A 144,179-nucleotide genomic window follows, 5' to 3' on the forward strand; every position below is an offset into this window, starting at 1 on the left:
ATTGCCGAACAAAACTAATACAATCCTCCTCCATGGTGGACCAGTAGTAACCCTGTCTGAGGATCTTCCGTGCCAGCATTACTCCGTTCATATGCGCACCGCATTCTCCTCCATGGATGGCCTCCATCAGGCGTTTCGATTCTTCGGCTTCTACACACAGCTTGTGCATTCCCAGATGGCCTCTCTTATACAGCTTACCTCCACAGATGATGAACTGAACAACCATTCTTCTGATTGCCCTTTTATCCTTGGCATTTACCCCTGGCGGGTATACTTCCTTTTCTAAGAAATTCCAAATGTCATAATACCAGGGGTTTTCGTCCTGAACCTCATCTATAATGGTGATCGACTCATAGGCTGGCGCAAACTTCTGGTCAATGACGACTGGACGCATCCGGATTCCAAACGGGATGTCTATCATAGAAGATAGAGTTGCCAAAGAATCTGCGAACCTGTTGTTCTCTCTTGGAAGATGAGCGAAGTTTAGCTTCTCAAACCGAGGGATTAGCAAATCCAAGGTCTAGTGGTACATCATCATCTTTTCTTCTTTGACTTTCCAGTCTCCATTTGCTTGAGATACAACCAGGTTTGAATCCCCAATGACATCCAACCGTCTTACCCCTAGTTCCAGGGCTGCCTCTAGACCGGCAATGCACGCCTCATATTCAGCTTCGTTGTTCGAGACTTTGAACTGGAGTTTGAAGGCTAGAGGGATACGGGAATTGTCGGGTGCTATCAGCAACACCCCTATCCCATATCCGTATTGATTTGACGCTCCGTCAAAGTACATCGTCCAATATTCGTCGTCGATGTGCAAAATGGCTTCATCTGGGAATGAATACTCGACTGCTTCACCTCCTTCTACTGGATGGTCGGCCAAGAACTCTGCCACTGCTCTTCCTTTAACTGACTTGCGTGTCACATACTTCAAATCGAATTCAGAGAACAACAGCAGCCAACGAGCTAGCCTACCCGTAAGTGCTGGTTTCTCGAAAAGGTATTTGATGGGATCTAGTCGCGAAACCAACATTACGGAGTGAGCTAACAGGTAGTGCCGCAGCTTCCTGGTAGCCCATACCAAAGCTAAGCAAGCCTTCTCAAGTGGAGTGTAGCGGGTCTCATAATCCAGCATTTTCTTGCTCAGATAGTAGATTGCCCTCTCCACCTTATCTTCTGATTCTTGTGCGAGCATGCAGCCCATTGTGGTCTCAGTCACTGAGAGGTACAATATCAACGGTTTCCCCGGCTCTGGCGGCGACAACACGGGTGGGTTCTGCAAATATTCTTTGATCTGTTCGAAAGCTGCTTGACATCGGCCGTCCCATTGGAACTTCTTGCCTTTCTTAAAGAGACCAAAAAGTGGTTCACAAGTCAAGGTTAATTTTGAGATAAACCGTCTTATGAATTGCACTTTACCCAGAAAGCCTCGCACCTCCTTTTCAGTCCTTGGTGGTGGCATTTCTAAGATGGCCTTAATCTTTGAAGGGTCGACCTCGATGCCCCTTTGTGTAATCAGAAACCCCAGCATTTTTCCCGCTGTGACACCGAAAGTACATTTCTGAGGATTCAGCCGCAACCGGAATTCTCTGATCCTTTGGAAAAACTTTTGCAAGGCGGTGTAGTGGCCCTCTCTTTCCTTGGACTTGACAATCATGTCGTCCACGTACACCTCAACCTCTTTGTGGATCATGTCGTGCAATATTGTGGTCGCGGCCCGTTGATAAGTAGCTCCGGCGTTCTTTAACCCAAATGGCATTACCCTATAGCAGTATGTCCCCCACGGGGTGGTGAATGCAGTCTTTTCTCTGTCTTCTGGTGCCATCACTATCTGATTGTATCCTGAGAAGCCATCCATGAATGAGAGCAAAGCATGCCCTGCCGTAAAATCCACCAACTCATCAATATGCGGTAAGGGAAAGTCGTCCTTTGGACTAGCTCTGTTCAAATCCCTGAAATCCACGCATACCCGGATCCTGCCATCCTTCTTTGGTACTGGAACGATGTTGGCCAACCAAGTCCGATATTCGGATACCTGCAGGAAGCCTGCATCGATCTGCTTGGTGACCTCTTCCTTAATTTTGAGAGCCCAGTCGGGGCGGATCCTTCTGAGTTTTTGCTTAACAGGTCGGGCTTCAGGGTCAAGGGGGATCCGATGCTGTACAATCTCAGGATCGATCCCAGGCATGTCTTCGTAGGACCACGCGAAAACATCTTTGAAATCTTTTAGTAAAGCGACTAAGCGCTCGCGTTCCTCCGAAGACAGCATGGACCCGATCTGGACCAGCCGTGGGTCCTCCTCAGTACCAATGTTCACGGTAATGATTTCATCAATTAGGGGTTTAACAAACCTCTCCTGCTCCTGCTCAATCAAACGTTGTAAAACCGGAGGAACTTCGTCCTCGTCGTTTTTATCAAAATTTTGAAAGTCTGAATTTATGCAATAAATTAAGGGCACAGAGAAGTACTCAGAAACCACAGTCACCTGATTCTCATTAAGCTCATCCAAATCGTCCGAAATCTCGGTTACATTAGACTCAAATGAAAAAGAGAAAGACGACCTGGACATAACTGTGGCATCCGGGTTATCACCCCCAGGATTACCTGACTCAGACTCAGTCGAGCTGGAACCTGATTCCTACTCACAAGACTCGGTGGAATCAGATTCCGGCTCCCTACCTGACCCGGCGCTGCTGGACAAGAATCCCTCTTTGTACTGCCAAGTGAGAGAGGGTGCGATAGATGCATCCAAGATAGTCGCTGGAAGGCCCGCAGCCGTTTCGTCCCCAATCATGGAAACCGAGGAGTTATCCCCCAAGCACATTTGGTCGATCGAAGGATCTGAGAGCAGACTTGCCAGCGCTACCCCCATTTCAGGTTCAACATCCTCAGACTGCACTTTCTTGCTCTGTTCAACCTCAGCTGATGGGTCTGTCTGCTCTTCGGCAACATCATCCCCGGGTAATTGCAGATCAAAGAAAATCTCGAAACCAGGCACGCACTTCCTCTCCGCGTTCAGCCATGGTTCTGGGAAGCCGCAAAATGGAAAATCTTCCCCCTCCCGGACGAAGCGTCTGTTCAGGGTACCCCAGATGGGCCTATGCATCAGTTCGAAAGGCTTTCCAGCCTGCTTTGCTCTGGCTCTTCCGGCCATTTCCTTTCCTTTCCTCACCTAGTCTTCTTTGGTGGGCGAATAACCCAGCCCAAAGGTGTGAGGGTTGTGTGGCACTTCGGCCAACGCTGAGACGCCCTTCCGGCCGCTCCTTCCCAATCCCATTCCGGGGATGTGTTGTAGCTTGTTCATGAGGTAGACGGATTGAGCACTGACGTATATTCCCTCATTCACAGCCATAATATTTTGTACCACTCGAGCCTCAGCCAAAGTGAACCCGGATAAGAACACATCCTCAGTGCCGTGCTCGATTTCCAAAACAGGCATTGACACTTCCGGCGGCAGATGGATTGACGAATTTCCAAAAACAATTGCTACCCCCTTCCCATAAGGGTACTTCAGCATCTGATGCAAAGTGGAAGAGACTGCCTTGACCTGGTGCAACCACGGCCGCCCCAAGAGTAGGTTAAAGGTTGCGGGAACGTCCAAGACATGAAATTCAATGTTGTGTTGCTCTGGACCAACCTGGGTCTGGATCTTGACAGTCCCCATCACTTCTCTGCTAGTGTTGTCGTAGGCTCTGATTACCTGCGTAGTTGGCACAAAGTCCGCGGGTTTCAACCCGATTGCATATGATGTTCTGGCTGGACAGACATTAATAGCGGACCCGGTATCAACAAGTACCACCGGTATCCACTTGTCTCTACATTCCACGGAAATGTAGAGAGGTTTGTTGTGATTTATGCCCTCAGGCGGTAGTTCTTTGTCTGAAAAGGTCAATGCCGGGGAACCTCCTCCCGGGAAGACTAGCCCAACCAGCTGCTCTGGTGTAGTATCGATGGAGAGTTTGGACTTGTCCATAGCAGTTAAAACAGCTTGCCTATGTACCCGCGAAGCCATAAGCAGTCCCCAGATGGAGATGTCTGCTTGTATCTTCTTTAACTGTCTCAGCATAGCTTCTTCCTCAATTTGCTTCTCTTTTTGCCTCTCGGCTTCTCTATCCTTCCCGGATGCCTCGGGTTGGTCTAGGTGCGGGGGCTTGAAGTACCGCCCGCTTCTCGTCATGTGATCCACCTCATCGAGGTACCAAGTGTCATCCGGTTGATTATTTCCCCAATCTTCATCGGTGTGGGCAAGACATAAGTCATCGTCTTCCCACCACATTCCGTCGGCAGCCAACAGACACCTGTCTGGCTCCGGTTCAGTTGCACTCGCAGTACTCTCTGTCCACATGCTCGCAGCATTCTCTATCTTCGTGCACACAGCACTTTCAGTCCCCTCAGGGCCCTTAGCTTTCCGAATTCTCTCGGCATCCTCAAACCTTTCTTGTTCCAGCTGCATCAGTACAGTTGGTTGTTCAACAATTCCCGTATTCGAAATGCCCAAGTCTCGAGCGAAATTCTTAGCACCGGCGCTCTCCGGCGATATAACTTGACTTTCGGCCCTTCCGGCCACAGATGATACTCTTGCCCCTGCCGGGCCCTGTTCTGGTTGGGATTCCCCCACTACATCTGGTTGATCATCGAGCCATCCAGTGGCCCCTGCCGATTCCTCATAGTCGAACTAGTTGATTGCCGCATCCCCTGGTTCCTGGTCATCGAAAAATTGCAGGTTGGCAAAGTCCTCCTCTATAGCTGTCAGATCATCTGCCCCTTGCTCAAATCCATCCCCCTGGATGACACACAGCTCTTCCTTTTCCTCTGGCAATTCAATACCCAGCCCAATCTGGCTTGTTGATAAAATGTACTCGCTCGAATTGTAGGCTTCCCCAGCAAAACTCTGTTCAATCCCAGATTCAACAACCCCATTCTCTCCTGAAGTCTGCCCTGCCCCATCTTCGATGGTCACCACCGTTGGCTTTGGTTGGGTTGTGGAGATGTCCAACATGCACAAAGAGTCGGTGCAGTCGGGGAGGAACACCTCCGGCTTGGGTAGGTGGGATGGGGTGATATAGATACTAGGATCGTAAGATGCGACCCCAGTTTGGATAAAGTTGATTCTGTTGGGAGGAGGAGCTTGGTTATGCGGTGGGAGAGGATTGGTTGTGACATTGGGTTTGTCGGGAGGTGCGATCACCTGCTTGTTAATAAGATCTTGGATCTCGTGACACAATCTGAAACAACGGTCGGTGTCGTGACCGTGTTGTTGGTGATACGCGCAGTATCTTGCTGGGTCATGAGAGGGAGGGAGTGGATTCGGTAGTGGCTTTGGCTCTAGGGGTTTCAAATGCTTTTTCCTGATCAATACCCCCAGAGCTTTGGACAGGGGCATGTATAAGGGTGTGAAGGTTCTTTGGCCTCGAGGTTGGAATCTGGTGGTTTGGTTATTACTTCCGGACGCACCGGAGAAGGGTGTGGCCACCATGGGCCTTGGAAGAGGAGGGGGAATGGTGGTGACCATGCTCACCTCTGAAGCTCTTGCAGTTGCAGCGCCACTCGGGCCTGCATTGTTGTTACGGTTGAATGTTCTCCGGGGTTGCTCCCGGTCTTGGTCAATCAGACCTTGTTTCATGGCATCCTCAATTTGCACCCCCATCTCGTGTAAATCTGAGAAGGTGGGAAAGGGGAGTACAATCATTCTCTGCATCAGCTTTGGTTGGAGATTGCGCACAATCATCTGGATTTGATCTTTATCAGTGGGCCTCAAGGTCATCATCGACACCTTTGCCCTCCATCGGGTTACAAAGTCTGAGAAAGTTTCCTTGGGCTCCTGCCTTGTCGTTTCGAGATCACGAGTAGTAATCTCGATCTGGGTGTTATATGAGTATTGTGCGACAAAGGCCTCAGCCATTTCATCCCAATTTCTTTTGACCTCATCCTCTAGCTTTGCGTACCAAATGGCGGCTACACCCGACAGAATCCGGCCAAACAGTGAGAGCTTCTGTGGTTGGGTCAGGCCCATTGGTCGCAGGATGTCTGAGAATAGCCGAAGATGAACTATAGGGTCCCCGGACCCGTCAAAGCGGTCAATTTGCGGCATTTTGAACCTATCGGGAAATGTCACGGCCACATCGGTATATCCATCCTCGATATCCGGAATAGCCTTCACCCCTTGCGATTTCTTGAAGAGCTTCTCAAGCTTGCTCAATTTCAGAGCTGTGTGGTCTACCTCGAACTCAAAGGGAGAGTCCGGGTGATTGGGTGTATGAGCCTTGGACAGTTGTGGCGGAAGCGGGGGCGGAGCTGGCCCCGTTGGGAGGTTCGTGTCCTCTTGTAGGTTCTGAATATTTGGCACGGCATTCTGGGTGTTTGGCGGAGCATTTTGGACAGTAGTTGTCTGCTCAGGTAATGGAGCCCCTGGTGGAGGAGGGACCTGATGTGAAGCAGATGCCGCATTCTGCTGCTGCAGTCTGGTAATTAGCTCAGCCTGCTGGGCCATGATCTCGGCCTGTTGCTTGGCGAACTCATCTCGGCGAACGACATCCTGCTGCATGGCCCGCATGGTGTCTTGCATTTGGCGCATCATCTCCTCAACTCCTGTTGGTGCCGCCATACTGTTTTGATCTATCTGAACTACTGGCAGATCTATCTCTACAGCAACAATGGGGATCTCAATCCGACTGTCCACTAATGGGGGAAACCACTGTTCTGGTGATCTCTGTTCAGATACACTGCGCTTTCTCTGCCTTCTTCTGATAACAGGGGGTAGAGAATGGAACATTGGTTGTCCGTTAATTAGATCCTCAGATCGATTGAGTCGGCGACCTTGTGTCCAAAGTGCTTGGGGGGTATCTGCTGGGTTTGAAGCAATTGTGCTAGAACTACCCTAGACAAAAGATAAATAAAGCAATAAGGAAATAAATAAACGGATAAACGGACAGCATAACAGCGTAAAGTAAATGCATGACACACAACCGGGCATAACAACACACAGTCGATAAGCTGAATACAAACTGTCCTCAAACACTGATTATTATCCCTGTATCACTGTCTCCAAAACTGAATCTCTGATACCTGCAGATAACTGATTCTCAAATACTGACTGATGCCCGCAGGCCTGATACCCATAATACTGAACTGATGCCCTCAGGCCTGATGCCCAAACTCATATACTGATACATGCATTCCTGTAGAGACGCACTCTAAAGCACATAACAGATAAGTGAGAGCCAAAACACCCCTATGTTGGGGTAGGGTTTCCCTGTCCTATTTTGTCAGGAGCTAGGGTTTCACTACGCACGCAGCGGTTTCAAACAACCTATAAACAGGTAAGCAACCTGTCCTAGTTTGGAATGGTCACTATGGATCCGAATATGCACTAGGTCAAATGGTCAAAGAGGGTGCCCCGGTAAAATCGGGGTTTGTGTTCCCATACTGGCAGAGCCCACAACCGGTCAGCCTTATGGTCATGCCTTGACAAGACAAGCCTCCGGCAAACTGTTCAGGAATAGCAGATGGCAAACACGGTGTCCTAGGCGGACCAATGCAAATGCAATGCAAAGAAACACACAAGTGTAGTCAAAAACAGATATCAAGAGTTCGAGTCAAGTTCTCTAAATCCCCAGCAGAGTCGCCAGAAACTGTAGACGTCCCCGAACGCTCCCGGGAGGGTGAGTCCCGTTCTGTTCATTTGGGGTCACTACAGCTCAGGACTCTCAAATTGTCACGGTTCTAAATCTGAACCAAAGAGTCCAAATCTGGCAAATTGTTTTGAGAAAACAGATTTTGAAAGAAGTGCCAAACATGGACTGCTTTGCCAGATACAGAGTCGCCACCTAAATATTTTATTTTGGGAAATTTAGGAAACCCTGACTCGTTGCCTAAGGCCACGTGTCCGTCATCACCAAAGTTGCCTCGGCTCGGGAACTTGGGTACGATTGGGGAAGGTCACTTCGTGAGCACCCCCGCTCGCCCGGTCAGAGACCGGCCTCTACTAACCATGATATCTATTTTTGAAAACATTGTATGTTCTTATTCCGGTTATTAGCCTAGGTTACTATGTGATGCGCACAGCATACAAGTATAGACTGAGTCGCCTGAATTGGAGCAAAACATTTTATGTTTGTTTGTTTGAAAATGGTTTGGTGGTGCTACCCGCAGGTAGGCTTAAAATGCAGATTTTGCCACCCTCGGGTGGGCTTAGAAAAGATGGTTTTGCCACTATCTAGTGGGCTTAAAACTCACAGTTGATGATTTGTCCCAATCCAAATAACCCAACCTTCACCCACAGGCATTCAGGCAGTTATATCACATAAGCATATAGCCTCATGGTAAGCATGCTATTCATGGCAGTCACTCACACGCATGCAAGGATGCTAAAGCATAAAACTTACCAAGTACTCCAAGCAAAAACAGAAGCTATATTAGAAATCATGCATGATCCTAAGTATACAGAAATGCCTAATGCAACACATGCAAAAATGCAAACTATAGCAGGCTCGGCTATTCTAAACATGGCATATGGAATGCTACAGCTAACATGTATTCAATTTGGAATTGAAAATACAATGCAGTTAGTATGATGCGCCGAGCCCGGTGCATGCAAAACAGATGAATGAATGCAAACATGCTATCATACTGTATGCTAATTGAAACACGCCCTAATCTAACCATCGTAAGCGGATAAATAAAAGGGAGAAAGACGTGGGGTTGGAAGACATACAACACACACACGCACACTTATTACAGTTATGCCCTCGCGCAGAGGGTCCGATTAAATATACAGTCCCAAATGAAAGAATAGTACAGTCCAAATATTACAGTCCAAATAATGTACAAATTCCTATTTAATTAACAAATTAACTAGGAAAGCTGTAAAACTGGCGTGCAAGCCAGGGACTGCCTTGCTTCTGATGAATGATGTATGTTTAGGCTGCCTTGCGCGGAAATCCACTGGGATGCCCCGATTAGCCTCTGTTTGCACCTGTTCTTGAAATGTGTGCCAAGCCCCGAAAAGTTGCTGATTCTTCATTTTGCTGCAACAGAGAGCGGGAAAGGGGCATAGCAATGTATTTTCACAAATATATGCATGCCTCAATCCTCATGCCATCAATCACACATACCGAGGCATGATGGCCGAGGAGTCGAATTGCACAACTCAATATGAAATGAATGCACATGAAAACACAACAAAACCTAACTCCATCATGGATAATCCGGAGTGTCGGCAACTGGGGAATTGAGATACATTCCGTCACTCGGAGTACGAAATGTACCTCGTTTCCCGTGCCCGGGCTAACTCCTATCCCGAACGCGATGCAATATGCATGACATGCATGAAATGCAACTAAGATACAATCCTAACATACACAATGTTATGGAATGGCATACACGCTACACGAGGTAATACACAACCGAGCATACACAATGCTATGGATGAAATGGCATGCGCAATGCAATAATGGGCTTACACCGACATGAGAGAGCCTCAGCCACACTCACATAGGAAGCCATCAGATGAAAACAAGACAACTCAAAATACGTGCACGCGTGCACGCAAACCGAGAACCGACCCTCAGGCATCGAAATGCCACTCTAATGAGACATGGCAAAGACATGGAATATAACATGCAAATATGCAAAAATCAGTAGCAAAATGAGGGGGAAAACAGCCTCGAAACAAGGCGAAATGACACCCGATGCATGGAATTTCTCCCGAAATGCAGAATTAGGTACATGAAATGGCTTACAGCTATACAAAGCATGCATAATTTGCACATGGAATGAAAAGACAGAAGCAAGGCAGCCCCAAAATAAGCATTTTTACAGTTCAAAGCATGGCCAAACAGCTAACAGAAACAGGGAAAAACTTGTTAGATAATGTCTCAATAGGACCACATAATTAAATGTGGTGTTATCATTTATAAGAAGCCTACAATTTAAGTGATTCAATTTAGTTAATAGGCTTAAGGGTATATGTGTTATGGACCTAATGTGTAGATACTAGTTGTATAATTTCTATTTCTATGAGGGGTAGAAATAGAAATTAAAACATATTGGTTAAAGTTGGTTTTCATACCTTTTGAACTTCTACAACCTTTCAGTTTTGAAAACCAATAAATAGAAATTAAAACCAATAATGGTTAAAGTTGGTTTTCATACCTTTTGAACTTCCGCAACCTTTCAGTTTTGAAAACCAATTACAACCTTTAAAAGGTTATGGTCCCTATTCCTTCCCAAAGGTGAAAATAAGAACACTGTCATTTTTCTTTCTAAATCCTCTCAAGGAGAAACATAAGGCACCAAAAGGGAAAGGATTAGAAGGCAATAACATAATCAATAACAAAGAGTTCATTGATAATCACGCTTCCATTTAACCGTTCATCAATGGATTCAGGTATGTCATTTTGTCTTCATTTCTTGATAATACACATGGTAAATGATCCAAAGTGTAAGGTTTATGTTCTGAAATTTATGTTAACAAAACTAGCATGCAAGAATGGTCCTAAATGCAAGATAAAGAAGCAACTCACAGCTGCTGCCCTCAAACAGATTAAGGCCCTTCAACAAAGTTGAAGAGGGGCCCAAAAAATGATCTTTTGCAGTTCTGAAAATCGTCCAAAAACAAAAGCAGGTATGGCTAAGCTCTCATGCAAGAAATGGGCCAAAAGGTGGCCAAAGAAGCAAGTGGAGGTTGCTGGTCTTAAACACAAAGAGGCCCTTCAACAACATTGAAGAGGGGCCAAAAATAATACACTTTATAGTTGATGGCCGGACCCAAAACAGTATGCACACAAGCCAAAAATATCATGCAAGATATGGCCAAAAAAGAGAGATATAACACAAAGTATATAAATGATGCCTCAAATAGTGAAATACCGTCAATGAAACATGAAGAGGAAGCCAAAATAAGACTGTTTCTAGTTCTGAAAATCGCCCAAAAACAGAAGCATAGTAGGCTAATAAATCATGCAAAAATGGGGACCAAAAGAGAGATATAGCACAAAGTGTATAAAATATGCCTCAAACCATGAAAGACCCTCAATGAAACATGAAGAGAAGGCCAAAGTAAGACTTTTTTTAGTTCTGAAAATCATCCAAAAATGGAAGCACAATAAGCTAATAAACTATGCAAAAATGGGGACCAAAGATGGATATAAAGACTAGTGGCACATGGAGGTCCCAAACTGTGATGAGTCCTTCTTTAATGTTGAAGAAGGGCTCAAAATAAGCCTATCTACAGTTTACATCATGCTCCAAAACAGATCACATATAGGCTAAAAATATCATGCAAGAAAATGGTATTCAAGGAGGATAATGAAGAAAGTGCATCAAGAGGGCCTCAAAAAGTGAGAGGCCCTTAAGAAAAAGTGAAAAAGAGCTCAAAATAAGGCCACTTTCAGTTAGGGCCGGAGCTCAAAACAGCAAGCATATATGGCTAAGAAAAGTTGCAAAAATAAGCCAAAAAAGAGGGAAATGGTACTCACCCTTGGAGACAAGTCTTTGGTTGCTTCTTGGCTTGAGAAGTGGTGCCTCTTAGCTACTGGAAAGCTCCCCAAACTGCTGGAAATGGGGTAGTGGTGGTGGTGCTTGGTGGTGATGAAGAAATGAGGTGTAGGACTTAGGAATTTTTGAGAAAATGAGAGAGATGGAGGGAGATATGAATGCAATGCTTGAAGCAATTTTTTCTAACCCCTAATACAAATGCTGGCAGCTGGTTATATGGACCAAGGAGAGGGGGAGCATAGAGGGAAAGAGTGGGGGAAAAGGAGCCAATTTTTTCCCCAAAAGTTGTCCCCCCGGATACAGATCCTTTTGGGGGACAACAGCTATACAGCTGTAAAGTACACATTGCAAGGATCATGACCGGCCACTTTTTGGAGTTGCAGATGGCCGGCCGGCCACCTCCCATGGCCGGCCGGCCAAGGGTCAAAAAGGTCAACAAGACTTTCTGGCCGGCCACCACAAATTGGTGTCCTCCCATGTGTTCTCAACACAACCCTATGGTTCAAATTTGGAAACAGTGAAACAGGAGAGAAAACAAGCCATTTTTAGGGGGGGTCAAAAGGGTAAGGTGGAATTACTGGCTGGCCACCAACTTTTGTTGTCCTCCCATGTGTGTACAACACAAATATGTGGTTAAAAGTTCAAGAAAATGGCTCAAGATTGTTCAACATTGGCTCGGAAGTGAGAAAAAACGGGCGTCGGAGGGTGCCGGAGGAATATAACTGGTTGCTGCAACAATTGCTGGCCTCCCACCCTTCTACAGCCTTCCTGGTGATGAAACAGAGGTACCTGCCAAAAATGAATGAAAATCGATGCAAAACGAATGCTCGGGGGCCAAAACGCGCAGTTCGGGGTCCCGAAAATTACCTGTTAAACACCGAAAGTGGCATTCGACCAAGAAGTGGGTCTCTCAGACCTCAGTGTCCCTCAAAAGGGAGTAAATAAGGAGTATGCACGAAATCAGAGCAAACGGAGATGGTTAGGCGGTCCCGAACCGAGGCACACGGCCAATAGTCCCGAAAAACTGAAAATCGGGCTCCGAAATGGGCAAAACGGCCTATAGCCACAAAATGTAGCCCACGGCCACTGAGAGATGGTCTACGGGACCTCTCTCTCCCCTCAGGAAAAGAAACAGAGAAAACCGAGTCTGGTTCGCAAACCGAGGCAAGGCACAGAAAAGGGTTCGAAAGTCCGGAGGCAGGGCTCACAGCCGTGACTCTGAAACTTCTGAACGAGCACGATACGCAACATCACCAAGCGCTCAATCGGTGACGTCTGAGTCTTAAGGTCGGTCAAAAATGGGGTGTCTACACTACCTGGCTGCTGAAAAGATTAGTATCAATAAGGATAGTTTGACCTAACTCATTGTGTTTTCTGATATAAGAATTTAAAGTACTTAAAACCTTAAGATGAATTCTGAAAATGGCTAATAAAGGTGGTGATCATGGTAAATACTGGTAACTATTAGTTAAAATTCTAAGTTCAAGAAATTTAGACAGGTTAGGGTCTATGAGTGCTATACTCAAACTTGGATAAAATATTGAAATATACTGGTCCATGAGATAAACTGGTTTTAATGGCTCACATCAAAGAAGCTTTCCAATCAAGACATCGACCATCTCTAAGTGTACAAGTAAGACTGGTATTTTGTCCTAACAGAGTCAAGGGTTTAAAAGCTATCTGGACAAGTCTTACATGGACGTATTTGTAGTTTTTCAAAAAAAGTACTAAATCTTGTATTTGTAATAATTGGATTACTTTATCTTCATTCTATAAAGGAACTTCATGTTCAAAAGTTTTAATGATCTTTCTACTGGTAAAATACGGATAAACCAAGAATGGTTTTTAATGGGATTCTGATAGTAAAAAGTCTGAGTAAACGCATCGATATAGTCCCAATAACTACACCGGGTTTCTTTGTTGTGGTCGAGTTGACAAGTTGTATGCGGATGGATTCCCCATGTGGTAATGGGCATAATGTTTCGGGTAGTTATTTTGCTATATTGAATAGGGCTAGCTATTTTGAAAGGATCATGCAAAGTGTGCTTGATCTCAGTAGCAGCAGTCTCAATGAGTATCTGTTCATAAACATATCGATACTGGTCAAAATGAGGAGGAAATTGTTGAGTAGTAAGATACCGTACGTTTAATTTCCCACGGATCGGACATCCACTGTTCATCTGCTGATTTAATATAGAGGACTGTTTCCTCAGTAATACTGTTTGCGGTATACCGTTCTTCAAGTTTAAAGAGAATATCCTTAACTGTTTGGCTGGATTCACCTTTACTATTAGAGGCTTGGAGCCTTGAAAATTCGGTTTGGTAAGGATTGGATCCCCGACCATGGCCACGGCGGCCCCGGCCTCTGCTGGTCATGAGTTTGCTGGGCCTTGCAAGTATTCACGGGTCAGAAAGTCAAGTAAAGAATTCTAGGCACCTTTGATATATTCAAAGTCAAATACTAATAAAATACTTTGCCAAGTGACGAATATCTGTTTAGATGCAAGATTTAAAACATTTTTTTTTAAAATCTGTTTGGTTGCAGAACAATCGACTCGAACAAGAAAATGTTAGTTGAGTAAATCATCTTGAAATTTTAAAACACATTTAACAATGGCAAGACATTACTGTTTAATAGTTGGATAATATAAAGTAGGTCATTTCCAACTACTAGATGTAAAATGTAAAAGGTCTTCTGTTGAGGTAGTAGGATTAAATTGTTTCAAAATCCCACTATAGCCTTGATTAGAGGCATTAGTTTCAACAATATTCTTCCACATCGAATTAGGAAGATGAAGGCAAGGAAGTTTCTTAACTTTAGCCTTAATTTTCTGTACTGCTTGGGTATGTTCCACAATCCACGGAGAATGATTTTTCTATAATCTGGTATAAAGGATAGATGCATCATGGGATAACTGATTATAATAGTCTCGAATATAATTTAGACTACCAAGAAATCTCTGTAATTGAGTTTTATCTTTGATTTCATCAGGAAATTTAGATGCAAACTCGATACTGCAGTTAATGGATATAATACTCCCGTTATGAATGTTATGGCCCAAAATTTGTACTGTTGTTTGAAAAAGTTTCATTTTTGGGGCATAAATAACTAAACCATTTCTGATAATAACATGCTTAAAGATATTAAGATGTTTAATACGCTAATCAATAGAAGATGAAAAAATAAGAACATCATCTATATAACAGATAACAAATTTTGTATAAGGAGTAAAAATGTTGTTCATGATATGCTGAAATTCTGAAGCAGCATTTTTCAAACCAAAAGGCATAACATTCCATTCAAAATGCCCAAAAAGTACTGTAAAAGCAGTTTTATAACGATCCTGGTCTGCAATTTGTACTTGCTAATATCCGAATTTAAGATCAAATTTAGAAAAAATCACAGCATCCTGTAAACGATCTAAAAGATCTTTTTTTTATTTAGAATTGGATATCTGATCCACTTCAAAACTTCATGAAGAGGTTTATAATTAATTACCAATCTTGACACACCTCTTTCTATTTTCGCATTTTTATTAACATAAAATACTGTGCAACTCCAAGGTGAGTGACTAGTTCTGATTAATTTTTTTTGAATAAGAGCATGAATTTCTGTTTTACAAAGTTCAAGATAGTCTTTTTTCATTTGACTAGGTCTAGCTTTGATAGGGATGAATTTTTCATCAAAATCGGTTTCAAAGGGAAGAGAAATAATGTGTTTTTTTCTTTCCCAAAAAGCATTTGGAAGATCATTACAAATTTCTGTTTGAAATTCTTTTTCAATAAGCTTGAATTTATTCTGTAACGAGAGTTGTTGTAACCATTGTTCAGTAGTAGGAAAATGAATTTTTGTTTGAAGAAAATTAATTTGTTTTTCTTTAAAAGTGACTAGATCATGAATTTGATCTAGCTCTTTTGTATAGGGTTCTGTTATATATTCAAAAATAAGTGATTGATTACTAATAGTCGTATGAATGCCTATAGGATCAATCTTAGTAATAGGCATTAAGAGACATAAGAATGGTGTTCCCAAAATAATGGTTAGAGACATATTTCTGATAAGGACAAAAGATGTAGATAAACAAATGCCCTAATTACAGAGAAGAGCTTCAAGTATTTTATACTTGATATGCATAGAGTTGCCACTAGCACTAGTAAGTGACTGGGTAGTTTTCTGAAAATATCTGGTTGGAATTAATCCTTCATGTATATAATTCATGTCAGCACCACTATCAACAAGGGCGACTGCATCTTTGATAATAAAATTAGGTTGAATAACAAAAGTAATACGAATATACCATTTCTAAAATATAACCTGATTAACAAGGATTAGATACTGGTTATCTTTCTGCTCAGAGGTTTCTGGAGCAATATCTTTATTTTTTTGTTTTTTTTGTTTTAAGCTAATGTGTATCAACTTGTATAGCTTGGTTGGCAGTTTAAAGATGCCTTATTTCTATTTTAAGACATTAATTCCCATTTTTAAGTCTTAAATGGTGACTGGTTTTTTAATTATAGGTGAAGACTGCATTCTACTCAAAACATCTTTCATGCTATAAGATTGAATGGAAATCAAAGGAGGTTCAGTACTAGCTTTCTGTTGTTGATAACAAATGTCTAAAAATTTTAGCTTCATTCCTGGATCCCTAATTTGCTCAACAAGATATAGCATGGATTTCTAATCATCAATTAAAACATGAATACTAGGACCTCCAAGGTCCAAACCATTCAGTTCAACAATAGATTTCCAATAATTTATTTTAGAAATCTGATTCAGATTTGTAGAACAAGAACAATTGGGTTCTGGTGTTTCTAACTCATCACCAGAGGTAGATGGAGAATAGAGCTCAACAAGTCCATCTGACTCAGAGCTAGTGTTGGATTCTTTTTCTGATAATGTTTGTAATAACTATTAAGTTATAAGAGGATCAAAGTCAGTGCATTAATTTTCTACTTCAATTTAGATCTACAACGATTAGCATAATGACCGATGGTGCCGCATTTATAACACTTAACATCTTTCTTAGATGTTGTCCTTTTGGTGGGATGTTTCCTGGTTGGAGGGGAAAACCTTTTCTGGTGAGAAGGAACATTGTGGGATTTTTTAGAATGTTTACGATACTATTTGGAAAACTTTTTATGATAAGATTTTCTAGTTTTTGAGAGATACTGGATCTTGGTGTCATAGGCAAACTGATCCCAAAATTCACCTAATTCTTTTTTCCAGTAAGATTCTGTTTTTTCATCTAGTATTGAAGTTTAAGGTCATTACACAAAGAAAGACCTTCTTCTACGATGAGGCCTATGAGTTGGCCATAGGTGTACTGGTTATAAGGAATGTTCATGCGATCATGGCGATCTCAAAATTTTTTTCGAACTTTTTTTGCAAAAAGATTAGGAAGGCCATCAATAAATTTGGCTTTCCAATGGCTACTGTTTGCATCAGGCCGCTGCATAACTTTTAATAAAAACACATCTTTGTACCAACGAAAAATGGGTTTAAAATGGGTTAAAGATGGGCATCAAAATTAATCCTCAAACCCCAACCTTCGTTTAGTTTCGGAATGAATTGGAAATTTGAAACCTATATAACAATTGTATATAACCGAGATAAACAAACACAAACATAGATATGGACATAACTACATATAAGAAGGAAGATTAAGATGAACCTGAAAGTCGAAAGTCTTGGAAGCTATCGCGCAAATAAGAAGCAATAAGAAAATCATCTTCTAAAGAAATATCAATCAGTTGAAGCTTTTCCATTTCAAGATTGAAACAATTCCAATAGCGTATCGAAATTCCACTGAATACCTGTATGTTGTTGTTGTTATATTTGAATAGATAGATTTTCAACAATAGTTGTTGATTTTTTTTGTTTTGTTTTGTTTTGTTTTGGTTTATTTTTATTTTTTTCTTTATTTTGAAACAAATTGCAACAGAGAGAGAGAGAGAGAGAGAGAGAGAGAGAGAGAGAGAACAGATAGGGAAAATATTTATTGTTTACATATTCAATCTGGGTTCATTTTCAACAGATAGCAAAGAAGATTATAGAATTTTAATAGATAGTTTGAACAGATAGGATTTTTGAATAGGTAAATTTCAACAGATAATCAAATTTGGTCAGATATTTAAACACATAAGGGGAAAATTAAATATATAGTCAAAAAATTTGGACAGATAGAATTTTATTTGCACAAATATTTAAATAGATAAGGAAAATTTGAATTGAAAACATTAAAATATTAAATACACAAGATAAAAAAATTAAACAAATAGGAAAGAAATTAAACGGATAGGGAAAAAATTTGAACAAATAGGAAAAATTTTGAACAAATACGGAAAAATTTGAACAGATAAATTAAGGAGTAAAATTAAAAATAAAATGTCTTTCAAAATAAATAAAAGGGCTTCTCACCAAACTATTTCACAAAGAGTAAACCTCTCGTCAATAAAAAAAAAAATCACTAGGCCTAATACTCTCAGATTTTATCACCAATTTACTCTTCTTATTTTCTCAGTTTATTATGTCCACAGGTACTTTTGATTGTGTATACCTCATTTATCCAAAACTTTCCTTGCACTGCTATATTGTGTGAGATCTTTCAAAGTCAATTTATAACATATTTAGCAACAGTGGATTTACTCACAGATTCTATTAAAGTCAATCCATAACATGTGTTCAAATTTTTGAATAATGATTAGTATGTCGTATTGAATAAATTTATTTGCTTATATATTCTGAGTGAATATTTTTTAACATATTTACCTCTCGTTTTGATAATTAACAAAATTTTGTGACTTTTTAGATGTATTTTGTGTTTGTGGACTAATCATTTGGTGCTAGTAATAATACTAGAAATTTTATCAAAGTAATAATGATTGAGACATTTTGAATTTTGTTTGTGAGTTTTTAACTTATTTTTAGTCTATTTGTGTTAGTTTGTATTGCAATTTGACGCAAGAATTGTAGTAGTTGAATTGTATTTTCTTAAAAATATTTTTACAGTAATAAATTTATCAGTGAAAATTGAAGTAGGACCTCTTAGTAAATAAGTTTAATTCACATGATCAACTCGTAACTACTCAAAATTATGGACGTTTCAAGAATTTTCGTAGGAGAAATTTCACTTACACAGCACTTTTAGCTCATTACATCCCTCATTTTAATTTTTTATTACATTTTTATCCATTTATAAAATTATTATTAAGGACTAAAAGCCCAAAACCTTCCTCTCCACATTTCAGTTTACACCCTTTCATTTTTCTTTTCGTCACCAACCACCACCACCTAGCGACCATCCATTCTCTCCACCAACCACCTCCACCCGTTCTCCTATCTCTTACTCTCTCCATCCATCGACAGATTAAAGAATATATATAAACAACAAAAAACAAACATAAATAAATAATAAGCAAGTTTTTTATGTTTAAAAAATATTGGGGTAAGATTTTCAATTATCTTAGTATAGTTTGGTATTATTTGAAAAATTCAAAATTCCTTTCGATTCTCACTCACTGAAAAAAATTGAAATTGTTTGACATTTGGTAGTTGGACAATATAAGTTTGTTCGGACTTTAATAGCCAAACATATAGCTGCCCGGGTTAAGATCCAACACTTTTATACACTTAGTTTTGTATTTGATTAGTATTGTTGACATCTATTCTGATCCTATGTTGTTTTTTGAAGTTGAGAATTTGATTTTTGAGTTATGTTGAAATAGGTGGGATTTGGGATTTCTGGTGAGATTTTGGATGTGTGGACTTGAGTTCACTCGAGCAGTGTTTTGGTTGCTCGAGTGGTATTTTTTTTCTCTTAGATTTTGGGTTATAGTCTAAATTTCTGGGAGTAGGGGTTTCTCACTTGAGCGATGTTTTGGTCACTCAAGTGGTCTATTTGCAGTTTGTACTTCTAGGAGTTTGGGTTTTTCGCTAGAGCCTAGGGTTGCTCACTCGAGCTATATGTTGTGTCTGACGCTCGAGCAGCCTATTTGTATAAAGTTACGAGGAAAGTCAATTTTTACTCACCTTTTGACATCTCTCTCTCTCTCTCTATCTCTCTGCAAAGATCTTTTTTCCTTTTTTGCTCACATCTCTCTCTAGAATCCTTGTTTAAATCTTAAGTTCTCGCTTGATCCGTAGATTTTTTGATATTCATGCTTTGGGATTTAAGGTTGGGCTTGAGGAGAGGATTGTTTTAATCTGAAAATTTTGGGTTTTCGTCTTCGTCGATTTTGGGAAATGTTCATCCTTCTTCTTGCTTTGAGGTAGAGATTTCTTTAATAATTTGTGTCACGCCCCACTTTTTATTACTCGGAGTCATTACCAAATTCTTTAACTTAATTCAATTTCAGAGATAACATGCGGAAATAAACTCATACTTTCAATCCGTAGAAGTGATTAACAATACTCTCATTCGTATGCAAAGTAAATATTACATGAACTAACTTAATAAATTGCCCTTGGGCTTACATCATTAAAAGTACAAGAAGAAGGGTGTAACCCTTTACAACAATGGCATTCCGCCAACATAACAGAGGCCCCGTGGCCAACAAATAAGAAGATCCAAATCTTGTAGCACACCCTGCTAAACACCTGAAAAAGATTCAACAGCGTGGGATGAACATATAGTCCAGTAGGGAACTCAACATGCTCCTTAACAATAACAACATTACAGATAGCTATGATCATGAACACCCAATCTCATACTAGAATAATAATGTGACAGTTTATACAAAATATATATATATGAGTATATATATGAACTTTTCTTGAAAACAATCATTTAATTCACCGCTATAAGCGATTTATCCTTCATTTTTCCTTTCATTAACCCCCGTTCCCAATCTTTTATAACATTAACAACTACTTAAAAAAAAATAGATTCACTAAGCCCATTACTCTTCCATTTGCCACACATACAACAGATGTGCCTTTTCAAAACATATTTGGCATTTCAACGCAATTCCAATTATATCATAATTATCCATACACACCTCTATAAAAAAAAAAAAAAACAACTCAACTACACACCTAAAATCAATCAATGAGTCAACTCGTCCCTCCAACACTGTAACAAATACAATCCACAATGTTTCCAGATACACAGAAACAATAACAAAACAACACTGCACTACTAGCTATATGCGTAGTAAGCCAAAGATACACTTCTCACCACAATCTACCAGTTTACCAGGCGCTAGCTGGAAGGGTATGGTACCTTAGATTATCAGCGCGTCAGTTCTCCAGGCGCTAGCTGGAAGGGTATGATACCTCTGATTATAAGCGCTGAACACATAAGTGTATGGAGTCCATCCCCTATCTTCTCACACACACTAGAGTACAACCCCTCTCTTCTCCCCAACCGGTATACAAATATAATGTAATTCAGCATTTCATTACATATGATGTTCAATCAACAATGGTGTAATACATACACAACAATTCAACACAACCTTATCATCCTCCACCGATGACCAAAATCTCTAGATGCATGCATATTGTACATCTATCAACAGACCCAACTAACATGAGATTACAAAACTCAGCAATAACATGAACATGGTAGTTAAAGCTATACCCCACACAAGTGTGTTCAACACTCAAGATACAACATTCCAATTTCCTTATACTTGTTTCAAATTACTTTTCCCATTTCACAAAATGAATTCCATTTCCTTTGTTTTTACAAAATCATTCCCATGGACAAAAACCATACCTCATTTAAATTCACTACATTCTTTTCAAAGCCATTTCGAACTAATTATGCAAATTAAGTCATAAACAATAAATTTGGGTTTTTCCTTCCTCTTTCTCAATATTGACCAAAAAGGCCCAATTAACATCAATAAACAACAATAACCACAATTTAGACTCAAAATACCCTAGTATTAGCCCAAAGATCAAAACCCCTCAATTAATTTATTAAATCAAATACAAAAAATTAGGGTTTCCTCTCCTTTCAACAACCACGTGCTAATTAACACTCCAATTAGCCCAAACCACAACTAATGATAATAAATCCAAATTTAACAACCAACCCAAGGTTCAATCCCATGATTTTCACAAATCCAACATGATACAATTTTTTTATGCAATACAAAAACTACCACATGTCTATCTATAGACGAAGTATTGAAAAGAAACAAGGAGAATCCCTACCTCGAACGAAGAACACAAATGAAGAAGATGACCCAAAATCCAAGTGCTCCAAATCCACAATTTTTCAGATTAGAATGAAGCCCAAGCCGCCCTCTATCATACTTACAAAGAACTTAAGATGGATTCACACTAGAAGTAGATGACAACCTAGAAAGAAGATGAGTTTATAGAGAGAGAAGTCGGACCTAGGGTTTGGAAACTAGAAGAGGATGAAAAGACTGATCAAAACCCGCTGCTGCCTATTTAAACTGGACAGGCTCGCTCGAGCGAAGACTTGGTCGCTCGAGTGACCAGACACGGGAAAAGCTCGCTCGATCGAAGAAACGCTCGCTCGAGCGAAGAAACACAGCTCTCAGGTCTATACTAGACGCAAACACTCGCTCGAGCGAAGAAACCCTGGCTCGAGCCACTAGACACAAAACACAACCCTCGCTCGAGCGAACAAACTCTCGCTCGAGCGACCAACCCAATTTCTGGACAGTAACACCTGGTTTCTAAACCCAACCAAAACAAAACAAACCTGCCCAACACATCTGATAACTCAAAAGAGAAAATAAAGGATGACAACCACAATTATACAATGAGAGAATCCAGGGAACCTAAGTCCGGATACAACAACCAAAAGGAAAAGACCGGGGTCGCTATAACCTCCCCCCCCTTAAAGAATTTCGTCCCCGAAATTAAGGGTACGCCCAAAACACAAAGCCAACTGATCACACAACACCAACACCCGAATCCCAAAGGAAGAAAAATAATCTCACAACAAACCTTTAATCCACTCTTGCCAAAGAAAAGACTAACCAAGGGAAACATTCCAAATGACAACACTTAGGTACGAAAACCTCAACAACCCAAACCTTTCCCGAAACAATGACCAACAACTGACTAGCACAACAAGCTAAGTCACTATTCAACAACATAATTCTCAACCATACGACCAAAGCAAATCTTTTGAGCAAATTATAGGAAAACACTTTCTTGCTCAAGAGACATTTCTCAATGTAGACATTCCAAAATAAATCTTTCATTTTCCATGCGAAACTCAATAGTTTTGTAAATATATATATATATATATATATATATATATATATTTTCACAACCACGGTGTTATCCAAAACACATAATCATCCACAGTTTATTTGCCAAAAGATTCATTTGGAATTCCTCAAAACCCTTGAATTAAATCAATTTCTCAACAACGCCCTTAGATGGCCCATACACTAGAAAAAGTTTTGTTTTCCAATTCTTTCCAAAATAACCCTATCAACAACCATCACGCACACAGTGATGCCACAAGCAACACAGAACATAACATTTCTATAATAATAGTTAATAGAAATAATAACAATACTATTAACACATAAGGCATAAGAAATTCATGGTTTTGCAATTCTATTCCGCCTCTTTTTACTTACCCAATTAAATAACATACACCCGGCTCAGAATCTGGCCAAACAATTAAATGAAATAATAACTCATTTAAAACATTTTTTTTCACTTCACAATAGATAAGCATATGAGCTATATCAATCTTTCAATAGATACACATTTTGGTGTTGTATCATCGGAGTCCATCCCCTATCTCCTCCCAAACAATATACATACACATAAAGTATATATATATATATAAAAAATCCAATCATTCACAATGTTAATTCAATACACATAATTGCTATATTATAATAACCGCCATATTCAATGACTCAACCGGATAATTAATTTCAGTTTTCCCCTAATCAACACACAAAGTCTACAACAAACGAGGCTAACCTCATGGTGACCAATGTCAACCCAAAACCCGATACCAACGAGCTGACTAATCAACTCAATAAACTCCACACTCAGTAGTCCACACACTGATGTGCCACTCAAGCCATACCCAATAATTGCTAACCAATCACAATACAAACACTACCCCTACACAACCGATGGGGTCACCACGGACTCACTGAATAGCAAGGCCCAAAACACGAACCAACATACAAGTACCATTCCTTCTAACTTGAGACACAAATCCCACATAACCTTGCCAATACCACGCAATTCTCTAAACCATCTCATCAATCACATCCACTCACAGATTCCCATTCACAACAAATAAACTCTAAAAGTGAACAAGGCCCACAGGCCATCACAAGGCTAACTCAATATACAGTATCAAGCAAGCAACAATACTAGGATCATTGATCCCATCAACAACTTCTCAATATATATACTAGAGAGTTCGAAATTCCATACATACTCCCCAATACATGAGGATTAAACAAACAATACTATGCATACATATGCGATACATAAACATAGTGCCTCAGCATCCAACAGTACACCGGTCCACAACGAAATGATTCATATAATACATCACCGGCCAATAACACAAAAATCCCTTCCAGGGTAATACCAAAGGACTAACTAATAAGTCACCCCTCGCGAGGCTCTCGAAGCCTGGCCTGCATGTTTCTGGTACCGATAACGTCCCCGACTGGACGGGCACGACTGAGTCTGACTAGGTTTTGAAACACTCGTAGAATTTACGCGCAAAGGACAAAAACGTCTACCATGGCTCAGCTGACCGCAAACAAAACAACCACCAGACCCTCTACTCTGAGGCTGGTCTGGAACCTGCACCTCCCCAGAAACCCCAACAGAAGGATCCAAAACCCCTGGCGAAGAAAAGGAACTAGCTCCCGACTGAGCATGTTTCCGCATCCACCCCTTACTGAGCCTAGAGTGCTTAGAAACCGTAGAACTTACCGAGATGATCTCCTCCTCAACCCTATCATCACTTGCAACCATGGCCTCCACATGGGCCGCTGCCTCGACTAGATTATAGTAATCCTTCCACAAGGATCTAGCTACCTTTTCCCGAATATCGAAACACAACCGCCTTTCAAACTCAAAACAACGACGCTCCTCTGTTGCCACCAACTCTGGAGCAAACCTCGACAAGCTAGCAAACCGCATCTCAAACTGCGCCACAGGAGTATCATCCTGACGCAACTCCAAAAACTGATCCCTCAACCTTTCCCGAGCAGAAGGAGGGAAATACTTGGCCCAAAAGGCCTCGGTAAAAGCAACCCACGTGCTACCCACATTATTCTTAGCATTCTTCCACCAATAACTCGCATCACCCTTCAACTGAAAAGTTACCAAAGAGACCCTTAACTCCTCATCTTCGACTCTGAGCATATCAAGAGTCTTGGTAATCTGTTCTAACCAACTCTCTGCCTCCAACGGTTTAGCCTCCCCCACAAACTCAGGTGGACCGGAGCGAAAGAACTCCTTAGTAAGCTTGAGAGCATGCCCGTTGCCGCCCTCAGTACGAGCTAGGGCGTCTTGCACTGCTCTCGCAATCTCACGTGCGACATCCACGCCGACAGCCGATGCTGCAATGACGGGTGCTAAAGGAACTGATGTGCCCCTACCGACACTCCTACTATTCAACCATCCTCTACTCCCTCATGTAGACATCCTATAAAGCACAAAGGTAAATTACACTTAGCGCAAAACACTATAGCCTTCTCCGAGACACACTCCACTATTGTTAAGTCGCAAGACACACTTAGTCTCAAAATTTACATTTCTAATACATATAAACATTTAAACATGTAGACACATAATCGAATCAAGTCCACAAAGATAGCCACTCATCCCGGAACTCTCAAGGAATTCCTATCAGAAACCACGTTGATCAGGCGCGTTTCCAAGAGAACCTCAAAGCAAGTTCACCGGCTATGAATACTATCCAAGAGACTGAATCCCATGCTCACATAAATGCAACACATAAGTCCTAACTTTCATGATATCTATATGCAACGTCCTTACTACACGCAGTAAACCCACAGTGATAAAAACCACTTCCCACGAGCCCAAAGTATTCAAACCCGGCTCGCTCTGATACCAAGTTGTCAACGCCCCACTTTTTATTACTCGGAGTCATTACCAAATTCTTTAACTTAATTCAATTTCAGAGATAACATGCGGAAATAAACTCATACTTTCAATCCGTAGAAGTGATTAACAATACTCTCATTCGTATGCAAAGTAAATATTACATGAACTAACTTAATAAATTGCCCTTGGGCTTACATCATTAAAAGTACAAGAAGAAGGGTGTAACCCTTTACAACAATGGCATTCCGCCAACATAACAGAGGCCCCGTGGCCAACAAATAAGAAGATCCAAATCTTGTAGCACACCCTGCTAAACACCTGAAAAAGATTCAACAACGTGGGATGAACATATAGTCCAGTAGGGAACTCAACATGCTCCTTAACAATAACAACATTACAGATAGCTATGATCATGAACACCCAATCTCATACTAGAATAATAATGTGACAGTTTATACAAAAAATATATATATGAGTATATATATGAACTTTTCTTGAAAACAATCATTTAATTCACCGCTATAAGCGATTTATCCTTCATTTTTCCTTTCATTAACCCCCGTTCCCAATCTTTTATAACATTAACAACTACTTAAAAAAAAATAGATTCACTAAGCCCATTACTCTTCCATTTGCCACACATACAACAGATGTGCCTTTTCAAAACATATTTGGCATTTCAACGCAATTCCAATTATATCATAATTATCCATACACACCTCTATAAAAAAAAAAAACAACTCAACTACACACCTAAAATCAATCAATGAGTCAACTCGTCCCTCCAACACTGTAACAAATACAATCCACAATGTTTCCAGATACACAGAAACAATAACAAAACAACACTGCACTACTAGCTATATGCGTAGTAAGCCAAAGATACACTTCTCACCACAATCTACCAGTTTACCAGGCGCTAGCTGGAAGGGTATGGTACCTTAGATTATCAGCGCGTCAGTTCTCCAGGCGCTAGCTGGAAGGGTATGATACCTCTGATTATAAGTGCTGAACACATAAGTGTGTAGAGTCCATCCCCTATCTTCTCACACACACTAGAGTACAACCCCTCTCTTCTCCCCAACCGGTATACAAATATAATGTAATTCAGCATTTCATTACATATGATGTTCAATCAACAATGGTGTAATACATACACAACAATTCAACACAACCTTATCATCCTCCACCGATGACCAAAATCTCTAGATGCATGCATATTGTACATCTATCAACAGACCCAACTAACATGAGATTACAAAACTCAGCAATAACATGAACATGGTAGTTAAAGCTATACCCCACACAAGTGTGTTCAACACTCAAGATACAACATTCCAATTTCCTTATACTTGTTTCAAATTACTTTTCCCATTTCACAAAATGAATTCCATTTCCTTTGTTTTTACAAAATCATTCCCATGGACAAAAACCATACCTCATTTAAATTCACTACATTCTTTTCAAAGCCATTTCGAACTAATTATGCAAACTAAGTCATAAACAATAAATTAGGGTTTTTCCTTCCTCTTTCTCAATATTGACCAAAAAGGCCCAATTAACATCAATAAACAACAATAACCACAATTTAGACTCAAAATACCCTAGTATTAGCCCAAAGATCAAAACCCCTCAATTAATTTATTAAATCAAATACAAAAAATTAGGGTTTCCTCTCCTTTCAACAACCACGTGCTAATTAACACTCCAATTAGCCCAAACCACAACTAATGATAATAAATCCAAATTTAACAACCAACCCAAGGTTCAATCCCATGATTTTCACAAATCCAACATGATACAATTTTTTTATGCAATACAAAAACTACCACATGTCTATCTATAGACGAAGTATTGAAAAGAAACAAGGAGAATCCCTACCTCGAACGAAGAACACAAATGAAGAAGATGACCCAAAATCCAAGTGCTCCAAATCCACAATTTTTCAGATTAGAATAAAGCCCAAGCCGCCCTCTATCATACTTACAAAGAACTTAAGATGGATTCACACTAGAAGTAGATGACAACCTAGAAAGAAGATGAGTTTAGAGAGAGAGAAGTCGGACCTAGGGTTTGGAAACTAGAAGAGGATAAAAAGACTGATCAAAACCCGCTGCTGCCTATTTAAACTGGACGGGCTCGCTCGAGCGAAGACTTGGTCGCTCGAGCGACCAGACACGGGAAAAGCTCGCTCGATCGAAGAAACGCTCACTCGAGCGAAGAAACACAGCTCTCAGGTCTATACTAGACGCAAACGCTCGCTCGAGCGAAGAAACCCTGGCTCGAGCCACTAGACACAAAACACAACCCTCGCTCGAGCGAACAAACTCTCGCTCGAGCGACCAACCCAATTTCTGGACAGTAACACCTGGTTTCTAAACCCAACCAAAACAAAAAAAACCTGCCCAACACATCTGATAACTCAAAAGAGAAAATAAAGGATGACAACCACAATTATACAATGAGAGAATCCAGGGAACCTAAGTCCGGATACAACAACCAAAAGGAAAAGACCGGGGTCACTATAATTTGCATGTTATTTAACTTTGCTGTGTGATATTTGATTAGAGTAACATTTTGAGGGATTTGGGTTTGATTATCGTATGTTTTGATGTTTAGAAAAGGGCTTTCATAAGGTTTTCTTAAAACTCAATTTGGAAATTCAAAATAATGAACTGTATTAGTAATGGATGAGTTGGTTTTAAAAAGAATGAAAACCCCAAGTCTTTTACCCAAACCCGTGATTGGTGTTCAAGGTTGAGAAGTGAATTATGATGTTGGTTTTGTTGTGGAATCATGGTTTTGAACCATATATGGAAATAAATGAGATTTCTTTGAGAAATGTTAAGATAAGACTATATTCATTGTGAAAATGTTGTGGGAGTGATTGGTTATTTTTATTTATATATTGTCCAGTTTGGAATATACTGAATACAAATAATTGTTTTGGCTATTGGTGGAAGATAGCATTGCTTGTTGTAGAAATTGCATGAGAACTAGGTTAGCTGAAATCCATCCACTCATGCATTCAATTGGAGCATTGTTTCTTACTTATGCATTGAAAAGTATCATTTTGAGAAAAATTGGTGAATACCATGGTGAATCTAGTTAGGAGATGTCGTTATAGTTAATTAAGTTGGCCTTTGTGTCTTTGGTGAAAATCCAAAAATTTGCGCTCGTTAGGATGCCTTCCTTCCGGTTAGTTGCCAGTAAACTGGCTTTGGTAATGCTTTCATAGCCTACTTGCAAACACGTACTTAGAGATTACCAGTGTATGTATTTACTGTCATTTTTTTTTCCTATTTTGAAGCAAAGGTATATAAAACTGTGATTTGAACTCTGGCATAATATTGTTTAAAAAGAGAAAATACATGTCTTTGTAATGGCATTTCATATGCATTCACCATACGGCTTTGCTAAACATCATACATGTCATTAAACTTATCTCTATTGGCCTTTAGCTCATCTTATGTGGAAACCAACTTTCAGGTGCTGATGGTATATCTCCACTAAGGAGAGAGCTTGGGAGGACATTGGAGCTGAACGCTCATTTTTTTTGTAAATTTGTTTTGTGCAAGCCTAGGGCTTTCCTTATATTGGGTTTTGATCCACTTTTGTTGTAACCAAGAGAAGTCTTGGAAATTTGTAGCCTTTAGGGTATGAACTTGTATTTATTTACTTTTGTTCCTATATTTAGGTCACATGCTATCAATTCATAATCCAGGATTGGTAAATGTATTAACACATGTGTTGTCTTTTGTAATACTTTAAGGAGGTAAATGAATAAATTATAGTTTTGGAAATGTTCATAATATTATTGAGATTGTTAAGCTTCCGCATGCATGTTCAAGGATTATGAGGTGTATCGGTTATCATTGTTTCTAGGGTGTTACAAAACATGACTAATTAATCAATTTTTGCCCGTTTGGTAGGACATGAACAAACTTGATTTGATCATCCATTTCCTACCAAGCAAAAAGTTTGTTCAGCCATGTCCTGCAGTCCTAGTTTATCGAACAAAACACGAACTCAGAAAAGGGACACCGTGAGGTCCTTTCACTACATTTTCTACATATTCCAAATATGAGTATGCTTTATTTTGTGCACTATTGTCTTATTAAACCTTCATCAAATGTGTCATTCTTAAATTGTGAATGGGACATCATTCTAATATGTGCACTATTATCTTATATCTTTTGCCAAATCTGTCATTTTTCTTACAATATGACAATGGGACATTTATGTACTATTGTCTTATTAAATTTTTGTCAAATGTGTTATTTTTAAAATGTAACAATGGGATATCATTCTAATGTGTGTACTATTGTATTAAACTTTTTGCCAAATGCATCATTCTTCTTAAAATGTAACAATGGGACATTTGTGTACTATTATCTTATTAAACTTTTGTTAAATGTGTCATTTTTAAATGTGACAATGAGACATTCTAATGTATGCACTATTGTCTTATTATGTTTTCAGATGTGGGTACACTTCATTTGAGAGATTTTAACGTGAGATAGGACTAATGAGTACATACGAATATGTGCGGGACTAAATGGTTCATAAGTCATGAATATAGGATTTATTAGTAACTGTTCCTAAATTTAAATTTCAGAAATATAATGCTTTTAGTGTTTGATTGAAAGTAGTATTTGATTCGTTACAATACATATAAGATTATCTTATTGGGAAGCTAATAAAAGTACTATATTACATTTCACTTTTTATTTCAATAAACTAAACATTACTCAATATTAAAAATAATATTACTCTTTGGTGAAATTCAATGGAATGAATGATTAAATATATGATACAATTATAAATGGTAGTATGATGGGATATAAGTTATACAACATGGGATAAGTAGATGAGATAAATATATATATATATATAAGAAAATTATTTACAAACAAAAAGTTTATATAGGAAAACATATTCATAATGAACTTTCAATAACATTTTTAAAATTATAAAGACAATACCGATTGTATTTTTAAATACAAAGAATGTATTTAATGAAACCACAAGCATACATAATCAAATTCAGTATTAATCAAACTAGTAAAATACAAAATTAATTTTGCATTAAACAGAACCAAAAATATACAAAATATAATCAATATTAAAATCATAACAAGAAGAAAGATGCAATACATCTGAAATGCCTATTGCAAAATAATTGTGTGCGCCATGATTCCACGGTGTTGGTGATCAAAATAATCACAATAATGTTCTGTTTGTAACAAATTAGACATTACACAAGACATACACACAAATTCTAATCTATATCACATATTTGAAAAGGAAAAATGTAGTAAAACAATTCTTTATAGAAATGAATGTCGAATTTGTCTTAAGATTGTTGGATTAAATGCTTATGTGTACTAAGTGAAACACGTAATAGTTATACCGAATATATATATAGAATATATAAGTTGAAAACAAGGTAACCTGTTTGGATAAAACCAAACCATACCATATACAGAGAGCAATAAATACTTACAGACAGATTGTATGAATTTGGAAATGAAATCAAAGTTGATCGAGACTTGGGTTGAACACAATTTCTTTAAGACAAATTCGTCCCCTACTACGGTGCTCACGAGATTTTAATGGATGTTCGTCTCATGGAATACAACAATCGAACCTTGCAGAAGCAACACAACCACTGCAAGTCTAGTGAACCATACTGTGCAGAATTCTCTTTTACAAAATAAGTACAGAGCGCCAAAGAAGAGGAAAAACTCAAGATAAATTCGATGTTTAATGAATGCAGTGGGGACCTGATTAGTCATAATGACTTTTCAATGAAGAGAAACAATTCTTTCAATGAATAAGTGCAATAGAACAGACATGATTATTCTTTCAAATAGGTTTGAATTCCGTATTGAATGTGGTTCAATTTTGACCCAAATAAATAATGAATTTATTTAAATAAAATTAATTTTAAATCAAATAAACTTTGTTTTAAAACCAAACTCAAATGGTGCACTTTGGAATCAATTTCTCATTCACCTATTAACGGTTACCCCTGAAATGAGCATCTGAGGCCGTTTAAAACAAATAGGGTCACGAAGATCGCTTAAGCACAGGAAAGACCGCTAAAGCGGTGTGTCTAGGGGCAGTTGTAAAAAACTCACACTTATCACTTCGCTCGAGCAGAAGACTTACCACTCAAGCAGTAAACAATACCTCTTAGTATCTCAGACTGTAGACTAAAACACTGGATGATCCAATTTTGCGCTTGAGTGCAAACATGACTGCTTGAGTGGTCTATGTAGTTTGACAAGCCAAAGAGAAGAAACAAAACACTCAGAATCACAACAATACAACTCAAATGTGTTTGTTCGCGGGATTGACAATATAAGAGTCTTAACAAGATCTATTTTAGATTACTCATAAGTTGTATTAGGGTTAGGGTTTCAGAATAGGAGCTATGGGGTAAAGATCTCACTCTTCTAACTTAACTAATCAACTCAAAATTGCACAAACTCTTGATCCCTTTCAAAGATGAGGTAGAGGGATGCTTTTATAGGCCATGGGAGCCTTAGAGGCTAAGAAAGGTGTAGCTACGGTTCCTACATGGCTAACTCATAGCGCCTTCCGTCTAAAACGCAACACAGTCTCAAATGAAAAAGGAATCTGGGATGGCCAACTGCACATGTGGCCGCCCTTCCTCTTGTGCGGCCACATGTACCCAATTAGGGCACACATACGACCATAAACTCAATCTGCAAAATTTCATGTAGACGTGCGGATTTTTCATGCAACGTACAAACTGACTCTCCAAGAGTGTAGCCATGTGTTGGTCAACCTACTGGCCTATGAGGTTCCAAGTCAATTCCTTGATCCTTGGGCCTGCTTGTTGATCAAGAAAGCCAAATTAACTCCCAATTGACGTTTTTAATGAAAATTGGTCAATGTTTTTGAAAATGTCGTCAATTTAGATTCAACCGGACATTTCATTCTTCTAAGTGGGACCAAAAAAGTAGATTTGAATACAAATTAGTCTAGAGGTAAAATGGTTATTTTTTGGAAAAAGATAGTTTTGGCTTAAAACAAGGTGATGTAGCATCTCCTAGTAACTTCAAGTATCTCTGAAGACAAAGTTTTACCATTTCATTATCAAGAAGCGTGGGAGCACCTAACTCTTAACAATCAGTCAAAAAAGGGTATCTATAGTTATTATTTTTTTGAAACAAATCAAGATCAAAGTTTCATTTTGTATGATTATTATTTTTTGAACCATTTTATCCTCAATTGTGGAAACTCGAGATAAAGCTCAAGCCCACTATCATGACCTTAGTTTCAAATATAGTGTGGAAACCCAAGATGAAGCTCAAGCCCACTATCATTACCTTAGTTTTTTTCAAGCCAACTGGTCTTAGTTTTTTTTTTCAAGCCAACCGTGCACCCTTAGATGCTTATCAATTGCTTGCTTTGCACCTAAGCTAGCCTACTTAAAAGAGAGTTGGGAAAGTTTTGCACACACAAGAAATTTTAAAGAGAGAAACACTCTAGGGAGAGAAACACTTGGAGAATGTTGATAAATGATTTCATTTGGTGGTTTGGCCAAATGAGGCCTCTCTTTATATAGGGGACCTAGCCTTCTAGGATTATTCTAGAATGTACAATTAATGTGGTTTGTGGAATCCTCTTAGAACCTTCCACAACCTTTCCAAAACTATCTAGAATCTATTTTAGAATGTTCTATACAAGTTCTAAAATGATAGACAATATTATTGCATTCTCTCAATCCTGTCGGAAGGCTTCGGATCCTTCCATTGGCCACCAATGCGTCAGACCTCCTCTGGTAGGGATTTTGTGTAAGGAACTTGACAGGTCATGACAACATGCTAATGTAGCACCTATATTTGTTTTTTAATGTTTTAAATTTTAAAATATCATCATTTTTATTTTACTTATTTTATTTTCAATAAAACTTAAGTGTCTGTATCGTTTGATTTTTCAAAAACTATTTTAGATGAGTTTTATTTACTTTTAGTGGATTTTTTTTTTATTTTTACTCAATGTTCTTTGTACTTTTAAGATGCATATAATCAAGATGCATCTAAAAAGTAAACCAAAATGACTAAAATATTAAAAGAATTACTAAAATCAAACAAAAATTTGTCTGTATTTTTGTTTAGGTTTTCATTTTTTTTAGTGATTTTTTTCTTCATACTTTGGTTTAATTTTTTTTTTATACTTTTCAGATGCATCTAATCTTGATGTATAAACAATTTAAAAAAAAATAGCAAAAACAAACGAAAATTCATCTAAAAATAATTTCTGAAATCTCAAAGCAAATAAAGTCTTAAAACTTATTCATCGAGATTTATCAAATATAAATTTATAATGAATTATTGTATAAATTCACTATTATTAAAAAGGGGAATTAAAGATAGATCCCTCTACAAATTTTTATAAGAGTTATGGAACATTGAAAGATTGCATACTAGTTAGCGTCCCTGAATTTCAAATTTTAGTAGGACAAGGAAAAGTTTTGAGATAAATGGTGAAAGATATTCTAAAAACACTACAACAAATTCCAGTTTATGTCTCTCTCTCTTTCTCTCTACCCTGTCTCAACCATCTTCCCATCGACACCACTACCGCTACTATTGTTCACAACCACTATTCAGATCTAAAACGAATCATCATAATTCGCAATCACAGTCCATATTTGAACAGAGTGTCATTTATATCTACAAACTTGTCACTGCCTCTTCCAAATCTACTACAACTGTTTCTAGATCCACTACCGCCACTTTCAGATCCATCACCACTACTATCCAAATCTGAAACGAGTCGTACCATTCGTAATCACACTCCAGATCTTTTATTTCTATTCTCTCTGTAACACTTCGTATTCCTTTGACTAGTGGGATTACTCTTGACACCCTTATTATTGTACTTGGAGCCGCTTTGATTCATTTTAGAATATTGATTGAGGTGGTATCATAATGGTAAAGTAGGATTGAACCAAAAATATTGATTTGGATAATTGTCTTATGAGTAGTCTTCACTCTTTTTCATTTTTCTCTTTCCACACTTTGAATCTAGCTAGAACCATTGGAAAGTTTGCTTCCGGGGCTTCGATTTAGACACAAGAATGACCCAAAATGGAGTCTAGACAAAGGAATTATGCATGTTTGAAATTTGAGTACCTGTGTTGGAGGCAAGTCCACTCGAGCGAACTTTTGACCTCTCGAGTGGTCTGTGCAAGTTACATAGATTCTGGGATCTTTCTTTCACCGCTCGAGCCAAGTTTTGACCGCTCAAGCGATCTATTCGAAGTTACCACTTTAAAATCCCTCTTTTTGGCCAAATCTTATCACTTTTTCTCTCTATTTTCTCTCCTCCTCTTCCATATTGAAACCCTAGCCTTCCAACCTTGATTTCTTCTACCTTTATCAAAGATTCATCCTTGATTTTGCAAGATAAGCAAAGAGGAAGTGAAGACCAACATATCTACCAATTGAATCGCTTTACCTTCAAAATTCTCTTTGGATATTCATTTTCTTGTCTTCATTTTTGAGGTAAGGGTACTTTTAACTTGATATATTTATGATTTGATATATATATATATATGTCTGTGTGTGTGTGGTATTGTCTTAGTTATAATAATGTATGAGATGATTTTGTGATATAAAGAGAGTTTGATAAATAAATAAAAAGGCATATATCCAAATTTTTTTGAGAAAGACTATGAATGTTTTATTAATTATTGTTGTTGATGATAAAAATTGACCCTTTAAGGGAAAAGCCCCAATTTTTTCAAAAATCCTAGTTTTCAAACTTGATTAAATAATGTGGTTTGGCTCAATTGACTATTAAATCTTGAAATTGGGTGAATGATTGTGGTAATGGTGTTGAGACATGAGCTTTTGTGAACCTTCTTGAATACTTGTATTGAAATAGATGAATGAGGGAATTGTGGAATTGAAAAGTTGGAGTAATCTCTTGTTGTTGGTGTTGTTAAATCTTATTTATGAATTGAATAAACTTTAAGTAAATTGAATTTGAAAATTCATGCATCACGTGTATTATAATTTTTCTCATGTGATTTTACAATATCTTGTGGATGTTTGGAAAATGTCAAAGGGGGTAAATAGCGTATGAGTCCAAGTAGTTGAGTTAGGTTTTGGAAATTGAGTTGTGTGTTGTATTTGGTACCCGATCGGGGAGTCAAGGTGCCCAATTGCCTTGTCTTGAACTTATCGCAGGACGAATGTAGAAAAAGGTTTTTGAGTGTTCATGAGCCCGCCGTTTTTAGAATCGGCAAATGTGAAAAAACATAGATTTGGGTATCCACGAGCCCATCGTTTCAGGAGTCGACAAATATAAAAGGGCAAAGTTTTGGGTGCCCATCGTCCCGTAGTTTTTAGAGTTGACAAATGTTGGAATATTTTCTGTAAATAATTCTATATATGTATGTATGGTTTGCGGCTCTTGCTTAGGACGACATAGCGTATTTACCACTTTGTGGTTGTAAATGAGACTTTGAATGGAAATCATGCATTGAACATTTTTTTTCTTTTAAAAGAGAAAATATGAATTTTATCCTGACAAGTGCATAGCATGATCATATGCATCTTGATTATATATATATTTTATTAATAGTATTTCCTACTAGGCATTAGCTCACCCCAAACTAACAACATTTCAAGAATTGATGGTGTGACTCCGCCTAAGTGACAAGCTAGTAAAGATTTTGAATGGAGCACATAGGCTCATTGGATGTTATTGTTGAAGCTCCAAAGCTAATGTATGTTGGGGCTAAATGTCCACTCTTTTGTGTAACCAAGGGATTACCCTTGAAACTTGTACGTCATTAGGGCATCTTTATTTTTAATTTCTTTAATTTTGTGAACTATAACTTGTATTGTGCGCATAAGATGTAATAGTTTAATATAGTTCAATGAAAACGAGATTTACTTAATGAAATATAATATTTTTCTTAAAGCATATCTTAGAAGAAATGGTTTTATTTGATGGAAACTGGTGAATATTTAATAAAAATTGACTATATAAAGGTTTATAATTTTTGGGCCGTTACACTCTCTATTTATCTCTCTTTTTTTTTTCTCTCTCTCCCCTTTTCTATTTCTTTTTTTTTGTTAAAAACAATTCGATTTCACTATCACACAATGAAATTTCATCATGAAAGTAAAATTAAGTAAAATTTTACTGTCACGTTGAAATTTGTCTTTGTTGGAGAGTCATCGAAGAATTTTATTGTGCTAAGTTAGTGAAATTTTACTTTGTCAGAGAGTTTTCGAAAATGGACTGGCAGTGATCACCGAAAAGTTGGCGTTGGTGATCGGAGATAGTCCCCAACAACTAGAGGTGGCGGCTAAAAGTGGCAGTGACAGTTTTGGTTGGAGATTGTGGAATAATAAAACTTGATTAAGGATAGTTTTGTCCAAAAAAGAGTTAGTGTCCTTAAACTGATAAACATATTTTACTTATCCTTAAACCAATACAAAATATTTTGTAGGGAGCTAAACAAAAAAAAAAACAAGGACACTCACTTTTGAATTTTCTTTGTCAAAAGGTCCACATTCAAAAAATATTTTGTCCATAGGAACATAGTTAAGCAAAATGACCAGAATAACCTCATACATATATATATGGCATACGCCATCAAATCCACTAACTCCCTCTCTCTCTCTTCTATCGGCAATAGTGGAACTCTGTTAACCAACTCCGATACTCCAACGTCCAATCCCTCTGCCACGACAACGCTAGCTCGCCACCCTCTCTGCATTTCTCATCTTTCTCATTTTCTCTTTACCTCCCTCACTGCCGACTAACCACTGTTGGAACAATCTTCTGTGTAAATAAAATAACTTGAAACAAAATCAAACAAAATAAAATAAAACTTACAGAATTTATTTTCTCAAACCAAATAAATAATTAAAGACCAAGTCGAGTGTGTGACACTCTGTCCTTAAGACAGATTCGCCCCGCTACGGTGCTTACGGTCGAGTGGCGTCTATCTCCCAGGATACAATGATCTTCACAATTTGTAGTAGCACTCCAAAACAAATTGTTCGGCAAACCAAACCTGTGTTCTTACTCTCTGATTCTTTAATCTAAAACTAATATATGAAGAATAAATGCACTAGAACAAAATCTGGACATCAAAAGCAAGAATTGCAGACTGAAATTCGGGTGTACAAACACTGCTGGAATGAATTGTATTTATAGGCAAACAAATGACCTGAACAGGTACAAAACATGTAGTGAACAAGTGCAAAACTGTTTCAAATAGTTTCTGCCCGTCTCACATGGAACAGTTTTCTGTTTCCCTTCCAAACAATTTTGAAAACATAGCCGTTGGTGAACAAAGTTTAAAACTGTTTGGAATATTTCTTATTAAACTATTAGAATAATTTAATCAAATAAAGCCAATTCACTTGAAAAGATTTATTAAAAACTGTTTGGAATATAAATATTAATCTATTTGACAAACTTTAGGAAACCACTCAGGAACCCAAAAATTTAAATTTAGATTTAAATTAAATTCCCACAATAATTTTTTTTATTGAAAAAATTCAAATGAATTTTGTCTAAAATAAAATTAATGTTAGACTCGAAAACGACGTCAACTTCTCATTCACTCATAAATGGTTTTGACGTTCCGTCTTCACCGTGTGACTTGCCACGCGGCAAGGAACACTTCACCTTTTTGGACCCGCCCCAAAATACGTTCAGGGCCCACTCAATTTTTAGCTCAAAGTTGGCCCAAAATATGCCTATATAAACCATTTTTCCAACAATCCCCCACATGAATGGAATTTGACGGAGAGAAAATGCAACAACATAATCTAATATCAGAGAGTACAGAAATTGGAAATATTCTGCAAAGGATAGGTAGCTTTTGGCTTTGAACCTTCCCTTGTGAGACATTATCGGATTTACTATATAACCAGTGAACATGATGTTTTGAACTGTTCAGCCGTTTGTGTAAACCAAGACAATAGAACTCACACAGTATATCCCCAGACACAGTTTAGTTCTCACTATTGTGTTCATTTTGGCCCTAAACAACCTGGTCTTTTATGAGTGCTCTAAAGGCTTGTAGCCCTTCACAAATCTTATAGAACCGGCCCAGTTCACACTCACATAGGTGATTCTTATGAAGAGTATCCTGCCATACTCCACTAGGTTTACCTAGATATAAAAATCATTAAAATTTTACTTAACCTAAAACGCTGTAGACATCACTTATTTCATCATAGAAATGGGCAGGAGTTGGACTCCCCAGTGATCATTCTGAGTCATACACAACTCGGTTGTCCCTTTGAACCTAGATCTTGGGATCTCCAGTCAACTAGGTTGGGTTGCCGTTGTGGTAACTCTTATTTAATAGGCTTTAGTCCCATTTCTCTCGATGAATTCTCAACTAGCTCTCTTGCTAACCCTTTGGTTAGTGGATCCGCTATGTTGTCTTTAGACTTCACATAATCAATGGAAATAATTCTATTAGAGAGTAGTTGTCTCACGGTATTATGTTGACGATGAATGTGTTGTGACTTACCGTTATACATATGACTCTGTGTTCTACCTATAGCTGATTGACTATCGCAATGTATGCATATAGCAGGCACCGATTTTGGCCAAATTAGAATATCTTCAAGGAAGTGGCGAAGCCATTCTGCTTCTTCCCCAGCTTTGTCTAAAGCTATGAATTCTGATTCCATAATAGACCTAGCAATGCAAGTCTGTTTGGAAGATTTCCAAGATACAGCTGCCCCACCAAGAGTAAAGACATACCCACTGGTGGACTTCGAGTCTCTAGTATCCGATATCCAATTTGCATCACAGTATCCTTCAAGTACTGCTGGATATCTAGTATAATTATGTCACGACCCGCTCCCCGTACCCAAGGGTTAAGCATCGTGATGGCCAGTAACTGAAGTTACCTACGGCCAATTCATAAACAAATTAATAAATGCAAGCGGAAGAAATATTTGAGTAAGGGTACCAAAATAATCATTAGAGCTTCTATTTTTATTACAAAATTATTGACCAAAAAGGTCGATATTTACATAGAAAAATATCAATAAAAATACTGTGTGTGTCTATTCCGCAGTCCCGCATCTAAGACTTTCCATAAGCTATTTTTGAATTGCATTGTTTCCTGAAAATTGGTAAACAACTATAAACACATGGCAGGGTGAGAAATATTATACCAAGAGTATAACGGACACGAAATAACCATGGATAGTTAGTTAGGCCAAAACATTTAGGATAACTTAGTCGGAATAAATAATCCTTTAAGTAGCAAAACTGATATTATGTAAATAAATCATTTATGTAGCAGAACTGAAATACAGAAATTATGTAAGTAAATGACCATAACCACGATACTAAACAGAACAGAACAGAATAGAGGTCACAGAAGTGACAGTCAGAACAGAGGTACGGATTCAAGAGGTGGCTCGTACGGATTCTAGAGGTGGCTCCCACAATAGTGTAGCACTTAGTTCCGCACAGCACTTTGGTCCGCACAGAACAGAGGTACGGATTCAAGAGGTGGCTCGTACGGATTCTAGAGGTGGCTCCCACAATAGTGTAGCACTTAGTTCCGCACATCACTTTGGTCCGCACAAAACAGAGGTCAGTGGATCCATGACAAACAGAGGACCACAAAGTGGTCAAACAGAGGCCAATGGTTATTTAAGTCCCCCAAGGCGTGGGACTCCCGTGGTGGTACTTACAAAGCATAATTGTTTATAAGGTCATAGTCAAATATTCTTTAAAATATAAACAGACATATCCATGGGTTTCCTTTTGAGCAAATAGGGTTCAGAAGATAAACCACGTAACTGAAACCTTTATAAAACATAACTTTTATTAAAAACATAACTTGTATAAAACAGATTTTGGTAAGTTAAAATATATGTAAAATACATTTTGGTGACTCAAGATATAATATAACTCACCTTAACTTTAATACCTTACTCTTTCTTTCCACTATCAAAGACCCTTTTAACTTCCACTATTTTTTCTTTCCTTTCCTCTCTTTCTTCTTTCTTTTTCTTTCTTTTCCTCCTTTTCCTTTTCTTTCTTCTTTCAGCCGAATCACCCCCCTATATATAGGGAGGTGAACCCACTCTTCAGTCAACACGCGTCCCTCCCCAATTCAATCCGCAGATTCGACTATAATTATATAGATTCGTTCCTATCCTTAATAGATATTTAAGATAATTACCTTTTGACCCAATATTTTAATATAATTATATAAATAAAATAATTTTTAATTAAATTATACTTTATCATATATACTAATGGAAAATTAATTATTTATTTTAGTACCACACCCATTATTATTATTATTTATATTATCTATATTATTATTATTTATATTTTGACCCCTAAACTTTTAATAATTATATTATTTTACAAAATTATGCATAATAATATATAATAAATTATATGTTTTCCGAACTGAGATTAAATAATATTAGTATAAATTCTACAGAATAATAAAAAATCTAGGTTGTTACAAATTAAGCTCAATGTTATGAGTAAATCAGAGATATCTTAGAACCCTTATAATTGTTTTCCAATGTTCTACTCCCGGATTACTCGTATATCTACTTAATTTACTTACTACATAAGCTATATCTGGGCGAGTGCAGTTCATCAAGTACATTAAGCTTCCAATAATTTGGGCATACTCTAATTGAGAAATACTTTCATGTACATTCTTAGAAAGATACAAATTAAACATCTACAGGTGTTCTAGCAAGATGATCTTCATCTTTCCTAAATTTGTCAAGTATTTTTTCAATGTAGTCAGATTGTGACAAAGCATATCCTTCTGATGTTTTGGTAATTTTCATACCAAGAATTACATCAGCAATGCCCATGTCTTTCATGTCAAAATGTTTATTCAACATTTTCTTGGTAGTTTTAATCATATCATTATTACTACCTATGATGAGCATATCATCTACATAAAGACATATAATGACATAACCTTTGTCTGTGTTTTTAATATAAACATATTTGTTACACTCATTAATTTTAAATCCATTTGACATCATTGCCTTGTCAAATTTTTCATGCCATTGCTTTGGCGCTTGTTTTAAACCATATAATAATTTAACCAATTTACACACTTTCTTTTCTTTCCCTGAAACAGAAAACCCTTCTGGTTGTTCCATGTAAATTTCTTTCTCTAACTCACCATTTAAGAAAGCAGTTTTAACATCCATTTGATGAATTTCTAGATTGTATAGAGATGCAATGGCAATTAGCATTCTAATGGACGTTATTCTAGTAACCAGTGAGTATGTGTCAAAGTAATCAAGACCTTCTTTTTGCCTAAAACCTTTGACCACAAGTCTTGTCTTGTATTTGTCAATTGATCCATCCGCTTTCATTTTCCTTTTGAAAATCCACTTGTACCCAAGAGGTTTATAACCTGGTGGCAAGTCCACTAATTCCCAAGTGTGATTTTGTAAGATGGATTCAACTTCACTGTTGACAGCTTCTTTTCATAAAGGAGCCTCAGGACTGGACATAACCTCTTTAAAAGTTAAAGGCTCATTTTCTAACAAATATGTTAGAAAATCTGGACCAAAAGATTTTGAGGTTCTAGCACGTTTACTACGCCTAGGTTCCTCTTCCTCATTTTGATCTAACACTTGTTCTTGATCATGTTCTTGATCCTGACTAGTAATAGCATCATGAAATCTTTTATGGTTACTAATCTCTTGTCCAGTCTTATTTGGAAATACATGTTTAAAGAAAGATGCATTCCGAGATTCAATAATAGTATTTACATGCATTTCAGAATGTTCTGATTTATGAATCAAAAACCGATATGCACTACTATTCTTGGCATAACCAATGAAAACGCAATCAATGGTCTTAGGACCTATCTTAGTCTTTTTAGCACTATGAATAGCTACTTTAGCGAAACACCCCCACACTTTTAAGTATTTGTAGGATGGTACTCTTCCATGCCACAATTCATAAGGTGTTTGATTCACTTTCTTTCGGGATACTTTATTAAGTATATAATTAGCAGAAAGTATTGCTTCCCCCCCCAAGTTCTGAGGTAATCCAGAACTGATTAACATGGCATTCATCATTTCTTTTAAAGTCCTATTTTTCCTTTCAGCAATTCCATTTTGCCGAGGTGAGTAAGGAGCAGTGGTTTGATGAATTATTCCATGTTCTTTACAAAATTCACCAAAAGGTGATTCATATTCACCATCTCTATCACTTCTAAGTTTCTTGATTTTCTTACCAAGTTGATTTTTAACTTCATTCTTATATTGAATGAAAGTTTCCAAAGCTTCATCCTTGGTTCGAATTAAATAAACATAACTATATCTAGTATAGTCATCTATAAAAGTGATAAAATACTTTTTCTCACCTCTAGTTTGAATTGATTTAAAATCACAAATGTCACTATGAATTAGTTCAAGTGGTTCCGTACTTCTTTCAATTAAATGAAAAGGAGTTTTAGATATTTTTGCCTCAACGCAAATTTCACATTTATGATTTGAATCAATGTCAAATTTAGGTAAACATTCCATATTAATTAATCTATGCAAAGATCCATAATTAACATGTCCTAGTCTACCATGCCATAAATTTGAAGACTCAAGCAAGTAAGAAGAAGATGTATTATTATTAATAACTGAGGGTACAACGGTCATTACATTTAACTTGAAAAGGCCATCAGACATGTAACATTTTCCAACATACATCCCATTTTTTGTAAGTATAAATTTATCACTCTCAAATACTAGCCTAAACCCATTCTTACTCAACAGAGATCCGAAAACAAGATTCTTGCGAATATCCGATACATGCAGCACATTGTTGAGAGTGAGTTTCTTTCCAGATGTCATCTTGAGTACAATCTTTCGTTGTCCTTCAACTTTGGAAGTTGAGGAGTTGCCCATAAAACGTTGTTCACCATTGTCCACTATAGAATAAGATGTGAACATCTTCTTGTCGGCACAAATATGGTGAGTAGCACCAGTGTCCACCCACCATTCTTTAGGATTTCTGACAAGATTTGCCTCAGAAACAACTACAAAAAAATTGATGTCATCTATACCATTGGAAATCTTGTCCACTTTGGTCATATGGGCTTGAGCAGGCTTCTTACGTGTTCTTCTTTTGCTTTTGCCTTTGCTACGACAATCTTTGGCCCGATGTCCCTCTTTGTCACAGATGCAACATTTGCCATTAAACTTGTACTTTTTATTTTCCCTCTCTTTAGAGCCTTGTGATGAACTTTCTCTAGAAGACTTTCGTTTCTTGGTTTTTGAAGCATGTTCCACCACATTTGCCTTAGACTCCATAGGATGCTTACCAGCCCGTTTGTCAGAATTGCGGTTGTCCTCGTCAATCCTCAAACGCACAATTAATTCTTCCATAGAAATTTCTTTGCGCTTGCGTTTGAGGTAGTTCTTGAATTCCTTCCAGCCTTTTGGTAATTTTTCAATTAAGGCTGCAACTTGGAAGGATTCACTGAGAGACACACCTTCTGCGTGAATGTCATGCATAATGAGTTGGAAATCTTGAACTTGGCTGATCACAGTTTTTGAATCAACCATTACAAAATCCAGGAATCTGCCTACCACAAATTTCTTTGAGCCGGCATCTTTCGTTTTGTATTTTTTCTCTAAAGACTCCCAAAGTTCCTTTGCTGTCTTCATAGGACTGTAGACGTTGTATAATGTGTTGTCAAGTTCGTTCAAGATGTAGTTCTGGCAAAGGAAATCGGCATGTTTCCAAGCATCTACCGCAGCAACCACTTGCCGGTCGATTTCATCCTCTTTCAGGATAGGAGTATCTTCACGGAGTAAACGAGCCAGGTTCAGAGTTGTAAGATAGAACAACATTTTCTGTTGCCATCTTTTAAAGTCAGTTCCTGAGAACTTCTCTGGCTTCTCTCCATGATTTATTGGTACTGTCACCACAGGAGAGAGGGTTGGTGCAATTGCAGCCACCACAATAATACTTGTTTGGGCATTAGTTTCAGTAGCCATCAATTCTAATTTATAAAACAAAATTTATAATTAGAATTTACACTACACAAAAAATTAAACCAAATTCACAGAATTAAATTCTGTAAAAGTAAAAGAAACAAGAATGTAACTTTTATTTTTCAATTAATTTGGAAATAAAATAAAATTTTATTCAACCAAATTAATTCTACACAGGAAATTAAATTCTGTAAAATAAAAGAAATAAGAAACTAACTTTTATTTTTCAATTAATTTGGAAATAAAATAAAATTTTATTTAACCAAATTAATTCCACACAGAAAAATTAAATTTTGTAAAATAAAAGAAATAAGAAAATAACTTTTATTTTTCAATTAATTTGGAAATAAAATAAAATTTTATTCAACCAAATTAATTCCACACCGAAAATTAATTTCAGTAACACTTCAATAATTAAAATACTGAAACAGAATTTTAATTAATGAAAACTCAGAAAATAATTTCTAAAAACCAAAATTAATTTTTTGACAAAATTTCACAAAAATATATTCTGAATTGTTAATGACACCAGTATTGTACTACTAGTTGTCAAAGAAAATAGACAGTATATTACTACTATCTGTCAAATAGTATATAATCACTATTTATTTTTTCAACCAGAATATTATTTTGTAAATCCACAGAAAATAATTTTCTTAAAAGAAGAAAGAGAAAAGGAAACAAACGAAAAATTCTGTAAACAGAATAATTCGAATCTGTCTTAAGATTGTTGGAACAATCTTCTGTGTAAATAAAATAACTTGAAACAAAATCAAACAAAATAAAATAAAACTTACAGAATTTATTTTGTCAAACCAAATAAATAGTTAAAGACCAAGTTGAGTGTGTGACACTCTGTCCTTAAGACAGATTCGCCCCACTACGGTGCTTACGGTTGAGTGGCGTCTATCTCCCAGGATACAATGATCTTCACAATTTGTAGTAGCACTCCAAAACAAATTGTTCGGCGAACCAAACATGTGTTCTTACTCTCTGATTATTTAATCTAAAACTAATATATGAAGAATAAATGCACTAGAGCAAAATCTGGACAGCAAAAGCAAGAATTGCAAACTGAAATTCGGGTGTACAAACACTGCTAGAATGAATTGTATTTATAGGTACAAAACATGTAGTGAACAGGTGCAAAACTGTTTCAAACAGTTTCTGCCTGTATCACATAGAACAGTTTTCTTTTTCCCTTCCAAACAATTTTGAAAACATAGCCGTTGGTGAACAAAGTTTAAAACTGTTTGGAATATTTCTTATTAAACTATTAGAATAGTTTAATCAAATAAAGCCAATTCACTTGAAAAGATTTATTAAAAACTGTTTGGAATATAAATATTAATCTATTTGACAAACTTTAGGAAACCACTCAGGAACCCAAAAATTTGAATTTAGATTTAAATTAAATTCCCACAATAATTTTTTTTGTTGAAAAAATTCAAATGAATTTTGTCTAAAATAAAATTAATGTTAGACCCGAAAATGACATCAATTTCTCATTCACTCATAAATGGTTTTGACGTTCCTTCTTCACCGTGTGACTTGCCACGCGGCAAGGAACACTTCACCTCTTCGGACCCGCCCCAAAATACGTTTGGGGCCCACTCAATTTTTAACTCAAAGTTGGCCCAAAATATGCCTATATAAACCATTTTTCCAACAACTACCCCTTCCATCGCCGCTACCTTTCTCTCACCTCAACACCCACCGCACCTCCTTACTTTCTCAAATCTGGACTCTGCCGCTCCACTCTCTCTCTCTCTCTCTCTCTCTCTCTCTCTCTCTCACATCAACAACAACCCCTACTGTTGTGTTGTCGCTACCAAATCTAACCCATCAGATCCACCACCACAAATCTCATATCTACAGCAGATCATCGTCAACCACTGCCACCGCTACATCTCTCTACTCCATCGTTGCTATCTCCACTCCACCTTCAGCTAATCATAAAAATCTCCCTAGTGTTGATTGGCATTCATTTCTTTAATCTTTTATATATGTATATATTTATATGTATAACTGGAAAGGGCATGTATGCTATTATGGGGTAACAAACAACACCTTCCACTACTCTCTATCTCTCTCTCTCCTCCTCCCTCATACATCGTCATTTTCTTATCAATTACCTTTCTTAATCTGACGAAACCCTATGTGATTTTGATTGGTTATTCGTATTTGATTTTGATTGCTGATTCATGCTCATTTTGACCTCAGATCTGTATGTTTTACTTTCTTAAGGCTTGTAAACACAGTTGATGATACAAATTACTAGTAAATTAGTATGTTAGGGTTTTATGTATTAAAGAAGGTTTGAATCATTCCTTGTAGACCGATTCGATGATTTTCTGGGTAGGGTTTTTGTTTTGATTGTTTACTAACGAATTAAAGCTCCAAGTCTACCGTCAGTTCATAATCATTTTCAATTTGGCCGAATGAAAATTTGTAAATGAGCTTGCATATAGGTTTGCATGGAAGCATATATACGTCAAATTAAAGTTATTTCTACTCAGTTTGGATGTTTTGATGACCATTTCATTTTTCATTATTCTGATTTCAGATGCTATATTTTGAAGATTTCTAAGTTTAACTGCTAATTGCTACACTAGAAAGCTAAAATGCACGGGCATAGAAACAAAATTGAACAGATAGGTGTTGGTTTGGCTATCAGAAATGTCTTTGTAATGGAATGGACTTTTTTTTTTTTTTGATCTGTTTAAAATTTGAACAGATAAAAAATCAAAAATGGAATTTAGCAAAAAAATTGAATAGATATGAGATCTCGATCTGTTGGTTTGGCTTTGTATTTTAATAGATAGGATTTGGTTTGGTTTGGTATTTTCAATAGATAGTAAAAATAAAAATAAAAATAAATTAAATAGATAAAATATTGACAGATAGAATTTACGAAAAAAATTGAACAGATAATAAAATTTGGACAGATAAGGGAAAAAATTGAACAAATAGTCAAAAAAAATTGAACAAATAGATAAAAATTTGAATAGATAGTAAAAAAATATGAACAGATAAATATAAATTTGAACAAATAGTATTAAAAAAAAAAAGTCAACAGATAAATTAAAGAGTAAAATTAAAAAAAAAAAGTCTTCCAAGACTTTTCACCAAACTATTTCACAAAGGGTGAATCTCTCACCAATATATATATATATATATATATATCTACTGAACTTAATGCTTTATACTCTCCTTACCTTGGACTTTTCAACAATTTTCTCAAAAAACAATGCTACCAAATTTTTTATCAAAAAATCTACCAAACACTAGCATGGGTGTGAGTTCATGCCCATGTGAGTGATTTGGTAAAAAAAAAAATTATTTTTTTGTATCCCTAACATTTTTCTAAAAAAAAAAATCCCATAAAATTATGTAAAAATAATTCGTCTTACTGTTTTCTCTCGTGTACAACATGTGATTGGGGTTGCTGCTACGCATGGTGTGCAACAACAATTGTTGCCCACTTTATTGGGCCCATTTCAGGGCTTAATTTGATAATCTAAACCGTTTACATTTTAAAAGGTATCGAGTAGAATATACCTATAAAAAATCACGTCGATCAGATATCGTTATCTCTTTCATCAAATCACATTTGCATTGAGTTTTATATTTCAAATTACATTTATCTTCTTTTTTTTTATTAAAAATATAAATATGATTTGATGAAAGGGCCAATGATATCCGATTAACGTAATTTTATGCTGGTATATTCTATTTAATATCTTCTCAAATGTGAACAGTTTAAATTATCAAATTAATCCTTAAAATGAGTCCAATAAGATGCGCAACAGTTAGCGCATCCCCAAACTCGTACAGCATAGCACTTTTTAAAGTACACTAGAATAGTAATTGTCACGCCCTCAAAATAATAACATTAAATCCATCAATATAAACATACATTTATATACAAATGATCCACATTTCCTCAATTCATCAGAGTACTTCATTACAAAAGTATTACACGTTAACAACAAAAGTATACGGGCTTACAGCTTTCCAAGTTAACACTTGGTTACAAAGAGAGTATTGACTCGGTTACACATTAAGCCCTTGGCATTGGATTTACATGTAACACATCAAAAGGAAAATAAGGCAACAAAAGTATGTCTTGTCCCTAGCCTCCCAAGCTATGTTCGTAGAGGCGGCATGCTACCTGTACCTGAAAATGATGTTCCCATATCGGGTGAGCCACAGCCCAGCAGAGATATACTAAACCAACTATGAACAATGATTAAAAGATTAGCAACTGATAGGTGGTCGATACTTACACTTCCATTTACATCTTATTTCAATTCCATGACAACCAAACCTATGTCACAATTCACCTTTCATTTCTTATTCAACTTTGAGTTTGAAAACGGGGTTCAGTACTCTGGCCAAAACATTTTGATGAGATTATAGTTCATCATTAGAACATTTTCAAAATTCACGGTGGATACACATTTTGGTGTTGTATCAATAACACATAAACTACTTCCATACTTCACAAACGATGATGATATACATTTTAATGCTATATCAAATCAAACAGACTTTTCAATAGATAAGCATATCACACATCAACAGACAAGCATATTAGCTGTATCCACACTTCACTAGACAAGCATATGAGCTGTATCTACACTTCACTAGACAAGCATATGAGCTGTATCTACACTTCACTAGACAAGCGTATGAGCTGTATCTACACTTCACTAGACAAGCATATGAGCTGTATCTACGGAGTTCATCCCCCATCTCCTCCCAATCCTATCCGGTTTAGAGGTACATCCCCCATCTTCCCCTAAACCGCGGAGTACATCCCCCATCTTCTCCTCTACACAATGCATATAAACACAAAGGTTCTATACACAATATAACGCATGCAAACACAGAATCACATACGCAATCAATCAATACATAAAGTTAATGCATTCTACCAACCGTCTACACATAATGCATATAAACACATTGGTCATATACACAATCACTCAATACATAAAGTTAATGTATTCTATCAACCGTCATACTCTATGACACATCCGATTGATTAGTTTTAGTTTGCCTAATCATCATGCATTGTCTACAACAATCAACACTACCCTCCACCGGTAGCCCAAAGCAATTATTTCTAAGCAGGAAATAAATGCACAAATGGATATTCAATCAACATTTCAATTCGGTGAGTGATAAATAATTTAACTACACCCTTTTTCCCATACATTCCCAATCTCAACAATTCCATTTCATTCCCTCATTTCTCACAATTAATTATCTCAATTAATCAAACAATGTAATTAAGTCATTTTCCATAATTACCATCCCAACCCTTAGGTCCCATTTTCATCAATGATTCAACATTTATTCCATTTCTCTACACCAAACATGCTTCCAGGTTTATTATAAATAAAATCCCAACTTCTGTAAAATTACACAAAGGCCCAAACTTTCTCAAAATTACCCAACAACCCCCGACATATCAAAATGCTAAAATTCAAAGACAAAACTCATAAAGAGGAGTAGGATATCCCTACCTCGAATGATGGGGCTCAACGAAGGAGATGAAGAAACGGAAATGCTCCAAATCCCGAAATTTTCAGATTAAAAAATAGCCCTCTACGATCAACACAACTTTTGTAAAGGCCCAAGGTGAGAAAACAACTCCTACTAGATCAAACCTAAGAGAGAAGTTAGGGTTTTAGAGTGAGGTGCTCTTCAATGGAGGTTTTGAAAAAGTAAGAGAGAGAAAGGAAATCAAAAAGTGATCAAAAAAGTGATTTCACGGACTGATATAAAAACAGGTCCGCTCGAGCGTCAGACACAGGTTCACGCTCGAGCGTCCCAAGATCCGCTCGAGCGCCGGATGCACTCTCCCAGAATTTTCTGCAGATGTCCAAAATGCTGAGAGAAGGAAATTCACGCTCGAGCGTCCAAACTGCCGCTCGAGCGGAAAGGCAGCAACAAAATCCCGCTCGAGCGTCAAATCTCCGCTCGAGCGGAGAGACCAAAACCTGGGCAAAAATTCTAAGTTTTAAAACACGACCAACTTATTCCCAACTTGCCCAACACAACCCAAAACTCTAATTAAAAGAGTAGGGGATAGAAATGAGGATAAGACAACAACGAATTTACGGAACCGAGTCCAGATTACAGTTAAACAACAACAGGAAATACCGGGATCGCTATAGTAATCATCATTCACTTTTTGTTTTGTATGAAGATATCGAAAAAACCATATCGCTTGCTTTCCAAGTTCTCACTACAAACAATATTTTCAAAGTTGTCACTACAAAATGTTTTTTTTTTGGTTTGTTTTTTAGGAAGATTAGGCCGTCCAAGATGTACTGTATGTTATCCCAAAAAAATGTACTGTAAACATGATAACTGGATTCAGAACTTAATTTATATATCTAACCTACTCTTAAGGGTTTAAATAAGGGAAGTTATTAAGCAGCAACAACAGGTAAACCAGCAATGAGGGATCAATTTTGCAGCTTTAAGTGAAGGAGCAGTATTACCCTCTCTTCTCTCTAGCAAGAGTCAAACTCCCAACTGTTATCCCAGATAGGCAACCCAAGAGGGGGTGAATTGGGTTACTAAAAATTTCACAATATTAAAATTAACACAATATTCAGAATTCTAATAAATAAATAAAAAAAACAGAATAATAATTATCAATATAAAAGTAAGAGAGATAGGGAGAGAAAATCAAAAACTGCGATTTATAGTGGTTCGGCACGCCATGCCTACGTCCACTCCCCAAGGAACCTCCTTGAGAATTTCTTTACTATTAATTGAATAAATACACCACCAAGCTTGTGAATTTGGCACAGGACTTACTCTTATCTATTGAGCCTCACTCAACAATAAATGCCTACCCTTACAAAATCTCTCACAAAAATAAGGAATAAGAATAAGTGGTACATAAACCCTCTTTTACAATAATTCTCTCACAAAGAATAGATATGAAAGTGTAAGAACAAATGTTAGACTTAGATCTGAAAGTGAAAGAGCAGAATACAATATACTCAGAATTTTGGAGCTCACAGAAAATTTTCTCTTCAAGTTCTTGATTTTTCTCCACACACAAAACTTCTATTTATACACAAAAATATACCCGTTAGACGCTCCTTGCTGACGTCATGATTTACATAAGCACGCTCCTTGCTGACGTCATGGATGACATTAGTTTGGAAGAGAATCACGTGTAAGAAAATTTGCACTTTTGCAAATTTGAACATCTTTAGGTATTAGTCAAAAGTGTACAAAAAAGAAAAAGAAAAATTAATTTGAATTATATCTTGTATGACTTCCCACATGCTAATAATTAATATTTTCATATGTTAATATTCAATGTTTCTACACACTAATATATATGATACAATTAATGTTATGTAAAAAAAAATATAATTGCTCCGTGATGTATACTATTTGTATTATATGCATTATATATATAAAGTTATATATATATATATATATATATATAATGTTCTAATCAAATATTTGCATACATAGAAAAATTTCTTTAAATCATATTTATGATGAATCTAAAAATATATGTCCTCTTTAAAATATTATATATGTTGTAAAGATTTTAAATTAACTATATCCTACTATTCCATATTAATTTTGTCAAAACAAGACAACCTATCAATATCAAATTTGTCAAAATAATACAACCAATCAATCATTTTTGTCAAAATAATATAATTAATTAATTTTTAATTTGGTCAAAAAGTGAATGATCAGCCTAAATTTTCAAAAAGTGAATAGTAAAATTTTCAAAAATATTTTTATTTAACTAATATTTAACAAATATATATATTTTAAAAAGATAATATTTTGTGTCAAATAAATATGAACATTAAAAAAATCTAAATTATTACAAATAATATTTTAGACATCATCAAAATTAAATAATATGATTAACACTCTCATATATCAGTGGTGACAAAATGCCGAGCTAGAAGCCTTTAGATTTGCTATGCGTAGAGAGACCTTTGATTTGGTTTTAGATTAGGCAAAAGAAGCCGTGCAAATTGAGAGTGATAAGAACAATTACAATGTTCAAAAGCAAACAAGAAATCAGGTCCATCTGACCTTGAACAAGTCTTTCATAGTTTTACGTCTCGTTTAGAAACAGGCTACTTCAAGAGTATTTTGAGAAGATGATTAAAAATTATTTTTTGACTTTTTTGTGAGAAAGAAAAGTAGGTTAAAAACTAGAAAGTGGCTTTTTACCCATTTTCCAAAATAGGCCTTAATAACTTTTAAATTTTTTATGAAAAGATGTACAAAAAAATAGAGATAGTGATATGATAACTTATAGTGACCTTTTGATTTTTTAACTAAAATTGAAAGTTGCCAATTACACTTTTCACTCCTATAATTTGATTCAAATTTCACTTTAGTCCTCATAATTTCAAATTGAACACTTTAGTCCTTATAGTTTCAAATTGTTCAAATTGAAACAATAAGAGCTAAAGTGAAATTTCAAACAAACTATAGGCCATAAAAAGTGTAATTAACCCTTCTAGTAAACATACCAGTGTATTCATCAAATCATGAACCTATCAATCAAATACTCCAAAATTCTAGTGTCAACTACAAAACTATACAGACTTGTCAAATGAATACTACTACATCACAATTACCAGTTGCAACACATCAAATAGTACATAGTTTGAACCAACATTTAGACAAAATAGTGAATGCTCACTAGGAGGGCAAAAATGCATTATTTCCAAAATCCAAATACAGCCTAAAATGTATTTGTCTGACCTCTTCCACTCCGTGAGATGCAACTGCTCTGCACTGAAGCACAAGTACAGCAAATGAGTTAATAACTGTTGCAAAAGGAAAAATTAAATGAATATATGTATTTAAATTATACACAATGTCCTACGGGGAACTTAGAATTAGATACGATTTGAAGTAGTTTACACACATCTGCTAATGTGACTAAAGTTTTATTATTGAAAAATCATTTATAACAAGTGGATAAAAAATCAGAATGATCAAACTAGTAGCCATGTTTGACATGACATCCTAGATGGGTTATGTGTGCGACATGTGTAACTATATTAATAAATAAAAATAAATTGTCGATACAAGAAGAAAAATGAAATTTGATTTATAATTTAATGAGGATAAATTACAGTTATCCCATTGAGGTTTTTGATAAATACATCTGACACCCTCAGATTCGGGAAAATAATCCCACTGCCAAAGATTTCAAATCGCACAACAGATATCCTTCTATTAGTCAGTTGTTGGGTCAACTAACTAAATATGATATTGTCAGCAAATTCATTCATTTATCCAAATACTCATTTTACCCCCATTAATAATCTAATGAATTTATAATTAATTTACATTATAATCTACTTGAGAAAATTTGATTTATCAGTTGGCATGAGAATAATATAATTATTACTATGCAATTAAACTTTCTCCAAGTATGTACAAGCCTTAAAAGCATCAAGCAGTTGTACATTATTTGAAAACAGTTATAAAAAAAAAAGCCTAACATTAGAGAAACCAAATTACATCTCCCCTCTCTCCCTCCTTTGACCCCCAATCCCCACATTACCACTGCCCCAGCTACCCAATCACGCCTCAAGCCACCATCACGCCCCACCAATTGCCACCACCACCCATCAATAGTTTCCATAGCCACTTGACTAATCATTCTCCCTTCCTTGTTTCTCTTCTCTCCTGATCTCCCTATCCTTCTCTCTTTACTTTCCTTTCTATCTCTACAACAGTTTACCCTCAATCATAGCCATTGGAGAACCAACATAGGGATAGAAAGGAGCTGATGAAGATACCCCTATACTTGTCTTTACTAGCGAGACTCATCAATCTCATGGTGATGCCATTGCTGATGCAATTTGTGCAAGGATGCTTGAGGTACAAGTGTAGATTGAAGGAACCAAATACTAAGAATTTGGGGGTTTTGCTTTGCCAATCAAACGACTTTATGTAGTTTTTGAAAGTTGAAAGGTTGTGTACTTTTCTGTCCCTCATTTGTTGATCTTGTGGGTTGTGAGATAAGGGAAGTGGTAATTGATCTGTGTCGCAACCCTAAAACTATCTGCATTGCAATCCTCAATGAAAATAGTGGCATCACCTATGAACAATTGCCACAATCTGCCTCAACCCATCCCAATCACCACCATCTCTCTCTCTACACCAAGTCTACAGGTCATGATCGTGGATGGCTGTGATTACATGGGGGTTTTGGTTGTTTGGTTCCGTAAGGTAACAGCAGTGATAAGGAGAGGGGTGGGAAAGTTGCTGTATGCTAAAGTGAGAGAGAATGATAGAGATAGTTTGGGTAGGGTAGTTGCGTAAATATTTTTTGGTAGTGGAGGGTAATTTGGTTATTTTAGTTTTTTTTTATTAACTCAATTAAAAGACTCTGACAGATGTAAAAATTAAAAAGAAACAAGAATTCCATAATTACCTTAAAATGAAATTGTTATTAATGATATATTTAACATATAAGTCCTGCTCAATGGGTAAGGTCAAGAATGGAACCCCTTGCCAGCCTGCCTACATTTTGGTTGGCAATTCCTTCCCATCTCCCCAAAACACAATGGAATGAAGCATACTAGAAATAGACAAATCTGGTGTTCACGGACTACAGTTGTGAAATTAAATAAAACACGTAACAAATAATTTATAGTTAGCATATCAAAACATATTAATTATCACAGGAAGGGGATCAATATTTAGTTTTCTACACACAAAAACATAAACATAAAACCCTGAAGTAGTCAAATATAAATTGCAATGCTTCAACATTATCTTCTGATTAGGGAAACATAAGCTAAGATTGTAGAGTGTGTACATAAATTGATAAACAATCTTTTACCAGGCGGGGTACAGGGGTACAACACAACCATATGATAATAGATAATAAGGTTCTCTTCCAACTGCAACATTGGGAATAACTCTCTTCTCTAATCTTGCCACTTCAAAAACAGTAATAGCTAAAAAAGAAATTTTATTTTTTTTTATTTTTTAAACAAAATTAAGAATGCTCAAAATGGTGGGAGATACCAAAACTTCCCAAAATGCTTCAAATCAAATACACTATCAACTGCAAGGTTTTTGACCAAAACAAGAAACATAACAAGTATAATGAGAGGGAAGTGAGTTTTTGCTCAACTCATAGGCAAACAGGAAATAGGTTTACTAAAGAGCAATGCCAATAAGAAAAAGTCTCCACCAATTCTGATGAAGAAATAGGGCTATTGTGTTCATATAACACTCAACAATATCACTTCAATGATTGAAAAAAACCTATGGCATCTGGTTGCTTCAAACAAGATAAAATTCTTATCATTTTAATAATTCATATGGTGTTGATGTAAGCAGGATACATAGAAAATTAAAAGCTTAAATCCCCAAAAATAAAAAATAATGAAAAAAAAATCAAATCCTTCTCCAGTTTGCCTTTCGTGTATCAAACCATATGCATTTCATTAGTTCATATAAGAGTAATTTGTTTCAGTCAAATTTCATGACACAATGAGTCCACCAATGGTTCTGCACTGTTCCAATCTAAATTCACAACAGATTTGGGGTTAAGTTACATTTTTCAAATTGAAGTCATAGCAAAACCAAACTTTTCGCATCCTTACAACAGTGGAATAGGAATGAGAATGAGCCTCATTGATTTAGCATAAAGGAAATTTTCCAACAAAAGAAAGGGCATGGAACTTACGAACAATCAAGACTGATAAACTTCAGGAAGTTGAAGACCCACACTTGCAGCAGATTTTCCTAAAACTTTTTTCATTTCATCAGATCTATCCACAGCAATGTTGTAAGAAAACAACAAGTCCTACACAACCGCAAGGAATTCACATTCAAATTTATGATGGAAACAATTAAAATTTTGTTAGGTAGTTTCTTCCACTACAAAAGCCATATTATTGAATGAATAAACAGAAATTATTTGGTAATAAAGGGCACGGAGATGACAAAACCAAACAATATCAATCTACCATTGAGAAGATTCCCTAAACCACAGTAACAGAACCAAGTTATGGCATTAGAAAGTCTCCATTTGCTTTGAATTCCCTTCCAATGGTTTGAAGAATATAAACCAGAAACCCACCATATAGTTCTCAACTTTCTGATTGGATCAGTGATTTTAATAGGGAAAAAAATAAAAAAAAAGTTTTATGTTATCTATACATCTCACTGAAAATTCTCTATGTGCTAACGACACACAATTGTAAATTATGCAGATTAGACAAAAGCGAGCTGCTGTTTTTTTTTTTTTTTTTTTTTTAAGTGAGCTGAGAAATTTTGATTTTCATATAATAAATAACAAATGTCAATTCATTTCAATGTTTGCGGACTTGAAGCTTCTAGACAAAATCAATACTTCATATATAAATACATAATATGAATGCATATACATATGTGTGTGTATTATGCATATACATAGGCATGAAAGATAAAAGGTAGGTGTTACCTTGTGATGGTGGACACTATTTAGAAGGAACGTGTAATCACGGGCAAGCTTTATTTTTTGATGGATGGATGAGAGGTCCAATTGTTCATGGCTCGTTCGGAACTCCTGCGATATGAACTCGATGAAATGACTCTTTTTCTCTTCTTTATCAACATGTTTCTTGACAGCTTTCAGAAGCTGGCGATAAACCTTAGCAGCTTGTATAGCTTCAACAGAAGATCCCATTTTCAGACCCTGTTTCAAATTATTGAATCCATGGTTACAAGTATACATAATAGAACCACATATGTATCTATACTATTACATTACATAAAGTATACAAGTCAGTTGATGTGAACACTTTGTTATGCTTTTTTCATTTTCCAAAAATACCAACAATTGATGAGTTTCAAAATTGTCATGTGAAAAAATCTAATAAATTTAGATATTTAAAACTCCACAAACATACACAGTTTCTATTCATCTTCTTCATTCCTAAATTACATATATCTTCACGCAAATTGCATGTGTACCCACCTCTAGTATACATTTTCTTTAAGAAGTATATAACATTCTTGTTACATTCCAGAAGTTGGCCCCAAGTAGCAACAACAAAGGCTACAATAGCATGAGATGATGGAGAGAGAAAGGAAGGGCTTGGTTGAGGCCTTGAGGACAGTCACGCCCCAGATTTCTAACCCCAAGAAGATGAACGGAAGGAAGTTAAATGGGTAACTAAAAGTCAAACCAATTAAAGAAGTCCATGATTAGGTAAGTGTCCAACGACCCAAAATGTGGTCGAGGAATACATTCCGGTTTTTAAGCTTGACAACTCGTTAATTTTAATCTGGATTCAAAGTCCAATTTATTTGAAAATTATCTAAACTTGTTAAAGTATATCGAACTTCAAAATTTCATAAGATTAAGTTTGTTTAGATACGAGCAGACAAGCAGTGATAAAATTAATTGTGGCAATTTTAAATACGAGCAAACCATTTTATGGTGAGGTTAAGTCTCCCGAACATACATCCCAACTCTCAAATGAAAAATACAATTTAACATATTATCATCATCCAAAAATAACTACAACTATTACATGCCGAAAAAGAGACTTTACAAGCACCAAACAAATAAGGAGAGGGTCATTCACAAGAGGAAGTGTGATGTAGAACTAGAAGACGGAATCGGCACAAGACCACAACAAGGGTTTTCAAAAAAGAAGAATAAAAGAAAGAATAATGAAGAAGAAAAATAAATAAAAATCACAATTTCAAATCACTTTCAATATTCAATAATTAATAATCATTCAAGTCTAAGTATCCAAAACATGACATAAGCCATATATATAACCATAAGTGCCATCTAATTAGGAAAAAATGGAATTGGAAACTACTAATAAAAATATAAAATCCTAAAAACATAAATTCTTATTAAATCATAATTCTTAATGATACTAAAATTCAAAGATTCTCCAATTTATTTGTCATCCGATATCTTTACAATCCCCATCATTTCTCCCCAGCTGATAGAAATTCTCCACCAGAGATAAAGGTACTCCCTGAGATGAAGTTCGTGCTGGCAAAACAATTCTTCAACCTATGGGGCATGTGATCAATGAACTGCCTCCACCACATAATAAGAGTGAAAATCTCCATGGAAGAGAACAAGGTCACATCTACAAGCTAGTGGTAGGAAAGAATCGACTCCTATAGAAAAGTCAACAAGCATGATCGGAGGCTCCGAGATGCCTCGATCAAGTATCATATCCTCCACATGAAAAATTGGACCAATATTTAAATTCAATCGTAAACCAGTAAAACTTGCATTAGGTCCCTATTCAAGAATTGCATAAATGTTTATATTAAATGCCAATGTGATATACTCACAGGAAGAAGAGTTGTGATGCAAAGGAGTACAGTTTAAAATAATCACAGACATCTTCAAGAGAGTTGTAAAGATCAAGTAATGGTTCAGGATTAACACAACTCATAAAATGTATGATCTATAAAAGGTGAACTCGCAACAACTGATACAAAATGAGAGAATACTAGACTCAAGAGAGGTTGAGGATAAGACAAACTCACAAGCATTCTCTTCATCTGTAGTAGCGATGGATGAATAGGCTCCAATACTTTGATTAACAGTTGGCACAGGTAATGATTCAACATGTTGGTTCTCACTGGTCAAGTCATGTGGTGCGAAAAAGGAATTATTTTTCAAGGGTGAAGCTCATCATCTAACTTCGGTGTCATATTACGAGAAGGGAAACAGATCAACAGAACATGACTATCAATAAAGCAATCATAATACTCGTGACATTAAGAAGTGGAGTCTTATGAGAAGCACACGTTTCGCTCAAGATTCACTTGTTTACCATGATTGTGTCTCTTAACAATAGAAGAGGGATCCCTCTACAAGTTGTTTTCCCACAATTAGGTTAAATAATTGAATGACTAAGTTTATTCCCATCAAATTGTGGTATACCTAAAACAACTTGTGTAATTCACTAAAATACTTTCAAATATCCATATGAAAATCCATTTCTACGCTCCTTATAGTCTCCCTTATTTCATTCACAGCCTTGCGTATAGTTTGAAACTCTTTGCTTAAGTATGTTTGGCGATCCATGAATGCAATTAAAAACCTTTTTTTTTTTTTTCAAAGCAAGAAAATACACTACTATGGACCTCTTGCAGATTTTACAAATTCTCAATGAATAAATTACTAGCCTCAATTTTCAAAGGAAGAATATGTACCTGCAAGTAGGAATCACGAGATGGCTAGAGGCGGGTGCAAGGTGGGTTGGTTGGCATTGTGGGCTTAACAGGAGCAGAGGCTGACACTGTAGGTTGAGCAGAGGAGGCATCAGCGTAGATTTCATACAACAAAAAGGGAAAGGAGAGAGCTTTGGATTTGGCCTTTAATAAGGCATAGATTTCATGTGGCAAGTAGGCAAACTTAATACAACTTGGCTCCATGAAAAATAGTTTAAAGCATACTGACTCTTTTCATAGTTACGTCCAACAGAAGTAGCCTCATCACCTACTGACAGCTTCATTACACAGCTTCTGACTTACACCAAAGTCGACGATCTCAACACCACCCAACGTGATCGTCGTCCAACACACCACCCATAACCCAAAAAACCCTCATCAACAGTATTAGCTCAGTTGCTACCTGCATCGCATCGTTGACAGCCACCTCCCACCTTCATTGTCATTCATCACTACCTCTCATCTTTCCCCAACCCACTGCCACTGCTTCAACCCTTTTTCAAGTCCACCACTACTCCTACCTTTCCACAGCTCATTGTCACCCTGCTCATTCCTTCCCTGGTCTGTAGTCATCGGCGCTGTCCAGCACTACTGACAAAAAGTGGTTAAATTGTCTAAATGGCCCATTTCGTTATGGTTAGAATTGACATGATTTAATAAATAAAGAGTTTAAATTAAAATAATTAAAAGTTAAGGTTTGATTTGATTTGTTACCAAAGTTTGGAAGTTTTTTTTTTTTTTTGCAATTTTTCTAAAAAAATATAATACTATGACTACACTTTATTTTTTAATAAAACTATAAAAAACAAAGAATAGTGTAAATTATACTGTACCCCCTTAAGTATAACCCTTTTCTCATATTAGGAATTCTCTCATTGTCGTCCCCAAAAAAGATTTTCTCATTTTGGTCCTTAAACTATTAAATTCTTCTCAATTGGATTCAAATTGTAATGGATATCATATGTTTGTGATCAAACATGCTATGTGGATCGGGTTCACCGCCTAAAGTATAGGCATTTTTTCACTTTGGCCCTTGAAGAACAAGATTTTTTCAATTTGCTCCCTAACCCCCAAAAAAAACCGTAATCTTAACTAAAAATATATATAATTTCTTACAATCACAATTTATCACAACATCCATAAAAAAATGTGATCACAACACTTAAACCTTCACTATATTTCATTTTCCCCTCACTTCACCTCCTATGTACCTTCCTACCATCTCACCTTCACAACCAACCACTTTACCTCCCTCACCCACCCCCCAAAATACTCGACACACAACCCTTCATCATAGACCACCTCCATTTGCAGCCCATGAAGACCCACCTACCACTGCTCTAATGCCATCTACTGTAAACCATCGCCACTTGCCACTTTTTATGGCCTGATCCATTCCCCTCTAGTTCTCTTTCTTCCTTTCACTCCACCGTAGCTACCACTCGACCAATCCTCTTCCTTACACTTTCCCTTTTCCTTTCCCTATGCCTTTCATTATAAGTCACCACCACTCTCGTTCCTCTCAACTTGGCCCTCTTTTCCCTTCAACTTCCCTTTGCTTCCATTATATCTTTTGTGGGGCCAACCCATCAGCCCCATATTTCAATTCACAATCTGTTTGCTCCTCAATCGGTGCATTACCATTATTTTTTTCAAGTTTTACCAATATGAAATTGGTTTTTGAGATTGGATGGGTGTGAGATGAGTTATGGGGCGAGGATGCTTTTGCGATTGGATTAGGTTTGAATTTGGATTTAGGGTCCAAAGTGGGAAAACTTGGTTGTTTTTAGGGACCAAAGTGAGAAAATTTAATTTTTCAATTACCAAAGTGGAAAGCTAATTTTAAAATTCCAACGTTGCCCTTTAAACATGATAAAAGTTAGCAATTGGACCAAAGTAGGAAAAAAAATGATAAATTACACTAGCGTCCCTTGAAGTTTAATGAAATTACAATACCTCCTGAGGTTTCTATATGACATTGACCTCCTTTGTCCAATTGACATTGTCAACGGAAGGTTGTCTACTACAATTTTACCCTACGATGTGGACTTGATGCAGAGTGTTTAGCCATGGAGTTTCTAGAACTCTTGGACAAACAAGGCAAAGGCAAAAATGGCACGTGCTCAGAATGGTGTGGAATTCAACCGGAACATGGAAAATGACATCACAACCAATACCCATTGCTTCGCCATGGCCTACGATGGATTTTGGTCAAATTCCAATGTTTAGGCCCCTTCAATTCGCGATTTTGCCATTTTTGAAAATAATTGATTCATCAATTACTCGATCTAGACAAATAGATTTTTTCCGAACTATGTATTTTTCATTATAGTTTCCAGACTTAAGCTTAATTCAAATCTTTTATTTTTAGTAATTTTCGTAATTTTTTTATTTAGGCTTGATTAGCAAGCGTTGCCTTTTCCAATTTATTTCCTAAGTTGAATTAGGGTTCGTCCTAGTATAAACCTTAGGGAAAAACAAATTTTGATATTATAAACAATTTATTGAGAGAATTCTCTTCTTTTTCCAATATTTCTAATAATCTTCCGATTCAATATATTGTAGAAGAGTTATAGCTTTCTTTGCTACGTGATTCAACTATTGTTTAGGGTCTATGTTGCGTCAGGACTGATGATATAGACATGTCGTGCCATGCCATGATGCCAACTATTTATTTCTACAATGGTGAGCCCATAACACTAGATCATTGCGTTCGGATCCTCTAGGGTACTTCTTGTACATTTGTTATGTTGCATGGTGTTCGTATAGTAGATCGGTACATTTGTTATGTTGCATGGTGTTCGTATAGTAGATCAGTAGATATGAGGATTCCTTATGGGAGTTTTTTTTTTTAATGTGAATATGAGATTTTCTTTGTTTTAAATACTTGCATTTGATACTGAGGTTACTCTTCTAACTTCATTTATGCTTGTGACGTCATGCTTTGTTTGGTTCTAGGATTTATGGAGGGAAACAAAAAGGAAAGACAAAAGAAACGAAAAATGAAGGAGAGAAGTTTTGTCTTTTGTTGGACTAACAAAAATGAGAAGAAAATGAATAGGAATTTCTAAAAAAATTCAATTTTTTTGTTTAGTTAACAAATGAAAAATATTTAAGTAATTTTATTTCCCTTTCCTTTTTTCTTACCCTCAGCAAAGAAACATAGCTTGAGGAAAAATGACAAGAATCATCAAATCTACATTTTCTATTATGTGAAACCTTTCTTAATTATTATTGGATTTTTGTGTTTGCTTAGTCCATATGACATTTGTTCTAGTGGCCAATTCTTTGGCATTGCAGAATGACTGGCTCTGTTGACTTCCATAAAGATACGAATTTCTGGTACCAAGATAAATGGAGTGGAAGCTTCCCTATGAAATTGTACATTATAAAAGTGTACCAAACACCAACTTTGAGCACATCATTTTAGAGAATAACAAGAATAAGGCAGTTACTAGAGGCAAAGATGCACAAGAGGTTTGTATAGCTTTTTTATACTTGATTAATTGTACACTTTTTGTGACGACCCTGACTTGCATATCATTATTGCATCTTAAATTATTGTATGAATTTGCATGCATTTTGCTCATATCTATTTGTTTATGAAATATCTGTTTGAATGCCTATTTCAAATCGAAAATTGAAAGCCTTAACGGATTCAGAAACAGAAATTGACTAATTCAATAAGCTAACTAGAATATTTAGAACCATATGGGAAATCTGATAAAAATTTGATTCATATTAAAATAATTAGAATAAATCAATTAGAATTAAACTAGATTAATTAATCTTAATCCCACTTAATTAGCCTAATCTAATCTAACTATATATTTATGTGTCTTAAGCATGAATTTGAGCTCATTTTAACTCTTGAGCTGAAAAATGGTAGAGAGGGAGAGAGAGATCAACTTCTAGAGAGAGGAAGTGTTCAATTTGTGTAGGAAGAAGAAGAATTAAGGGAATTAAGCTAACAAACCGTCAAGCTCTAGGTAAGAACTACAACATTAATCTTTGTAGATAATTCATCTAGATGTTAGAATCAACTTGAATATAGTGAAAATAAGTTAATTATGGACATGCATGCATATTTCTTCATTTTTGAGTTTGATTTTCCAAAAACTCCTACATGCATGGAGCTCAAGCTTGATATTCTTAAAGGTTCATCATAATTCTACACTCACCGCCTCATATATCCATATTTTGAAGGAAAAAGTTGGTTCCTCTACATGCATAGCAAAATTATGGAGTTATGGGTTCTCGTTTTGAAAATTGAAGGAGATTTTGGATCTATGGTTTGAAAATGATCATGTATTCAAGAGTTATAAAGTGTTTGTACATGTCTCCACCAACCATGCAAGCTTTGAACTTAGAAACCCATGTTTTGAGACTTGAATTCTATCCTGAAAATTCCATAATCCAACTGCATTGCTCAAGCAATGAAGTCGTCGCTCGAGCGCACTTTGCATGCAACCAATATTTTTGCAGACAGATTGCCCATAGCTCGAGCGACCGTATGTCTACTCAAGCAAACTTACCTTTTATTGCACTTGGCTCAAACGACCATCGAGCCTAGATTTCGGACATCCAAAACTTTTACAGACCATGCAGACTGCTCAAGCGATTAAATGTGCGTTCGAGCAAACTGCCCTGTTTCAGTAACTTTTGAAAAATACTTTTAATTGCATACTTTCATTCTCATGATCTTTTAGGCATTCTTAAGTATTGTTTGGATATCATTCAAGATGAAGTAAGCTAGAAACACACTTCAGGAAATTAGATTAAGATATAATGTTTATTTAGTCAATGTGTTTCAATGTGTATTGCTATGTGTTTTATGTAGGTTGGTCGCCCGTAGCATAACGTCAGTACAAGCCCACTGTGAGTAATTTCTTTATAAAGATATGTTCGAAAAGCATTTTGAATTGTTCAAGAATGTTATTCTGAAATCTTATTTTGTTATCTATGAAAGAAGATCCTTTTTGAACTTGTAATCGTGGCATCCTTTAGTGAGGTCCTCGCCTGGGGGAAACAATACCATGGCCCATTGGATTAATTGAAACACAGAGGTCTCTGATGTTAGATCCTAGTGGTCCACATTGAATTACCCATGTGGTTTTATTGATTGACCCATTGCGATCCCATTAAATAGACCTTAATGGTCCCATTGGCTTCAGCACATTGATATATTGTTACTTTATTGGATGTTACCACATATAATGATTTTCTTATTTTTTATTTTTTGATAAATGATACCACGTATAATGATTTGCATTGGTTATTGTTGAAACAGAAGATTGATATGAATTTGATATATGACTGTTATATGAATTGTTATGGTTATTGAAAAGATATGTTCTATGAAATGTTGGACTTTATTCATTAAATCCTTTATATTGATGTTACTCACTGGGCTCCAGCTCACCTCTCTCCCTTTTATATATATGTAGGTGAGCATGTGGATCGTCAAGTTTAAGAGTTGCTTTGAGAATCCACCCCTTTGGAGAAGCCGAATGGGGAAGTGCCTCCGTGATGGGGCGATACTTGGTCTTTAGAGAGCCAAGTCTTTGTCAACCTTTTGTGTAGTCTTTTTGTGTTTGCTTTTGGAATTGTGAAACAAGTTATATGTATGAAGCTGAAGTTGAATTTTGTTGTAAATATTATTATTATGGTATGATAGTGACTTATTCTATTTATGAGGTTAGCATGTAAGCACCACTCAATGGATTCATTTATATTTTGTTATTACTTCTGCTAAGCCCCGTTATTATATTATGATTTGAATTTGTTATTGAGGCCGAAGGTAATCTGGGATTACTTCATGACCTAAACCTCTAGGAGCGGGTTCAGGTCGTGACACTTTTTGATCAAGCACCTATAACTTAGTCATTAATGCATAAATTTTGCCTTGAATACAAATTGAAATCCTTGGGGTGGCTTGTGTGGTTTGATTGATTTATTTGCTTGATTTTGGTGGAAGGTGTTTGATTGAATGCATGGTGGCTAGTTTGGTTTGATTGATTTGTTTGCTTGATTTTGGTGGAAGGTATTTGATTGAAAGCACTTGTAGTTGGGATGATCATAAAAGATTACAAGGGTAGGGGTGGGCGTGGATCGGTTGCGGCCACAGAACCTCCAATCCGCCATCCGTCCGCCAGATTAGCAGATTGAAGAAAATCAATCCGCATCCGTCCGCTAATCTAGCGGGTGTGGATTGAACAGATTGGCGGATTAGCAGATGGATACGAATCGGTTTGGCGGTTTAAAATTTTATAATTTTTCAACAGAATTCAACTTGTACACTTTCTAAAAATAAAAATAAAAAAAAGTATTATAGTCAATGACTTAAAAAAGTATTACAATCATTGGATGCCTCATCCAAAGAAAAAAAGTTTGAAACTTTAGAATATTACAATCACTACATGCCTTATCCACATATTACAATCACAGCATGTCTCATCCACATAAAGTATTACAATTTGTGGTTCCTAAAATATAAAAATAATTCAAACCACCAAAACCATGAATAGAGCAGTAGTAGAGATTGTATGTCTCTGTATTGTTACATCTATATTTGTTTTTCAAAACAAAAACTATTATTTTTAGAGTTAGATTTAAAAACAAAAAAATATAGATAAATTATACATTTATTTTTTTTCAATTCAAAAAATATATTCAAGTTGACAGCTCTTTTTCAACAGAATATATTCAACATAATAGTTAAACTCTTTTTCGATTAAAAACACAAATAGAATATCTAAACAAATTGAAAATTTAAAGTCTTATAAATTACTAGGGATGCTCGCGGTTTGATAGTTCAGTTGCGGCCAAAGGAACCTCAAATCTGCCATCCGTCCAAAACTAGGCAGATTGGAAAAAATCAATCAGCAACCGTTCGCTCGTCATCACGCATCCGGTAAAAATGCGGCGGATCGGTTCGGTTTGGTCGGTTTGGGCGGATCGGTATATCCGCTGCTCATCCCTACTTGGTGGACATCTGGGAGGATGTCCGGCCCAACAATAAATTTAAATTTGATAAAAGATGAAAGACTCCATTCATTTGATGAAAGTTTTAGTTTTGACCTCTCGAGCGATTTGTGCGAGTTAGAGAGATTCTGGGATCTTTCTTTCACCGCTCGAAGGGCGGGTTCAGGTTGTGACACTTTTTGATCAAGCACCTATAACTTGGTCATTAATGCATAAATTTTTGCCTTGAATACAAATTGAAATCCTTGGGGTGGCTTGTGTGGTTTGATTGATTTATTTGCTTGATTCTGGTGAAAGGTATTGATTGAATGCATGGTGGCTTGTTTGGTTTGATTGATTTGTTTGCTTGATTTTGGTGGAAGGTATTTGATTGAAAGCACAACTTGTAGTTGGGATGATCTTAAAAGATTACCAGGGTTGGAAAACTAAAAAAGATTTAACCATGTAATAACCAAGAATAGCTTAAATAGTCTTCATCTTTTAGAATAATTTTGAAATTTGTTGTTTGAAAAAAACTTTTGTACTCTAATGATGTGGTGCATCACTGTGTTACATGGACTCGGCACTTTGGGGCGAAGTACCAGTGTCGACACGACACGACACGGGTGCGGGTGTGGGATCTGTGTCGGATTCGCCTGTTCTCTCTCAGACACGGCTCTTCACAAACAGCAAAAGAAATGAAAGAGGAGAGAGCAAGAGAGAACCTGGTTGAAGCTCCATTCAGTCGAAGATCGAAGACCTCCAGTCGAAGCTCTATCCGGTCAATCCAGTCGAAGATCGAAGCTCCATCAGTCGATCAAAGCTCCATCCGGTCTCTCTCTCTCGCCTTCTCTCTCTCCCTCGCGATCGCGATCGCTTCGCTCTCTCTCCCTCTCTCTCTCTCTCTCTCTCTCTCTCTCTCTCTCTCTCTCTCTCTCTCTCTCTCTCTCTCTCTCTCTCTCTCTCTCTCTCTCGTTTTATCTTCTTCTTGATTCATATCTCTATCTATATATTCGTATCTATCTATTATTATAATAACTATAATAATAACTATTATTATTATATATTAAATAATTATTATTATATAACATATAATATATTTATAAAATAATATATACTTATATATATTAATAAAAAAAATAAACACATGTATGTAAAATAAAATAAAAAAATTAATTAGAACACATTGTTTAAAAAATATAATAAATAAATTAAATAATTAATGTATATTAAAATAAAAATATTTATAAAAAATATATATATATATAATATAACTCATCTTCATAAAATAAATATATTTTTAAAAAAAAAAACTATTTAACGTATCCCCGTACCCGTATCTAAATTTGGATACATATCCACGTATCCTTAATTTTTAATTTTGAAGTGTCCGACCCCTAGATACGCACCCGCACCCGATACCCATACCCGAGTCCGTGTAACATAGGTGCATCATCTAACTAGATAAGACTCTTTAATTTTCCATCTACTGTATAATTTAAAATGGGTTCTAATAGCGCACCCTAAAAAAAGTTGAAAAGGAAAAAAAAATGGCTGTTAAGAGGCATATAATTCCCCATTTAGTTGTATTTTCTTAGCATTTTCTAAGCAAATAATTGAAGGATTGACTCTATAGATGCAACCCAACTTGCATAAATTGTGAATCTGCAAAGGAAGTTAATAGTTTTTCATTATTTTAGTCCCAAGGAGAAACATAATAGTTATGCCTAGGCTGAACTTTTACACTATTTGTCATTGATAAACATAAATTCATCATTTTCATTTCTACAATCTTCGTATCTCATTATGTTTATATATTTTCTTCATTGTTCTCAATCATTTGATTAAAAGACATATCTACAGATTAGGAGATTTTACAAATTATTTTCTACAAATTAGGCTTGTCTTAAACAGTGTAATTTCTTATATAGGCTTCCCTAAGATGGTTTTTATGATTGGAAGAATTTAGAAACGTGTACTGTTACATTTATTAGTGACTCTTGTTGGTATTTTTTAAAAACCAAATCAAAAACCCTAATTTTTCAATTCTCAATCTAAATCCTCAATCAAAAACTCCAAATCAAAAGCCCCAAACCTGTTAATTTTTCAATTGCAAGTTGGAGGAGGAACCTGGCTTCGTCTTCTCTGATCCTCTTCGGTCTTCTTTCTCTGCGTTTTCTGCCTTCTCTCCTCTTCTTCAGCCGTCCCACTCTCCCTCTCCCTCTCTCCCTCCCCCACTCCGTTGACATGGGTGATTTGGTAAGAAATGCTGGAAACATTAACATATGTAAAAAGAAAAATTAGATAATTTCAATTTATTTGTCATAATTAAAAAAATATCATAATTAAATATAATATGAGATATAATTAAAATTTTATAAGGCATAATTAAAATAATATTATAATTAAAGGTACATATAATTTAAAGGGATAAGTGATAAGTGATGATGACAAAAGTCAACTATTTTCTCATGTTTTATTATAAGACCATTTCTAATTGTGAATTAAAAATTTTATTAAATTCAAGTAAAATTTGATTTTATATTGTTCACTCTAATATTAAAATTAAAATTTTCATCAGATTTTTTTACATCTCTAGTTGTCCGAGAAAACGTCCGAACAGATGTCCTAGAGGTCGTTCGAGCATGAACAAAAAAGCTGTCAAAATTACTCTTGGTGGACATCCAGGAGGATATCCGGCCCAACAGTAAATTTAAATTTGATGAAAGATGAAAAACTCCTTTCATTTGATGAAAGTTTTAGTTTTGCCTTTATTTGATATGATTTTGGTGAAAGGGTTAAAGTACATCATTTGGTGCTTTTCATCAAATTTCAAATTTGATTAATCATCTCATGCTGGATTGGAGATGCTCCAAGTGGGAGATTTTTGAGATTTTTATAAAATAAAAATAAATAAATAAAATTGTACATACAAAAATAGAGAAAGTGATGTAACATGGTTTTGGCTTTTTTTCCTACTCTCCAAATAAGGCATAAAGTTTATTTTAATTATTATCAAAAGTAGTAAGATTTTGTGCAAAATAAATTAATTGATTGTAAAATATTTATAATATTAAAACTGTCTCTTAAAATACAAAGAAAGAAAAATAAATCTTACTCATATCACTCTCTCATATGCTTTTCTTTTTTACCCATCCAAACAAGATAATGAGAAAACAAAATTATTTCATTTCATTTCTTTTATTTTCTTACCTAAATGAGAGACCACAATCATTTCTTTTTATTTTCTCACCCTACGATCCAAACGGATTTGTCTCCTTTCTCACTCTCTACGTTGTGATCCTTTCTTTGGTTGTTTTCTTTTCTATCGCCTTTTTTTAGTGTTGTTAATTGGATCCCCTCTTCTTTGAACCCCTTCACCTCTACTTTTTTTTTGGGGTGGGGTGGGGGGACCTCATCCAATCTCCCAAAAGTACTCATCTTTTTCAACCCCTACCATTACCACAAGCTTTCTACCAACAACTCTTTTTTTCCCGTTACCGGCAGTCCTTGTCAACCATCCACCACCTTTTTTTTGGCCACACAACCATTCCAGCCCCTCTCCATCACCTCATTCGCACCTCATCACTACCCAAGTCGCATCTCTAGTGACTCTCTTGAACCCTCCATTCACGACCATCAGCCTTTTTTGCAATTTGTCTAGATCTGGTTCGACAGCCTATGACCAAACCACTACCATTTGTTCGGTATTATATGTCCAAACAACTACTATTTGTTCAATGGTCTACATTGCATATATCTAGTTCGATAGTCTATGACTGCAACACCAATATTTGTTCAGTGATATATGTTTAAACTAACACCTTTTGTTCGACATTGGTTTTTCGAACCAGGCACTACAACTTTGATCTCTCTCTATTTGTTTCCCTTTTCGAAATCAGGTGCTACAATCTTGGGAACCATGTTATGAATAAATTTGTTACATGATTGTTGTGGACTGCCCAATTGTATGGTACATTGTGAACATTTACATCAAGTTAATCTCCAAATAATAAAGTGTCTTCTAGTTGTAGTTCGATTTTAATGTAAACCTTAACTATTGGTTTAAGTTTGACTATTTTGTGATGTTAACAATTTAAATGTTCATATAGACGCTCACTAATATGCATGTGCATGTAACAGATGCTGCCCCTAAATTCTGCCGAAGAGGAATAAAGAGGATTACCATATCAAAAATGATAGCGTGCTGACAGAGAGAATCATCCACATCGACAATGGTCGTGTTAGCTGTTGTGGGGAGAGCAACTAGAACACTCAACCACCTTAAAGGTTGATGATAGCTATGAATATTCAGAACAAGAACTAGAACAAAAACAAGTATAGAGAATATATAGAGAGAACTAAACATAAAAAGACACCAAGAATTTACATGGTTCGATAAAGCCTACCTCCATAGACAATCCCACAAATACTAGTTTTATAGGTAAATTACACTTTTCCCCCCCTGTACTTTGTAACAAAGCTCACTTTGGTCCCTACACATGAAATTATGACAATCAACCCCCTGCACTTTTGGTAAAACCGTTTGTACCACTGTCGAGGCGACTGCTTCAAACCACAGAAAGACTTCTTCAATTTACAAACCAACTTATCCTTTCCAGCAGCTCGAAACCTTAGTTGCACGACGCGGGCAGATGTAAGAGCGGGAGCGGAAAAGCATGAGCCGATAGAAGTTTCTTAGGTTGGAAGCGCCTCAGGGAGCGGTTATATATATATATGTGTGTGTGTGTGTGTGTGTATAGTATGTATATATAAATAAAATTAATTCAAAAATTCAGCATGTATTTGTTTTTTGGATTGGCTTTATTTAAATATATTAAATTTGATGACTTACATTACTACACAAAAAATATAATAGAATCCCATTAGAAAATTCATCACTAATACAAATATCATTAATTCTTAATTATCTAATCAAACAAAAAGACTTGACAACCAAAAGAGTTCACTAATTCTCATAATTTCCAAAAAGTAAGCAACCAAAAAGAAAGTCAAAAACTAAGGTAAAAAAACAAAATATTACAATTCCATATAACAAAATATTTCTCTTATTCTGCCTTTTTTTCACTTTTTCTGTCTTTTGCCACGTGCTTTTTCAAGTCTCCTTTGTGCTACTACTTGTTCTATTGAATGCTCTTGAGAAGTAGGAAGTGGAAATGATGAAAATGTAGGCAATGGTGTTGGAGTTGGACATGGTTGAACATCTGAAGCTACAAGAGTGGTATCATCTTCACTGTTTGAAAGTGATACATTATCTCTTTCTTCTATTGCCATAATATCCTCTTCAATGTTGGCATCTTCTGGATGTGCATCCTAATTTTTAAAATTCTCATAGTCCTCCATGTACCTTGACAAGAGTCTATGATTATAGTGCACAAAAACCAACTTTTTAGCTCGATCAACACTTAACCTATTCCTTTTCACATTATAAATGTAGGAATAGGTACTCCAACACCTTTCTGCAAAAGAAGTATTCACACTTTGAGACAACACTTTCAATGCTAAAGAGTATAATTCAGGTGCTGCCCCACCATACAAATGCCACCATGATAGTGCATCTATGGTTGCTTTGTTATTTACTGCTTGAGGTTGTGAAAAAACTCCTTTGCAACTGACAAAATCACTAATTTTTTTTCTTATAACAGCTGCTTCAGTTTGATCAGAAATCATTTTTTCCATTACCTCAAGATACCCCTTTTGCACCTCAGCATCAAAATGAGGTTTTTTCTTTCTCACACCACCTGGGGCAGATTTTGACAACCAAGAATTTTTGTAGTACTTAGGAACAAGAATATAGGCTAGACAATGCAAAGGAATGTTCATCTTATCCCATCTTTCCACCACAAATTGATGTATCAAATCATAAACAATAGGATCATTTGAATGAGTATCCTTAATGTTCACTAACAGAGTATCCATCAACTCATAAACCTCTCTAATCACAGCCTTATCAGAATATTAAAATCTAAGCATCTTATAAATGTGTTTTGTGATGGTGAGGACTCTTTTTGCTTTTCTCCAAAAATCATCATCCATAATGGTTTGGTGGACAATGTCATGCTGATGAGGAAATGTACTTTTTCTCAAATTTTCCCATTGTTTGCTTAGAGCCATGGACAACAAAGCAGGTCTGACTTTAACAAGACGTTGTAAAACAATGAAAAGGTGCCCAAACCTAGTCCTCTTTACTTTGAGAAGATCCAGACTGGAAAATGTTTTGAACAAGTATTGACAAGATCTATGGTTTTTTTTTTATGTATTTTACCACTTCTTTACCCCTCTTATACAATTCATTAACAAATAACAAAGTTGGATCCTCGCATTTGGCTATGTCTTTCATCAAGAGATTCAAAGTATAGGCTAAGCAACCTGACTAGAATATATGGGAATACTTGTGTTGAATTATTGCTCCAACTGCCTTGCAATTAGTGGCATTGTTAGTAACTACTTGGACCACATTGGAGAGTCCAACAAATTGAATTGCTTTAAACAACAAATCAGCAATATTTGTTTCATTTTTCTCTTTTGAAAAAACGTCATATCCATTAATAAAAATGGCCTTACCACCAAAACAACCATGATGTTAATCAAAGTTTGATTCTTTAAATTTGGCCAACCATCAGAAACAATGGAAACTCCATATATGCTCTAATCTTGTATTAAAGGGTTGAGGGATTGTTGAACTTTGCTTGGTTCTTTGTCCAACAAGCTGGTCCTCACCTTCTCATAATTAGGAGACTTGTACCCTTTTGGAGCATTATTACTAGTAGTAACCATATCTGCCCACCATGGAGACCTCACAACATTAAAAGCAATGCCATTGCTATAAAGACACCTAGTAATCGTTTGGTCCACTTCTTCTCTGTTTCTTCTATGAAACATGTTGTCAATTGAAACTGTGACTAAGCGTGGCACATCAGAGGACCTAATAGTTTGAGATTGTACCTGTGATGTTAAAGTGGACCTAGGAAATTTTCTGGCCTTGGCATTTCCCAAAAACAGTCGTTGTGCATCTAGTTCCTCTTGTTTTAGCAACTCCCTCTCAATCTTGTTCACCTTTGGACATAGTTGTATACCTTGAGCTCGTTGGCTGGTAATTTTCCTATTAAGTGTGCACGAACTCAGGAATAAGAACCAGTATAAGCCTCTAATTTGCAACCAAAATAGCATATAAATTTTGCAGAGCCACCTCCACCTTTGGAATTGGGTGATTCATCAAAAAAATTTGTGACATATTTCCAAAGTGGAGTAGCAGTTGGCTCGTCAACATCCTCATCTTCCACAACTTCTTGAGAGTTAATGCTTTGGCTTAAATCCATTCAAAATCTGTAGTGTGAAATCATTCAAGCATACAACAGATTAGAAAAAATAACTAAGAGAAAATAAATAGAAATGGAAACCAATAGAGAAAATCATGAATGTACATGAAACGGCGTGTGCCTTAGAAACCAAAATCACCCTATTTGAACTCTTCAAGCTCTGGTTATATATTTGTCTATACAACTTTAACTCCACTTTGATGAATGAGATGGATGTTGATAGTTATATAGAGTTAGCGGGAGTAAGGATCAGAGAGATTTTTTTTTGAGATACACCTACTGGTTATCAAGAATAGAAAAATACACCATCCATCAAAATAATAATAGAGGTCTCCTCACTGTACAGCTGATAGCTTGTCATGCATTAATGCTTGTGCATGCGTGTCATCTTGGTATGGTGGATACATTGAGAGTAGAAGAAGATCAATAGTCTTGCAAAAGAAATCATTTTATTTGTACATTGGGAGTAGCATGACCAAAAGTGTAGCACAAGTTTGGTAATCATTAGCCCTCAAAAAATTAGTTTGGTTTAAAAAAATAGTTTGGTTATTGAAAAATAGTTTGGTTTCATATTTATCTTGGCACGTGGTTATTGGTGATGTGGAATGCTTCTAATGCCTACACTTTTTTTTTGGACATTTATAGTACGATAAAATTCAAAATTTATTATATTTAATAATTTCAACAATATTACTGTGTTTTAATTTTGTTTTAATTTTTAAATTGTTGTAGAGATGTGTTCATAGTAAAGGTGACAATGGTGGTAGTAAAGATGAAAGGATAGCAGTTATGGTGATAATGATGGTGTTGTTGGTGGTCACTGGTGGTAGTGGAAATAGAGTGGTGGTGGTGGTGGTGGGATAGCGATTGTGGTGGTAACGATAGTGTTGATGGTAGAATGGTGGTGTAGTGGAAGTAGAATGGTGGAGTGGAGGTGGAGGTGAAATGATAACGATTGCAGTGGAAAGGATAGTGTTGTTAGTGGATGGGTGGTGTAGTGGAGGTAGAGTGTGGTGGTGGTGGTGGTAGGGGTGGAGGTGGAGGGATAACAGTTATAGTGGTAACGATAGTGTTATTGGTAGAAGGGTGGTGTGGTAGAGGTAGAATGGTGGTGGTGGGGATGGAAGTGAAGGGATAATGGTTGTAGTGGTAACGATAGTGTTGTTGGTGGAAGGGTGAGAGGTAGAGTAGTGGTGGTTGTGGTGGAAGGATACTGGTTATGGTGGCAATGATAGCGTTGGTGGTGGTAGAGTAGTGGTGTTGGTGGTGGTAAGACAGTGGTTTTGATTTTTGATTTGTCTTTTTTGAATCTTTTTCAAATATATATATTTTTTCAAATTTGTCTAGTCGAATAGAATATAAAAGTGTTGGTTTTTTTAAAAATTAAAAAAATAATAATTTGCATATAAAAAAATTACTCTCAAATATCCACTAAATTTGGATTGCTTAGGTGCAATTGTTTGGTTATCTAATGTTTTTCAAAAAAATGCCATATAATTCACAAGTGGGCAGGAATAATTATTTGACCCCAGCAACTTTGACGCTATATATGATAATTTATGCACAAATGATAAAAATAATTTAACTTCATTTTTTATTTCATTAAAAAAAAAATGTATCATATGTGATGATATTTTAATGTAGTATAACAAAATAGTACTATAATTATAATTAAAACATATTCATATATAAATCATATAAAAAAACACTACAATTATTTTTGTGAATATAAATTATATTTTGAGAGTTTTATTTTAAAATGAATAGTAATCTTTCATCTTTTCTTTTCATCAAATTTGAGTAAAAAATTAATTAAAAACTTGATTTGATATAAAATACTTCAATAATTAGAGACTATGCGTGTTTTTAATATAAATAAAAAAATATATATTGAAAGAACAAACACTCTATAATTATTTATTTAGATTAAAAAAAGCAGTCTTTTTTTATTTCGATTAAACATAATTATTCGATCTCTCTCTTACTAAACATAATTATTTAATCTATCTCTCCCTCTCTCTCTCTCTTTTTCTACTTACTCTCTTTCTCTCTTGTCTCCCACTCATTCTCTCTCCATCTACCCCCACTCATTCTCTTTCTACCTATTATCTCTTCCCCACTTGCTAACTTTCTATCTCTACATCTTCCCCACTCATTCTCTCTCTCTCTCTCTCTCATTCATTTCCTTCTCTCATCCTCTCTCACCTTTGAACAAACAATACATCTCCTCTCAGAGCTCAAATAACAAACCCTTTATTTCCTTTGTTCGATCTTCCTCTTCAATGGTGGTGGACAGTCGCGGAGTAGAGGCAGCGATGAGTCCCTTCTTTCTCGTTCATGATTTCTTTTATTTTTTTCACTCTATTTTCTCTGACATTTGTGATTTGATTTTGGCAAATCGTAAGAAATTAACACCTATTTCAAAAGCTTTTCAAAACTACAAAAAATCAACACTCATTTCCCATTAAGGAATTAAATCCATTTCAAAACCCATTTTATGAAATCAAAACCCATATTATATATATATATATATATATGTATGTATATGTATATGTCATAAATGAAATAAAATATCAAAAAGCAGTAAAGAAGAGAGAGAAAATGAGAGAGAGAGAGAGACGAAGATCAAGAGACAGAGACCGAGAGATAGAGGAAACGAAAGGAAGATCGAGAGAGAGAGAAAGAAGATCAATCGACAAGGAGAAGAAGATTGACAGATCGACTGAGAGAAGAAGACAAATCAAGAGATTGATAGAGAGAAAAAGACAGATCGAGATGGCGATCGCGATCATTTCCTTCTCCACCAGATTCGCTTCTTTCTTTACTGTAAGTTTCTCATTTTGTATTTTTTGCTTTTCTTTTTGTATTTGTGATTAAGATCCATACCCAAAATCTACTTCAGATCCATATTTTGAGTTTTATTTATTGCTTTTGAGTTGTTCTATTTCCACCAACGATCCCATCTTGGACAGGATTGTGTTTCTCTCTCTACAGAAATGCGATTCTTACATGCTTCTTTCTAAGAAACGCGAAATCACGTTTCTTACGAAGATTCGTCACTTTGTTGCACAATTCCTGCAACTAATCTCAAAACCCTTTAGGTTGGGACAAATATATTTCTTCCTCCAAGTCACTATGTAATATGGTCATCTTTACATCGAGTTGACCTAACTTGAGTTCTAACTGTGCAACCAATGCCAACAAGATACGAATTGAAAAATGCTTGACCACTGGTGAAAATGCCTTATTGTAGTCAATGCCCCCTTTATGAGCATATCCTTTAGCTACCAATCTTGCTTTGAATAGCTCTATATCCTTTGACATTGGATCATCCTTCTTGGTGAATACCCACTTGCAGTTGATTTCCTTCTTTCCCCTCGGAAAAGGAACCAAGTCCCAAGTCTAATTTTTGTGAAGAGATCCATAGCTATCTGCCAATTTTTCCATTAAAGAGATTGTATGGCTGCCTTGTAGGTAGATAGGATATCATCCCCAATTATTGGAAAAGCATAAGTCACCATATTTGTTAATCTTGCCCCTTTTTTAGTCTCTCTTTTTGCTTTGCTTGTAGAAATAGACTCTGATTGCTGTGATTTTGTCGTGACCGGTGAGCCAACCTATACTCTATTGTCTTCTTCTCAATCTATATCAACCGAGTCTTCTTTCCAAACTGGTACATCAATCTCCACTTACTGCGAATCACCAACAACTTTGCTATCATCATTAGAGTCTTTTTGCTTGAGTTGCTTAAGTATCTCAAACTCATTAAACATGACATCTTAACTAACTATGACCTTCTACGATTCTGAGCACCAAAGTCTATACCCTTTCATACCAAAACTAACAACCAAGAAAACTGCTTTTATGGCTCTAGGATCAAGTTTACTTTGTTGCACACGGTAGCAAGTCGGACAACCAAATATATGCAATTGATCATAGTTAGTAGCATGAGTACCAGAGCATACCTCTATGAGTGTTTTACCATCATTTGCAATAATCGACAAATGGTTGATAAGGTGGCTTGCATATATCACAACTTCAACCTAAAATTGTTTTCCCAAACCAGATTGAACAAGCATACAATGTATATTTTCTAACAAAGTTTGATTCATCTGTTTTGCCACTCCATTCTGCTGTAGAATATAACTAATTGTGAAGTGCTGCGTTATACCCTTTTTTTGACAGATTTCTTTGAATGAATCAACTATGTGCTCTCCACCATTGTCTGATCTAAGCCTTCTAATTTTTCTACCAGTCTGAGTCTCAATCATCTTCTTCCAAATTGAGAAGATGCTCAACACTTCACCATTTTGTCTTGTAATGTACACCGAAACACGACGAGAATAATCATCAACAAAAGTAACAAACCAGTGCTTACCTCCTAAAAATGCACCTCTTGTAGGCCCCCACACATCAATACGCACATAATCAAGTGTTCCTCTCGTACGATGAATTGCTATCTCGAACTTGACTCTAGTTTTCTTTCCAAAGACACAATGCTCACAAAACGATAACTTACAACTTTTACCCCATTCGAGTAGTCCTTGCTTTGTCAAGCCTTCCATAGCTTTCTAACCAGCATGTCCGAAGCGCATGTGCCAAAGCCTAGTGCAATACGTGTCAACCTCTTCAAGTTTTCCAGAACTAGTAGCTTCTCCACCTATAACTATACTTCTGTGCAAAAAGTACAAATTATTCTTCTTGTTGCCTATCATCACGACCCATGCCCCTAATACCACCTTGAGAGCTTCACCTTCCATGGTAATTTTTAAACCCTTGGAATCTAAAGTGCACAACAAGATAAGATTCTTCTTCAATTCCGATACATATCATACCTCTGTCAAGATTCGAACTGTTTCATCATGCAACCTCAGTCGAATGCTTCCTATCCTCATTATCTTATAGGTGTTATCATTGCCCATAAGAATTGCACCGCCTTCTAACTTTGCAAAGTTAGAAAACCAATCCCGATTGGGATACATATAAACGTACACCCCGAATCTAAAATCCACTCGTCAGAATGGCAAATCAAAGCAATATATGAATCATCATCATCTTGAGCAACATTGGCTTTAGAAGTCTTATTGTCCTTTTCCTTCTGCTACAATTTTGGACAATCAATCTTCCAATGCCCTTTTTCATAACAAAAGGCACACTCATCTTTAACAAGTCTTTATTTGGTTGACGCTCCTCTTGACTTAGAGCGGGATTTGCCATGTCCCTTCCCAAATTGCTTCTTTCCAATCTCCCCCTAATGTGTAAGGCTTCACTAGATATGTCTTGATGGACCTGTTTGTCATTCTTTCGATACTCATTGTTGATCAAAGTATTAGACGTATCATCAAGTTTAATCTCTTCCTTCCTATACAGCAGTGTAGTAATCAAATGTTCATATGTATTGGGCAAGGAATTTAACAAAAGTAAAGCCTTATCCTCATCATCAATTTCGACATTCAAATTGAGTAGATCGACAATAATTTTATAAAAATTATTCAAGTGTTTGGTCATTGAAATACATGCACTATACTAGAACCAGAAGAGCTTCTTCTTCAAGTACAATCGATTTTCAATGCTTTTCATCATGTGCTTATCCTCCAACTTCTTCTATAGATCTTTAGCATTCGTATCTTTCATGACAAAGTACTTCTAATCCTTTACAAGACATAACTGGATGGTATCACACGCTTGCTAATTAATCTTGACCCAATATTTGTCAGACATATCTTCAAGTTTATTCTCCAAAACAATATCCAAGTCTTGTTGGAAGAGCACGTCTAAGACTTTGCACTGCTACTTACCAAAGTTGTTAGTCCCATTGAACTTCTCAACTTCGAACTTCGCGTTGGAGACCATATTTCGTTGCGTCGATTTACCTGAAGAAACTTTATCTTTTGCCATCTTTCCTCAAATTTTCATGGACCACCAACCAAACGATTTTTACAAAAGCAAACGAATGCCTTAGGTCAAAACCTGGAGCTCTGGTACCAATTTTTGGTGCAGAGAGCGACTAGAACACTCAACCATCTCAAAGGTTGATGATGACTATGAATATTGAGAACAAGAACAAGTGTAGAGAATAGACGGAGAGAGAGAGAGAGAGAGAGAGAGAGAGAGAGAGAGAGAATTAAGCATACAAGACATCAAGAATTTGCGTGATTCGTAAAAGCCTACCTCCATGGACATCAGACAATCCCACAAATACTAGTTTTATTAACAAACTAGAACAAATGCTCAAAGAGCTACAATGGCGTTTCTTTTAATCTCTCACCAAAACTCATAATGTGTTTCAATTATGAGAGAACCCACCTATATTTATAGTAGAGAAATTCTACCCAAAACCCAAATCCATAAAGAGTAGGATTCTAGTCCCCAAATTAATTTGGTTTTCTTACAATCCTATTTAACAAGGAAATAACTAAACCAAGTCAAACAAGTATTTCTATAATCCTAATCTACAGAAAATAGAATATTTCAAGTTCAAACCAATTTGGAAATAGACAATGAGCCATAAACTAACAATAACTACCAACCAAATATTACAGGCTAAATTAAATTGATGACAAGAACTAAGTTCTCAGAGGCTTAGCTGGACTGATTGAGGCAAACTCCATTTTGGATATTATTTGATGCATTGATGAATGCTAAGATTGACCTTGCCATATGCTCGAAGTTTGATGACGTCTTCATACACATGTTGGAAACTTACAAGCCCGCCAAAAAACTATTATTGATTTGAATAATATAGTTTTCTCCGATACAAAATCCATGATTTTCATACAAAACCAATGAATCCACTACTAATAGATGTGAACTTCACATCCTTTGCAATTTTGTAAAAATATTGGAATACATATTGATTGAACAAAAGAGCCATAATTAGTTATTTTGGTTATGCCTAATAAGGTTCATTGGTATGTTGTCATAACGTTTGCTATTAAAAAGTTAATGTTAATATTTACATTGGTTTCTGTTGCTTTATAACTGTGTACACAACCATTAGCTTAATGTGATTAAACTAATTTATTTGATGTTTTATTCATGATATTAACACTCACATCAATAATTTGATTATGCATAAACGTATACTTCATGTTTGTGTACACAAAAAAAAAAAAATGATGATATCTGATTAATGCAATGTTGATGTTATTATATTTTTAGAAATCATAAAATCATTGTGAGCATTCACATTGTTGTCGATTGGTTTACAATTGTGTATACATAAGCATTTGCTTAATGTGGTTTGTGTGTGTGAAACCCTGTATTTTTATATAATAAAAATAATATATTTTCTAAAATTTTTGTATAATTATTCGCATTATTTTGAATTTAATAGTCTATATATTTTTTTTACTGAAAATTATTTTTAAAAAATATTATTAACTTTATATTATTACTCGATATTAATTTCTAATCATTATAGTATTTTTATTATTTTTTTCTCTAAATCTGCCACAGTTCTCTGAAGATCTTCAATCATGCTCATTAGCTCAAAAGTAGTGGGTTCATGAGTTTGAGATGATTGGGGTTCAAGTGCATCCATCATACATAAGTCCGTACTTTCTGGAATGAACACTGTAGGCTTGGGTAAATGGGTTGGCGTGATGAATATGTTGGGGTTGTAGGTGGACGACAATGTATGGATTAGGTTGAGGTGTGACGGTAACAGGTTAGTGCTTGCCTGAGATCATTTTGGTGGAGCTATGATCTCTTCGTCAATAAGATCCTGAATCTTATGATGGAGGCGGATGCAACAGTTTGTGTCATGACTGTATTGTTGATGATACGCACAGTATTTAGTGGGGTCATGTCTTGGTGGAAGAGGATTTGGGAGGGGTCGGGGTTCTAGGAGCTCTAGGTGCCCTTTTTCTAGCAACATTTTCAAGGCTTGAGAGAGACTCATTTAAAGAGGATGGAAATTTCGGGCTTAGGGCCGAGTTGAAGTGGTTGGTAGGCTATTATTAGCAAAAGGGTTTTTGATGGGACTGGTGACAGTGTTTACTTTTGAGCATTTTATAACTGTGCTACCATTGGAGCTGCGAACAACATTCCTTCTCATAGGTTCATTGCCCTCCACAATGATCCCTTGCCTGATGGCATTCTCGATTTGAACCCCAATTTCATGGAGGTCCTTAAAGTTGAATAATGGGAGGGCTATCATATTCTGCAATAGCCTTTCGTGCAGATTTCTAACAATTATACGAACTTGCTCTTTCTCTGGAGGCCTACTTGCCATCATAGCCGCCTTTGCCCTCCATCGAATAACAAACTCTGAAAAGTCCTTCTTCAGTTCCTGACGCGTTGCCTTAAGATCACGAGTTGTGACCTCGATCTGCGTGTTGTAGGAATATTGGGCAACGAAGGATTCAACCAGCTCTTGCCAGCTCTGTTTCACAGAGTCCTCCAATTTAGCATACCAGATGACAGCTATTCTAGACACGGTTCGGCTGAATAGTGACAACTTCTGTACTCGGGTCAAACCCATAGGTCGTAGGACATGAGAAAGCTGACGCAGATGCACCATTAGATCTCCAGAGCCATTTAAGCGGTCAATATGCAGCATCTTGAACTGTCTCGACCCAAACCCGCCCCTACAGGTTTAGCATCGTAACCGGCCAGTAATCCTTGGATTACCGACGGCCTCTTAACAATTAGACTTGTAATTAGGGGTTGAGGAAGTAAATATATAAAAGAAATATACGTAGTCCATTGAGCTGTGCAGACATACATGGGACTGATAATCTTAACTTTTATAAACATATGAGTGACGTCATAGACATAGTATTTACACATCACTTCATGTACATATAAAAGGAAAACTAGTTCATAGAGCAAAAGGAACAGTCTTATGCATTCATATTAACACAGCCACAAGACATGACTTGATCTGGAACCTCCTTGTAAGGCACAAAAGGTGGCTGACAAACACAACATGAAATGCTTTAGGCATCATCTTAAGCCTGAACACGAGCCTGCTCACCTACATACATAATAAATAACTAGTGAGCGGAGGCCCAATGAATAATAACAAAGTAAATGGGTAAATGAATGATGTCCCATAACTATGTCTGAATTCAAAGTTCACATTCGTATTCTCATTCTGAATATGTATACAAAAATTAGAGTTCATGCTTAATCTTGCATAATGCATCCGTTAGCACTAACAGACCATATACAGAGTACCATAAATCATACTTGTCAGTTCTATAGAAGAATCTCTGGTCGGGCAAGGATAACTTGTCAGTTTCATGAAGAAACCTTTGGACTGGGAACTTGTAAACTTGTCAATTCCACGTAGGAACCTCCAGCCAGGTACAGGTAGCTTGTTAGTTCCATAAGGTACCTCCGGTACCGGGAACTTGTAACATACTTGAATCATAGCATAATGTCACTTGTAACATACTTGGATCATAACATAATGTCATAAATGCTTGTTATTGCTAGTCAATCATTCATAGTATAAAACATGACATTCCATTCAACAGATCTTATTTCATATACCGAAAATAATTTAACTTGAACATAGCTTTACTAAGTTATCACTCATAGGTAACAGATGCTGTAAGTAGACAATTCAACTTCCTTGTGGCGCATGACCTACACAGTTACAGAATGAACGTATACTGAATTACACACCCGGAAATGATAACTTAGCCCCTTCTTGTTTTGTGTGTTTCTACTTCATTAACCTCATTATGGTGTCTTAATCATGGCCTAGGAATGCCTAAGATGGAATGAGGATGCAAAAATGTACTTGAAAACATTTTCCAAAACTTGTTAAAAACAGGGTCCACGCTCGAGCGTGTCTTTCCTCGCTCGAGTGGGCATACAGAATGTGAGGGTCCGCTCGAGCGGTCTGCAAACTTTGAAAAAGTACTGGTTGCTTGTTTTTCACGCTCGACGGATGCTCGATCCCCGCTCGAGCGTGAGAGTCAGACCCTCGCTCGAGCATGACTTTTGTCGCTCAAGCGTGTTGCAAAACACAAAAACTTCTCAGGGCTTGCATTTCACGCTCGAGCGTACTTCAGGTCGCTCAAGCAGAAGTGCACGCACTCAAAGTGGTCGCTCGAGCGTGGGTTCCTACACTCGAGCATAGATACAAATTCTGGAATTTCCAGATTTGATCTCCAAGCTCAAACTCAAACTTAAAGCTTCAAAACTTGATTTTTCTAAGCCAAGACTTGAGGAAATACATGGAAACTCTTAAAACAACATGAATTAAAGATCAATTCAAGAAATCATGGCCCATTAGCTTGCTAATTGTGCAAAATTCAACTTAAAATGTAAGAACATGCTCTAAATATGACATGCATGTAATCACTTGAGTTCTCAACCTCCAATACATGATCAAATCCTCCAAAACAACATGAGACTTGATGGTTTCCCAAAATTAAGGTAAAGTCAAGACATGCACGAGGGAAATCTTGGAAATTAAACTCAAAATATGAGAAAATATGCATGCATGCATGGTATGTCTCAAAACTCTTCATTTCTAACTCAATTCTCCATTTATCAACATGATTCTCTTGTGTTCATGCAATATAGTCTAGATTCCAAGGCTTAAGGATAAAATTCTTACCTAGAGACTTGAGTTTACAAAAGTCGATGTTGAAATTCTCAAATTCTCTTTAATCTCACAACATTTCCTAGCAATTTCTTTGTTTGAGCTCAATTTCTTCCTACTCTTCCTCTCTCACGTTTTCTTACTTGAATAGGCTCAAAATGTATTGAAATGAAGAAATAAAGAGATGATTGGAAGCTCAATTGGTGCCTTATATAGGCTTGGATAATAGTGTAATTAATTAAGGTTAAATAAGTGGGCATTAACTTAATCTAATTTAATCGTTCCAAATCGAATTTTAATTAAACCTACCATAAGGTTCTAAAAATTCCAAATAACACATAAATCAAATCAATTTTTGAATCGGATGCCGATAAGGCCTTCAATTCGCAAACCAGAAAGAAAACGTGAACAGATCTTTCTACGTTAAACAGATATAATCACAAATAATGCAACACACATATAAACTCAAAACTTATTAGGCATATTAAGCATGAATTAACGTTACACGTGGTCAAGGTTGTTGCATGAACCATTCCGGTAAGGTAACTGTCGATTCAGTGTGCCCATCCTCTATGTCTGGAATAGAGTTGACCCCCTGTGCCTTTTCGAACAGCTTTTCCAGCTTGTTAACTTTGAGCACGGTTGGATCAACCTCGAATTCGAACAGTGCCTTGGTTTGATACACCGGGGCTCTAGAAGTTTGTGCTGGGATGGGTTCTGTTTGGACTGGGAAAATCGGAACACCTTTGGTTTGTGGATCTTGAGTAGTGGCAGCATTAGCTATGGTACCGGACACAGGGATAGCCGCGGTGGGTACATGTGATGCAAAGGCCGCTGCTGGTGGCAGTTGCTATTGCTGTAGGCTAGTTATAACCTTGGCCTGACTGGTCATAACCTCGACTTGACGGACCGCATCATGCTACAGTGTCTTAACTGTCTGTTGCAAATGATGTATTAATACCTCCATACTGGCCGGGGGATACTGTGCCATTGGAATAGGTGACTGGTTTTGTGCTGGACTGGTAGTAGATGACTGTTCCTGAACCTGACTAGACACAGGCGAGTCGAGGGGTGACTGCCATAGGAACTGGACTGGTGAATTCTGTCTAATCCTCCTTCGCCTTATAACCAGCGACTATGAAGCAAACACTGATTGCCCCTGAACTAGGTCCCCGACCTTACAAAGTCTATCGACACTGGTCCAGAGTGCCCGGGGGATATCGGAGCCTTCTGAAGCAATGATTCCAAGACTACCTCGAAAAAGAGAAAATAAATAGTACCTCAGCCTAATTTCACTGGAACAAATATGATCACAGCTAAGTAACTGCACTCCACACTGACTTCTGCCCCAAAATAGATAGCAACCTTGCAACTGATATGCACATTCGTGTACAGTTTCACTGTAAAGCACATACCAATTAAGTGAGAGCCAAAACACCCTTATGAGGGGGTAGGGTTACCCTGTCCTAGTTTCGTTAGGAATTAGGGTTTATTATTCAAACAAAGTGGTTTCACACAATCTTGTATTCGGGTAAGCATCATGTCCTAGTTTGGAACAGTCTCTATACTTTTCGATATGTAACTAAGCCGAATGGTCAAAAGGGTACCTCAGCAAGACTACCTAATATACCTCTCACACCTAACATCGAGAAATGAAATGAGGATCAAACGGTACAGCGGTAGTCCAGATCCAAGGGTTATGTTCCCATCATGGCAGAGCCCGTGGCCGGTCAGCCTTTTGGCAAGCTTTTGGGCAAGCCTTCTGCAAACCGTCTAGGAATAGCATATGGCAAACACAGTGACTTAAGTGCACCAATGCAAATGCAAAGAAGTTATAAGTGTAGATAAAATTTCACATCATGAAGTTTGAGTCAAGTTCTCTAATTTCCCCAGCAGAGTTGCTAGAAACTGTAGCTTGACTTTTCGTGCCCCATCTTGGAAGATGAATAAGCCCTAACAGTATCGAACTCCTGTGATTTTGAATCTGATCTCACAAGTGCAATGTGAAATAAATAAACACCAAAGAGTCCCAATCTGACAAATCTTTTTGGAAAATTAATTTTGAATCAAAAATGCCAAAAATGGACTGCTTTGTCAGATACAGAGTCGCCACCTAAATATTTTTTGGGAAATTTAGGAAACCCATGACTCGTGCCAAAGGCCCCGTGTACGTCATCACCAAGATTGTCACGGCTCGGGAACTTAGGTACGAGAGGGGAAGGTCATGAATTGAGCACCCCCGCTCGCCCGATTAAAGATCAGCCTCTACTAATCATGATATGAATCTTATCTACATTATATGCTCTTGTTCCGATTTATTAGGCTAAAATTACTATGTGATGCGCACACACACAAGTATTGACTAATTTGCAATAATTGGAACATCTCGATTCATGTTTGTTTGCAAAATTGTTTCGAATATGTACCACTTGAAAAAAGTGATCGCATATAAACATTACTCAAATTATTCCAATTCAAGCAACTAGTCTTCATCTACAGGCATTCAAGCAATTTATCAATTAAGCATTTAGCCTCATGGCAAGAATGCTAAACATGGCAACAATCACACACATGTGATTATGCTAAAGCAATAAAATGCTCACCTAGTATTCCAAGGCAAGCCAAAAGAAAAGAGTTAGAAAAATGTATGCTCTAACTAATGCAACATGACTAATGCAACACATGCGATATGCAATTACTAGGCTCAGCTATTAATATGGCATATGAAACAATTTGATAGTATGCGGTTTAAGCACGTATTCAAAGAAGCGTTAACTAACAATGCAAGTTAGAATGATGAACTGAGCCTCGGTGCATGCAAGACAAGTGGATGCAAGGCATGAGAGATGCTAAACAAAACATGATGTTCTAATTTAACCATCGTAAGCAATTAAATAAAAGGGAGAAAGACGTGGGGTTTGAAGACATACACATTATTACAAATTGCTTGCCCTCGCGCAGGAGGGTCTGAATGAACTAACTAGCTAACTAGCTAAAGCTAAGCTAATTAAGTAATTATTACAAACCCAAATGAATAATTTAGTTAATCTACTTAACTAATTATTACAACAAATTAATTAACTATTCTAGTTAACTAATTACTACAACAAATAAAAATGAACTAATTATTTACATGGATACAATCATGAAAAGAGTGCTAAGCTAATTATTGTAACTACTCTGCCTTAGGAAACGAGGAATGCTTATGCATGCATGGACTCTCCACTCAAAAAAGCCACTGTTTCTGCTGCCAGATGCCTCTGTTGCACAATAGAACATTTGCACTTTTTTCACCTCAAGAACCAACTCTGTTCTGCTTCAAAAACACACTGCTGGATTTTGTACTGGTGGCCGGCAGATGGCCTGCCGTCCACAAATAGTGGCCTGTCGGCCACTGATGACTGGATTGTTCTGCTGCAATAGAGAGCAAACAGAGCGGGGACAAGGTATTCTCAAGGGTTTGTTTGCACAACTCACCCCTCCTTATCATTTGAATAGCCTAAAGGAGTAGTAAGTTTGATTCACAAACCACCAATGGATGTAATTTCATTGCATGATGGCTTATGAATCAAGTGTGCAAGTTGAATGAATGCAACAAAACAATCATGAAAGATCAAGGAAGTAGTTGACAATGAATCTTGAACCGTTTTCATCACTAATGAGTATGAAACGACTCAAGACTCAAGGGTTCAATTAACGTCTGATTGAACCCAAACCAAATTATTATCTTGCTCTTTTTTACTCACCAATTTTATTACTTCATTTTAGATTACCATCCATTCTTTAATCAATTGAGTCCAAAGGTGAATTTAAGTCCTCTAATGGAAAGAGGGTTCAAACCAAGTGTTACTTTGGGCATGAAAGAGACATCATACCATTGGTAATGAACCCCTAAAGGAATTAAACTATTAAGCATGACACCTCAATCTCATGCTTAAACAAACAAATAATTTGAAACCACTTTCAAAGCAAAGAAAAAGCCAAGAAAGAAGGGAGGTTACAGAGGTGATTCAAGGTGAGAACAAGTAAGAAAAGCACTAAATAAATGCAATCAACTCAAATAAGATAGTGTCTAAGGCCTAAAACACCAAACTTATGAGGACAATTACACTACAAGCATACTATACAAAGCATAAATGAAATAAACACCTCAAAATAGTCCTAAATGAAGCTAAAACAATGTTGGAATCGAAGTGAAAATAGCTAAAAGAGTAAGCTAAAACATAGAGCTATGCTAGGCTAGTAAGCAAAACACAAGGAGGGGATGCTAACCCCTCCAATTTTGGACTTCAAAACATGATTTTAGCCACTGAAATAACTCTGAAAATCAGTGTTTAAAAGCTCAAAAAAAGATACTATAAATGTGAGAAACACAAGGGCAAAGGCCTTGAAAGCAAGGTGTAAAGAAGGGTGAACCACCCCTCAACCTTTATTGGCCTTAAACCACAAGTTTTAGCCCAAAAATACAGAGTTTATATAGCCCCAAAATAGTAGAAAATATGGAAAACAAGTGGTGTAGAGATGGTGTAAAAGAAAGAGAAGGTATACCTCTTGAAGATGAATGAACCCTTGAGTTACAAACCACCAATTTCACACTCTCAAGTGCCTTAAGAGCTCAAATTCAAGCCCAAATCACCTCAGCAAGAAGCTCTCTAGGTTTGGTTTAGAGCGTTTGGTCAAAGGCTATGCAAGTGGCGAGAGAGAGAGAGAGAGAAAAAATTTTTGCTCCCAAAATTTTTATAACCTCATGGAAAGAGGGGAGGCCTCCTATATATAGAAAAACATGAACCTCACTCAAAAACATCCAACCATACATGTGGGAGCAGATGCAAGCATCCGTGCAAACAACCGGCACAACTGTCACAAAATATCTGCAAAACACATTGGTGGCCGGCAGGCCATTAATGGTGGCTAGCAGGCCACATCAGTGGCCGGCAACCAGAAGTAATGGCTGACAGCCCAAAGTAGTGGCCGACAGGTCACCAAAGGTTGCAGGCTTGAAAATCCATGGTTTTGGTCCAAAAACAAGGAAATAGGGGTGCAAGGTTTAAAAGGCTCAAAGCTGTGGTATTCCACTGAGGATCTCGAACACTTGACAAGCATATGCACTCATCATTGGGTACGCAAGGGATGACGTCCAAGTCGTAAGGGCGGTCAAAATGGGGTGTCTATGGGTGTGTATCACCAAACTAAGTTGGCATGTGTATCCAGGATGAAAGTTCTGAAAAACGTGCGTATACATGGGTGCTGATTCCTGCGGATGAAATATCCATAAAATGGAATAGTAGCACTTGTATAGACTACATTTACGTGGATACCGTTTAACGGTTTCCTGCAAATGAAATATCGATGAAAGGTTGTACCGGTTTGAGAATTTCCCCTTATTTCCTATGATAAAGGACATGAATTGAGAATTATGATATAATTTGAGCATGGCATGATTTTGAGAAAGAAATGTAAACTGTTTTGACGTGGGCATTGTATATGCATTTCACCATTATATCTTTGTTAAGATTCATATATTATGTTAGATTATTTCTACTGGGCTTTAGTTCACTCTATTTAGGGAAAACCATTTTCAGGTACTGATGACCAAAACCACTGCTCGAGCGCACAATGACCCCTTCTCAGTAGTTTCAAACCTACAAAAGTTCGCTCGTCCGCAAGAAGACCGCTCGAGCGAAGAATCCAAACTCCCAATAGTTTTGCAGACTGTAAAAGATCGCTCGAGCAAAGGAGTAGTCACTCGAGTGAACAAGGAAAATTCTAGGCAACAACACTTTGAAAAACTAACTTCCTAATGTGTTTCAAACATAATCAAAACTCCCAAAAGCCAAACTCAATAAACAATAAGATGGAAATGAGTTGAACAACAATTAAATACACTGGTTCTCAGATCTAAAAGCAATAAATGGGTCGGGTCTATACCAGAATCGTTATAGGCCCCATGCTATTAAGTGTATGACAAATCAAGAGCTGACACATATGATACCACATCATTGTGGATACAATTGTGGGTGTTTTTTTTTTTTTGGTAGGTCTCAAGCATTTTTCTTATTATTCATCTAGACTTTTTGAGTACTTGCAAAAAATGGTTGATCCTATTAAAAAAAATTTTAGTCTCAATTGTCAATTAAAAAACAAACTAAAATAAAAAAATAAAATAAAATAATTTTGGCTCTGTGGAGAAGTGGTTTTTGGAAATACTCTTCTGATCCTGGGGGACGCTCGTGATCCACCGATAGGCACCTGAAAGGAAGAAAACACTCCGGTCGGGGGTGCCAGAATTAGCACTCCAACGGATAAGTTAGTCTCTCGTTCTAGATTGCTTGTATTCTAAGTTAAACAACACAATTATCACATACTTCTTTCTGGCTGATGTCTCTTCTATTTATATCTTTTCTTCTTTGGGCCTCGGGATTAGTTCCAAATCCAACCTCCTATTTGGTATATTTTGTAATAAACCGATCTTCACTCGGCCCCTTGCTTAATCGACTATCTAGCCGAATAAGGTTGGGTCCGAGTTTCCGTGGCAATGGCCGAATGTTTCGAAACTTGATTCTTCAATGTTCGACTCTCCGGAATCTCTACGACTCCCAATATTCGGCCCCCTGTAGACACCCCATTTTTTACCGACCTTAAAACTCAGACATCACCGATTGAGCGCTTGGTGATGTTGCATATCATGCTCGTCCAGAGGTTTCAGAGTCTTGGCCGTGAGCCTTGCCTCCGGACTTCCGAACTCTTTTGTGCTTTGCCTCAGTTTGCGAACCAGGCTCTGTTTTCTCTGTTTTCTCTTCGCGAAGGGAGGGTAGATCATCTCTCAGTGGCCGTAGGCTACGTTTCGTGGTCGTAGGCCATTTTGCCCGTTTGGAGTCCAGTTTTTGGTTTTTCGGAGCCGTTGGCCGTGTGCCTCGGTTCGGGACCGCTTAACCATCTCCGTTTGCTCCAGTTTTTGGCATACTTCTTATTTGCTCCCTTTTGAGGGACACTGTGGTCTGAGAGACCGACTTCGTGGTTGAACACCACTCTCGGTGCCTAACAGCTGATTTTCGGGGCCTCGGACTGCGCGTTTCGGCCCCCGAACCTTCATTCTGCATCGGTTTTGCTTCATTTTTGGCAGGGACCTCTGTTTCATTGGTAAGAAGGCTGTAGAAGGGTGGGAGGCCAGTAATTGTTCTGTCAGCCAACTTTATCCCTTCATTGCCCTCCGTCGCCCGATTTTCCTCACTTCAAAGCCAATATTGAACACCCTTGGGCCATTTTCTTGAACCCTAAACCCCATATTTGTGATGTACACATCTAGGAGGCCACCAATATTTGGTGGCCGGCCAGCAATCCTTCCTGACCCTTTTGAACCCCTTTGAAAAGTGGGTTGTTCTCTCTCCTGGTTCACTATTTCCAGTGTTTAACCATAGGGTTGTGTTGTGCACACATCAGAGGCCCTCTTTCTGTGGTGGCCGGCCACTAATCACACTTGAACCTTTTGACCCTTGGCGGGCCGGTCATGGGAAGTAGCCGGCCGACCACCTGCAACCTAGATAACTGGCCGGCCAGAATCCTTACATCATCTACAGTGCAGATACAGCCTCTTTTTCCCCTCAGATTCTGTATCCGGGGAGGTGCTCTTTGGAGGGAAACTTGGTTTGTTTTCCCTCCATTTTTTCCCCCCATTTTCCCCCTCTTTTTGCCTATATAACAGGAGCTCCAGCTCTGTTATTAGGGTTACAAAATTTCCCTTTGAGCTCTTGCCTTATATCTCTCTCTCTCTCTATATCTCCATGTCCCAAAACCCTCAAGTTCCTACACCCTTCTCTACACCACCACCTAGCACCATACCTCCAACCTCCATTGCAGCCATTTGAAGTTGTTTTCCAGAGCCTAGGAGTGCTGCAACTCAAGCCAAGGAGCTGCCAAAGACAAGTCTTCAAGGGTGAGCTTCCATTTTCCCTTTTCTAGCATTTTCTTGATTCATTTATAAGTCATTCTTGCTTGCTGTTTTGGGCTCCGACCCTAACTGGAAATAGGCTTATTTTGAGTCATTTTTCATGTTTGATTAAGGGTCTTTACCTGTTTGAGGTCTCCTTGCTGCACTTGCTTCATTATCTCCCTTGTATGCCATTGTCTTGTGTAGTATTTTTGGCATATGTATAAACTGTTTTGAGCTCTGTCATGAACTGAAAAGTGGCTTATTTTGAGCCTTTCTTCAACATTGTTGAAGGGCTCATTGCTGTTTGAAGCTTTCCTTTATTACTTGCCTTTATATCTCCCTTTTGGCTCCATTTTTGCATGATTTATTAGCCTCTTATGCTTCTGTTTTTTAGCTTTGGTCCGAACTAAAAATGGCCTTATATTCATGTTTCATTAAGGGTCTTTCACTATTTGAGGCATCCTTTATATACTTTGTGTTATATCTCTCTTTTTGGCCTTATTTTGCATGGCATTTTGAGCATTCTTGCGTACTGTTTTGGGTCCGGCCATCAACTGTAAAGTGCAATATTTTGGGCCCCTCTTCAACATTGTTAAAGGGCCCCTTGTGTTTGAGGCCAGAAACCACCACTTGCTTCTTTGACCCTCTTTTGGCCCATTTCTTGCATGAGATATTAGCCATACCTGTGCTGGTTTTTGGGGTTTATTGTAAACTGTAAAACATCATATTTTGGGCCCCTCTTCAACATTGTTGAAGGGCCCTCATCTGTTTGAGGTCTGCATCTGTGACTCACTTCTTTATCTCACATTTAGGGCCATTTTTGCATGCTAGTTTTTCCCTATTTGTGTTTGCTGTTTGGCCTTGCTTGAAACTGTAAACATGCTTGTTTTGGGGCTGCCTTGAATCTGTCTTCACATGTCATGAGCAAATAATGCATGCTTGAGGTAGCTACAAGTCATTTCATGTGCTTAATCTTGCATTTCGGGACCATTTCATGCATTGGGTGCTATATTGTCATGATTCGGGGCTGTTTCGGGTCATATTTTAGCGCTGAAATTTGCATGTTTGCACGTCATATTTCATGCCTCGCCATGTCTTGTTAGAGTGGCATTTGGTGCCTTAGGGTCGGTCCTCGGTTTGTGTGCATGCGTGCACGCATCCCGAGTGTCTCATTTTCATCTCATGGCCTCTTATGTGAGTGTGGCTGAGGTCCACTCATGTTGGTGTAAGTCCATCATGCATTGTGTATGCCATTTCATTTCATAGCATTGCGTATGCTAGGTTGTATGTTAGAGCATTGTGTATGCCATGTTACCTCATGCATCATGTATGCCATTTCATAGCATTGCGTGTGCTAGGTTGCATCTTAGTCGCATTTCATGCATATCATGCATATTGCATCGTGCTTGGGATAGGGGTTAGCCTGAGCACGGGAAACGAGGGACGTTTCGTACTTCAAGTGACGGAACGTGTCTCAATTCCTAGTCACCGACACTCCGGATAATCCATGATGGAGTTTAGGTCTTGTTGTTTTCATGTGCATTCATTCTATATTGAGTTGCACAATTCGACTCCTCGACCATCATGCATCGAGATGCGTGATTGGTGGCACGAGGATCGAGGCATGCACACATTTGTGAAAATACATTGCTATGCTCCTTTCCTGCTCTCTGTTGCAGCAAATCAAGAATCAGCAGTCTTTCGGGGCCTGGCGCGCTTTCCAAGAATAAATTGCAAACATAGGCTAATTGGGGCATCCCAGTGGATTTCCGCGCAAGGTAGCTCAGACATGCATCATCCATCATCTGAAGAAGAGTCAAGGCAGTCCCTGGCTTGCATGCCAGTTTACGTTTTTTCTTAGTTAATTTGTAAATTAATTAGGAATCTGTATTATTTGGACTGTACTATTTATTCGGACCCTCTGCGCAAGGGCATAACTGTAATGAGTGTGCGTGTGTGTGATATATGTCTTCCAACCCCACGTCTTTCTCCCTTTTATTTACCTGCTTATGATGGTAAGATTAGGGCATATTTCAATTAGCATACAGTATGATAGCATGTTTGCATTCATTCATCTGTTTTGCATGCACCGGGCTCGACGCATCATACTAACTGCATTCGTATTTCAATTCCAAGTTGAGTACATGCTAGCTGTAGCATTTCATATGCCATGTTTAGAATAGCCGAGCCTGCTATAGTTGCATTTTGCATGTGTTTCATTAGGCATTTCCGTATAATTAGGATCATGCATGGATTTCTAATGAGCTTTTGTTTTGGCTTGGAGTACTCGGTGAGTTTTATGCTTTAGCATCCTTGCATGCGTGTGAGTGATTGCCATGAATAGCATGCTTACCATGAGGCTATGTGCTTATGTGATATAACTGCCTGAATGCCTGTGGGTGAAGGTTGGGTTATTTGGATTGGAACAAATCATCAACTGTGAGTTTTAAGCCCACTAGATAGTGGCAAAACATCTTTTCTTAAAGCCCACCTGAGGGTGGCAAAATCTGCATTTTAAGCCTACTTGCGAGTAGCAAACCATCTTTCAAAAACAAACATGAAATGTTTTTTTCCAATTCAGGCGATCCAGTCTATACTTGTATGCTGTGCGCATCACATAGTAATCTAGGCTAATAATCGGAATAAGAACACACAATGTTTTCAAAAACTTGATATCATGGTTAGTAGAGGCCGATCTTTGATCGGGCGAGCGGGGGTGCTCACGAAGTGACCTTCCCCAATCGTACCCAAGTTCCTGAGCCGAGGCAACTTTGGTGATGACGGACACGTGGCCTTAGGCAAACGAGTCAGGGTTTCCTAAATTTTCCCAAAATAAAATATTTAGGTGGCGACTCTGTATCTAGCAAAGCAGTCCATGTTTGGCACTTCTTTCAAAATCTGTTTTCTCAAAACGATTTGCCGGATTTGGACTCTTTGGTTCAGATTACGAACCGTGACAATTTGAAAGTCCTGAGCTGTAATGACCCCAAATGAACGGAACGGGGGACTCACCCTCCCGGAGCGTTCGGGGACGTCTACAGTTTCTGGCGGCTCTGCTAGGGATTTAGAGAACTTGACTCGAACTCATGATATCTGTTTTTGACTACACTTGTGTGTTTCTTTGCATTGCATTTGCATTGGTGTGCCTAGGACACCGTGTTTGCCATCTGCTATTCCTGAACGGTTTGCCGGAGGCTTGTCTTGTCAAGGCATGACCATAAGGCTGACCAGTTGTGGGCTCTGCCAGTATGGGAACACAAACCCCGGTTTTACTAGGGCACCCTTTTTGACCATTCGACCTAGTGCATATTCGGATCCATAGTGACCATTCCAAACTAGGACAGGTTGCTTACCCGTTTATAGGTTGTTTGAAACCGCTGCGTGCGTAGTGAAACCCTAGCTCCTGACAAAATAGGACAGGGAAACCCTACCCCAACATAGGGGTGTTTTGGCTCTCATTTACTTGTTATATGCTTTGGGGTGCGTCTCTATACGAATACATGTATCAGTTTACAGGGTTTGGGCATCAGGCCTGCGGGCGTCAGTTCAGTATTGTGGGTATCAGGCCTGCGGGCATCAGTTAGTATTTCAGAATCAGTTATCTGCGGGTATCAGAGATTCAGTTTTGGGGGCAGTGATTCAGGGATAATAATCAGTGTTGGAGGACAGTGTGTATTCAGCTTGTCGACCGTGTGTTGTTATGCCCGACTGTGTGTCATGCATTTACTTTAAGCTGTTATGCTGTCCGTTTATCTGTTTATTTATTTCCTTTTCACTTTATTTATCTTTTTGCTAGGATAGTTCTAGCACAATTGCTTCCAACCCAGTAGATATTCCCCAAGCACTTTGGACACGAGGTCGCCGACTCAATCGATCCGAGGATCTAATTGACGGACAGCCAGTGTTTTATTCTCTACCCCCAGTTGTCAGAAGAAGGCCGAGAAAGCGCAGTGTATCAGAACAGAGGTTGCCAGAACAGTGGGTTACTCCATCAGAGGACAATAGGACTGAGGTCTCGATTGTTGCTATAGAAATAGACATACCAGTTAGTCGGATGGATCAGCAAAATACAACAGGGGTGGAAGCCCTGATGCGCCAGATGCAGGAGAGCATGAGACAAATGTAGGAGGATGCCGCCCGTCAAGCGGAATTCTCCAAACAGCAGGCCGCGATCATGGCCCAGCAGGCCGAGCTAATCACTAGACTGCAACAGCAGAATGCGGCATCCGTTTCACATCAAGTTCCTCCTCCGCCAGGGGCTCCATTACCCGAGCAGGCACCTACTGTCCAAAACGCTCTGCCAAACACCCAGAACACCGTGCCAAATATCCAGAACATACAAAAGGACACGAACCTTTCAACGGGGCCAGCTCCGCCCCCGCTTCCGCCTCAACTATCCAAGACCCATACACCCAACCACCCGGACTCTCCCTTCGAGTTCGAAATAGACCATACAGCTCTGAAACTAAGCAAGCTTGAGAAGCTCTTCAAGAAATCGCAAGGGGTAAAGGCTATTCCGGATATCGAGGACGGATATATCGATGTGGCCGTGACATTGCCCGATAGGTTCAAGATGCCGCAAATTGACCGTTTCGACGGATTCGGAGACCCCATGGTCCATCTTCGGCTATTCTCAGACATCCTGCGGCCAATGGGCCTAACCCGACCACAAAAGCTTTCGCTGTTCGGCCGAACCCTGTCGGGTGTGGCCGCTATCTAGTACGCGAAGTTAGAGGATGAGGTAAAAAGGAGTTGGGATGAAATGGCTGAGGCCTTTGTCGCACAATACTCGTACAACACCCAGATCGAGATTACAACTCGTGATCTCGAAACGACAAGGCAAGAGCCCAAGGAAACTTTCTCAGACTTTGTAACTCGGTGGAGGGCAAAGGCGTCGATGATGACTTTGAGGCCCACTGATAAGGACCAAATCCGGATGATTGTGCGCAATCTCCAACCAAAATTGATGCAGAAGATGATTGTACTCCCCTTCCCCACTTTCTCAGATTTACATGAGATGGGGGTACAAATCGAAGACGCGATGAAGCAAGGTCTGATTGACCAGGACAGGGAGCAACCCCGGAGAACATTCAACCGTAACAACAATGTAGGCCCGAGTGGCGCTGCAAACGCAAGAGCTTCGGAGGTCAGCATGGTCACCACCATTCCCCCTCCCCTTCCAAGGCCCATGGCAGCCACACCCTTCTCCGGTGCATCCGGAAGCAATACTCAAACCTCTAAATACCCACCCAGAGGCCAAAGAACCTTCACCCCACTGTACATGCCTTTGTCTAAGGCTCTGGGGGTCTTGATCAGAAAGGGGCATCTAAAACCCCTAGAGCCGAGGCCATTGCCGAATCCACTTCCTCCCTCTCACAACCCAGCCAAGTACTGTGCATATCACCAGCAGCACGGTCATGATACTGACCAATGTTTCAGGTTGTGTCACGAGATTCAAGACCTCATTGACAAAAATGTGATTTTGCCACCAGAAAAACCCAACGTCACAACCAACCCCCTCCCTACACACAACCAAACTCCACCTCCCAAAAGAGTCAATCTTATCCAGACTACGGTCGTGTCTTGCGATCCTAGCATCTATATTACTCCTACCCATCTACCCAAGCCGGAGGTGTTCCTTCCCGACTGCACTGACTTCTTGTGCATGTTGGACATCTCCACAACCCAACCAGAGTCGACGGTGGTGACCATCGAAGATGGGGCAGGGCAGATTTCGGGAAAGAATGAGATTGTTAAGTCTGGGATTGAACAGAGTTTTGCTGGGAAAGCCTACGATCCATGTGAGTACATCTTGTCAACAGGCCAGATTGGGCTGGGTATAGAATTGCCAGGAAAGGAAGAACTGTGTATGATCCGGGGGGATGGATCTGGGCAAGGGGCAGATGATCTAACAGCTATAGAGGAGGACTTTGCTAACCTACAATTTTTCGATGATCAAGAATCAGGGGACGCGGCAGTCAACTGGTTTGACTATGAGGAATCGGCAGAGGCCACTGGATGGCTCGATGATCAACCAGATGTGGTGAGAGAATCCCAACCAGAATAGGGCCCGGCAGGGGCGAGAGTATCAGCTGTGGCCGAAAGGGCCGGAAGTTAGGTTACATTGCCGGAGAGCGCCGGTACGAAGAATTTCGCTTAGAACGGAAGCATTGTGAAGGTTGAACAACAAACTGCACTGACGCAGGTAGAACAACAGGGTTCTGAGAGAACTGGGAAAGCCAAAATCCACGAAGGGATCGGAAGTGCTGCGGGCACAAAAACAGAGGATGCTGTGGGCATACAGACTGAAAGTGCTGTGAGTACAAACATGTCCGAACCAGACAGGTGCCTTTTGAATGCTAGCGAAATGTGGTGGGAAGACGATGACTTATGTCTTGCCCACACAGACGAAGACTGGGGAAGCAATCAACCGGATGACACTTGGTACCTCGATGAGGTTGATCACATGACAAGAAGTGGGCGGTACTTCAAGCCCCCGCACCTAAACCAACTGGAGGCATCCGGGACGGATAAAGAAGCTAAGAAACAGAAGGAGAAGCAGATCGAAGAGGAAGCTGTGCTGAAACAGCTAAAGAAGATACAAGCAGACATCTCCATCTGGGGACTGCTTATGGCGTCGCGAGTACATAGGCAAGCTGTCTTATCTGCTATGGACAAGTCCAAACTCTCCACAGATACTACACCAGAACAGCTGGTTGGGTTGGTTTTTCCGGGAGGAGGTTCCCCGGCATTAACCTTTTTAGACAAAGAACTACCGTCTGAGGGCACAAATCACAACAAACCCCTCTACATTTCTGTGGAATGTAGAGACAAGTGGATACCGGTGGTACTTGTTGATACCGAGTCTGCCATTAATGTCTGCCCAACCTGAACAGCGTATGCAATCGGGTTGAAGCCCGCAGACTTCGTGCCGACTACTCAAGTGATCAGAGCATACGATAACACTAGCAAGGAAGTGATGGGGACTGTCAAAATTCAAACCCAGGTTGGTCCAGGACAACACAACATTGAATTCCATGTCTTGGACGTTCCCGCAACCTTTAACCTACTTTTGGGGCGACCGTGGTTACACCAGGTCAAGGCAGTCTCTTCCACTTTGCATCAAATGTTAAAGTACCCTCACGAGAAGGGGGTGGCAATTGTCTTCGGGAATTCATCAATCCATTCGCCACCGGAAGTGTCCACACCAGTCTTGGAAATCGAGCATGGCACTGAGGATGTGTTCTTATCAGGGTTCACTTTGGCTGAGGCTCAAGTGGTGCAGAATATTATGGCTGTGAATGAGGGGGTGTACGTCAGTGCTCAATCCATCTACCTCATGAACAAGTTACAACACATCCCCGGAATGGGATTGGGATGGAGCGGCCGGAAGGGCGTCGCAGCATTGGCCGAAGTGCCACACAACCCTCACACCTTTGGATTAGGTTATCTGCCCACCAAAGAGGACTGGGTGAGGAAGGGTAAAGAGATGGCCGGAAGAGCCAGAGCAAAGAAGGCTGGGAAGCCTTTTGAATTAATACATCGGCCCATTCAGGGTATCCTAAACGGACGCTTCGTCCGGGAGGGGGAAAATTTTCCGTTTTGCGGCTTCCCAGAACCATGGCTGAACGCGGAGAAGAAGCGCGTGCCTGGTTTCGAGATCTTCTTCGACCTGCAACTACCCGGGGATGACGTTGCCGAAGAGCAGACAGACCCATCAGCTGAGGTTGGGCAGTGTAAGGCAGTGGATTCCGAGAGCACCGAACTTGAGATGGGGGTAGCGCTGGCATGTCTACTTTCAGATCCTTCGATCGACCAAAAGTGCTTGGGGGATAACTCCTCGATTTCCATGATTGAGGATGAAACAGTTGCGGGCCTTCCAGCGACTATCTTGGATGCATCTATCGCACCCTCTCTCACTTGGCAGTACGAGGAGGGATTTTTGTCCAGCAACACCGGGTCAGGTAGTGAGCCGGAATCTGATTCCACCGAGTCCTGTGAGTCGGAATCAGGTTCCAGCTCGACTGAGTCTGAGTCTGGTAATCCTGGGGATGATAACCCGGATGCCACAGTTATGTCCAGGTCGTCTTTTTCTTTCTCATTTGAGTCTATTGTAACCGAGAATTCGGACGATTTGGATGTGCTTAATGAGAATCAAGTGACTGTGGTTTCTGAGTACTTTTCTGTGCCCTTAATTTATTGCATGAACTCAGACTTTCAAAATTTTGATAAAAACGACGAGGACGAAATTCCTCCGATTTTACAACGTTTAATTGAGCAGGAGCAGGAGAGATTTGTCAAACCCTTAACGGATGAAATCATTACCATGAACATTGGTACTGAGGAGGACCCGCGGCTGGTCCAGATCGGGTCCACGCTGTCTTCGGAGGAACGCGAGCGCTTAGTCGCTTTACTAAAAGATTTCAAAGATGTTTTCGCGTGGTCCTACAAAGACATGCCTGGGATCGATCCTGAGATTGTACAGCACCGGATCCCCCTTAACCTCGAAGCCCGGCCTGTCAAGCAGAAACTCAGAAGGATTCGCCCGGATTGGGCTCTCAAGATTAAGGAAGAGGTCACCAAGCAGATCGATGCAGGCTTCCTGCTGGTATCCGAATACTCGACTTGGTTGGCCAATATCGTTCTAGTGCCGAAGAAGGATGGCAGGATCCGGGTATGCATGGATTTCAGGGATTTGAACAGAGCTAGTCCGAAGGATGACTTTCCCTTACCGCATATTGATGAGTTGGTGGACTTTACAGCAGGGCATGCTTTGCTCTCATTCATGGATGGCTTCTTAGGGTACAATCAGATAGTAATGACACCAGAAGACAGAGAAAAGACTGCATTCACCACCCCGTGGGGAACATACTGCTACAGAGTAATGCCGTTTGGGTTGAAGAATGCCGGAGCTACTTATCAACGGGCCGCGACCACAATATTGCACGACATGATCCACAAAGAGGTTGAGGTGTACGTGGACGACATGATTGTCAAATCCAAGGAAAGAGAAGGCCACTACACCGCCTTGCAAAAGTTCTTTCAAAGGATCAGGGAAGTCCGGTTGCGGCTAAATCCTCAGAAGTGTACGTTCGGTGTTACAGCGGGAAAAATGCTGGGGTTTCTGATTACACAAAGGGGCATCGAGGTCGACCTTTCAAAGATTAAGGCCATCTTAGAAATGCCACCACCAAGGACTGAAAAGGAGGTGCGAGGCTTTCTGGGTAAAGTGCAATTCATAAGACGGTTTATCTCAAAATTAACCTTGACTTGTGAACCACTTTTTGGTCTTCTGAAGAAAGGCAAGAAGTTCCAATGGGACAGCCGATGCCATGCTGCTTTTGAATAGATCAAAGAATATTTACAGAACCCACCCGTGTTGTCGCCACCAGAGCCGGGGAAACCGTTGATATTGTACCTTTCAGTGACTGAGACTACAATGGGCTGCATGCTCGCACAAGAATCAGAGGATAAGGTGGAGAGGGCCATCTACTATCTGAGTAAGAAGATGTTGGACTACGAGACCCACTACACTTCGCTCGAGAAGGCTTGCTTAGCTTTGGTATGGGCTACCAGGAAGCTGCGACACTACCTGTTAGCTCACTCCGTAATGTTGGTTTCACGACTGGATCCCATCAAATACCTTTTCGAGAAACCGGCACTTACGGGTAGGCTAGCTCGTTGGCTGCTGTTGCTCTCCGAATTCGATCTGAAATATGTGACACGCAAGTCAGTCAAAGGAAGAGCAGTGGCAGAGTTCTTGGCCGATCATCCAGTCGAAGAAGGTGAAGCAGTGGAGTACTTATTCCCAGATGAAGCCATTTTGCACATCGACGACGAATATTGGACGATGTACTTTGACGGAGCATCAAATTAGTACGGATATGGGATAGGGGTGTTGCTGATAGCGCCCGACAATTCCCGTATCCCTCTAGCCTTCAAACTCCGTTTCAAAGTCTCGAACAACGAAGCAGAATATGAGGCATGCATTGCCGGTCTAGAAGCGGCCCTAGAACTAGGGACAAGACGGTTGGACGTCATCGGGGATTCAAACCTTGTTGTATCTCAAGCAAACGGAGACTGGAAAGTCAAAGAAGAAAAGATGATGATGTACCATCAGACCTTGGACTTGCTAATCCCTCGGTTTGAAAAGCTAAACTTTGCTCATCTTCCAAGAGAGAACAACAAGTTTGCAGATTCTTTAGCAACTCTATCTTCCATGATAGACATCCCATTTGGAATCCAGATGCGTCCAGTCGTCATTGACCAGAAATTTGCGCCAGCCTATGAGTCGATCGCTGCTATAGATGAGGTTCAGGACGAAAACCCCTGGTATTATGACATTTGGAATTTCTTGGAAAAAGAAGCATACCCGCCAGGGGTAAATGCCAAGGATAAAAGGGCAATCAGAAGAATGGCCATCCAGTTCATCATCTGTGGGGGTAAGCTATATAAGAGAGGTCATCTGGGAATGCACAAGCTGTGTGTTGAAGCCGAGGAATCAAAGCGCCTGATGGAGGCCATCCATGGAGGAGAATGCGGTGCGCATATGAACGGAGTAATGCTAGCACGGAAGATCCTCAGACAGGGTTATTACTGGTCCACCATGGAGGAGGATTGTATTAGTTTTGTTCAGCGATGCCACAAATGTCAGATTCATGCAAACCGCATGAACATCCCACCGTCGAAGCTGTACAACATGACTTCGCCATGGCCTTTTTCAGTATGGGGAATCGATGTGATCAGGGCCGTCACTCCAAAGGGGTCGAATGGGCATGAGTTCATCCTGGTTGTGATAGATTATTTCACGAAGTGGGTCGAGGCCCAATCGTATGCGGTGTTGAAGGCGTCACACGTTGCGAAGTTTATCAGAAACAACATCATTTGTCGCTATGGGGTCCCGAACGAGATCGTTTCAGATAATGGTTCCCACTTCAAGAAGGAAATGATTGACTTGTTGGAAAAATACAACGTGGCTTTTCATAAGTCATCCACCTACCGGCCGCAAACCAACGGAGCGGTCGAGGCCGCCAACAAGAATATCAAACACATACTGCAGAAGATGGTGGAAACCTACCGGGATTGGCCAGATAAGCTGCCATTTGCTCTGTGGGGCTACAGGACTTCAATCAGAACTTCTACCGGAGCGACTCCGTATTCATTGGTTTATGGGATGGAGGCCGTTCTACCTATCGAGATTGAGGTTCCGTCATTACGAGTATTGGCTGAGTGTCAAATAGCCGAGGCAGATTGGCAGCAGAGCAGATTTGAGGAACTCATGCTTTTTGACGAAAGAAGACTGAAAGCACTGTACCATATTCAAGGCTATCAGCGCAGAATTGCCCGGGCTTTTAACAAGAAGGTTAAGTCCAGGAATCTAAAAGAAGGAGATTTGGTGCTCAAGGACAACCGAGCTCCCATCCACGACCCAAGGGGCAAGTTCAAACCCAATTGGACTGGTCCCTACATCATCAAAGCTATCTGGTCAAGCGGAGCTGTGGTTCTGATGGATCTAGATGGCCTAGAGTTCTCCCAACCGATCAACATGGACAAGTTGAAGAAATATTACCCCTGAGAGGCTCGCTAGGCCGAAAACCCGAAAGGGCGACCTAGGCAAAAGTTAGAGCACAAAAAATTGGAAAATATAAAAACTGAGCTCGCAAGGTTGAAAACCCGCAAAGGGCGACCTTGGCAAAAGTTAGAGCGTAAAAAGAGAATAAAAATACCCGAGTGAACCTAAGCCTGAACTACGTAAGGCTTGATTCCCATCTTTGGGATACATAGGCAACTTCACCCTGAAGTTCAGCCATAAACTTTTCCCCGATCAACTTTGTCCATTTTGACCATTTCGGTCATCTTTGTCCATCAGCTTTTATCGCGATCTCCGGTGCAGTGCTATTCAGACTAGGGGCAACTTTCCATTGCCACGACAGTGCAGCGCTATTCAGACTAGGGGCAACTTTCTGTTGCCATGCAGTGCCGCGGTACTCTCCAAACTAGGGGCAACTTTCCAGTTGCAGGGATCTGGGGTTGTGCATCTCAGTGACAGATCTTAGGCGTGTCCAGTTCTGATCCATATCGAAAATAGTTTTGAAAAGTTTTAATAAAAGTTGACTTTGTTCAAATCAATCTCTTTACAACTAAGACCATTTTCGGACCAAAGCGGAAAATTTTCAGTACCACAACCTTCAATTTCATTGATTTCAAAACAAAGTTCTCCTGCTCTTGCATACAATCGAAGTTGCTTTTTATTACATTCATAAAGAAAACTTGAAAGTACTAGTAAAGCAATAAATTCGGGGCATAGTCAAGTCAAGTATCCCTGCGCCCCCTCCCAGAGCTGGTCGAAGCCTCTGACGCCAAGCTAGGCCCAACCTGTGCCTCCTCATTGAGCCAGTCCAAGCACTCGTCAGACAAAGTGCAATTGAAAGTGGGAGCAGGAGCCAGGAGCTCTCTAGTCCTCCATGTTGTGGTATATCGGGCAAGCTGTGGACCTCTGACAGGTAAAGCAGCCGGGTACTCAATCCCCTCTGGTGGGCAAATCTGATCATGACCGAACTGGTGCAGGAACCGGAACAGAAAGTAGAACACACAGTGGGTTAGACCAATCAACTGGATCCCGATCAGCCGGGACATGCTATAGCTCATTGCCGGGAGATTGAGCCAAGGACAACGCCAAGCAATGCGATCTGCGGGCAAATTGCACATCCAGTCAAACCACCATCTTTCATCAGGAGCATCGACTAGGCGCTGTCGAAAGAAATAGCCTCGAGCTGAGTAGGCTGGGCAAGAGTCTACAACCTGCAATTTGTCCATTAACCATACCCGGGGAGGGATGAAAAATGAGAGAATAAAGAATAGAGAGATGTACGATGAGAGAAAAGTTAGAAAAGGGTTTTTGTGAGAAAAACCGAGCTTGAGGGCCGAGTGATGTGAGCAAATACATATGTAAGATTGAGTGGGAAACATTACCTGCAGCAGTAGTGGACTCCCAGCAAATCTAGTCGTCTCCCGGCGATAGACAGGATCCAAGCCCATCAGTGTCTCGGCCAGGGTCATGGTGATGCAGCTCTTTCCTTCTTTCAAGCCTTGAGCAACTTCAATCAGACGAATGCTAAATCCGCCAGAACCTGGGGAAAGCAGAAAGCGAGACAGCAGGCACAAGCAAAGGGCGTGTTGCCGGAAACCTTGCCAGTAATGGTTGCCGCGGTCACCGGCGTCAGAAAATCGATGAATCAAACCAAGGATATCTAGTTCCCCATTACAGATCAGAGACTGAGCATCATGCGAGGTGAGTCCACACATCCGCCCTAAAGCTTGGGCGTGGCCAAAGCGGAACTGGGGCAAGATCTCTTCATGACATTCAGACTCCATCAAAACTTGGAAATCTTCAAAAGTTGGACATACCTCTTGTCCGCTAAAGCTAAAGACATGCGTCACTGGGCTCCAAAACCTCGCCGCGGCATGGAGGAAGGGGAGATGTAACGGAGTACGGCTCAGCGTGAATAGTGCATTCAAGCCGAAACCCTGGAAGTTCAACTTTTCCGAGCCATCTAGAGAAGCGATCCAAGCTGTGAGATTTTCAATGAGAAACGCCTCCATTTTATGCAAAACTAAGATGAATTGAATCAAAACACGGAGCTAAGGCTTTTAAAGAGGAAAAGACACTATTCAAGGAGACAAGTGTCAAAAATTGGGCGGCTGCAGAGTTAAGTGGCCGGCCGGCCATCTTTTCTGGCAGGCCGGCCATTTCTTGTTTCAAAACTGGCCGGTCACCCCCCCTCTGCAATAAATCTGGCCGGCCGGCTCCCAAAGGTGGCCGGCCATACTCCAGTGTATGTCTTTGGCCCTATTTTACCCTCCGGGAGAAAGTTTCAAGCATTCCCATGCAACGGATGTGCCAAAGGCCTCTATTTTCCTCTGTTTCGGATGCGTTCCGTTGCCCAGATCATCCGAAGTACACTTCGTTTTGTTAAGTTTTGTTTATCGAGTTGTTGTTTTGTTTCTCGAGTTGTCATTTTGCTTATCGAGTTGTTTGTCGAGCTGTCGTGTTTCGTATTTTTGAGTTGTTACTCTTTGTTTAAGCTTTTTATTTGAGTCTTGTTTATCAAGTTTTCAACATTATTGTATTTTGTTTATCGAGTTGTAAACTTGCTAAGGTTTTGTTATATCTTAGAAAGTTAAGTTGTTGCGTCGGTTCACTACCTGACTGGGCAAAATGCACAACACACATTTCCATTCAATCTCATTATGATGCAGAATGATGCGATATGATGCTAAGTGTTTAAAATACAAATACTTTTTTTAAAAGCTGTTTCATCCCATCATGCCTTGCTTATTACAACATTTTACAGACTAAGGCACAAGTTTTACAGAAAAATAAAACTGCCCGATAATGTACAATGTGCTACAACTACTAGCAAAAAAAAAGATAAATAAAACAGGAAACAGCTGCATCTGTGCTCTCAAGAGCAGTGATAAGAGGCCCTCTTCGTCCTCTTCCGCGGAATAGACTCTCCGCCACCATCGCCATCGCCATCGCCATCGCCATCATCTAAATCAGAGCCGTCATCCTCGGGATCCCCCTCGGCCTCGCCTCCGCTCCCGGAACCAAGGCCGGAGCCGTCCTCTCCATCAGCAAATGTCTTCGACTGACGATCTGCAACCTCTTCCTCCTCATCCTCATCAGGCTCCCCCTCCACAATATGTGCTCTGGGTCTGCGAGACGACCCCCCCCTCAAGAAGGCCTGGATGGCCCAGCTCCTCGGAAAGGCCTGGATGGTCCAGCTCCGTGAAAAGGCTTGGATGGCCCAGCTCCGTGAAAAGGCCTGGATGGCCCAGCTCCCCGAGAAGGCCCAGGTGGCCCGGCCGGCAGCTGAGCATATACCTGAGGCATCTGAGAGCAAAGAGTTCAAATTAAATACATCAGTCCGAATATGTACATCAGATGCAGATACAAGCAAAAGCTACATGAAGTGGGTGCATGTAAACACAGTGTGCAAGTGGGGTGTGTGTCAGATGCGCTCTACACAAGTAGCCTATCAATGCAGTAGAAATCAGCATGTCATCAGAAGTATGATAAATGCCAGAAAACTAAAGGGTACCTGGAAGCCCATGATAGACAACTGTGCCTCCCTCCGCAGGACCATCCCCTCAAGTGAGGCTACCATCTCGAGCACCTGATCCATATACTCAACAGGGGGCTGCAGATGCAAAGGCAAGGGTGTCAGTAAAGGAATGAACATCCAAATATCTTAGTGATGAATCAAAGCTGTAAAACATACCGGTGGCGAGTCAGGGTCTCTGGTATATCGATGACCGGGCATGTCCGGCCACCCAGGATGAGGAAAAGTCAGAGGAATCGGGGGAACCGATCCACCCCCACCTCTAGATGTACCAGCCCTGCTGGTGGAAGGGGCGTCTGCAGCCCGAGCCCGGGCCTGGCTCGAAGATGGCATACCAGCAGGCCTCATCATCGGAGTGCGAACTCCCGTCAATAGAGGCATCAGGTATGTGTGACGGTAAGTGGCGTAATCCCCCTCCTCAAGATATAGCAAAGCATCAGTGCCCAGCATAGCATTAACAACGTCCCGGGAAATGAGCACATCAGCGATCCGTATATCGGCTGGAGGTGCTGAGGGAGGGTCTTGAGAAGTGTACCCCCAAACCTAACATAAGAAACGCTCCCCCAGGAAAAAGGCCCTACCAATCGGCCCTTCGAACAGGAGCCTATACCGGGAGGCACCCCACCCTCCGGCAAACTGGAATCGGAGACCCTCACCTAAGGGCGCCCACGGCTGCCATGTAATCTGCGAATAACAGGTGCATAAACCAAGCAGAAATCGAAGATGTACAGGACAAAACAAAGATGAAAACAGAAAGAACTGAGAGTTCCGAAGTACCTCCGATGAGCGCACTGTGTCAAAATACTGTCGCAGGTAAAGGAGAGACTCCCGAGGTCTTGGCCGGTGCCGGCCTTCAAACACAAGTGAGTACGGGGTCATGAGAGGTCCCGCTACCATCATCTCCGGGGCCAATGTCGGGAAATATACATAGACCCACAACTGTAGAAAACAAAGCAGAATGTGAAATGCTGAGGACAAAATGCACGATGCAGAGTATAAAGTACGCCGTGTGTGCAATGTGCAAGCAATGAGGAGCAGAAATGTAAATCAAGAGGGCAGAAAGTACCTCCCAGGCTCTCCAGTAGCCGCCAAGTAAGTCCCCCCGTCAGCGGGAAGTCGCGCTCATATAGCAATAAAGGGTGGCCAAGCCGGCACCACCCCAGTCATACCGCCTGACCTGTGACAGGTCCACCAAGGCACTCAACAGATAGAGCCCAACAGTGTTCCCTCTATCAGCAAACAGAGTGGTCCCGAAAAGGAACATCAAAAAGCCGCGAGCATACTGTGCTGCCTCATCAGGAGTCCCGGGCTCCATCTCCACCCGCCAGAAATGGGAAGAGAACCAGGTGTATCGGACTCTCCCCGAAGCTCTGTCAACAGGCAGGCGAGTCCCCAGCAGATATATCCAAGCGACCTCCCACTCGCCTATGTCATCATCATATGGGATCGCCCAGCCTCCCACATCAAGGCCGGTCAATACAGCAAAGTCAAAAGGGGTCATAGTCATGTCCCTAGTAGCAGAGAAATGGAAAGAGTTGGTGGTGTCCCACCATCTCTCCACTAGGGCAGCCATCAACGTCCTCCTGGCAGGACAACGAGATAGCCCAGCACAGAAGGGCCCGAACCCCGCTAAGTCGACCAAATCCCGAACGGCCTCCGGGAGCTCAGCATACCAGTCTCTAGCCGCGGTGGAGCCATACCCTCGCACGTTGCGAGAAGTCACCTGCATTCAGAATGAACACATGTTTCAGCATGAAATGAATAAAGCTGCGTTCGAATAAAATGAATAGGCTACGTACAAAGTAAAGTAAGTGGGCTGTGTGTTCACCATCAATTGGGCAGTGCGCTCAGTATATCAGTGTTTTGGGCTGTGTGTTTGAAATATCAGTGTCTGGACTGTGTGTTCAGAAAATCAATTTGGGCTGTGTGTTCAGAAAATCAATTTGAGCTGTGTGTTCAGAAAATCAGTCTGGGCTGTGTGTTTAGAAAATCAATTTGAGCTGTGTGTTCAGAAAATCGACTGGGCTGTGTGTTCAGAAAATCAATTTGAGTTGTGTTCAGAAAATCAGTCTGGGCTGTATGTTCAGAAAATCAATTTGAGCTGTGTGTTCAGAAAATCAGTCTGGGCTGTGTGTTTAGAAAATCAATTTGAGCTGTGTGTTCAGAAAATCAACTGGGCTGTGTGTTTAGAAAATCAATTTGAGCTGTGTGTTTAGAAAATCAACTGGGCTGTGTGTTCAGAAAATCAATTTGAGCTGTGTGTTCAGAAAATCAGTGTGTGCTGCGTGTTCACCATCAATTTGGGCTGTGTGTTCAAAAGATCAATGTTTGGGCTGCGTGTTCAACTCTCAATCAGTGTGTGCTGCGTGTTCACTTTCAAACTGGGCTGTGTGTTCAGAATACCAATTTGGACTGTGTGTTCAGAAAATCAGTGTTTGGGCTGCGTGTTCAACTCTCAATTAGCGTGTGCTGTGTGTTCACCTTCAATCTGGGCTGTGTGCTCAGAAAATCAATTTGAGCTGTGTGTTCAGAAAATCAGTCTGGGCTGTGTGTTCAGAAAATCAAACTGGGCTGTGTGTTCAGAATACCAATTTGGACTGTGTGTTTAGAAAATCAATGTTTTGGGCTGTGTGTTCAATTCTCAATTAGTGTGTGCTGCGTGTTCACCATCAATTTGGACTGTGTGTTCAGAAAATCAATGTTTTGGGCTGTGTGTTCAATTCTCAATTAGTGTGTGCTGCGTGTTCACCATCAATTTGGGCTATGTGTTCAGAAAATCAGTGTTTGGGCTGAGTGTTCAAACCTCAATTAGTGTGTGCTGTGTGTTCACCTTCAATTTGGGCTGTGTGTCCAGAAAATCAACATTTTGGGCTGCGTGTTCAAAACTCAATCAGTGTGTGCTGCGTGTTCACCATCAATTTGGGCTGCGTGTTCAAGTCTCAATCAGTGTGTGCTGCGTGTTCACCATCAATCTGGGCTGTGTGTTCAGAAAATCAATTTGGGCTGTGTGTTCAGAAAATCAATGTTTTGGGTTGCGTGTTCAAAACTCAATCAGTGTGTGCTGCGTGTTCACCATCAATTTGGGCTGCGTGTTCAAGTCTCAATCAGTGTGTGCCGCGTGTTCACCATCAATTTGGCCTGTGTGTTCAGAAAATCAGTGTGTTGGGCTGCGTGTTCAACCATCAACCAGTGTGTGCTGTGTGTTCACGATCAATTTACGGGCTGAGTGTTCAGAAATTCAAGTGATTGAACCGTGTGTTCAGAGTGCAAACAGAATACAAGAAAAATTCATAATACGTTACAGAGAAAGTAAAAACGAAGTAAATACCTCTCGTACCTCATGGGAGAGATGATACTCAAGCTCCAGCACGAGGAGATCCCCGGGTGCTCGCTCGTCGAACTCGGTGAAATGATGAAAAACGGCCCGCGGAAAAACGTGTACTGGTGGGTCATACCTCTCGGGTATGAAGGGGCGGACCCTCGGAGGCAGAGACATGATGTCAAGATCGCCTCTGCTGCCTGGAGAACCTCCACCGTGGGAAAATTGACCCGCCATTTCAAGAAATCTGCAAAAGGGGCAAAAAATGAGCAAAAAAGAGTCAAAATTGGAAAAAGTCAACAAAAGTCAACTCTCGAGAAATGAAAAAGTCAACAAAAGTCAACTCTCGAGAAAATCTTCCAAATATTGAGACAAACTCACCTCAAGTGGCGAAAATGAGAAAAGAAGCCCCGAAACCAAAATTTAATCGGTTCAAAGTGCTTGAAACTGAAAGATTTCACTAAAACAACTTGCGTGGGACGTTGGAAAACGTGTATAGGGCACAGATCTTAGGGAGAAAATGGTTTGGGAAGCTAGAGAAGAAGATTTCGGACCTACACTTATGAGCCTGAAGTGTTTGGGTGGATGTATTTAAAGAAAAGAGGCCGAAAAGACAAAACTGCCCCCGGATTAGGCAAAGTGGTCGGCCGGCCACTTTTTCTGGCAGGCCGGCCATTTACTTTTCAAAAAATGGCCGGTGGCCTCTCTCTCCCAATAAAACTGGCCGGTGGTGTTCCCCACATGCCCTCCAAGGTCTCTGCAAATTTTGAGGAGGATTGGAGTCCCCGAGACCTGAAAAAGTAAGAGAGAAGTACACTTTCTGTCGCGAAATCGCTCCGCCGAAACTTCAGCTTCAACTTTCAATGCATGTCTCATCGTTTGCTCATCAAAAATGAGGCATATCCTTCTGACCATGTTGTAACCTCTCCGGGAGGTGGACCGGAGGCTGCGATCGAGTCACCCTCGCCGAAACGCGCGTTTCTTCCCGCATTGCGATGCACTTTTCTATCAACACCGTGATTGTCTGCATTTGATATCACATTGAACAGTATGCTGTTAGATATGTTGTGCTTGTTGAGTTTCTTTATTTTGCAGGCACGATATTGTATGTACGATTCATTTGAGGCTGGTGTGACCAGACGAATCGCGTAGGTATCGTACCTTCTCCGTGTGAGACGCGACGAGAATTGAATAATTCTCTGCATTCCTAACTGCATGAAATGTAGTCATTGCTTTGATTCTTGCTTAAAACTGTTGCATCTATTTGCGAATACTTGCTTCATTACAGCTTGCTGCATTTACACGATCATTGAGTTACTTTCGGCTTCTTGCATTGTCAGTTGCATTTTGCCCCTGCCTGCGGGCATGCCTGCAGGCGCATCTCTGTTTATCTCGCCTGTTTGTCTAAGTCTTCGGCCTTGTCAAAAATAGGTCGTCTCTGGGCTTTGACATTCACTCCCGTCACTTATGACTTTCGAGTTCTGTCAAAGACGGGCAACTGTAGACACCCCATTTTTGACCGACCTTAAGACTCAGACGTCACCGATTGAGCACTTGGTGATGTTGCATATCGTGCTCGTCCAGAGGTTTCAAAGTCTTGGCCGTGAGCCTTGCCTCCGGACTTCCGGACTCTTTTGTGCTTTGCCTCGGTTTGCGAACCAGGCTCTGTTTTCTCTATTTTCTCTTCGCGAAGGAAGGGAGAGGTCTCGTAGATCATCTCTTAGTGGCCGTAGGCTACGTTTCGTGGTCGTAGGCCATTTTGCCCATTTGGAGTCCAGTTTTCGATTTTTCGAAGCCGTTGGCCGTGTGCCTCGGTTCGGGACCGCTTAACCATCTCCGTTTGCTTCGGTTTTTGGCATACTTCTTATTTGGTCCCTTTTGAGGGACACTGTGGTCCGAGAGACCGACTTCGTGGTTGAACACCACTCCCGGTGCCTAACAGCCGGTTTTTGGGGCCTCGGACTGCGCGTTTTGGCCCCCGAACCTTCATTCTGCATCGGTTTTGGTTCATTTTTGGCAGGGACCTCTGTTTCATTGGTAAGAAGGCCGTAGAAGGGTGGGAAGCCAATAATTGTTCTGCCAGTCAACTTTATTCCTTCATCGCCCTCCGTTGCCCGATTTTCCTCAGTTCAAAGCCAATGTTGAACACCCTTGGGCCATTTTCTTGAACCCTAAACCCCATATTTGTGATGTACACATCTAGGAGGCCACCAATATTTTGTGGCCGGCCAGCAATCCTTCCTGACCCTTTTGAACTCCTTTGAAAAGCGGGTTGTTCTCTCTCCTGGTTCACTATTTCCAGTGTTTAACCACAGGATTGTGTTGTGCACACATCAGAGGCCCTCTTTCTGTGGTGGCCGGCCACTAATCACACTTGAACCTTTTGACCCTTGGCCGGCCGGCCATGGGAAGTAGCCGGTCGGCCACCTGTAACCTAGATAACTGGCCGGCCAGAATCCTTACATCATCTACAGTGCAGATACAGCCTCTTTTTCCCCCCAAATTCTGTATCCGGGGGGGTGCTTTTTGGAGGGAAACTTGGTTTGTTTTCCCTCCATTTTCCCCCCCATTTTCCCCCTCTTTTTGCCTATATAACAGGAGCTCCAGCTCTGTTATTAGGGTTACAAAATTTCCCTTTGAGCTCTTGCCTTATATCTCTCTCTCTCTCTATATCTCCATGTCCCAAAACCCTCAAGTTCCTACACCCTTCTCTACACCACCACCTAGCACCATACCTCCAACCTCCATTGCAGCCATTTGAAGTTGTTTTCCAGAGCCTAGGAGTGCTGCAACTCAAGCCAAGGAGCTGCCAAAGACAAGTCTTCAAGGGTGAGCTTCCATTTTCCCTTTTCTAGCATTTTCTTGATTCATTTATAAGTCATTCTTGCTTGCTGTTTTGGGCTCCGACCCTAACTGGAAATAGGCTTATTTTGAGTCATTTTTCATGTTTGATTAAGGGTCTTTACCTGTTTGAGGTCTCCTTGCTGCACTTGCTTCATTATCTCCCTTGTATGCCATTGTCTTGTGTAGTATTTTTGGCATATGTATAAACTGTTTTGAGCTCTGTCATGAACTGAAAAGTGGCTTATTTTGAGCCTTTCTTCAACATTGTTGAAGGGCTCATTGCTGTTTGAAGCTTTCCTTTATTACTTGCCTTTATATCTCCCTTTTGGCTCCATTTTTGCATGATTTATTAGCCTCTTATGCTTCTGTTTTTTAGCTTTGGTCCGAACTAAAAATGGCCTTATATTCATGTTTCATTAAGGGTCTTTCACTATTTGAGGCATCCTTTATATACTTTGTGTTATATCTCTCTTTTTGGCCTTATTTTGCATGGCATTTTGAGCATTCTTGCGTACTGTTTTGGGTCCGGCCATTAACTGTAAAGTGCAATATTTTGGGCCCCTCTTCAACATTGTTGAAGGGCCCCTTGTGTTTGAGGCCAGAAACCACCACTTGCTTCTTTGACCCTCTTTTGGCCCATTTCTTGCATGAGATCTTAGCCATACCTGTGCTGGTTTTTAGGGTTTGTTGTAAACTGTAAAACATCATATTTTGGGCCCCTCTTCAACATTGTTGAAGGGCCCTCATCTATTTGAGGTCTGTATCTATGACTCACTTCTTTATCTCACATTTAGGGCCATTTTGGCATGCTAGTTTTTCCCTATTTGTATTTGCTGTTTGGCCTTGCTTGAAACTGTAAACATGATTTTTTTGGGGCTGCCTTGAATCTGTCTTCACATGTCATGAGCAAATAATGCATGCTTGAGGTAGCTATAAGTCATTTCATGTGCTTAATCTTGCATTTCGGGACCATTTCATGCATCGGGTGCTATATTGTCATGATTCGGGGTTGTTTCGGGTCATATTTTAGCGCTGAAATTTGCATGTTTGCACGTCATATTTCATGCCTCGCCATGTCTTGTTAGAGTGGCATTTGGTGCCTTAGGGTCGGTCCTCGGTTAGCGTGCATGCGTGCACGCATCCCGAGTGTCTCATTTTCATCTCATGGCCTCTTATGTGAGTGTGGCTGAGGTCCACTCATGTTGGTGTAAGTCCATCATGCATTGTGTATGCCATTTCATTTCATAGCATTACGTATGCTAGGTTGTATGTTAGAGCATTGTGTATGCCATGTTACCTCGTGCATCGTGTATGCCATTTCATAGCATTGCGTGTGTTAGGTTGCATCTTAGTCACATTTCATGCATATCATGCATATTACATCGTGCTTGGGATAGGGGTTAGCCTGAGCACGGGAAACGAGGGACGTTTCGTACTTCGAGTGATGGAACGTATCTCAATTCCCAGTCACCGACACTCCGGATAATCCATGATGGAGTTTAGGTCTTGTTGTTTTCATGTGCATTCATTCTATATTGAGTTGCACAATTCGACTCCTCGGCCATCATGCATCGAGATGTGTGATTGGTGGCACGAGGATCGAGGCATGCACACATTTGTGAAAATACATTGCTATGCCCCTTTCCTGCTCTCTGTTGCAGCAAATCAAGAATCAGCAGTCTTCCGGGGCTTGGCGCGCTTTCCAAGAATAAATTGCAAACAGAGGCTATCCCAGTGGATTTCCGCGCAAGGCAGCTCAGACATGCATCATCCATCATCTGAAGAAGAGTCAAGGCAGTCCCTGGCTTGCATGCCAGTTTACGTTTTTTCTTAGTTAATTTGTAAATTAATTAGGAATCTGTATTATTTGGACTGTACTATTTATTCGGACCCTCTGCGCAAGGGCATAACTGTAATAAGTGTGCATGTGTGTAATATATGTCTTCCAACCCCACGTCTTTCTCCCTTTTATTTACCTGCTTATGATGGTTAGATTAGGGCATATTTCAATTAGCATACAGTATGATAGCATGTTTGCATTCATTCATCTGTTTTGCATGCACCGGGCTCGGCGCATCATATTAACTGCATTCGTATTTCAATTCCAAGTTGACTACATGCTAGCTGTAGCATTTCATATGCCATGTTTAGAATAGCCGAGCCTGCTATAGTTGCATTTTGCATGTGTTGTATTAGACATTTCCGTATAATTAGGATCATGCATGGATTTCTAATGAGCTTTTGTTTTGGCTTGGAGTACTCGGTGAGTTTTATGCTTTAGCATCCTTGCATGCGTGTGAGTGACTGCCATGAATAGCATGCTTACCATGAGGCTATGTGCTTATGTAATATAACTGCCTGAATGCTTGTGGGTGAAGGTTGGGTTATTTGGATTGGAACAAATCATCAACTGTGAGTTTTAAGCCCACTAGATAGTGGCAAAACATCTTTTCTTAAAGCCCACCTGAGGGTGGCAAAATCTGCATTTTAAGCCTACTTGCGAGTAGCAAACCATCTTTCAAAAACAAACATGAAATGTTTTCTTCCAATTTAGGCGATCCAGTCTATACTTGTATGCTGTGCGCATCACATAGTAATCTAGGCTAATAACCGGAATAAGAACACACAATGTTTTCAAAACTTGATATCATGGTTAGTAGAGGTCGATCTTTGATCGGGCGAGCGGGGGTGCTCACGAAGTGACCTTCCCCAATCGTACCCAAGTTCCCGAGCCAAGGCAACTTTGGTGATGACGGACACGTGGCCTTAGGCAAACGAGTCAGGGTTTCCTAAATTTTTCCAAAATAAAATATTTAGGTGGCGACTCTGTATTTGGCAAAGCAGTCCATGTTTGGTACTTCTTTCAAAATCTATTTTCTCAAAACGATTTGCCGGATTTGGACTCTTTGGTTCAGATTACGAACCGTGACAATTTGAGAGTCCTAAGCTGTAATGACCCCAAATGAACGGAACGGGGGACTCACCCTCCCGGAGCGTTCGGGGACGTCTACACCCCCACAGGCCAAATTGTTAAGAAGTGACTTTTGCGAAAACAAATAGAAATAAATGTTATTTTTCTAATAAAAGTGATGGTTTGTGAAATATCTTCTTTTATTTAAAAAAAAAAAAATGAGGGTTATAGGTGATAATTTATTAGTCATCTAGAATTATTTTCGGATCAAATAAGAATAAAATTACAAATTTTCTTCTTAACTTTATTTTTTATTTTTTATTTCTTTATCCAGATACTTTTATTTTGTAAGAAATTTAATTTCATTATATTTAAATATTTTACTGTAATTTTTAAATTAAAAATAATTTTTGAAAAATCATATTTAAATTATTTTATGCCATCTAAAATGATATATTTTTTAATCAACTTATTCGATGATCCCTTTCTAAAACGTGTATTTGTTTTTGTTCATTAATATTAAATCTTTAATTAATCTTATTTATTATTAAAAAAAACTAAATTAGCAGATAATTTTATATATTTCTATATACAATTTTGTTTTGATTGCTCAGGTTATTTCGTGTAACATCCTGAAATAATAACAACATGCGAAATAATAATCTTTCATTTATATTATCTTTCCATACAAAAGACGACATATGCAAGTGTATATTGATAAATCATAAATACTGAGTCTACATATGCCACATACATAAATGATTTGAAATAAAAGGAGATACATGTAAGTTTATGCCCTAATGGCTATATCTTTCCAAGTCAATGCTTGGGTACAACAAAAGTGAGTTCAACTCAATATAGTTGAAGCCTATGGCTTGTACAAAATAATTACATCAAAAGAAAACAAAAAAGCTCTTAGCTCCAAGTCCTCCCAAGCTATGTCCTTTGTGGAGGCATATCATCAACATTTGAAAGTTGTTTTCCATGTAGGGTGAGCTAAATCCCAGTAGAGATACTTTAACACAATATATAAAAATTAACAAAGTCATAAAGTGAATGCATATGCATGCTATTTATCAAACGTTTTTCAATTCTAACTCAAAACAATGCAATGCCATATATATATATATATATATATATATATATCAATTCATGAAAAATATCCTTTTATATCAGAAAAGGGGGCAATAGATACAAAACAATAGGAATCTCTAGGTACATATCCTACTCCACTTTCATCATTAACAGATACATTCATCTTATCTTTTCAAAACCCAACATCTTTTCCCATCTCCTTCATAAATCAATTATTAAGGATTTTCAAACAAAACCACCTTTACTTTCAAAATCATATTTAAGTAAGGAAATTCTAACATTTTAACGCAACCGAACATTTTATACACGTCCACAACCTTTCTCAAGAATTTATTTGAAAAACTTCTCTTTTACATTTCAAAATCAAACCCTAAATTTAACTCAAAATCTCCAAATCACCAAAGCTTTCTAGGAAGCAAATAACCAAGCTAAGGATCATAAAGGTTGAAGAAATACCTACCTTACGAGTAAAAGAGGGACTGAGCAAGGGTGAAACTTTGATGGAGCCGAAAATGAGATCTTCTCCGATTAGAATGAATCTTTTGACGAGCTCTACCTTTTTCTCTAAGGAGAAATGGTAGCGAAATCAATGGATGATGGAGTATTTGAGGTTTTAAGCAAGAACTAGAGAGAGAAAATGAAGAAATTAGGGCTTGGAAGGTTTTAGAGAGAGAAAGGAAATGAAAAAGTGATTGAAAACCCCATTTTTCCAAACTGATATACACGTAAACTGCTCGAGCGACCAAAACACCGCTCAACCATCAGAGACAATATGTGACACTGCTCGAGCGACCAAAACACAGCCCAACCCATTCTATGCTCTTAGATTCGGGATTCTGTACCTTTAATTGTTATTTATATCCTTTAATATCTTGTTGAGTCGAGTTAAGTTGCTGGTCATGTTTGAAATGCTTAAGAGTTAGTTTTTCAAAGGAGTTGTTATTCTGTTTTGCTTGTTCGCTCGAGTGGTGATTAGAGACAATAAGTGAGCAACCAAAACACCGCTCAAGCGCACAATGACCCCTTCCTAGAAGTTTGACAGATTAAAGAAGAACGCTCAAGCAAAGATACCCTTCTTCCATAACTTTTGCAGACTTGCAAAATACTGGGAGATCTCAAAGACCACTCGAGTAACCAAAACACCACTCGAACGAACAAGTAGAAAACATAATAGCAACTCCTTTGAAACACTAACTCCCAACCTGTTTCAAACATGACCTGCAAATCAACTCGACTCAACTAGATGTTAAAGGACATAAATAACAATTAATGGTACGGAATCCGAGATCTAAGAGCATAGAATGGGTCGGGTCTAAACTGAAACTGTTATAATCTTCCCTCCTTAAGAAATTTCGTCCCTGAAATTTAAATCATGGCAATAACCACAATAGTAATAATGATAAAACAGAGTCCTTCAACATAAAATATTACAATTTGAGTTCCCAAAACATTTACAATGTATACATATTACAACACGAACAAGATTTTCAATATAAGTTTCAAATATCAACAAATAGGTCCAGATACTTCTCGCGGACTTTTGCCTCACGCTCCCAATTCGCCTCCTCGACTCCATGGCGTCACCACAACAACTTAACCAATGGGATGGTCTTGCCCCTCAAGACTTGATCTTGGTTTGTAACACCCAAACTGGCCTCTCTTTATATGAGGCATCCTCATCTACCTCTAACTCGGTCCAATCCAACACGTGTGAAGGATTGGCCTCGTACTTCTAAAGCATACAAATATAAAACACATTATGAACCTCGAAAATTTGGGGTGGCAAGGCCAAATGATAAGTTACCTCCCCGATTCACTCTAGAATCTCAAAAGACCAAAAAAATCTAGAAGACAACTTACCGCTCTTCCCGAATCTCATCATACCCTATCTCAGTGATATTTTTAGAAATATATGACCTCTTACCTCAAAAGATAAAGGCCTCCTCCTACGGTTGGCATAGCTCTTCTGACAACTTTGAGCCGCAACCAATCTCTTACGAATATGCACAATCTTCTCTGTCGTTTCCTAGACTAACTTTGGACCTAACATAGGTGCATCACCCACTTCGGCCCAACACATAGGAGATCTACATGGTCAGCCATACAAGGCCTCAAACGGTGCCATACCAATGTTCGCCTGAAAACTATTATTTTAGGCAAATTCCACCAAAGGCAAGTTCCTCTCTCACGACCCCTTAAAATCAAGACCGCAAGCCCGAAACATACCCTCTAAAATCTGAATGGTGCGCTCAGGCTACCTGTCAGTCTGAGGATGATAGGAGATACTATAGATCAATTTAGTGCCCAAGGCACCCTATAGGCTCTACCACAACCGAGCCCTAAAATGTGGATCCTTATCTAAAACAATAGTCATTGGGAAATAATAACAATTTTGTTTTGATTGCTCAGTTTATTTGGTGTATTGCCCTGAAATAATAACAACATGCAAAATAATAATCTTTCATTTATATTTTCTTTCCGTACAAAAGACGACATATGCCAGTGTACATTCATAAATCCTAGATTCTGAATCTACAGCATATGCCACATATGTAAATGATTTGAAATAAAAGGAGATATAGGTAAGCTTATGCCCTAATGGCTACATCTTTCCAAGTCAATGCTTGAGTACAACAAAAGTGAGTTCAACTCAATATAGTTAAAGCTCATGGCTTGCACAAAATAATTACATCAAAAGAAAACAAAGAAGCTCTTGGCTCCAAGTCCTCCCAAGCTATGTCCTTGGTGGAGGCATATCATCAGCACCTAAAAGTTATTTTCCACGTAGGATAAGCTAAAGTCCAGTAGAGATACTTTAACATAATGTATAAAACTTAATGAAGTCATAAGGTGAATGCATATGCATGCTATTTATCAAATGTTTTTCACTTGTAACTTAAAACAATGAAATGCTAGATATATATATATATATATATATATATATATATATATATATATATATATCAATTCATGAAAAATATCCTTTTACATCAAAAAATAGGGCAACTGTAACGGCCTAAAATAATAACAACAACCCATCTCATAGTGTTTAATATAAATACAACATGTGAAATAATAACCTTTCATTTATGTTCTTTTACCATATAAGAGATTCCATATGCGAGTATACATTTATAAATCCTAAATCCTGAATCTATAGCATATGCCACGTATAAGTAGATTGAAATAAAAGGTTATACAGGTATGTTAATGTCACGCCCCAAACTCGCCCCTAAAAGTTCGGGCATGACCTAAGCAGATACGGACACATGACCTGTTATACATAATATACGAGGCCTGAACGGAAGCATTTAATATTACAAAGTAACATAGAATAACATCCATTGAGCTAAAACTAACATGCCAGGATCACATACATGAGAGCCATTTATCTATATACATACCCATACATATAAGTGAGTGTATATCCGAACATTGGTAAAGAAAGGGGGTATATACATACATTTTAACCTTAAGTAAATCATTAAAGTGCATGACAAAATCTTAACAAAACCTCACATAAATGCCTAGGCTTGGTCGGGGAGTCTAGGCATACTGAGGTTGACAATTGAAGGGTAAGCGTCAAAGGTTAAGACGGACTCCCAAAGTAATTACCTACAGAACAAACATAACACAAAGTGAGCGAAGCTCAGTGAATAGTAGTATATAAATGATTCAATATTCAACTTAATCATAATACATATCAATGCGTATGTAAATGCGGAGATCATATAATTAAGAATTCTGTACTAATTTTAGAATGGCCTAGGGCCCAATCTTGGCGATAGCCCTTGAACATATTAACATTAAGCTTTTACACATGTTGGCATATAGCCCTTGAACATATGGCATGAAGCCCTTGAAAAGTTGGAATTAAGCCCTTAAACATATGTATGGACTCAAGAGGTGGCTCGTACGGATTCTAGAGGTGACTCGCATTGCAGCACTTAGTTCCATACAGCACTTTGTTCCATACCAGAAATCATTAGGTCTTAAAGACCGATCAATTCATATCATGTTATAGCATGGCATAAACGGAACAGATAAATAGAAGCATATTCATACATATTCTTACTTATGTTTGAATCAGAAACAGAAATCAGAGTTCATGCTTGATCATAACCCACCCGTACAAGACCGTCGGTGGTACCATCCGTACAAGACCATCGATGGTAAAACATAATCCACCCGTACAAGACCGTCGGTGGTACCATCCGTACAAGACCGTCGATGGTAAAACATAATCCACCCGTGCAAGACCGTCGGTGGTACCATCCGTACAAGACCGTCGATGGTAAAACATAATCCACCCGTGCAAGACCGTCGGTGGTACCATCCGTACAAGACCGTCGATGGTAAAACATAATCCACCCGTGCAAGACCGTCGGTGGTACCATCCGTACAAGACCGTCGATGGTAAAACATAATCCACCCGTACAAGACCGTCGGTGGCAAGATATATCTTGTAACATAATTGAACCACGGTATTATTACCCCCGGGCAAGGGCCGTAAGCTACGGATGTCATGAATACCTTACATATGTGGACATCTGTTCATTAAGTCAAAACATAACATATCAAAACATAGAGCATTTCTTGTTATATCATGTCATTACAGTACATTTAACAAAGACAGAATAGTTTACATCATAGCGTGAGCCATATGACAAGGTCATTGATATTTAATTATGTCTTCAGGTTGATTCATCCGTAAATCAATCCGTTGTTTATCATAATGCTTAGCAGGTATTAACGTATAAAACAATCTGTGGTCTTAACTAATTATTCATTAAGAAATGGCGTAGTTCACGTGATCTATTAATAGCATATAGAAGCATACACCTTTGTTTGATCGTTCACACATGTTACCATAGTTGACTTGTACTTAACAGAGTACTAATGGTAGCCGTTACATCATTTACATGAGTTAACATAGTTAACTTAAGTTTAACAGGACATTCCTGATAATTATTAATGAGAGATAAGCACATTTACAGATTGAATGATTTCAGAGATACGTGAATACCATGGTTCCATAGTGCTTATACGTTCCCTTTGTTCGTCATGAATCACTATAGCTCTCTTGCAAATAACAGAATGTTAGTCTTCTTTGTTAACAGTAATACCGCTCAATAATGCCTCTAGATTTTCCAATCGACACATTGTTAACTTGATTACTTGCAAGGAACAACATACTAACGATAAAAATCATCAACGATAATTGAACGTACGATTACCGTACTACTACTCACAGTGTTGCGATGACGTGCTCGTTTCTCCCGGAGTGTGCCCTGCACATACTCAAACCTTACAATTTAGTTCCCCTTTTCATATCAAATTACTTCCTGTTTCGTTTTACTTCGAAGGAATTTATACATATTAAAAAAACATCAAATACATATTCCGACAACATTAGAGGATTCTACACGCAAAACGAAGCGATTCACATTTTTCAGCATGGGCCGCACGTGCGGCTGTGAGCCCCGCACGTGCGGCAAACTCCCCCGCACGTGCCTTTTAGGCAGAACCAAACCCAAAATTTTCAGCATTTGCCGCACGTGCGGCAGTGACTCCTGCACGTGCGGCGATTCCCCTATTTTGGTCCGAAATTTGCATCAAAATCTCATCTTTTGGGGAATGTTTCCAAGGCTCAAGGATGGATCTTTTCAATGCTAAATCATGGTTCAAAACATGTAATTCAAAGCATCACATACACAATCTAACTTGCATTAATCATGAACACAACTCAATTTAATCAACCAAGAATTGAAACTCATAAACATAATTCCCTTTCTTGAAATTCTTAACTTCACTTATATCTATCATAATCAAAATCATAATTATAAGAATGAATACCAATTGGATGAGGAAGGAGGCACAAATGATAGGATTATCATACCAAAACTTCACCATACACAACCAAGATTCTCATTACACTCTAGATCATACCCAATCAAGAACTTTTTATTTCAAATTGAGGAAGGAGATTGGATTAGGGAATTTAACCTTACCTTAGCTTCAATTTCTCTTAACTCTCCCTTGATCTTCTCCTCTCTTCACTTTTCTCCAAGGAATATGTTATATGGAAGTTCCTAAGTCTTGAGTTCATAGAGGCTCTTATAGACATACATATATAAAGGGTGAATAAAGACGAAAATCAATCGTTTAAACATCTGAAATTGAAATTCCACAGAAACACTTAATATTACCTAAAAATTATGTTGATCACATATATAAAATCAATTTCAGATAAGCAGGCCCCTAAGGCTTCCAATTTCTAATTCAAACTTTATAGTTGCAACAGATACATTTCTTATCAAACAGATAGGCATCTTTAAACATGAAGTTCACTTTCTTAACCGTAATTTCTCATAGGATTTCACAATAAGCATCCGAAAGCACAAAACAGGGACTGAAAATATATCAGAAAACATGTACGAGGGTCGGGTTATTACAGTTAATATCCTAATGGCTATATCTTTCCAAGACAATGCTTGGGTACAACAAAAGTGAGTTCTACTCAATACAATTAAAGCCCAAGGATTGTACAAAAATAATTACAACAAGAAACCAAAAATGAGCCTTCAGCTCCACAGCCCTTCCAAGCTAAGTCCTTAGTGGAGGCACATCATCAGTACCTGAAAGTTATTTTCACATAGGGTGAGCTAAAGCCTAGTAGAGATACTTTAACACAATGTATAAATCTTTATGAAGTCATAAGGTGAATGCATATGCATGCTATGGACACCCCATTTTTGACCGCCTGCAAGGCTCGAGCACTTTACTCAGAATACTCGATGATGAAAGTGGTATTGTGCATGGTTCAAGGTCTCAACGAAGGAGCCTTATTTAAGCTTCGAAATAACCCCAAACCTTTCCATATTCCCCACTAATCATACCCAAGAAATTCATTTTTACACCTTGTGCCACCTTGTGTTGAGGCTGAAACAGAAAACAAGGGAATTCATTGAGGCCCGGCCGTGCCTCATTGAAAGCCAACTGTGGCTATTGAGGGCCGGTTGGCCTTCAATAGCGAGAAACACTGTTCTGAGCGGGAGGCCGCCAACTATCCATTTTTGAAGATATTTATCACGTTTTGTACTCAAATTCTATAAATACGGCCATATTCCTCTGTTTTGGGGGTTAAACAATTGAGAGAAAGCCTATATACATAGAGAGAGCTCCTTCTTCCTTCTTCTTCCATTGCAAGCTACCTTTGAGTTAACCTACGAACCTTGTATCATCTACATACACTATACACAACCTTGACTCATCATCTTAGAACCTTGGTTGACCCTTGAGAAACATAATTCAAACTTGAGAGTGTGTCAAGAGTAAGTTTGATCATCAACCAAAGCTTACTCCATTTTGAGAGGTATAAGCTTGTAACTCTTGTTCTGGCATTTGCTTACTTCATTTCTACCTATTTCTTGTATTCTTGGGCTATTTTGTATCCATTCTAAGTGTTGGAACTTGGGTTTTGATAAGCTACCAAAGGTGGTAAGGTTAACACCCTTACTTGCACCTATTTTTATAGCTCAACCCTTGGTTCCTTTACACTCTTTTTCTTTGATTTTTGAACTAATTTTCAGAGTTGAAATAAGGCCAAAAAAATGGTTTGAAGTCTTAAACTTGGAGGGGTTGGCCACCCCTCCTTGTTTGTGCTTACATAGCTTTGGTGTCTTTACCTTTTTGTTTAGCTTTTGAGATATTTTCTTACATTTTCAGCCACTGTTTTGGCTTATTAGAGGCTATTTTACGGTGGTTCTAATTTATTTAGTTGATTCAAACTTTGATTAGTTCATTTGTTATAGCATTGGTCTTTGTACATAGCTTGTATTATGTTGTTCTTAGCATTTCTTTGTCTAACTTTCATGGGCATGACCTCATTTTAAGAATAAACTTGCCACTCCTTTTTTTCATTTGATAGTTGTTTCAATCGGTTGATAGTTATTCAACACATGAACTAGAGATTTATGATTAATGGCTTAATCTCTACGGAGATTCATTGTCAAAGGCATGATCTCTATTTTATGTTGAGAATCACTTCCCGTTTGACGCTTCTCTGCTTTTAAAGGACTTAATCACCACTTCGGACAAATGGACTAAAGAATGGAAATAACAAAGAGAATTGGTTTAAAATCAACCAATACACATAAAGAAAATGAGTCATCTTGCCTAGGCTTGGCCGGACGTTATGCCAAGTTTATTGAGTCAAGAGTGATCATGTGGTAATTCATGGCATTTTGATGATTCTTGAAGCATCCCTACTTCTCTTTTTTGAGTTCATTCCATGATAAGAAGAGAGGAGTGGTCATATTCATTACATTCATTAATTTTTGTCCAAAATTGTATTCAGAATCATCAAGCAATCAATTTGCTCATTAATGGTTTTGGAAACAATTCTAACCTTCTCTCGAGGCTTTTCCATGACAGAGAAGGAACTAAGGGACAAACAGAGCTTGAATAACTCTGTCTGCACTATTTTCACTTCAGAACACAAAACAGAGTTTTGCACAAAATTAAGGCACGACCGGCCTTCTTTAGGCCCGGTCAGGCTTCATTAAGGGCCGGTCGGCCCTCAATGTTTGGTCAGTAGTGTATTTTTGCAAAAAAACAAAAGGCAGTGGCTGAGGTAAAATAGAGCAAGCCTAGGGCAGACAGAGCTATTCTCGAACATCGTACATGTGCATGCATGCAATTCTTGCACATCCTCGCTTACATTATGATCGTTGTTGTAATTAATTTAATATTGCTTATTGTAATTAGTCCCAATAATTATTAAGTGTTGTAATTATTATTATTGTCCCTTTGTAATTGTTGTAGTTACTTAGTTTGGAGAGCTAGTTTACTTAACGTAGTAATCCTAGTTGTAATAGCATAGTTAGATAGTTAATTAACCTCGTTTATTTATTCATTCGGTTTTGTAATAATTAGTTTAATTCAGACTTTTCGGACTCTGATTCGGACCTTCTTGCACGAGGGCAATGTTGTAATAAGTTGTATGTCATCCAACCCCACGTCTTTCTCACTTTTACTTACTCACTTATGATCGTCAGTATAGGGCATCACATTTCATTAGCATTCTTGTGATTTACATCCATTGTCTTGCATGCATCTAAGGGTTTGGCTCATCATGCTAACCCAATATCAAATGTTCAAATTCATTTACTTGAATACGCGCTCTCTCGCATGTCTTGAATAAAATCATATACCATGCTCATAGCCGAGCCTATAAAAATACATGATGTGTGCGTTGCATTAGTCATATTGCATAAGTTAGGAACATGCATATTTTTCTAACTCTTTCACCTATTTTGGCTCGGAGTACTAGGTGAGCTTTTATGCCTTAGCATCTTGCATTGGATGTTTGTGTTGCCATATCTAAAGCATGAACACCATAAGACTAATTGCTTAAATGATATAATTGTTTGAATGCCTGTGGATGAAGGTTAGTTGCTTGAACTGGAATGGTCTGATTAAATGTCCATTTTAAGCCCACTTTTTCAAGTGGTAAATTCACAAAACAATTTCAAAACGAAACATGAGATCAAGTGTTCCAATTCTTGCAAACTAGTCTATACCTTGTGTGTGCATCACATAGTAAAATAGATAATAAATCTGAGCAAGAGCATATAATGTAAATAAAAAAACTCATCATGATTAGTAAAAGCCAATCTTTGATCGGGCGAGTGGGGTGCTCAATTCATGACCTTTCCCTCTCGTACTTAAGTTCCCGAGCCGAGACACTTTGGTGATGATAGACTAATGGCCTTTGGCACGAATCTAGGGTTTCCTAAGTTTCCCAAAAATATTTAGTTGGCGACTCTATAATCTGGCAAAGCAGTCCATTTTTGGCATTTGATTCAAACATTGGTTTTCCAAAAAAAATTGTCGAATTTGGACTCTTTTTGTGTTTTCATTATTTCACATTGCACTTGTGAAACCAGATTCAAAACCACAAGTGGAGTCCAAACTGTAGGGCTATACGTCTTCCGAAAGGAGCACGAAAAGTCAAGCTACACATGCCATTTGCCAAACATTTTACATTTTCATCTCAAACAATGCAATGTCAGGATTAGATATCAATTGATGAAAATCTCCCTTTTATATTAGAAAACAGGGCAATGGATAAAAAACAGTGAGAATCTCTAGGTACATGTCTGCTAGTAGGCTATACAAGCACTACCAAAGCCATTTTATCGGTACTAACCGGAAGGATCGATACCTAACCCCACGAATTTCTAGACTTTCACTAAGAATGCACAGGCCAACAATATAACCACAACCACACCCTTTAACCAGATTCACCCAGGTATACACCCATTTTTCTCAAAAGAAATACATTTTCAATGTTCAAGTATGAAACAATGCTCAATGCATAATGTATGAGAAATTAGTTTCAATTTAAGCTATTCTTCATGCAATTTCTACAACAATCAAAATTATCCTCCACCGATAGCCCAAAACAGATATTTCTACTCAACAGATAATTTTCCAATAAAAGATATAAGCTCATTATTTTCAAAATGGGAGCGATATTACATATCCAACTTCTCTCTCATCATCAACCAATACGTTCATTTCATTTTTTCAAAACCCACATCTTTTTCCTTTTTCTTTTATAAACCAAATATCAATGATTTTTTAACAAAACCTCTTTTGCTTTCAAAATCACATTTAAGTAAGGAAATTCCAACATTTCAACACATCTCAATCATAAACACATCCCCACAACCTTTCTCAAGCACCCATTTGAAAACCTCTCTTTTACATTTCAAAATCAAACCCTAGGTTTAACCTAAAATTCCCAAATCACTAAATCCTCTCAAAGAGCAAACAACTTAGCTAACAATCATATGAGAGGTTAAGAAAATCCTCACCTTAAGAGTAGAAAAGGAAGAGAGCAAGGGTAAAACTTTGGCAGAGTCGAAAATGAGATCCTTTCCAATTAGATTGAAGCTTTCGACGAGCTCTATCTTTTTCTCCAAAGAGCAAAGATTGAGAAATCAATGGATGAGGAGTATTTGAGGTTTTAAGCAAGAACTGGAGAGAAAGTGAAGAACTGGGGTTTTGAAATGTTTTAGAGAGAGAGAGAGGAATGAAAAAGTCATTCAAAATTTCCTTTCCTCGAACTAATAAATGTGCAAACTGCTCAAGCAACCAAAACACTACTCGAGCGTCAGAGACAATAAGTGACACTGCTCAAGCAACCAAAACACCACTCGAGCACACAATGGCCCTGTTTGGTAGGGCTTATTTCCAACTTATTTCAACTTTTAGCTTAATTTAAGATATTTTGATTTGTTTGGTTCAGCTTAACAATACAGCTTATAGCGTTTTGTAAGTCAAAAATTAACTTATTCTTTGAGTGGGGGAGGAGAAGCTTAATTTATAAGTCAAAAATCAGCTTGTATTCACATTTATAAGCTATAAGCTATAATCACTTTCCCACGGCTCTACCAAACGGGGCCAATGTCCCATTTCTAGAAGTTTTACAGACTGAAGAAGACTGCTCGAGCGCAAGAAAGAATGCTCGAGCGAATTACACCCTACTCCCATAAGTTTTGTAGACCTGCAAAAGTATTGGAAGATCTCAAGGACCACTCAAGCAACCAAAAACACTACTCGAGCGAACAAGCAAAAAACAGAACAACAACTCTTTAAAAAAAACCTAACTTCTAACCTATTTCAAACACAACCAACAACTTAACCCAACTATCAACAGATAAATTAAGACATGACCAATTATTAAAGACATGGAATCCCGGATCTAAGAGCCTGAAATGGGTTGGGTCTAACCGAAACAATTATAAGTGGATACAAAACACTAGGAATCTCTAGGTACGTGTCTACCAATAGGCTATACAAGCGCCACCAAAGCCATTTTACCGATACTAATCGGAAGGATCGGCACCTAACCACGCGAGTTTTTGGACTCACCAAGGACACACAGACCGACAATATAAACCACAACCGCACCCTCTAACCAGATTCATCAAGGTATAAACCCGTTTTTCTCAAAAATAATACATTTTCAATGTTCAATGCAAAATGATTGGGTAGTTGGTTTCAATTAACCTAATCTCATGCAATTTCTATAACAATCAAAGTTATCCTTGGCCGATAGCCTAAAACAGATATTTTTATTTAACAGATAATTTTTCTACAACAGATATAATCTCATCATTTTTTCAAAATGGGAGTGATACTACATATCCTACTCCACTCTCATCATCAACAGATACATTCCTCTTATCCTTTCAAAACCCAACATCTTTTTAATTTTCCTTCAAAAATCAATTATCAATTATTTTCAAACAAACCACCTTTACTTTCAAAATCATATTTAAGTAAGGAAATTCCAACATTTCAACACAACCCAACATTTTATACACTTTCACAACCTTTTCCAAGAATTTATTTGAAAAACCCCTCTTTTACATTTCATAATCAAACCCTAAATTTAACTCAAAATCCCCAAATCACTAAACCTTTCTAGGAAGCAAATAACCAAGCTAAGGATCATACTAAATGTTGAAGAAATCCCTACCTTAAGAGTAGAAGAGGAAGTGAGCAAGAATGAAACTTTGACAGAGCCATAAAACGTGGTCATCTCCGATTAGAATGAATCTTTGGACGTGCCCTACATTTTTCTCTAAGGGACAACGGTGGTGGATCATGGAGTATTTAAGGTTTTAAGCAAGAACTAGAGAGAGAAAATGAAGAAATTAGGGTTTTGAAGGTTTTAGAGAGAAAGAAAATGAAAATGCGATTAAAAAACTCTGTTTCCGGAACTGATATACGTACAGACCACTCGAACGACCAAAACATCACTCGACCGTCAGAGACAATAAGTGACACCATTTGAGCGACCAAAACACCACTCGAGCACACAATGACCCCTTCCCAAAAGTTTTGCAGACTAAAAAAGACTGCTCGATTGCAAGAAAGACTGCTCAAGCGAAGATAGCCTACTCTCAGAACTTTTGTAGACCTGCAAAATACTAGGAGATCTCAAAGACTGATTGAGCGACCAAAACACCGCTCAAGTGAATAAACAGAAATTAAAACATACATCAACTCCTTTGAAAAACTAACTCACAACCTGTTTCAAACATGCCCTGCAACTCAACTAGACTCAACAAGCTGTTAAAGGACATAAACAACAATTAAAGGTATGAAATCCCGAATCTAAGAACATATAATGGGTCGAGTCTAAACCGGAACCGTTATATTTGGTGTCTCTACCAAAGTCCATTCAAATTTATTCAAATTTTTGAATTTTACATAGGTTCTCACCAAATTAAAAATTATGTTGACCAATCTTTAAAAATTTACAAGCTTTACTCGAGTTACTTGGGTTCAACTTGCCCAAATTTATAACTTTAGTAAGGGGGTTGAAAGTTACATGATTGAAATTGTGACAAATTAAAATTTGATACATAAATTGTGATAAAATTGTAAAACTCAAATTGTAAGTTTCAATATTTTTTTGTTTTCATAATTTATATATATAAATTTAACTATTTATCTATTTATATTATTTTATATAAACATATTTTATTAATTTTTTCACATCCCGTGCATAGTACGGGTTTTTACTAGTATTTTTTTATTCCAAAACACTTTTCACATTCAATAATTGTGGAATATCAAACTTTTCCACATTTGTCAAATCAATCCCTAAATCATTAAACATTTGATTCAGGAAAAAAATGGTAAGAAGTAAAAGTAAAAAGAAAAGAAATAGAAAAAAAAAAAATATATATATATATATATATGTACATATATATGCAAACATTTTATTAAAATAAAAAAAAAATTGTAAAAAAAATAAAAAATTGAAATTTTAGTTATAGACAACTACATACACATTTAATTTTTTTTGTATTTTTTTATAAGAAATTAAAAGCTAGTCATAATGTTAATATTGATTCTATAGAAAATTTAACTTTCTTCAACTTTTCACCACCTTCAAGTTAAAGAAACTCATACAAAGTTAACTTTTTTCTCCCTCGTTTTCCTCGTTTTCTATCACTTTTATTCTAAATAAACTCAATCTAAATCATCTAAAAAATTAAATGTAATATTATAATTGCATCGTGTTTACACCAATTGCTTATTGTGCATATAATCAACTCTTTCCTTCGCTTTCTCTCTCTAAAAATGAATACAAACAACCATTTGACTACACAACAAAATCAAAAAATATATATGTAGGGAAAATTTGTTCACATAAAAAATGTATCCTTACCAAAAAATTAAATTATATTCATTAAACTGTTAATTTTGTGTGGTTTTATGTGTAGATCATCCATACAAAAAAAAGAAAAAAGAAAAAAGAAAAAAATAGTGATTCAATAATCATAACTATATTGTTTTATTTTATTTATCTTCAAAAAAATAAGCAATAACTGTAATTTTGAAAATATATCATAATTATTTTATAGACAAATATAATAAAATTATAATTATTGGATCAATTTGATTTATGTGTGGATAATCTACACATAAACCTAACAAATTGAATGGTCCAAATTATTGAAATGGGCCCGTGATAGGCCTCACAAGGCCCAACATCACCCTCTAGTCCACATATAGACTGGAGACAAACCTGACCCTAATTACAAATATGAGAAATATTACATCAAACAGACCACTAATCCAATAGTTAGAAAGTCAAAAACTATTAAGCCTAAACCAAACAATCACGAGTATTAGTTACATATAAACCCTTGTAAAAGGGGAGAAATAAACACTACAAAGAATTCAAAGCTCTCTCTATAACATCCCAAAATAATAACAACAACCCACCTTATGATATTCAATGGAAAAGCAGAAACTTGCATAATATTGACATTTCATTGATTCTCTTTTGCTGTACAAAAGATTACATATGCATGTATACATTCATAAATCCTAAATATCGAATCTGTAGCATATGACATGTATGAATGAACTGGAACAAAAGAAAGTACAAATAAGTTAATGTCTTACTGGCTACATCTTTCCAAGTCTATACTTAGGAACAACAAAATGAATTAAACTCCATACATATAAAGTCCAAGACTTGTACAACAAATATCTACATAAAATAATGAAAAGAAGCTCTCAGCTCCAAGGTCCTCCCAAGTTACGTCCTTGGTGGAGGCATATCATCAACACGTGAAAGTTATTTTCTACATAGGGTGAGCTAATGCCCAGTAGAGAATGCGTTAACACACTGTATGATTCTTAACAAGATCATATGGTGAATGCATATGCATGCCATTTATCAAAATATTATACTTTATCTTTCAAAACATTGCAATGCCATAGTTATATATATATATATATATATATATATATATATATATATATATATATATATTCATAAAACAATACTTTTTAAACTCAAAAAACAAGGTAGTGGATACAAAGCACTAGGAATCTCTAGGTACGTGTCTGCCAATAGGCTATACAAGCACTACCTAAACCACTTTACTGATACTAACTGAAATAATCGACACCTAACCACGCGTGTCACATCCCAAATTTATTACCCGGATACATTACCAAAACCCTTAATTTAAATCCAGTTACATAACATGTATTGGAATAATAATTACACTTGAGTAAATAAAAGTGTTCCCTCTCAAGTAAATACAACAATCATACATGCCCAAGGTTGACATTGAAACATTCCAAAAATAAATAATTACATGAGAAGACACTCATCAATCCCCAATCACAACATATCTCTCCTCTACAATTCATATAAAAATACACACAAAAGACAATAAACTTCTTGAATCTTCAAACCGGTGTTTCTGACACCATTCCTAAAAATGGTAAAAATAATGTGGGACGAACAAATATATCTAGTAGGGATCTACAATGATACTCAATAATAAGATTGATAGATATATGTGATCATGAATACTAAAGGATGATACATAAATAAATAATGTGCCTTTTATACTCAAAATAAAATACACCTAGGTAACATCTTCTTCATGAAAATCCACTAACTTTTCGAGGAAAACTCTTTCTTTTATCTTCTTACCATTCTTGTATCAATTTCAGACAATCTTTCTCAAAAATTCCTTTTTTAACATTACATAAAGATCTTAGGTCTAAGAACCATGCATTACTAATGATCATACATCCTACCTTTTAAATGACAACTAGCCATCACCCCACCATAATCTGCATAACTTCAATATATACATGTAAGTGCACTTATTTCAACACATACCAAATAACCAATCCATATAAAACAAACCAATTCATTTCCATTTATCACATTGTAGCTTATTTTTCGTGCTTCTCGGAGGGGTTTAGTCTCCTTGGATACGATAGCCCTACAGTTCGGATTCTCGTGGTTCTGAATCTGGTTTCACAAGTGCAACGTGAAACGGATAAACACAAAAGAGTCCAAATCCGGCAAATCTTTTTGAAAAATCAATTTGTTTAATCAAAAATACCAAAAATTGACTACATTGCTTGATTTCAAAGTCGCCACCTTAATATTTTTGAGAAATTTAGAAAACACATGACTCTTGCCAAAGGCCACTTATCCGTCATCACCAAAGTGTCTCGGCTCAAGAACTTAGGTATGTGAAGGGAAGGTCATAAATTGAGCAGCCCACTCACCCAATCAAAGATTGGCCTCTACTAATCATGATGTGATTTTTATCTACATTATATGCTCTTGTTCTGATTATTATGCTATCTTTACTATGTGATGCACACAAATATGGACTAATTCATGAAAGTTGGAACGCTTTGATTTCATGTTTGTTTTGGAAAGTGTTTTGAATATGTACTACTTGAAAAAGTGATTTCATGTGTACATTGATCAAATCATCCCAACTTAAGCGAAAAGCCTTCATCCACAGGCATTCAAATAGGTATATCAACTAAGCACTTAGCCTCATGGTTATCATGCTTGACATGGCAACAATCACACACATGCAATATGCTAAAGCACAAAATGCTCACCTAGTACTCTGAGGCAAGCCAAAGAAGATGAAATAATTAGAAGAAATGCATCCTCCTAAAGAATGCAATATAACTAATGCAACGCATACAACGTGCAATTAATAGGCTCGACTATTAGTATGGCATGTGAGTCAATTCAAGGCATGCGATAAAAGCACATATTCAATTTAAGGAAATTGAAATTGACATTGATTAGTATGATGAGCCGAACCCTTATGCATGCAAACATGGATATAAGTCATGGCAATGACATGAAAATGTAAAACATGATGCTACCATTATAAGCAGGTAAATAAAAGGAAGAAAGAAGTGGGGGTTGGAAGACATACACACATATTACAATTTGCCCTCGCGCAGGAGGGTCCGAATGAATGTCCAAATTTAAATTAACTATTACAAACCAAATAAATGAATTAACTACACTAACTAATTATTACAAATTAGAATTAGGCTAACTAATTAATTACAACATGAAATTAATTAAGTAAGCAACTAGCTATTGTAAATTGAAAACTAATTAATTACAACACATTATGTATTAAATCTAATTTGCGCGGGAATCGAGGAATCACACGTGCAACCAAGAATATCCTTTCGGAAACGCCTCTGTTCTGTTGCCTGATTCTGTTCTATCCACAGTCAGAAAATAATTCTGTTTTTGGCTCAGCTTCTGCTCTGTTTGCAAGAAAAATGCCACTGTTTGCTCAACAAAAGGTGGCCGGCCGGCCAAGGAAAGTGGTCATCCGAATGGCCACCCACTAATTTTTGGTGTTGCCCTGCTACAACAGAATGGAAACAGAGCAAAAACAGAGTGTTTCTAGGGGATGTTTATCCTCTTTGCCACTTCCTATCATGAAATTGATCAAGGGAGGAGTAGAGTCGGGCCACAAATCATCAATGATTGCAAGGTTATTGCATGATGATCTATGAACTATTTGGACAAAAATTTCAATGACATGAAATGGAAGACCAACAACACCCCTCTCATATCATGGAACCTCAAGGAAAGGAGTGGACATGGCTCCTTTAACCATTAACATCACTAGGAGTATGTAATATTCCAAGGCTCAATAAGTTCAATTAACATCTGATTGAACCTGACTTGATTTTATTATCTTGTTATCATTTTTACCATTTTTATTTGCCTCTTTTAAGATTACCTTTCCATTCTTTAATCATTTTCTCCCAAAAGTGATAATTATGTCCACTAATGAAGAGAAGTGTCAAACAAGAAGTTGTTCTTAACATGAGAGAGATGTAATGCCTTGGTAATGAACCTCCGAAGAGATTAAACCATTAAGTATGGAAGGGTCTCTTTCGCATGCCTTAAACAACACTCGTTTGAAACGACTCTCAAACAAATAAAACCAAGAAAGGATGGAGAGTGCAAAGATGGTTATTGCAAGTGTGAAAACATGTATGAAAAGCATAAAATAAAAGCTATCAACTCAGATAGGTTAGTGTCTAAGGCCTAAACCACCAAACCTATGAGGACTACGACACTACAAGCATACTATACAAAGCATGAATGAAGTAAACACACTAAAATAGTCCTAAAACTCACAAAAACAGTGCTGAAATTAGTATGAAAAGCTAGAAAAAGTGAACTAAAATAAGAGAAAAATAAAGCTAGTAAGCAAGCCTAAGGAGGGGTGGCTAACCCCTCCACTTTTGGACCTCAAAACTACATATTTTGTCCTTTTGAAACTCTGAAAATCAGTGTCCAAAAGTTGAGAATGAAGTGGGAAACACAAGGACAAATGCTTAGAGAACAAGGTTCAAACAGGGGTGGTTAACCCCTCCACCCTTGGTAGCTTTAAGTCATAAGTTTTAGCCCATAAAAATAGTGTAAAAGCAATACAAAGACAGCAAGAAAAGAGAAGGAAGAAGTAGTGCAAGGATGGCCAAAGTTATACCTCTTAAAGAGAGGTTATTCTTTTATTCACAAACCAATAAGTAAGCACCCTCAAAAGTTGAAATTTTAGCTCAAGAATCTCAGCAAGAAGACTCAAAATTCTGGTTTAGGAAGTGTTGGTATGGTGTAAGTAGGTTGTAAGATAGATACATAGAGAGAGAGAAAGAGAGAGAGATAGAGATATTTTCAAGAATTTGAGCTTTTGGAAATTTTTCTAACCTAAAAACACAATGGATGGTCCTCTATATATAGAAGAAATGGTTGCTATCTCGGAAATATCTATATTGAGCCAGCTGGTGCAATACATGCATATGGGGGGACAGCTAGCAACAAATATCTGTTCTACCGGGAAACCTAGTTAGCCAGCCAGGTAAGGGACGGCCGGCCACCAAAAACTGGCCTGCATACATGGCCTCCCGGCGTTCCAATGTTCACACCAAACCCTTAGGTTAAAAACATCCGGGTGCGTCTCGGTGTTCACACCGCCCCTTCGGTTAAAAACATTCGGGTGCATCTCGGTATTCACACTACCTCTTCTCCTCTCATGTGAGACGCGTTAGGATTGTTTGTATCGGTTAAAAAACATTCGGGTGCATCCCAGTGTTCATACCCTTCTTCCTCCTCTTGCGTGCAACGCGTTAGGATCTTGGTTGAGACCTCAGGTATGCCCGACGGTTACATCGCCCTTCGCCTTTCCTGTACATCGCGTTGTTAAGGTTTAATTTTCTTATATCCTTTCTACATGAAATGTGGTTCGGCTTGTGATTCCCATGCATGGCGTGTTTATTTACTCTTCTTTTCATAATTGGAATTGTTGTACCTTGTTTCAGTAATGTGGCATTTTCATTGCATTGCATTTGCATTAAAATGTTTCATTGTACAACCTCATTACATGATCATAAGTTTTGTTCTTGCATCATGCATATCATTTGCATTTTGCCCCAGAACTGCGCTGGTTTGATTCCTTGCAAACGGATACATAGGCAGCCTGCAAGCCCAACCTTTTATTTCTATCTTGATTGTTTGTCCAAGTCTTACGGCCTTGTCAAAATGGGTCATCTCTGAGCTTTGACATTCACTCACGTCATTTCATGACTCCAAGTTCTGTCAAAGAGGGACAACTGTAGACACCCCATTTTTTACGGCCCTTTAAGACTTGGATGTCCTTGCAGGTACATCTGATGACAAGTCTGTTTGCTTGCCAAGCGTTCGAAGTCTTCAGCAGAATGCCACAGCTTTGAGGCTTTCAAATCCTGCATCCATTTTGTCTCACTTTTGGACCACGCCTTGGTCTCTCCATCCTGCAATCTCTGGTGGCCTGCCGGCCATCCTTGGAGGCTGTCGGCCATCACTTCTTGTCTGCCAGCCATTGATGTGCCTTGCCGGCCATCACTGATGGCCGGTCAGCCACTAGTGTTTTCTGTAGATATTTTATGCCAGCTGTTTGCACAGATGCTTGCATCTGTCCACACGTGGAGAGCTGGATCTCCTTGTATAGATTTCATGTTTTCTATATATAGGGACCCCATCTCTCATGTTTAGAGGTTAGAAAAATTTAGACTCAATTCTCTTTCTCTCTCTCTACAAATTTCCTACACATTTGCCTACAATTCCTACACTTTTGCCTATACACCCTTAACCAAATCCCCTCATCTTTGAGCTGAGGTATTCTTGGGCTTGGTTTGAGCTCTAGAAGGTGGTAGTTGCTTGGAATTGTTGCTTGGAATCACCCTTCTCTTTAAGCGGTATAATACTAGCTTTGTAGGCTTGTTTTACATACTTGTATTCCTATCTTTTTGTCATTGTTTTGGGCTATTTTTAAGCTGTAAAAAAACTTATTTTATGGGCTGAAATTGGTGTTTTTGGCCATTTAAGGTTAGGGGGTGATTCATCCCTCTTTATTCCTTGTTTACAAAGCCTTTGCACCTTTGTTTCTCATTTTCAAATCATCTTTTTTTGGGGCTTTAAAAACTGATTTTTAGAGTGTTTTCAGTGGTAAAAATCAGGTTTTGAAGTCCAAATTTGGAGGGGTTAGCCTCCCCTCCTTGTGTCTTGTTTGCTAGCCTAGTTATTGCCATTCTTTAGCTTAATTTTCTAGGTTGTGGTAGCATTATTCCAGCATGCTTTAGGCTCTATTTTGGACTGTTTTAACTCTGTTTTGGGTTGATTGTTGTATTTGAGTCTTGTTTTGCATAGTTGTAGTGTAATAGTCCTCACAAGCTTGGTGTCTTAGGCCTTTAAACACCACTTGTTTGAGTTGATTGTAAGTTTTTACTGCTTTTCATACTTATCTCAGCACTAATCATCTCTGCAACCTCTCTCATTTCTTGGCTTTTCATTTTTCTTTGAAAGTGGTGTCAAGTCACTTGTTTGTCTAAGTGTGAAATTGAGGTTTCATACTTAATCGTTTAATCCCTTAGGGGGTTCATTACCAACGGTATGAGACTTCTTTCATACCCAAAGCAACTTGTGTTTTGAGCCTTCTTTCCATTAGAGGACTTTAACTCACCTTTTGGACTTAATTAGATTAAAGAATGGTTGGTAAATTAAAATGAGTAACTAATAACTTGGAACTAAAATTGAGCAAGATAATAACTTGTGTGTTGTGTGTTCAATCGGACGTTAATTGAACATAAGGAACATTGGGACATTTCATACTGAAAGTGATGAAATGTGTCAAGTTTCCTAGGTTTCCATTGCCCTTGATCATGCATGATAGGATGATGGTTATCATGTGTGTCTCATTTTGCATTTATTGAACGTGCACCTCTTGAGTCACAAGCCATCATGCAATGAAATTGCTTGAGTTGGTGGTTCGTGGCTTAAGTTCACAACTCCTTGGATTTGTACATGAAAATGAGGGATGAGTTGTGCAAACAATGTGCGGGAATACCCTCTTTTTGCTTTGTTTGTACTCTGTTGGAGCAAGATGAACCAATGCCTCAGTAGTCGGCAGACCACTATCCATGGTTGGTAGGTGTCCAGCATGGCACCATTGATGGCCGGCAGGCCACTTCCATGGTCAGAAGTGGCCGGCAAGCTTTACTAGTGGGCGGCTGGCCACTGATGCAAACCTCAGCAGAATGTTGGTAAGGTGGAGCAAAATTTTTCTGAAAATGTTCAAATTCGCAAATAGAAGCTTTCGAGAGCAAAGCAGAGGTCTTTTCGGGCAGAAACCGTGCATGTGCATGCATATCTTTCATTTCTCGAGGCGGAGCAATAATTAGTTTAGTCTAGTTACTTAATTAAATTATTAGTTACAATTGTTTTGTAATTATTAGTTAGTTAGCTAATTAGTTCATTTGTTGTTGTAATAATTAGTTAGTTAGTTAATTATTCATTCGATCTTGTAATAATTAGCATAAATAGCTTAGATTATCTTAGCTTAGTTTATTCATTCGGACTCTCCTTCGTGAGAGCGTAATGTAATAATGTGTATGTCTTCCAACCCCACGTCTTTCACCTTTTTACTTAACTGCTTTTGATGGTTAGTTTAGAGACATGTTTCGTTTAGCATATCACATGTTTGCATCCATTCATTTGTACTGCATGCACCGAGGCTTGGCGCATCATTCAAATTGCATTGCCATTTCAATACCTTCTTTGAATACGTGTTTAACCACAAGTTATTTAATTGAATCACATGCCATATTAGTAGCCGAGCCTATTAATTGCATATTGCATGTGTTGCATTAGTCACATTGCATAAGTTAGGAATCATGCATATTTTTTTAACTCATATCTTCTTAGCTTGGAGTACTAGGTGAGTTTTTAGTGCTTTAGCATACTTACATGAGTGCTAGTGATTGCCATGTCTAGCATGCTTGCCATGAGGCTAAATGCTTAATTGATAAACTATTTGAATGTCTGTGGATGAAGGCTTGTTGTTTAAATTGGAACGATTCACTAAATGTACGTTTTTAAGCCCACTCTGTTGAGTGGCAAATTCACAAACTTTAAGCCCACTTGAGGTGGCAAATTCTAACCCTTTTCGCAAACAAACATGAAATTGAAATGTTCCAATTCTTGCAATTTTAGTCTACACTTGCTTATGCGCATCACATAGTAAAGCTAGCTTAATAACTGGAACAAGAGCATATAATATACATAAAAATCGTATCATGATTAGTAAAGGCCAATCTCTAATTGGGCGAGCGGGGGTGCTCAATTCATGACCTTCCCCTCTCGTACCTAAGTTCCCAAGCCGAGACAACTTTGGTGATGACGGACACGTGGCCTTTGGCACGAGTCATGGGTTTTCTAAATTTTTTCAAAATAAATATTTAGGTGGCGACACTGTATCTGGAAAAGCAGTCCATTTTTGGCAATTTGATTCAAAATCGATTTTCCAAAAGATTTGCCGGATTTGGACTCTTTGGTGATTATCAATTTCACATTGCACTTGTGAGATTAGATTCAAAATCGCGGGAGTTCGAACTGTAGGGCTTTCTTTCAAACCTCCGAAAGGCGGTACGAAAAAGGCAAGCTATAGTTTCTAGAGACTCTACTGGGGATTTAAATAACTTGACTCGAACTCATGATATGAAATTTTATCTACACTTATGTGTTTCTTTGCATTTGCATTTGCATTGGTGCGCTTAAGTCACTGTGTTTTCCGTCTGCTATTCTTGAACGGTTTATCGGAGGCTTGTTTGGAAAAGCTTGCCAAAAGGATGATCGGTTGCGGGCTCTGCCATGATGGGAACACAACCCTTGGATCTAGACTACCGCTATACCGTTTAATCCTCCTTTCACTTCTCGGTGTTAGGTGTGAGAGGTATATTAGGTAGTCTTACTGAGGTACCCTTTTTGACCAATCGACCTAGTTTCATATCGAAAGCCATAGAGACTGTTCCAAACTAGAACAGGTTGCTTACCCAGATGCAGGATTGCATGAAACCGCATTGTTTGAGTAGTGAACCCTAGCTCCTGACGAAACTAGGACAGGGTAACCTTACCCCCACATTCTGTGCCATAACGCGAAATGCATGCACAATGCAACAACTTGAAATGCATGTACAATGCAACGACGTGACATGCATGTACAATGCAACAACGTGAAATACATGTACATAAACATGATTTGATAAACAAATTCCGATTTACCTCTCAGAAGAGTTACAATATGTTCAAAGGATACACCTCGTTCATGTTGACAAGTGACAAACATCGCGCATCGAAAACACAGTTTTGTGCTTCCATAGAGACAATCTGAACCAAACAGTGAACCATGCCTATACTTCTTGGGAATCAAGGACACAAAACATCATCAGGACCCCAAGGGAAGCCGCCGGCCACCTGCCAGCCAACGATGGTAGTTTGGGGGCAAAAGGGATTTTTTGGCTCGGGTCTTTAAAAATAAGCCACTAGGGCTTATTTCCTCACACCCATATGCTCAAAATTCCTTCATTTCTCTCTCTAAACACTTCTTCTCTCCAGATCCGGGCTTTCTACTCATTTTGAAACGCCCCACGCAAAGTTGATTCACTAAACCCTCTTCATTCTCTTCACTTTGAACTGATTGAAATTTGATTTCTACCTTTCTTCCTTCACCTTCACCATTCTAGGTTTGTTCTCCTCGAGTTTCTCTCGAGTTCGGTGCACTTTTCCCGACTTTGACTTTTTCTTCCATTTTCTCTCTCCTAGGGTTGACTTTTCCAAGTTTCACCATTTTTTTGGCATTTTTCTTCACCTTTACACCTACTTTGCACCCATTTTCAGATGGCGGATGAGATTTTTCATGACAGAGCTCCTCTGGAGGCTTCCTTTGTATTTTCACCAGTTCCTGAGATAGTAGAGCCAGCAGCTGACCTAGAGGTCGATCTTGAGGTAGAGTTCGAGTCTAAGGCTGAGCCAGAGCCACTACCACTAAGGGTACGGCCTTTCGATCCGGAGAGGTATCATTCCCAAACACACATATTGCCTACCTCCGGAGGCATCAGACACTTCACTGAGTTTTCTCGCAGTGTACCGGAGGACCTCCTGTTAAGGGAGCCAGCTTCTCACTTATCAACCATTGCCGTTGAGGTATGAACTCTATTTTCATGCATTTCTGGCCTTCTTTACTTGCATTTCTTGCACTGCCTTTCATTTGACTATACTATCATCACTGCTTTATATAATGCATCTGTCCTTTATCTGTTGCATCTGTTCTCTGCTACAAGGCGAGTCTCGCACCTTCAGGGGCTACGGTGCTACGACCGCCCGAGACTGGTATGACGAGCTTCCCGCTGGAGTTCACGACATCATAGATGAGGTTGGCTTCGGCCTATTCTGCTCTAGCCTGACGCGGGTCACCACGAGCCGCCCTCTCCTAGGAGCGCTTGTAGAGAGATGTGGGACACCACCAACTCCTTCCACTTTTCCACCACAAGGGAGATGATGATGACTCCCTATGAATTTGCCATGATCATCGGCTTAGACGTAGGGTTCGATCTGATCCCTCTCGATACAAACATGGAGAAGTGGGAGGCAGTCTAGCTTGAGCTGCTAGGAGCATATCCATCTATATATCAGACAAGTATGGTCAGATACACCTGGTTTGCGGAGCGATTTAGAGAGACTGAGCCCGAGACAATAGAGGAGATTGAGAAATACGCCAAGGGCTTCCTGATGTTTGTCTTCGGTACTACCTTGTTCTCGAACAGGTGGAACACCGTAGGCCTACATTTGCTGAGCGCCCTGGTGACCCTTCCTTGGGTTCGTTTTTATGACTGGGGCGGAACTAGCCTCACCACCTTATACGGATACATGTGCTCGACCTCCCATCAAGAGGAGACTTGATCGGAGGCTACTGGCGAGCTTAAGAGGTACACATCTCAGTTCCCTCTCAGCACTTTACATTTTCTACTTTACAGTTTCTGCGTTATATCTGTTCAACACCTGTGCTTTCGGCTTTGCACTTTCTACATCTGCTCATACATTGTGCTTTCTACTTTGCACTTTCTACATCTTCTCATAAACTTATCACATATCATTGTATTTTCTCCCCAGCTCTGGGTGTACACATATTTTCCAACTCTGGCACCAGAGCCTGTAAAGGAGCTTCCATTGGCAGTTCCCTATTCACAGAGATATAACGGCCGGCTCCGGCGTAGGACCCGCAAGCCTTTCACATTCTTCGGGCAGTACTTCGACATAGTAGCTGCCCTTAAGGGAACCCAAAACATGGTCATTACTGCTTTAACACTGTTCTGGTTCACATTTAGCAACTGACAACAACTAATCATCTGTTCAACCTCTATTTGCAAATTATGTGGCAGCCATGGGCGATGATGCCAGTAGGGGTCCGGGACCAGTATGCTAGGGCTTGGGCCACTTGCCGCTACCACATTCTGCTCGAGGGTCCAGTTTGCCGGACA

The sequence above is a fragment of the Camellia sinensis genome, chromosome 8 (genome assembly GCF_055761805.1).
Source record: "Camellia sinensis isolate YWXY chromosome 8, ASM5576180v1, whole genome shotgun sequence".
Lineage (NCBI taxonomy): Eukaryota > Viridiplantae > Streptophyta > Magnoliopsida > Ericales > Theaceae > Camellia > Camellia sinensis.